Source organism: Ovis canadensis, chromosome 25 (assembly GCF_042477335.2).
Source record: "Ovis canadensis isolate MfBH-ARS-UI-01 breed Bighorn chromosome 25, ARS-UI_OviCan_v2, whole genome shotgun sequence".
NCBI lineage: Eukaryota > Metazoa > Chordata > Mammalia > Artiodactyla > Bovidae > Ovis > Ovis canadensis.
Genome location: NC_091269.1, coordinates 21,439,508 through 21,564,106, shown reverse-complemented (window position 1 = coordinate 21,564,106; position 124,599 = coordinate 21,439,508). Strand labels below are relative to the sequence as shown.

Sequence of the window (124,599 nt, the reverse complement as noted above, 5' to 3'; positions counted from 1 at the left end):
GGAAAATTGAAAGCGGTAAAACCCGGTGAAGGACAAGGGGGCAATGGAGGATGAGATGGTTGGATGGCATCACTGATTCAATGGTCACAGTTGGAACAAACCCTGGGAGATGATGAAGAACAGGGAAGCCTGGTTTGCTGCAGTCCATGGGGTTGCAAAGAGTCGGACACAACTTAGTGACTGAACAACAGCAACAAAACCTGGTGACAACTGGTTGTCTGCTGGGACCTCTTTCTTTGAGGCTGGCCCCTGCGTCACATGAGCTGAACCCAAGACCAGCAGACCTCAACCTTGACTTTGACCACACTGAAATGCTTGGGGGAACTTTTAGAACAATATTGTTTGTTGTCGTTTAGTTGCTGAATTGTGTCCGACTCTTTTGTGACCCCATGGACTGTAGCCCACCAGGTTCCTCTGTCCATAGGATTTCCCAGGCAAGAATACTGGAGAGGGTTGCCATTTCCTTCTCCAGGGGATCTTCGCAACCCAGAGACAGAACCCGTGTCTCTTGCAATGTTAGGCAGATTCTTTACCACTGAGCCACCAGGGAAGCCCAGAACAGTATTGAGCCTGGATTCAGACTCCCCCTTGCCCTCGTCCCCTCTCCAGCATCATTTTGATTTAATTAGTAAGGAGTGAGGCCTGGGCATCCCTATGGTTATAAAAGTCACCCAGGTGGTTCTCATGTAGATCTAGTTACCATCTAGAGTTCAAAGTGTAGTCCAGGGAGCAGGCATCACCAGCACTGTGGTACAGAATCTCACCCCACCCGGCCTTCTGCCCCAGGTCCTGCAAGCACCTTGACAAGATTCCTCCTGTGTAGATGATTCTTCTGCACAGAGTTCCAGAAGAATGCTGCTTTAAGTCAGCCCAGCACCAACACAGCTGCTCCAAGAGGGCTGTGGGGGCCCCCTGCAGCACGAAAGAATTGCCTGGCCTGCCCCAAACCCCAGCCTCTGTCCTCTCAAGAGAGCCGGGCTTGCAGGGCTGGGAGCCCTCTGATTCAGAGTGCAGGTGTTCCCTTGTCTGCTGCCTCTGGCTCCTTCTAGACCTGCAGTGACTCATGGCGCCTGTGAGTCTCTGAAGGCAGGAAGTGTGTCAGAGTGCAACGTGGGGTGAATCAAGGTGAGCAAGGGAGGCTTTCCTTCCTGTTGGGCTGACATGTTCCTTGCTCCTGTAGTGAAGTGGTGTATACACGTAAACCACTGTGGTGGCTAATGCTCCGCTTGAAATATATTAATGTGTCAGTTCAGTTGCTCAGTCGTGTCCAGCTCTTTGCAACCCCATGAATCGCAGCACGCCAGGCTTCCCTGTCCATCACCACCTTCCAGAGTTCACTCAAACTCATGTCCATTGAGGTGGTGATGCCATCCAGCCATCTCATCCTCTGTCGCCCACTTTTCCTCCTGCCCCCAATCCCTCCCAACATCAGTCTTTTCCAATGAGTCAGCTCTTTGCATGAGGTGGCCAGAGTACTGGAGTTTCAGCTTTCGCATCAGTCCTTCCAGTGAATACTGAGGACAGATCTCCTTTAGAATGGACTGGCAGTCCAAGGGACTCTCCAGAGTCTTCTCCAACACCACAGTTCAAAAGCATCAATTCTTCGGCACTCAGCTCTCTTCACAGTCCAACTCTTCACATCCATACATGACCACTTGGAAAACCATAGCCTTGACTAGACGGACCTTTGTTGGCAAAGTAATATCTCTGCTTTTGAATGTGCTATGTAGGTTGGTCATAACTTTCCTTCCAAGGAGTAAGCATCTTTTAATTTCATGGCTGCAATCACCATCTGCAGTGATTTTGGAGCCCCCAAAAATAAAGTCTGACACTGTTTCCACTGATTCCCATCTATTTCCCGTGAAGTGATGGGACCAGATACCATGATCTTCGTTTTCTGAATGTTGAGCTTTAAGCCAACTTTTTCACTCTCCTCTTTCACTTTCATCAAGAGGCTTTTTAGCTCCTCTTCACTTTCTGCCATAAGGGTGGTGTCATCTGCATATCTGAGGTTATTGATATTTCTCCCAGCAATCTTGATTCCAGCTTGTGTTTCTTCCAGCCCAGCGTTTCTCATGATGTACTCTGCATATAAGTTAAATAAGCAGGGTGACAATATACAGCCTTGACGTACTCCTTTTCCTATTTGGAACCAGTCTGCTGTTCCATGTCCAGTTCTAACTTGCTTCCTGACCTGCATACAGGTTTCTCAAGAGGCAGGTCAGGTGGTCTGGTATTCCCATCTCTTTCAGAATTTTCCACAGTTTATTGTGATCCACATAGTCAAAGGCTTTGGCATAGTCAGTAAAGCAGAAATAGATGTTTTTTGGAACTCTTACGTTTTCCATGATCCATATGAACCACCCCAAACTTTCTCTTGCTCCACAGGTAGTGTGCTGCTCTGAGTATTGCTCAGCAAGGAGTATTAAAATTCCCCAGATCATAAAATGTTCTCTAATAGACCCTTCTACAAAGGTGCCTTAGGTGATTAGAAAATAAATTCCATCGGTGTCCTTTTTTGCTACCTGGCATAAATCATTACCTGTAAGTTCAGACTGAGTCTGTCTTGATACTCAGTGACCAGCAGAGAAATGTAGGTGATAAGGCCATCCAATGTTCCTGATGAAAGCTGAAGAAATTGTGAATTACTTTGAAGGCAACATCCATAGTAGTTAAACACCTTCAGCTTTCTAGACATAAGTGCAATGAACTCAGAATTGTTGTTAGTTTAAGTCTTGGAATTCACAGATGATACAGTTCTTGTGTGCCCAGCGGAATTCAGTTAACCAACCTGGCTCCTTGCTTTCATTTCTCTGTAACCTAGGGTGATGTCATTCATTCACCGAACATTTGTCTAGCGTTTTTCTGGATCACATTGATCCAGGCGCCAAGAACAGGTGAATAACGAAGAGCGTCTGGCAGATGTTGCACTTCCACAAATAGCCTAGTACGTGATGGTAAGTATTGTGACGGGGCAAGTACCATGGACCACTGAGTCTAGAAGACTCAGCCACTACTTGAGGATGTTGGTGAAGATAACATCTAAGCTGGCTTTGGAGAGTGAGTGAGTTCTTCAAGAGGCAAAGAGTAAGAAGCAATGGTGTAAACAAATTCTCCAAAAACATTTATGTGCAGTACTGTATGTGTTCATAAAACATTTTCATTTCTGTAATTTAAATGGATTAAGCCACTTACTCAAGACCATGGCTAAATAATAGCAGAGCTGGAGTTCTCAGATGCAGTTTGTGCTTTATGTTTAAGGCACAAGCAGGTGCAGGTATAACGTGAAACCTAAGGAGATTGTCTGGTATAGCCCTTTCACCTTCATCACAGAGCTTTATTATTTAATGATTTGTTGTGTAGTGCATTCTGCAGGATCTTGTTGTAACTTCTACATGCACAGGCCGTATTTCTTTCAGAGTCTGTGGTAATACGTATATGCCAAGTGTATGTGGGACTGAAAGACTCTATAGGAACCAGCATCACTTCACCGTAGGCAAGTTGGCAATTGAGTCCCATCTTTTTTTTTGCAAATTAGAATTCTTTATATATGTTGTGTGTGTTATAAAATATGGACAAATGCTACTTCAATGTTTGTAACCTTGTGTGTGTGTCTCTGTGTGTGCTCAGTCATATCTGACTCTTTGTGGCCCCACGGACTGTAGCCTGTCAGGCTCTTCTGTCTGGAATTTTTCAGGCAAGAATACTGGAGTGGGGTGCTGTTTCTTCCTCCAGGGGATCTTCCCGACTCAGGGAATCTGCGTCTCTCAAGTCTCCTGCATTGGCAGGCAGATTCTTTACCACTGAGCCACCTGGGAAGCCCATATGTATATAAAATATACTAAAATATATTTTATTTATAGCATTTTACTAAGATACTATATACTAAAACACCACGTGGTTCTGCCGTGTTATTTGCTCTCAAGAAAGGGGCAAAGTGAAGAATCCCAGCGCAACTCAGTGGGCCCAAATGTGGGCCTTCCCACAGTCTCTGGCGCGCTTGCCCACACCCCCAGACCACTATCCCTTTTGCTGTTCCCAATTCCCAGTTCCTGCAGCAGGAAACCCCAGTGTCTGGCCTGGGCACTGGGGGAGTCGAAGGCACCTGAAGGGCTGACTGGGTGAAGGAGGACACGTGACCTTTAAAACAACGCTACAGTGTGGGCAGTGGGCTGTGTGGCTTGGGCAGCTGCCAGGGGCCTGTCCTCTTCGGTGCAGATGGATGTTGGAGGCCCACTCCTCCAGCAGAGAGTGTTCCAACAGAGAACTTCTCAACGTTGTTTTTGGTACAAAATAAATGCAAAGGAGATGGCGGGGTAGGGAGGGGCGCAGGCTGGGCCAGCACCCTCTGCAGACCTCAGATCATGGCAGTGCTCTCGGGGGCTCAGTTGAGGTGGGTGGAGGTGCTGCTGCTCTGGACGATTTGCAGGCCCAGCAGTAAAAGCCCAAGCCTGTCCCATCTTGCCATCATGAACTGTACTTTCAGTTCACAGACATGTATCTGAGCCCATTATATGTGGAGTAGTAGAACTCGTGTTGGAAGATAGCATCTGGAGGTTACTCCTGAAGAACAGCTGACACCTGCTGCGTCGGTGTCACGGGTGAAAATGCTTTGGGGCCGTGTGGGCCTGCCGAGCACCTAGTGGGGGCTTTGGAGAGGGTGTCAACAGCCTGCCCAATGCCTTTGTTCTAATCAGCTGTGATGAGGATGCCTGATTTTCCACCCCACTTCTCTGGCTACCAGCTAACTGAAAGACAGGTCCCTGGATACCCAGCTTCCAGCCTGATTCTCTTGACTCCTTGAAGAACTTGCGCAAGCCAGTTGAGTATCTATGGAATGCTGAGCAAAAACCCTTATTAAATACATGAGCAAAGCAAAATTAGCAAAATGAAGCAGAAAGCAGTCACAGGTCAGGAAGAATTATGGCCCTGGAGAGGCAGGTGCCTGTACGAGGAGAGGGCAAGGGGACGAGAGAATTAACACACTGCCAACCTCAGGCAAAGCTCAGAGACCCCTCTCCCTGCTCTCCATTCCATCTCCAAGAAGGAAGCACTAATGAAAGTCAGTGACCATTGAGGTCCCAGGAACACAGAAACCACTGATAATGGGAAGGCCGATTTTGGTGGGAGGAGTACTTGTGTGAGACACAACCGTGGTGCTGATGAACCCATTTGCACGGCAGAAATAGAGACGCAGACATAGAGGACAGACTTGTGGATGCAGAGAGGAAAGGAGAGAGTGGGACAAATGGGAAGAGTAGTATTGAAACATATCTATTACCATATGGAAACCAGATAGCTAGTGGGAAGCTGCTGGATAACAGGAGATCATACTCTGACAATGTAGAGGGGTGGGAGAGTGTTGGGGGGAGGAAGGGAGGTTCAGGATGGAGGGGATGTATGTATGCTTATGGCTGATTTACAGTGTTGTATGGCAGAAAGCAACACAACATTGTAAAGCAATTATGCTCCAATCAAAAATAGAGAAAGATGCAGACACGGTTAAAGCACAGTCACCATATGACCTGAGAGCACTTGCCTGTCTTACAAGGGCACAGAATCAGAGGAGAAGAGTTAGGACTTAGCTCTGCTCTGTTTTGGGATTTAGGGGAGAGAGCAGCTTACCTTTCATTCTGTCTGTCCTGTCCTCAGGGTGATAAGATGCCAGGGTGGGCTCAGGGAGAAAGGGCAAAAGAGGAGACCGCTTAAGATGGCCTCTAGAACATCATCTGTGTTAGAGACAAGAGCGCTCTGAAATTCCCAAGTCCAGCACAATGGTGGGAAAACCGTGGGGATCTGAGGCTGAAGGGCAGGCTGGGAAGCGCGTTCATTCATCTGATGCGTCACGTGCAGGGATGCCCCAGGAATCTAGATGGAGGTGAGTAAGAATAGGAGGGTGCTTGCTCACCAGCCTCCACCTGCAGCTACTGTGTGTCCCTAGCGTGCCCACTGAGCACTGGTACTCTGGGCTGATCCCTCTGCCTTCCTGGCAGAAATACTGAGTTGGCCAAAAGGTTCGTTATTGGTTCCCCCCATAGGCTGTTGTGGGGAAAACTAAAGGAACTTTCTGGCCAACCCAGTACTAGAGAAGATGTATTCAACTCATTTCCCCTGGGGTCGTACACCATGTGACTTTTCTCAACAAGCTAGTATCAAGACACATCCTGAATGACCATGTCATTGAGCAGTAATTTACACCAGCTCAAGCACCCGGGCCGAAGCACTTCCAGTATGCTGGGACCTTGAGTTGGAAGGAGCCCAGTAGAAGACGTGCAAGTTGAACTCCTCTCCCCCAACTGTGGAAGGAGGAGAGGGAACCTGCCCCCAGGGCAGAAGGCACACTCTAGTGCAGACACGTGCCTGGTCACACACATTGATCATTTTCAATGGATTGATATGATTTATATGTCACCTTCATTTAGAGAACTCCTCTTAAGGTCTTCCCTGGTGGCTCAGTGGTACAGAGTCTGCCTTTGGATGCAGGAGACACTGGTTCGATCCCTGATCTGGGAAGATCCCACATGCCACGGGGCAACTAAGCCCGTGCACCACAACTACTGAGCCTATGCTCTAGAACCTGGGAGCCCAAGTTCTGAAGCCCAGCACGAAGCCCATGCTGAGCCAGCGCTCAGCAACAAGAGAAGCCCATGCACCCACCACAACAAAGAGCAGCCCCTGCCTGCTGCGACTAGATGAAAGCCCTCGTGCAATGAAGGCCCAGTGTAACCAAAAATGTGTGCACGCTAAGTCGCTTCAGTCGTGTCCAACTCTTTGTGACCCTGTGGATTGTAGCCCACCAGGCTCCTCTGTCCATGGGATTCTCCAGACAAGAATACTGGAGTGGGTTGCCATTTCCTACTCAAGGGGATCTTCTTGACCCAGGGATCAAACCCATGTCTCTTGTGTCTTCTGCTGGGCAGGTGGATTCTTTACCACTAGCACCATCTGGGAAGCCCAACTAAAAATAAAATAAGTAAAATTATATAAAAAAAAAACTCTTTAAGACTGCTTTATAAAAATCCACACAACACAATACAGGCAATTTTTGTTTTTGTTTTTGAAAAGTGGGTTTAGAAATCAGCACAAGGGCAGGGAAGAGAAGATGAAGCCGGGGGTAGAATCAGCACAATAGGCACCCACTGTGAGACAGACACACCGTTCTATTCGCCTGCAGCACGTAAATGCAGGATTTTCTGACCTTGAATTCAAATTGAGGCCATGGATTGATGGTGAATGGCAACTCCAGAGCAGGTGTTTGCCTGGGTATTTCCCTGCCAAATGTGTTCGAGCAAGGTGACTTCTGGAAAATACGGGGAGGAGTTAGAAGACATTCTCTATATGTCATGAGAGAACTTCAGAGCTGCATGGAATCCACTCCCAGCCAATGCAGAAAGTCCCTTGTAATTCCCCGAAGACATGGGTTTGATCCCTGCGTCAGGAAGATCCTCTGGAGGAGGGCATGGCAACCCACTCTTTTTTTTAATTTATTATTTTTAATTGAAGGATAATTGCTTTACAGAATTTTATTATTTTGGACAGAGGAGCCTGGCAGTCCATAGCGTAGTAAAGAGTTGGACATGACTGAAGTGACTTAGCATGTACATGTGTGAGTGTGTGTGTTGGGTGCGGGGCTGTTATTAGCCAGATAATTTTGTGGTAGGCTAAAAAATGGTCGGGAAGGTTCCACATCCTGCCGGGCAACTAAGCCCGTGTGCCACAACTACTGAGCCCGCGCTCTAGAGTCCAAGAGCCTCAACTACTGCACCCCTGTGCCTAGAGCCTGTGCTCTACAGCCAGAGTAGCCTCTGCGATGAGAAGCCCGCACACGGCAACTAAGACTAGCCCTGCACCACAGTGAAGACCCAACACAACCAAAAGCAAATAAATGAAATCAAAAAACGATCTTATTTAAAAAGAGAGGGAGAGGGGAATTTGACTCATGGAGGAGGAGGTGATGTGAAGATGGAGGATGGACTGTAGTGACATGCCCACAGGCCAAGAACTGGCAGAGCCAGCAACAGCTGGAAGTGGGGGTGTGTGTGTATTCTCCCTTAGAGCCTCTGGGGGAAGGCGGGTGGCTATCCACCCTGGATTTGGCCCAGTGAGACTGACTCTGACTGAGCGTGGCCTCAGTAGTTGCGGTGCACAGGCTTAGTTGCCGGGCAGGATGCAGAATCTTCCCGGACCAGGGATAAACCCGTGTCCCCTGCATTGGCAGGCAGACTCCCATCCACTGCACCACCAGGGAAGTCGTCCCTCTGCCTCTGTCTTCTGAGGACATTTGTGATAGCATTTAGGATTCACTCGGGTAATGCAAAATGATCTGGTCACCTCAAGACCCTTAATCACATCTGCAAAGAATTTTTTATCCAAATAAGGTAACATTGACAAGTTCCGGGCTTCCCAGGTGGCGCTAGTGGTAAAGAACCTGCTTGCCAGTGCAGGAGACATAGGACACTCATGTTCAGTCCCTGGGTCAGGAAGGTACCATGGAGGATGGCATGGCAGCCCACTCCAGTATTCTTGCCTGGAGAATCCCATGGACAGAGGAGCCTGGTGGTCCATAAGGTCGCAAAGACACGACTGAAGCAGCTTAACATACCTATAAGTTCCACAGACTGTCTTCGGCCTTGCTGCCTCCAGAATTGTGAGAGAGTAAATTGAAGCCACAAGCTTGCTGCAATTGTTACAGCAGCCACAGGAAACTGACACAGGTTTTCTGGGCACTCCTGTGTCCTTCCCATTTAGGTATTTATCTGTGTTGCAACAGGACAGCAGCATTTGATCTGCCAGCCAATACACTGTGCCCTCTTCCCTTTCAAAATACCCAGAAGACATTTCCTGGTGGGCTCCTAGAGGCAGCTCCTAGGGTTACCATGAGGATTAAGTGACTTAATGATTATAGAACCCCTGAAATAGTGCCTGGCACAAGAGAAATAATAGGTATATATAATAGTTCTTAAATAGGAATGAATGAATGAATATAATCCTCTTTTGGGTACCGACGTTCCCGCTTTTGCAGTGTGTTTCCTCTTTTGGCTTGTCAGCCAGAGAACATTTTAATTTCATCTTGGGTTACTAACTTTCCCTTCAGAATGAGTCACCAACTTTGTATTGTAAATAAGGTTATGATTCAGGTCAGTTCAGTCGCTTAGTTGTGTCCAACTCTTTGCGACCCCGTGAACCACAGCATGCCAGGCCTCCCTGTCCATCACCAACTCCCAGAGTCCACCCAAACTCATGTCCATTGAGTTGGTGATGCCATCCAACCATCTCATCCTCTGTCATCCCTTCTCTTCCTGCCCTCAGCCTTTCCCAGCATCAGGGTCTTTTCCAATCAGTCAGCTCTTCGCATTAGGTGGCCAAAGTATTAGAGTTTCAGCTTCAGCATCAGTCCCTCCAATGAACACCCAGGACTGATCTCCTTTAGGAAGGACTGGTTGGATCACCTTGCAGTCCAAGGGACTCTCAAGAGTCTTCTCCAACACCACAGTTCAAACGCATCAATTCTTCAGCTCTCAGCTTTCTTTATAGTCCAACTCTCACATCCACACAGGACTACTGAAAAAACCATAGCCTTGACTAGACGGACCTTTGTTGACAAAGCAATGTCTCTGCTTTTGAATATGCTGTCTAGGTTGGTCACAACTTTCCTTCCAAGGAGTAAGCTTCTTTTAATTTCACAGCTGAAATAACCATCTGCAGTGATTTTGGAGCCCCCTAAAATTAAAGCCTGCCACGGTTTCCCCATCTATTTGCCATGAAGTGATGGGACTGGATGCCATGATCTTTGTTTTCTGAATGTTGAGCTTTAAGCAAACTTTTTCACTCTCCTCTTTCACTTTCATCAAGAGGCTCTTTAGTTCTTCTTCCCTTTCTGCCATAAGGGTGGTGTCATCTGCATATCTGAAGTTACTGGTATTTCTCCCGGCAATCTTGATTCCAGCTTGTGCTTCATCCAGCCCAGTGTTTCTCATGATGTACTCTGCATATAAGTTAAATAAGCAGGGGGACAATATACAGCCTATATGTACTCCTTTTCCTATTTGGAACCAGTCTGTTGTTCCATGTCCAGTTCTAACTGTTGCTTTCTGACCTGCATACAGGTTTCCAAAGAGGCAGGTCAGGTGATCTGCTATTCCCATCTCTTTCAGAATTTTCCAGTTTGCCGTGATCCACATAGTCAAAGGCTTTGGCATAGTCAATAAACCAGAAATAGATGTTTTTCTGGAGCTCTCTTGCTTTTTCGATGATCCAGTGGATATTGACAATTTGATCCCTGGTTCCTCTGCCTTTTCTAAAATGAGCTTGAGCATCTGGAAGTTCACGGTTCACGTATTGCTGAAGACCTGGCTTGGAGAATTTTGTGCATTACTTTACTAGCATGTGAGATGAGTGCAATTGTGCAATAGTTTGAGCATACTTTGGCATTGGCTTTCTTTGGGATTGGAATGAAAACGGACCTTTTCCAGTCCTGTGGCCACTGCTGAGTTTTCCAAATTTGCTGACATATTGAGTACAGCAGTTTCACAGCATCTTCTTTAAGGTTAGGGTTAGATGTGTTCGATACCAGAAAGTAATGACACAACTCTTAAGGATCACAGCAATTCTGAGGAAAAAATACAATAAAATGCTCATCTTCTTCTACAGCTTCTTTCTTGTAGCCAGAGGACTAATATTTAATCTGGCCCTAGGCATTTGAGTTCCCTATTTAAAACTCTTCTTTTCTCTGTCCCTAACTGTATTTGAAGTACATTTCCTTTTTTCTTAGTGAAGAAAGAATGACTTGGTTACCCACCCTAGTCCCCATTAGATGAGGGGTGGAGACTAACATAGATGCAGGGACCCACCATTAAACTAAAAGTGGAAACTAATATATATACCCAGGAATCCATGATTAGACTATGTAGCAGAGACCCAGACTGACCCAAGGATCCCCCAGGGGTCCTCCACTAGACTACAAGTGGAGGCCAAGAGAGATCCATGGATCCTCTCTTAAACTAGAAGTAGAGACCTAGGTTTTCGTTCCAATCCTACCAATGTATGCTTGTGTGACCATGAGCATATCCCTGAGCCATTCTAAGCTTCAATTTCTTCATGTAAGACTGCCTTCTAAAGTATCTTCCACTTTTCGATTGATGTTTGCCTTGTCTTATTGCAAATAGCTAAAAACATGCTTTCTTTGGCTCTCATGGACACTATGATGTTTTCTTCCTAATTTAGTTTGAAGGGCTTCAAACACTTTGACTGAAAATATTTAACAGAAGTTCAGTTCAGTTCAGTCGCTCAGTCGTGTCCGACTCTTTGCGACACCATGAATCACAGCACACCAGGCCTCCCTGTTCATCACCATCTCCATCCAGCCATCTCATCCTCGGTCGTCCCCTTCTCCTCCTGCCCCCAATCCCTGCCAGCATCAGAGTCTTTTCCAATGAGTCAACTCTTCACATGAGGTGGCCAAAGTACTGGACTTTCAGCTTTAGCATCATTCCTTCCAAAGAAATCCCAGGGTTGATCTTCAGAATGGACTGGTTGGATCTCCTTGCAGTCCAAGGGACTCTCAAGAGTCTTCTCCAACACCACAGTTCAAAAGCATCAATTCTTCGGCGCTCAGCCTTCCTCACAGTCCAACTCTCACATCCATACATGACCACAGGAAAAACCATAGCCTTGACTAGATGGACCTTAGTCAGCAAAGTAATGTCTCTGCTTTTGAATATACTATCTAGGTTGCTCATAATTTTTCTTCCAAGGAGTAAGCGTCTTTTAATTTCATGGCTGCAATCACCATCTGCAGTGATTTTGGAGCCCCCAAAAATAAAGTCTGACACTGTTTCCACTGTTTCCCCATCTATTTCCCATGAAGTGATTGGACCAGATGTCATGATCTTCATTTTCTGAATGTTGAGCTTTAAGCCAACTTTTTCACTCTCCTCTTTCACTTTCATCAAGAGGCTTTTTAGCTCCTCTTCACTTTCTGCTATAAGGGTGGTGTCATCTGCATATCTGAGGTTATTGATATTTCTCCCGGCAATCTTGATTCCAGCTTGTGTTTCTTCCAGTCCAGCGTTTCTCATGATGTACTCTGCATATAAGTTAAATAAGCAGGGTGACAATATACAGCCTTGACGTACACCTTTTCCTATTTGGAACCAGTCTGCTGTTCCATGTCCAGTTCTAACTGTTGCTTCCTGACCTGCGTACAGATTTCTCAAGAGGCAGGTCAGGTGGTCTGGTATTCCCATCTCTTTCAGAATTTTCCACAGTTTCTTGTGATCCACACAGTCAAAAGCTTTGCCATAGTCAATAAAGCAGCAATAGATGTTTTTCTGGAACTCTCTTGCTTTTTCCATGATCCAGCGGATGTTGGCAATTTGATCTCTGGTTCCTCTGCCTTTTCTAAAACCAGCTTGAACATCAGGAAGTTCACGGTTCACGTATTGCTGAAGCCTGGCTTGGAGAATTTTGAGCATTACTTTACTAGCATGTGAGATGAGTGCAATTGTGCGGTAGTTTGAGCCTTCTTTGGCATTTCCTTTCTTTGGGATTGGAATGAAAACTGACCTTTTCCAGTCCTGTGGCCACTGCTGAGTTTTCCAAATTTGCTGGCATATTGAGTGCAGCACTTTCACAGCATCATCTTTCAGGATTTGAAACAGCTCAACTGGAATTCCATCACCTCCACTAGCTTTGTTCGTAGTGATGCTTTCTAAGGCCCACTTGACTTCACATTCCAGGATGTCTGGCTCTAGATTAGTGATCACATCATCATGATTATCTGGGTGGTGAAGATCTTTTTTGTACAGTTCTTCTGTGTATTCTTGCCACCTCTTCTTAATATCTTCTGCTTCTGTTAGGTCCATACCATTTCTGTCCTTTATTGAGCCCATCTTTGTATGAAATGTTCCTTTGGTATCTCTAATTTTGTTGAAGAGATCTCTAGTCTTTCCCATTCTGTTGTTTGCCTCTATTGCTTTGCATTGATCCCTGAGGAAGGCTTTATCTCTTCTTGCTATTCTTTGGAACTCTGCATTCAGATGCTTGATGCTTATATCTTTCCTCTTCTCCTTTGCTTTTCACCTCTCTTCTTTTCACAGCTATTTGTAAGGCCTCCCCAGACAGCCATTTTGCTTTTTTGCATTTCTTTTCTATGGGGATGGTCTTGATCCCTGTCTCATGTACAATGTCACGAACCTCATTCCATAGTTCATCAGGCACTCTATCTATCAGATCTAGGCCCTTAAATCTTTTTCTCACTTCCACTGTATAATCATAAGGGATTTGATTTAGGTCATACCTGAATGGTCTAGTGGTTTTCCCTACTTTCTTCAATTTAAGTCTGAATTTGGTAATAAGGAACTCATGATCTGAGCCACAGTCAGCTCCTGGTCTTGTTTTTGTTGACTGTATAAAGCTTCTCCATCTTTGGCTGCAAAGAATATAATCAATCTGATATCGGTGTTGACCATCTGGTGATGTCCATGTGTAGAGTCTTCTCTTGTGTTGTTGGAAGAGGGTGTTTGCTATGACCAGTGCATTTTCTTGGCAAAACTCTATTAGTCTTTGCCCTGCTTCATTCTGGATTCCAAGGCCAAATTTGCCTGTTACTCCAGGTGTTTCTTGACTTCCTACTTTTGCATTCCAGTCCCCTATAATGAAAAGGACATCTTTTTTGGGTGTTAGTTCTAAAAGTTCTTGTAGGTCTTCATAAAACCGTTCAACTTCAGCTTCTTCACCATTACTGGTTGGGGCATAGACTTGGATAACTGTGATATTGAATGGTTTGCCTTGGAGACAGAGATGATTCTGTCATTTTTGAGACTGCATCCAAGTACTGCATTTCGGACTCTTCTGTTGACCATGATGGCTACTCCATTTCTTCTGAGGGATTCCTGCCTGCAGTAGTAGATATAATGGTCATCTGAGTTAAATTCACAGATTCCAGTCCATTTTAGTTCGCTGATTCCTAGAATGTCGTCGTTCACCCTTGCCATCTCGTTTGACCACTTCCAATTTGCCTTGATTCATGGACCTGACATTCCAGGTTCCTATGCAATATTGCTCTTTACAGCGTCGGATCTTGCTTCTATCACCAGTCACATCCACAACTGGGTATAGTTTTTGCTTTGGCTGCATCCCTTCATTCTTTCTGGAGTTATTTCTCCACTGATCTCCAGTAGCATATTGGGCACCTAATGACCTGGTGAGTTCCTCTTTTGGTATCGTATTATTTTGCCTTTTCATACTGTTCATGGGGTTCTCAAGGCAAGAATACTGAAGCAGTGTGACATTCCCTTCTCCAGTGGAGCACGACCACTTGACTGTTTTCTTTGTGCCTTATTCATCTATATTGTGCTCTCATAAACTGAGTATTTTTTTCTTCTCTGGTACTTGATGTGTTGAAAACTCGTCATCAATGGGTTGGTTAGCCACTGTGACCATAACTGGTCCACGATTGTGATTATAAGGTAATTTTCTAGAATGGCTTGGGTGCATATGCCTTTTCAATAAAACTATGGATATCTAAAAGTAATTTAAGTTTTATACCTTCAAGAGAATTTTCACATAAATACCGTTTTTGTTGTTGTCTGACCATGTTTCAGTGACTGGGAGAGAGGAATGGCTTGGAGAACAGACATCATTCTAAAGCACCAAGCACCACCCGTACCTCATCTTCCCAGTATAATTCTAAGTTCTGCCATCTCAGAAATCATAGGGCAGAATTTAACAACTGTACAATCTAGGTGGTGAACAGATGTGCTCACTGTACAATTCTGTCAACGTTTTTGTATCTTTGAAATTTTTCACAAAACATGCTGAAAAAGCATAAAGAGAAGATGAATTCCTGGGCTGGGCAGTGGGGCCTGGCCTGGGGACGGGAGAACAGATTACTCCCCACATGACCTGGAAGGCAGCCTCTCTGCCTTCTTTCTGGAGACTTGCCCTTTCTTTTCTCACTCCAACAAGTGATGTGATGAATACACTGAGCAGAGTCTAAGGTCACACATAGCTGAGGAGACGGGTCTCCCTGGCAGTCCCTCCCACCCACCCATTCTGCAGCACTTAGCTACCCACTGCTCGTGGACACCTCACTGGCACCCAGGAAAGGGGTTCTGAACACTCGCTTTGTCTTTAAAAGTTAGCAAATACCTTTATGGTGATCAAGACAGACTGGGATGTAGACAATATAAATTTATAAATAGATGATGTAGTTTCTTTTTTTATCTTAGCCAAAGATTTGAAAAGCTATGATCAGTGTATTTTTAAGGTCACTTCCCCCTCATGCATGTTTTTTAAATGATTTTTTTCCCTTTCGTTGTGTTTTTGAACCATGTTTTCTCCTTCTCTCCTTAAACTGACAGGCTCCATCTGGTGGTCAACAGTTCTCTCCATTCTCTGACTACTCTGTGATGTTATTCCGATGGGTTTTGTCCTGTTTTTTTACTGTGTGCTAAGTCGCTTTAGTCGTGTCTGACTCTTTGTGACCCTATGGACTGCAGCCTGCTGCCAGGCTCCTCTGTCCATGGAATTCTCCAGGCACGAATACTGGAGTGAGCTGCCATACCCTTCTTTAGATTTTCCCAACCCAGTGATCAAACGTGTCTCCTGCATTGGCAGGCAAGTTCTTCACCACTAGCACCTCTTGGGAAGCCCGTTGTTTTACTTTGGATTCTTCAGCTTTCTGTATTGGTTTCAGCATCCTTGGGATAAATTACAACTCACGAGGCCCTTCATAATCCGAACTGTACACGTCTTCCATGTATCATTTGTGGAACTCCCACTTGCCCACACTCTACCCAGTTGGACCATTTGCTTTCAGCCCCAGCCCATGCCCACTGGCACTCTGCCCTCCACAAGTTTGTGTGCACTGTCCTCTCTTCCAGGCTACTGGAAAGCTCTGTCCCTTCCCCTTCCTTTGGAAGACCTTCTTGACTTCTGACTGGAACAGGTGCTCCCACCCTGCCCTTCCCGAATAGCCTATACTCATCGCTTGATAGGACACTGTGCTGCAGCTACCTACTCCTGTTTCTAAATCCATCGCTTCTCAGGAAACGTCAAGAGGGCCAGGCACCATGCCTCTGTTGCTACCGTATCCATACTGTCTGACCCTAACAGACTAGGTGCTCAGTATCTGTGGAATGAACAAGTGAAAGAACAAATGAGTGAAGCAGGCAGAGAGAAAGGGAGAGAGGCGATGTTTGTTTATTTAGGAACAGCTCTACTGAGATATAATTCACTCTTGTCAGATGTACAATTCAGTTGTTTTTAGTTATTTATTTTTGAATCAGCTGATTTTAAGAGTAACAGTTACAGGGGAAGATTCTGAATTAAAAATTCACAAAAGCTCAGTTTATTGTTACTTTATTGAGAGAAAAGTATTTCTCTTGTAAGAATACAAAGTATTATTTTAACCATTAACATTTAAATTAAAAAGATATAAATATGTCAAAGCCATGAACAAAGATCTCTTCTTACGTGTGACTCATGAATTCACGTCCCTTCGATTCCAGGGCTTACCAGAACCGTCTATAATGTACAAATCTTCACTTGCTGCATACATTAGTCCCTGCTGCAACATTCCTTGTGTTTGTCTGAGTGTTTCTGTATGTGGTTTAGTTGTTTCCTACATGGGTTAGCAGTTCCCAACGCCATAACTGTCGCTTTCTTTTTCAGGAAGTATATCCAAAGCTTTGCTTCATTTTACACAACAATAATGAGAAGATTGGTTTGTATTTTTATGTCTTCTATTTTACAGATGCAACCAGTCATGCCACAGACAGTAAAAAATGAAACTGTGGATAATAAAAACAGTATTTAGAGTGGCACATTCCACAAAAAATCAAATCAACAAATACTTATTAGGGCAGGCTCTGTACTACAGGAGACACCGTTACCTCAGGGCTGGTCTGTCCTGGCACCAAACCAGGTTGAGGGAGTCAGACATAAATACATGGCATTTTAATGTAAAGTGTAAACAAGTATAAAACATGAGATAAGCTAAAAAGGATAATGGCTTTCAAATGGCTGTTAAAGACAGGGGACCTTCTCCTCACAGAAATTATACTGGATAGCTCAAAAGGCAGAAGCACTAAAAAAAGTGGGGGCAAGGCCTTCAGCACTGGGACAGTCTCAGGAGCTCTGGGAACGTGACTGAGCTGGGCCCTGGGAGCTCAATGGAAGGAGTGAGCGTGACAGACTCAAATTTTTGGAAAGTCTTCATTCCACAGAGAAGCAGAGATGACTGACTCTGGTTAGTGGAGAAGAGTGTGATCTGTCTGGCAACGAGGAAAGGGTAGTGGAGATCGTGGGTAGAAACCTGCCCACAGAGGAGAAATGAGCACTAACGCTCAGAGAAAACTGAGAGGGGTTGCTCACGAAGGGACCGAAACTCTGGCCAACAGTAAGAAGGGGTGGAGGATCCAGGGAGGATCCAGAAGTGGTGCTCTGTGAAGATGGACTGAAGGTTGGTGAGGAGGTTGTTACAAACTTTGAAACAGGAGATGATGAGGGTTGAGCTGGGGGCTGAGTGACAAGATGAAAAGCTTGCAGGGGACTTCCCTGGTGGCGCAGTGGGTAAGAATCTGTCTACCAAGGCAGAGGACACAGGTGCGACCCCTGGTCCGGGAAGATTCCACACGCTACGGGGCAACTAAGCCCGTGTGCCACTACTGATCCCGAGTGCTACAGTTACTGAAGCCCATGCACCTAGATAGAGCCTGTGCTCTCAACAAGAGAAGCCGCCGCAGTGAGCAGCTCAAGTGCTGCAACCATGAGTAGGTCCTCCTCGTTGCAATTAGAGAAAGCTGTATGCACCACAGAAGACCCAGTGCAACCAAAAAATAATAGATATTAAAAAAACAAAACAAAACTAAGAACAACAAAAAAAGCTATCGGGAAGATCCTGTTTTGGTGAGGGCTGGGGATACTGAGTTCAATTTTAGAGGTAACAGCCAGGCCATCTTGGAATTATCTTGAAGGCAGTGGAAGGGCATGAGTGACCTGGCAGAGGGGGGTACTGGAGGTATTGGGTCTGGAAAGATCTGGAAGCAACCTGCCCTAGATGGGTCAAGCCATGCTGCTGCCAAAGCCAAGTGTCTGCACAGCAGGAGAGACAAGCGGAAGGGCTGAGGCAAGCCATGGGAGACAGACAGGGGTAGGGAAAAGGAAGGTCTGATGGCAGGAGAGGCGCAGGCGGCCTGTCTGGGAAGGCAGCAGCTTCCAGAGCAGAGCAGTGAGCAGGGCCCCGGCAGAGCTGGGGGCTGGCTGCCTTCTGTTATCAGCACCGACTCGGGAAACTGGGGAGAAAGTGTGTTTTACAAAGAGGAAAGGCAGTGGAGAAATGGGCTCAGAGCAGCCTGTCTAAAGTAAAGAGCTGCACACGTCTGCTGGCAGAGGGGAAGGAGTCGCTGCGGAGGAGAGAGGGTGAGGAAGGGGCAGTGTCTCTGAGGACCCGGAGAGGAAGAGGGTGAGCTGAGCGTGGAGGGCAGGAGGGCTGCTGAGGCACCACTGGGAGAGGCAGAGAAGGCTCAGAGCTGCGCCTGTGGGATGAGGGGGTGCCCGAGAGCTGCTTCAGCTTCCCCTGCCTGCTCCCTCCCTTCCTCACCACCTGCCACTCCTTTATGTCTACCCGATCAGCCATCCCAATACAGACTGTGGGTGGCTGGCGGTGGTCCAGAGGCTGACAGTGACCAGAGGCAGGAGGGTACCTTCAGGCTGTACTCAGCTCTGGAGAGGAAGACAAGCTGAGCACAGTGCCGGAACAGGAGGGACGGAAGGAAGAAAGAGGGCAGGTGACCAAGCAAGAGCTGAAAGGAGAAGGAAACTCGGGGAGTCTCTGGTGAGTCTCCATTCTCAGCAAAGTGAGAGCAGACACGGGGGTAAGTAAGGCAGGGAAGACTTCAGAACAACTGCTCCAAGGCCACTGTGTGTGTGGCGGGGGCAGGGGGAGGGAAAGGGGTCCGCAGAGGTGACCTCAAGACAGAGGAGCACACACAGCCGCGCTCTGTGCAGACACAGGGGCGACCTGCCAAGCTCAGCAGAGAAAAGAGCTCATGGACTCACCCCAAGAGCTCTAACGGGGACGCTGATAGAAGGGCAGGGAACCGGCTGTTTCAAGGGACTAGCGGAGGACGATGCAAGCTGCCTATAGGTGCCAGGCACAGTTAAGAGAGAGGAAAATGGGACAAAGGTAAAGGAAAGTAAGAGGTTTGGGGGAGAGAGGTAAAAAAGGCAGCAGAAGGCAGGGGTGGTGGGAGGGAGGGAGCAGAATGGTTGGAAAGGGTGGGAGACAGCTGTCAGCGGGACAGACTTCAGCGTCTGAGGTTTTGGTGGGAGTGACCTGGAAGGGAGGTGTTAGAGAGCTGTGAGAACAGGGACCCGGAAACAAAAACATAGCTGCTGAGGTCACTGAGGGTGACAACAGAACTAGAGTGCAGAACCCTAGCGTCCCCCAGGGAGACAGAGGTGACCTCAAGGTACCCAGGTGCTGGGGTGGGGTTGGGAGGGGTGCTATGCGTTCTGCAATGGTATCTGTCTAGTTTGGGAAGGACACCTGTCTGGCTGCAAGAACACTGAGAGATGCTCTGTACCTCTTCAGAAGTCTTGAGATTTATAGATGGCACAGTCACTTCCGACAGCCCATTCCATCCTCTGGAAGAAATAGACCATGGTGCTCTCCACCAGTAAGCCACTCAAGATGGCCAAGAAGGTGAGCTTGCGGTTAATGTTTAGGGTCACTAAAAAAGAAAAGGCAACTAATAAGTTCTGAAGAGTCTAAATGAAATTGGCATGTAAATTGTGTGGCAGTGTGAATGGAATGGTTTTGTAAAACTGTTTCTTAGAAAATCTCTATTTGTTCTTATTAATCTATATCGTTACTTTTCCATCTGCCAAGCTTTTGGGAGAACCAAAGCATCTGCTGATAACAAAAACACCAAGCTTCTCCTGGTCTCATCAAGACAGAGTTGCATGAATATTAAACAGGAAAATAAAAGCTAGATCTTAAAGTTATCAAGAGAATAGCAGAAAAAAAATGGATACTCTTGGTTTTATAGTTTATAAGATGCTAAGCATTATAAGAAATATCAGATTAATACACTCATTTAGAACAGCACTTCTCACAATGTATGGGATGAATGATGACACGCAGGGCTGCTTTACCTTTCCTCAATGTAGTAAGAATTCTCCTGAGTTGTGAGGCAGATACCTGGCATTCTAGCCTGGCTTGACAACTGCCTGGCTATGTAACTTTGGACAAGTCAGCAAGAGCTCATATATAATGTGGAGGTAATAATAGTTGCCCTATTGACTCCACAGGGCTTGCCTGGTGGCTCAGTGGTAAAGAACCCACCTGCCAATGCACGAGACATAGGTTTGATCCCTGGATCAGGCAGATCCCTGGAGAAGGAAATGGCAACCCACTCCAGTGTTCTTGCCTGGGAAATCCCAAGGACAGAGGAGCCTGGTGGGCTACAGGCCATGGGGTTGCAATAGCTGGATATGACTGAGCGACTAAACAACAGTAACCGACCCCACAGGATGGACGCGATGCATAAGGGAGCATTCTGCAAACTAAAAAGTGCCATGTGATTAAACTGAACTAATACGAATATGTGCCATGGACGAGGCACTATGAAAATGTTAGGCATTGCTATTATTCTACAAAGAGTTCCGGTGTTTAATAGGTTATATAAAAACTGTACTCTAGAAACAAGGCTTTAGAGATTGTATCTGGGTTGAAAGCTAAGAAAACAGAGTAAGATGTAAACATACCTCTGATTGCCTGAAAGTTTGATGTAAGGACAAACACTTTAATGAGTCTGAGGCACAGGGGTGTGTAATCATGTTCCCAAATCACAGCTGGGATCAGCAAGAGTTTTCCGTAGCTAGATAACAATAATGCCTTCAGCAGCAAAGTGAAGTTGAGTTTTTCTTTCGCTCTTATGGGTCGTTCTACCCACAGGAAAGCGAAAATGCCAGTAAAATAGGCAGTCTGTTCTAAGGAAGAAATGGAAAATAAAGATACAAATGTCTCAATCCAAACCAGAGCCCCCTAAAACCAAATAAACCACAGTTCCAAAATACAGCCTATCAGCTGATGACAAAAGAAATGCTTTATCAAGATCAAATCTTCTGGACTTCCCTGGTGGTACGGTGGATAAAAATCCACCTGCCAAGGCAGGGGACATGGCTTTGATCCCTTGTCTGGGAAGATCTCAGCCATGGATCAACTAAGCCTGTGTGCGATGACTACTGAGGCTAGGCACCTAGAGCGTGTGCCCCACAGGAAGACAAGCCACAGCAATGAGAAGCCCACCTACAGCAACGAAGAGCGGCCTGCGCTTGCCAAAGCGAGAGAAAGCCCGGCAAGTACAGCAACGAAGACCCAGTGCAACCAAATAATAAACACCACTATTAATAACAGGGGCTTCCCTGGCGGCTTACTGGTAAAGACTCTGCCTGCCAATGCAGGAGACGTGGGTCTGACCCCTGGTCCAGGAAGATCCCACACGCCGTGGAGCAACGGAGGCAGGTGCCACAGCTACTGAGCCCACGTGCGGCCACTACTGAAGCCCCTGTGCCCTAAAGCCCGTGCCCAGGAGAAAGAGGAGCACTGCAACGAGGAGGCCACACCGCGACCGAGAGCAGGCCCCGGTCACTGCAGCTGGAGAAGCGCCTGCACAGCAGTGAAGCCCCAGCACAGCCGAAAGTCAATTAATCAAATTGAAAAAATAGTCATTAAAACATTAATAATAAAAAAGAAAATTTTCTTTATTATTTCTTAAATAACCCCTGTCTTTTGTGTCAAATCCTGCTGATATCATTTCTGAACCATATTTTGATAATTCTTTCATGAAGTACTTCACTCTCTGGAGAAAAAGTAATTCTGGGAGAACTGTAATCATCAACTTTCCAAAGTTCCCTTTAGGAAATCAGGTTGTTTAAGCGTTTTTACTCCTAGAGATCTCCACAGAGAAAACAGACAGGGGAGTGGGAGCTTTTAAATCCGGAAGATGGGACACAGCCTGGGAATTACACATGAAGATGTTCTTCGTTGCTGATTCACCTACTCTTTATGGAGTGCCTCTTCGCCATAAGACCTTGAATAGTCTCTCACCTAAATTAAAAACACCTCATATTCATCTTAACAAACTTTATGAGTGTAATTCCATATCCTTCCAGAAAGTATGCAGAGACAGAGTCCAGACTAGAAGAAGCAATAGTTCCCCTGGTGTCCCAGTCAGAACAGGGTGCAATCTGTTCTGTTCCCGATCAGGAATTTAACAATATCTTTTACCTGCAGTATTTTATTAAGATTGTTATTAGTAAGACTGTTAGTGCTCTGACTACCCAGCTGCATACATTTTGATTGGTCTGTCCCTAATTTTATTTTCTCCTATGCTATTGTTCAGTCGCTCAGTCATGTCTGACTCTTTGCAACCCCATGGACTGTAGCACGCCAGGCTTCCCTGTCCTTCACCATCTCCCAGAACTTGCTCAAACTCATGTCCATTGAGTTGGTGATACCATCTAATCATCTCATCCTCTGTTGTCCCCTTCTCCTCCTGCCTTCAGTCTCTCCCAGCATCAGGGTCTTTTCCAATGAAGCAACTCTTCGTACCAGGTGTCCAAAGCTTCAGCTTCATCATCAGTCCCTCCAATGAATATTCAGGATTGATTTCCTTTAGAAATGACTGGTTTGATCTCTTTGCAGTCCAAGAGACTCGCAAAAGTCTTCTCCAATACTACAGTTCAAAAGTATCAAAGTGGACAAAACATGGTCCACTGGAAAAGGAAGTGGAAAACCACTTCAGCATTCTTGTCTTGAGAACCCCATGAACATATTATAAAAAGGCAAAAAGATTTTCTCCTATAAGCTGTGTTATTTAGGTTTCTACAGGATCACATTTTTTTTCTGGAACACATGTATTATATCATAGAAGAAATAACTGTATTCCTTCTAAAATGTTCTATAACTGAATCTAGCCAAAATGAAGAGGTTGCAAATATAGGTGATTAGGATCCATAGTCCATAATTAGGATTCATATGAGTCAATTAGGATCCTTCTCAGTGGGACCTTCCTGATTGTTTGCTTCCCCAACAGCTCAGTTGGTAAAGAATCCGCCTGCAATGCGGGAGACCTGGATTCGATCCCTGGGTTGGGAGATCCTCTGAAGATGGGAAAGGCTACTCACTCCAGTATTCCGGCCTGGAGAATTTCAAGGACTGTATCATCCATGGGATCATAAAGAGCTGGACACAACTGAGTGACTTTCACTTTTAGGATCCAAAAATGTAATTTAGGATGGTTAGCCCCCATGGAATTTGACAGTCTTCAGGGGAGACACACCATCTCCCTTCAAAATGACTGAAGGGCTCGTCCACTGCAAGGATCTGTTCAAACAGGCAGATTATATATCTTGGGTTTTTAACTGAAAATAATGAAAATAAAGAACTTCCTCAGAAGAACCATCTAACAGTGATGGGTGGCCTTTGTCACTGGAGACAGTCTTGCACAAATCAAGAGAGAAGGGCTTCCTGCGCTGGAGTGAAGAGCAGACGACATCGTGCCTTTCTAGCTTAGAGCCTGGGGGACTGAGGAAGCTGTGCCTGCCCTTGCGCTCCACAATCTTTCACAGGCAGGTATTAGAGGGCCCCTAGCCCTTAGAGCTTTCCCACATTAGATGGGCTCAGGAGGAGCAGCAGTGGAGAACTGCAGCGGGGAAGCCAAGAGACGGGGCACCGGGAGGCCTCCCCCGGCTCTGCACTGACGCTCACCTGCTGGGGGAACTTCAGGGAGACCACTGGCCCTCCCTGTTTTTGTGCTTTGACAACTGATAGGGAAGGCAACCCAACCCACCTACCAAAGAGGATGGTTATAAAAACTGAGTTGATGATACTGTAAAAACAGTTTTTAAGTTATAAAGTGCTAGATTTGTGTAAGACATTCTTTATAAGCTGTGTTAGGGATCTGCAACCTAACTAGGGATTAGATTAAGACACATAAATGTAATAGGAGAAAAAATTTCTGTTCAAGTGTCAAAACAGCCACTATTAGAGTAAGTGCTACAGAAATTCCAAACTATTTGAAAACAAGCTTGGTTGGTTTGTTGTTTTGTTTTTTAATTATAGACATAAAGCAGTTCATCTATAGCAATTTTAAGAGGATCTGCTTTAAAGCTTAAAATTATATTAGGTTATAGCTCTTGGTTTAGGTGATTTGTTCAAGGAAGTTTTTAACATTATTATGTACATTTGGGAATTCTCAGCAGACAGACGAATTTTAAAACCACTGGGACTGGATGAGAGGGCCAAGGGAGTGAGGGCAGCCCAAGAACAAGGGACGCAAGAGGACACACAGTCCAGAAATACGACACTGCGGTGGTGTGCAGGTGGCACTAGTGGTAAAGAATCTGCCTGCTAGTGCAAGAGATGCCCTGGGGGAGGGCACGGAACCCACTCCAGTGTTCTTGCCTGGAGAATCCCATGGGCAGAGGAGCCTGGCGGGCTACAGTCCATGGGGTTGCAAAGAGTCAGACATGATTGAAGTGACTTAGCACGCAGGCATGGAGACTTAATAGTACTAAAATAATATTTCAGTATCAGGAAGAAGATTTTAGAAGTAGAAAAGCATGGAAACCAGTAAGTAATAACATAGTCACAGAAATTAATTCAACCCAATTCTGACCTAAGTCACAAATTTCAAATTCTGTAGAAAAGCAATTTTAGAACTCAAAGAATTCTGGGGAGTTGCTCTTTCCCTGCACATAGTATATGAGTAGGTAATTTGTATAATAATTAGTAATTATTATAATTAGTAAGAATAGTAATTAGTACAATACACTGAATAATGTTTGGCTGTTATTAATCTGTTTTAATAAAGACGAGATCCAAGCAATCTTCAGATTGGATAATCATAACAAACTGAAGAATTTTACCCAAGACACTGTGTTTCAAAATACTTTATGAAAGACCTGTATCTGATAAGCATAATCATTTCCATGCCCTACGTGTGGTAACAAAAGTAAGAAAGCAGGTAATTTAGGCAAACTCACCTAGCAGATTAGTAGCAGAGCTGAAATTTAGTTTCAAGTCCTCTAGCTAGCTCCTCTTACCAATGATTAAAACCATGCACCTTAATTTTACAATCAAGATGGTTGGTCAAATAATAGTAGAAAGTATGGCTTCTTCCTACCTAGAGAAGCAATTGCAAACATTCTATAGAAGTCCCACTCCTTAGCGTATCGGATAAAGTCGTCAGGATCAACGCTTCGGCTGGAATCTTGAAGCTGCCACCATCTCAGGTATGCTTCACAAAGCAGACAAAATACACAGAGTTTTCCGTGCATCTGTCAAAAAGACATTGCCATTCAGTCAGGTAAAGAAACAACTAGTTAGTATCGACCAGCACAGACACAGCTAACTTTTGTGGGTTCTGAAGAATGTCCGATCTAGTAGCTTTTCGAATTCAGAAACTGCCCAGTTAAACGCAAATTGTATTCAGTCTGTAACCACTAGGACTTAATCAGCAATGTTCAGCAGAAGTATCACATGGGGAGATTTTTCAAAATACAAATGTCTAGACCCCAGTCCTGATTCAAAATCTGCAGAAGGATATCCCAGGCAGCATACTGTGTGTGAAACACTCAGGCAGAGGGTGAGCGCTAATGTGCACCCCTCGTTAAGAATCACTGCTTTAAATAGCAGTTCACTTCATCCTTTGTTATATTCTCAACATTTGTCTGATACACAGAATCAAGCAAGAATTTATGTGACTCAGGATGGGTGGAAGCAGCAATAAACACATTTAATCTTAAGATTTCATGACACCTCATGAGAAACTTAGTCTGAACATGAATTTTTTAAAAAATGCCTCTAGGTTGGATGAGTATATAAACTAAACTAGTGAAAGACAGCAATTAAAGGTGGCAAATCAGCTGGAGGTTTTAAAGAGTCTGAAATTTTGGCAAAAACAAAAAATGCTAGGCAAGAAAAACTGGCTCTTTTCTCTATATTTCTCCTACTCGTTGACATTTATCTGTGTAAAGCAGGGAAAAGAAAGTGTGTGTGCAGAGTCGACGTGGTCCAGGGATAAGCATGGGTGTGAGCTTCTAGGGCTGGCCATGGAGCACACTGCTTCTCCTGGCTGCACTTTGGCATCCACTAGGGAGATTCAATGGAGAAGGCAATGGCATCCCACTCCAGCACTCTTGCCTGGAAAATCCCATGGGCGGAGGAGCCTGGTAGGCTGAAGTCCGTGGGGTCGCTAAGAGTCAGATATGACTGACTGACTTCACTTTCACTTTTCACTTCCATGCATTGGAGAAGGAAATGGCAACCCACTCCAGTGTTCTTGCCTGGAGAACCCCAGGGACAGGGGAGCCAGGTGGGCTGCTGTCTATGGGGTCGCACAGAGTCGGACACAACTGAAGCGACTTAGCAGCAGCAGCAGCAGCAGGGAGATTCAAGGAATACTCATACCTGGATCCCACTGCCAAAGATTCTGATTTAACTGGTTCTGGGTGAGGCCTCCGCCTGGAATAATTAACTGCTACCCCCACCCACTCCCCCAGGTGTTTCTAATGTGTAGTCAAGTCTCAGACTTCAATTATATTACAAAACAGCCCAGGTTATTTAACTTGCGGGAAGGAGGACAGGGATAATCCATTGCACTGTTACTGTCTCTGTTAGCCCAAAATTAGGGTTGCCAGATTTGGCAAATAAAAATGCAGGACATCCAGTTAAATATGCACTTCAGGTAAGCAACAGATACTTTTCTGTGTATGCACGTTCCATGCAATATTTAGAGCATATGCTAAAAAATTAGTTTATCTGACTTCCAAGTTTAATTAAATGTCCTGTATTTTATCTGTCAGTCCTAGCGAAACTATTAAGAGTATACAAGTCAATTCATTAAATTGTACATTAAAAAGAAATTCAACTGCATCTATTAGCACTTTCCTGACTTTTCATCTCATATATTCCCTCAACAGGCTTCTCTGGTGGCTCAGTGGTAAAGAGCCCATCCGCAATGCAGGAGATGTGGCTTGGATCCCTGGGTCGAGAAGATGCCCTGGAAAATGAAATGGCAACCCACTCCAGTATTCTTGCCTGGGAAATGCCATGGGCAGAGGAGCCTGGCGGGCTACAGTCCATGGGGTCACAAAGAGTCAGACACAACTTAACAATGAAACCAATCAGCCATTCCCTTAATAGCAGAGTATACCATGCAATACGTTACATTTAAAAAATATTTTTCTTTTAATGTTTGCTTACTTTTAGGGATAATTCTCTCCCTACCAGGTTATATTTAATTTTATTCTGTTCAAAATTATTGATATGTTTCAAAAGGTAACCTACTAAAAAGGCAACCCAGATGATGGTTTGTCAACTTCCTGCCACTGACCATATTCTTAAATACACACTAGACATTGCACACCTTTCAAAAAAGCAATGCCTGCTATTTCCGGAAATTTCCAGACATTGTTGATAAAAGACTCCCTCTTGTTAGAATTTCTTTCTTTAAATAATGTTCTTTAATTCTGTTCAAAAGTATTATTATTTCAAAATGCAAAATCATCAAGCAAAATTAGAAAAAAAAAATTATCACAACTTACGTTTATTTTCGTATTGAAAAGAATATGCCTGTAGGCCTGGGCTTTGCATAAAATAGCATTAATCAAGATGATTACAGGATCATACTCGATGTATTTGTCTACAGGTTTCTGGCAGGATTTCTGAAATAATGCAAGACAATATTAGAAAAAATATATTCACACATTCTGAAATCTTAGAGGATTTCAAAGCAGCAGATTCTGTTTTGGATTTGTACAGCAATAAGGTTGTATCAGCATTTATTTAAAGATGGCTTCCCAGGTGGCGCTAGTGGTAACAGAATCTGCCTACCAATTCAGGAGACATAAGAGACGCAGGTTCGATCCCTGGTTGGGGAAGACTCCCGGGAGAAGGAAATGGCACCCCACTCCAGTATTCTTGCCTGGTAAATTACGTGGGTAGAGGAGCCTGGCAGGCTCCAGTCCATGGGGTCACAAGCAGTCAGACACTATTGAGCAACCAAGTGTGAGCATTTATTGAAACTTCCATTCAGATGTAAAATGTTCACCTGTACAAGCCTTGGTTTCAGATGAGTAAATATAATCTTCTAGGGTAAAAATATTAATCTTTTAGCCTCATATTAAAAAGCTAAAAAGATATTTGATTTAAAGACATTTCAGGCAGGAAAATATCTCAGAAAATGCTACTTTCAGTCTGTAGGAACTGTTATAAAATAAATAAGTTCAGAATGTACTTTCATTGCCTGTTGACTAGATGGCTCCAACTTTGTGGCTCTTGAAATATGATTTTGAGAACGGGGTTCAGAAAAGTAACCCTACACCTAGAACTTCTGAGAGCTACAGGTAGGCAGGAATCCTGGGGTGGCACCTACCAAAAAGAGCCTGTCTTTTTCTTTTTCTTCATTGAGAACATGGCAAGAAAATGGTCTTTCTCTGCTACAGTAGACCCTGGAGACTGCTGGCTGTATGTAAGGAATGGGTTGTGCTTCCTGATTCTGAGTTGCCCAAATCAAGGTCCTTGGGCCCTCAGCAATTCCTATTAAATGGCTTTTTTTTTTTTTTTTCCTTTTGGACACGTGATTACAATGTTATGAAACCCCAATGCCATTCAGTTCAGTTCACTCAGTTGTGTCCAGCTCTTTGCAACCCCATGAATCGCAGCATGCCAGGCCTCTCTGTCGATCACCAACTCCCGTAGTTCACTCAAACTTACGTCCATCAAGTCGGTGATGCCATCCAGCCATCTCATCCTCTGTCATCCCCTTCTCCTCCTGCCCCCAATCCCTCCCAGCATCAGAGTCTTTTCCAATGAGTCAACTCTTTGCATGAGGTGGCCAAAGTACTGGAGTATCAGCTATTGCATCATTCCTTCCAAGGAACACCCAGGACTGATCTTTAGAATGGACTGGTTGGATCTCCTTGCAGTCCAAGGGACTCTCAAGAGTCTTCTCCAACACCACACTTCAAAAGCATAAATTCTTCAGTGCTCAGCTTTCTTCACAGTCCAACTCTCACATGCATACAGGACCACTGGAAAAACCATAGCCTTGACTAGATGGACCTTTGTTGGCAAAGTAATGTCTCTGCTTTTGAATATGCTATCTAGGTTGGTCATAACTTTCCTTCCAAGGAGCAAGCGTCTTTTAATCTCATGGCTGCAGTCACCATTTGCAGTGGTGCCCCCCCTCCAAAAAAAGTCTGACACTGTTTCCACTCTTTCCCCATCTATTTGCCATGAAGTGATGGGACCAGATGCCATCATCTTAGTTTTCTGAATGTTGAGCTTTAAGCCAACTTTTTCACTCTCCTCTTTCACTTTCATCAAGAGGCCTTTTAGTTCCTCTTCACTTTCTGCCGTAAGGGTGGTGTCATCTGCACATGTGAAGTTACTGGTATTTCTCCCGGCAATCTTGATTCCATCTTGTTCTTCGTCCAGCCCAGCATTTCTCATGAAGTACTCTGCACATAAGTTAAATAAGCAGGGTGACAATAGACAGGCTTGACGTACTCCTTTTCCTATTTGGAACCAGTCTGTGGTTCCATGTCCAGTTCTAATGTTGCTTCCTGATCTGCATATAGGTTTCTCAAGAGGCAGGTCAGGGGGTCTGGTATTCCCATTAGAATATACAAAATGCAGGTATAGGAACAAGCTCATTAGAACTGTAACATCTGAATCAGTATTAGCTACAAAGTTGCAGGGCTACTGCTGCTGCTGCTGCTGCTAAGTTGCTTCAGTCGTGTCCGACTCTGTGTGACCCCATAGATGGCAGCCCACCAGGCTCCCCTGTCCCTGGGATTCTCCCTGGCAAGAACACTGGAGTGGGTTGCCATTTCCTTCTCTAACGCATGAAAGTGAAGAGTGAACGTGAAGTTGCTCAGTCGTGTCCAACTCTTAGCGACCCCATGGACTGCAGCCTACCAGGCTCCTCTGTCCATGGGATTTTCCAGGCAAAAGTGCTGGAGTGGGTTGCCATTGCCTTCTCCTAGTCCCTGCATAAACTAATGGCTACAATTAAAAAAAAAAACAATTTTGAAACTCTGAGAGGATAAAATAGAAATACAAGAAATGATGGATATGCAAACATACTAGGATGACCCTTTGACTGCATCAGAGTGCTAGGAGAAAGATGGAGTGCGTTGAAGAATAGCAACCCTGCACTCCCAATGCCATAAAGAGTTAGATTCAACTCCAATTCCAAGTTTCTCCGTTTCACTCATGTCATTACAAGAAGTGTATATGCTTGTCTAGTCATCAGGTAAACCAATGAAGGGAGATGTGCTATTACCCCAAATTTAAATCCACCTAATAGATCTGAGGTGTAACAGGTTAGGTTTTTTAGCTGAGCAAAGAGAAGGCCACAGAAGCCACAGAATCAGAAGTCATATAGAAACAACACAGCAGGTTTCTAGATCTTTCCCTGTGCTCCTTACGTGGAGAACACTTCTTGTCTAGATACAAGTAAGAATGGAAGGCCAGAGACGCTGCTTCATTTTAAGATGAAGAAACCAGAGACTGGTCGGGGGTCTTCTCTCTGTCCTTTAAAAATTCTTTGAAACCCACCTCCTGACAGCATGAAAAGCCTACGATGGGATTTGGACATATTTCAGGAGGGAGGCAGGAGCCAGCAGCCGGAGACAGGGCAGCGTAGCTATTCCTTTTGCAATCACTTACCTGACCAATGTGTCTGGAATGACTACTACACTCAGAGCAACATCTCTCTTTACTCGGCCATTTCTATGGATCAGGCATACCCACAGTGCTGGATACACACAAGCTCTAATCTCAAGGACCTTACAGTTTAGAAAGTGAAAGCCACCCAGTTGACCAACTCTATGAGACTCCATGGACTACAGCGCTCCAGGCTCCTCTGTCCATGGAATTCTCCAGGCAAGAACACTGAAGTGGGTCTCCATCTCCTTCTCCAGGGGATCTTCCTAACCCAGGGACTGAACCCAGGTCTCCCACACTGCAGGCAGATTCTTTACCCTTTGAGCAACCCTGGAAGCACTGCCCTGGTGGCTCACACAGTTCAGAAGGGGAAGGCAAATGAACATGCTACTGAGAGTGCTACAGCGGGCCAAGCACAGGGTGACATACACCGAGCAGAAGAGGCGGCTGCTGGCACCACGTGATGTGCCATGTGCTACGCTCAGCTTCCCTTCCTAGTGTGCTGCGGAGTTTAGAAACACTGAGAGTTCATTAAAGTCTGCTGGTTCCCTCCATACCAGTTTAGGCTGAATTTTTCCCTTGTTCTGCCTCTATTATTTGGTTTTCACTAGAGTCCTTCCTTCACCTTGAATGTAATGAGTAAACGCTACCCCGCCCCGCCCCCGCCACACACACACACAACAAATATAGTAAAGCATCCTGTGGCGAGAGAGCTAAATTGAGTAAATAAGGTTTCTTATTTCTGGAAGAAAAGCTATGACCAACCTAGACAGCATATTAAAAAGTAGACATTACTTTGCCGACAATTGTCCATCTAGTCAAAGGTATGGTTCTTCCAGTAGTCATGTATGGATGTAAGAGTTGGACTATAAAGAAAGCTGAGTGCCAAAGAATTGATGCTTTTGAACTGTGGTGTTGGAGAAGACTCCAAGGAGATCCAACCAGTCCATCCTAAAGGAAATCAGTCCTGAATATTCATTGGAAGGACTAATGATGAAACTGAAACTCTGGTGCTTTGGCCATCTGATGTGAAGAACTGACTCACTGGAAAAGACCCTGATGCTGGGAAAGACTGAAGGCAGGAGGAGAAGGGGGCGACACAGGATGAGATGGTTAGATGGCATCACCAACTCAATGGACATAAGTTTGGGTAAACTCTGGGAGTTGGTGAAGGACAGGGAAGCCTGGCGTGCTGCAGTCCATGGGGAAGCAAAGAGTTGGACATGACTGAGTGACGTGAACTGAATGATTCTGGCAAAACTGCACCATTCTGTATCATTTATTATTAATAGTCAAGTATCCTCAAAGAGAAGTTTGTCCTCTAAGAAATCCCTACAGCACAGGGACCATGAACACCCAGGAAACTCAAATGCTGCTTCCGTCAGCTCAGTCTTAACATGGATATGACTTAGTTTCTGCTGCTATGTTCTCTAATTCTACAATGAATCACATCTCTTTCAGAACATGAATTGGTCACTTTTATTTTTTCATGACTATTCTTACTGCTTCTTCCTTCCCATCATCTCCAGGACAATTCCCTTCCCCCCTCATTCTCAAATCTCTTTGACTTTAGCTCCACAATAAGCAAGCACACATCTGAAAAGTGAAACCCATGAAACTTTCCATTCCTGCGAAGGTACTGCTGTCTTATTCATCTTTGCACCCAGCAACCAGGGGTGAAAGCTGTCTCCTGTTGTCCTGAACAGAACTAAAACTTGGGACAATCTCAAAGGAGTCTTGTTTTTTTACCATAAAGGATTTAACAAATATCTGAGCAGTTAAAATAGGTCAGGCTCTACAGGATATTAAAAGTACAATATCTTTAACATAACTATAATAAATTGTGAAATGCTGAAGCAGAGAGAGTGACTAAAAGCAAGGGAAATGCTTCCACTAGAAAAAAATGAGAGAAACAGAGATAGGCAAGCTGGAAGGAATGGCAAGGGAAAGCAAGAAGAGCAAAGGGAAGGGAGATTAGAATAAAAAATACCAGGAGGAGATCAGGTTGAGTATACCGCTGACTCCAAATACAGCAGAGAAGAGACCAAAGTACGTATAAGTTACTGCCTGTAACCACCTAGAAAGTGGGTATTTTTTCCACAACAAATAGCATGATGTCAGACTTCTCTAGCGGCAGAGTGGATGAGAATCTGTCTGTCAATGTAGCGGACACAGGTTCAATCCCTGTGTCTGGGAAGACTCTACAAGCTGCAGGGCAACTAAGCCTGCACACCCCAACTACTGAAGCTCAATCGCCCAAGAGCCTGTGCTCCACAAGAAGAGAAGCCGCTGCTATGAGAAGTACGCTCACTGTAATGAATAGCCCCCATTCACTGCAAATAAGCCCTCATGCAGCAATGAAGATCAAGCGCAGCCACAAATAAGAATAATAATTTTTTAAAAAATCTGTAGCTTCATCATATATAAAAAACAACATGATATCTAAAACCCTTTTAATCTCAGGACTTTCGGACAGCCTTTAAAAAATTAATTATTTTATGGTTTAATTTTCAGAGTCTGGCACCAAATGAATGATTTGTCTGAGTAATGCAATTTTGCATATTACTAAGCATTAGTATAGGAGAAGGCAGTGGCACCCCACTCCAGCACTTTTGCCTGGAAAATCCCATGGATGGAGGAGCCTGGTAGGCTGCAGTCCATGGGGTCGCTAGAGTTGGACACAACTGAGCGACTTCCCTTTCACTTTTCACTTTCCTGCATTGGAGAAGGAAATGGCAACCCACTCCAGTGTTCTTGTCTGGAGAATCCCAGGGATGGGGGAGCCTGGTGGGCTGCCGTCTACGGGGTCGCACAGACTCGGACACGACTGAAGCGACTTAACAGCAGCAGCAGCAGCAGCAGCAGCAGCAGCAGCAGCAGCAAGCATTAGTATAATATAAACAAGGTTAGTACAAACTCCACCTCATTATGGAATGATTGTGTACAATAATTCAAAATGTATAGCACCACCATTCAATATCCCAAATATTACTCTAAAATCTGTCTCCTGGGTGAGAAAGTGTAATGCTGGGGGTCCGGGGGTGGAAGGAAGTGGGCCATAGTATAGCTGTTGACCTAAATAGCCATCCAGTAATTATTTTTACATAAATAAAGGTATAGAGAAGCCAGCATCTGATGGTTTGAAAGGGATTTTGTTGTTGTTAGCCTCATGTCAGTAATTTTTAAAAATATAAATTATTTTATACTAATAATGATTGCTAGCTAAAATGCATAGACATTTACTAGCTTTTCTTTGGACAAACAATATTCATAGTTATGTGACTGTTATCTTGTCATCTTTCAGATGGGCTATTTAATTGGACTAGCCCAAAGTCATTAAGTTCAGACCACATATAACTTACTGTTCTCTCCCTCAGACCAGGATGGCTAAGGATATGATCATCTAAAAAGCTAGAAATGGTTCATTCATCCAACAAATACTTAATAACCATGTATCAGACACTGTCCTGAATGATCCAACCACATTAATGAATAAAATATACACAATCTCTGTCCTTGTGTAGCTTACATTCCAGTGGAAGGAGACAGACAATAAATAATAAGGTCAATTACATACAATATTAGAAGATGATAGGTACTATGGAGAAAGATAAAGCAGAGAAAGGTGATAAAGCTTACCAGACTTGAAAGGGAGATCATCATTTTTAATAGGGTGGTAGAGTAAGCCTCTGTGATAAGATATTTGAGAAAAGTCCTTGAGGAGGTAAGGGAATTAGCCACACAGCACCTGAGAGAAGAGTGTTCCAGGCAGACTGCAAAGTCTCCGGGCAAGGAACTCTCCTGGTTTATGAAATACGAGGCAGCCAATGGGACTGCAGGAGAAAAGTTAAAGTTAAGTCGCTCAGTCGTGTCCGACTCTTTGCAACCCCGTGGACGGTAGCCCAACAGGCTCCTCTGCCCATGGGATTCTCCAGGCAAGAATACTGGAGTGGGTTGCCACTTCCTTCTCCAGGGGATCTTCCCAACCCAGGGATCGAACCCAGGTCTCCCACATTGCAGGCAGAAGCTTTAACCTCTGAGCCACTAGGAAGCAGGAGAAAAAGGGGGCCTTAAAACCAGTGCAAGGATTTTGGCCTTAACTCTGAGTGAGATGAAAGTCACTGGATGGTTTGATCAAAGGAATAACAGAATCTAACTTAATTTTAAAAGGATCAGTCTGGCTGCTGTGTTATGAGGTGCAAAGAGACACAGGGAGGCCACCTGGGCATTGTGGCGATAACCCAGATGAGACACAATGGCACGTGGATCACATTTGTAGCTGTAAAGGTGACGAGAAGCAGATGATTCCGAATGTAATTTGAAGAGTTAACAGGACTTGCTGAGCAACTGAATAAGGAACATGAAAGAGAAGAATCTTGAGTGACTATAAGACCTTTTGGCTCTAGGAATGAAAATGATAGAACTGCCATTAACTGTTTGAAAGTTTGAGATGATTAGTTATGTCCAAATGGAGAAGTCAAGTAAGTAGCTGGATATTTGAGTCTGGAGTTCAAGGGAGTTCAGGCAGAAGGTATAAATTTGGTAATTTTCTACATTTAGATGGTATCTAAAGCCATGAGCAAGAATGAGTTCTTCAAAGGAGAGTATATAGACAGAAATGGGCCCAAGAACCAAGCATCAGGGTACTCCACGGTTAAGAGATAGGACGGGAGGCGAGGCAGAATCAGAAGGGAGACTGAGAGAAAAAAGCCAGCAAGATTAAGAAGAAATCTAGAGAGTATGGTGTCCTGGCAAGTGAACATAGCATTTATACGAGGAGGAACCAAGGGGGGCACGTGCTGCTGACAGTTAACTGGGAATGGCTAGCAAAGTGGAAGTCAATGATGATCTTCACAAGGTCAGTTTCTAGTGGAGGGCAGGGGTTAGCGTGGAGTGGAGAAGAAAGCCTGTCTTAAGCAGATTCAAGAGAAAGTAGGAGAGGAAATGGAGAAGGCAATGGCACCCCACTCCAGTACTCTTGCCTAGAAAATCCCACAGGTGGAGGAGCCTGGTAGGCTGCAGTCCACAGGTCGCTAAGAGTTGGACATGGCTGAGCGACTTCACTTTCACTTTCATGCATTGGAGAGGGAAATGGCAACCCACTCCAGTGTTCTTGCCTGGAGAATCCCAGGGATGGGGGAGCCTGGTGGGTTGCTGTCTATGGGGTTGCACAGAGTCGGACACGACTGAAGCGACTTAGCAGCAGCAGCAGCAGCAGCAGGAGAGGAAATAAAGAGGACAAGTGAAAACACCTTTTAAAGAATTTTTGCTGTCAAAGGGAGGAGAAAGAACAGGAGCTAAAGAAGGAAGTGGGGTCAAGATTTTTTTCTTTTTTTCTTTTTTAATGGAAGAAATGATAGTACTTGTGTAAATGAAGTGATCCAGCAGAGAGCAGAAGAGTACTGCTATAGGGGTGTCCTGAAGTAAACGGAAGAGGGTGGTGCATGAGTGGAGGCATTGGCCTTGGACATGTTTATGAATAGTTCATTCTTAGTAACAAAAGGGAAGATTGAGCAGATGCATTTCGAACACTAGTACTGGGTTTATGTGGTTGCATAGTTTGTGGAAGTTCTCTTAGCCAAGCAGGAGAGGATACACGTGAAACTTGAGGAAAGACAGGGTATTGTTCAAAGGAGTGGGAACAATGAATGGACTGGTGAAGTGTACCATGATGGACAGATGGTATCAAGGCATACCTGAGGTTAGCGGTTATGAATTTAAGGTGTTTTCTCCCCAGCAAAGCTCAGCAGCAAGGGTGTAGGGTCAGATCAGGCAATATGTTTCAATTTTGCCAAATGAGAGAAACAATTTCAAAGAATAGGAAATTGAGAGTGCAGGCACAAGAATGATTATTAATATAATGGTTGACAAGAAACAGGTACACATTCACACTGTAGACTCCCTTGCAAATTACTCTTGCCATGTTTTTGAAATGAGAATTATTAAAAAGTCATCAGGAGATCAGAAAGGGGACAAAAATGTATTCACTGCCTATATTGTGACAGATTCTTCGCCAATGTCCCCCAAAGAACCTCCAATTTTGTGGTTTTTTAAAACATAGTTATTCTCTGTAAATAGACTATGGAACACCTTGAAAACAGAATTTTTACTTCCTCGTTTTTGGTTTTTATATCATCAACGTTCAGCATAGTGCTTCGTACATAATAGCGTACATTCCTGAAACCTGAAAAAATACTTTAGAATTTACTGTAGGTTATGAAGTGTTAAGACGGTAACATCTGTCTAATCAAAGGGAGAATAAGAATGAAATAGTTTTGACGCGAGCGCAAATGTCAGCCTAATCAGATCTTTAAATATCTCTGCACAACGCACGCATCCACCTCCTTCCGAGGATTTGTTCGCCCGGATCAGCAAACACAAGCCGAATGAGGAAAGCGCTGTAGGCAGCACTTGTCTACCGCTACAGGTACTCATGCAAAGGTTCCACGGAGCCGGAACGGAAATGTCAAGCATCGAACTGAAGTCTGTATCAGAGCACTCTGAAACGCGTTGATTTTTGATCACCCTAAAACGCTGGCAAGATTCCACGGTCTCTCACGGTCCCCAAATCTCGCTGCGCCATTTTTCCCCCAAGGACACCCACACCTGGCAACTCACACAGATGGTTATCTTCAACACGCCGTGGTTATAGTCTCGGTACAACTCCTTGGCCTCTTGGTTGCATTCGATGCACCTGTACTGGCAGGAGGCCGAGGCATCAGTAGCCGAAGTCACTGTCACCTCATCCGTCTTCCCCTTTCCCGCTGTCTCCCCTTCGGTGTTCCCTTTGCCAGGCCGAAGCCCATTCCGCCCACCAATGCCCATTTCCACGCAACTGCCAGCCAGAACTTCCGATTCAGTGGCGGGGGAAGACATCAGAGGGCAGACCGGAAGTCTTGCGCCGGGCGGTGCTTGCTGGGACTCGCAGTCCCAGCACCGAAAACGGGCTCTCAGGCCAGGCTGCGCTGGGACTACAACTCCCAGCAGGCAGTGCTATGACCACCTCTTCTCCCGCCCCGTTGCCACAGCCCACCTGCCCACCGCGGGTTAAGGCTGGGAGGGCGCAGCGCCCCGCAGGGCCGCCGCACATGCGCCTTGAGGGAAGATGGCACCTGCCGGCTGCTGCTGCGGCGGCTGCTGGGGCGGCGCTGTGGCCGCCGCGGACGCCGCCCGGCGCGTCTTGGTGCTGCTGCTGCTGCTGGGGGTTCTGTCCGCCGGGCCGGGACCCGGCGCCTTAGCCACCGAGCACTACTCGCCGCTGTCCCTGCTCAAGCAGGAGCTGCAGCACCGGCAGCAGCAGGAGGCCCCGGCGGGCGGCGGTTGCAGCCCGCAGTCCGGGGACTGGGGGGACCAGTACTCTGCCGAGTGCGGCGGTGAGTGGGGGGCGGCGGGCGGGCGTCAGGGTTGCGGCGGAGTGCCGGCGCGGCGGGGCCGTAGGGGCTGCGGGCCTCGGCGCCGGAGCTGGACGCCCTGGCCTCGCGGCAGCCGGCCGTGGCGTGTATCCCTGCGGGAGCCGGCTTCTCGAAATGTTGCGCCAGGGCCCCTTCCCGGCGCTCGCACCCACGCAGCTGTGCGCCCTCCTCCTGAGGCCGCCTTGGGGAGGGCGGTGAATAGTGAAAAAAGCTGGCAGCATTCTCCCGAGGCCAGGGCGGGCTCTCTGCAGCCCTAGCAACTTTCCAAAGGGTGGAGGAGGAGATGGCAGGTGGCCCGGGGCAGCCTCAGTCTCTGCTCTGGCCCCCCTGCGGGTGCTGTGTGAGCAAGGGAAGGAGCAAAAAGGACCAGACTCGCGTCCGGAGCGGGGATGTCTGGCTCATCTTAGGTCTGGAAATCAGATTTTCTGACCTCCCTATTGAGGTTTTGTATTATACATAGCCTCCAAGAATTTGATCCCTGCAAAAAAGGAGGGAACAGAAGCGTAACCTCATTTTATCTGTTCATTGACATCTTGCTTCCAGTTGTTTAAGACTGACCTGTGATCTGTCAGGTGTCTCCCAGAGAGTAAAAATAGTCCTGTGGGTTCCCAAGTATGTCAGAGCCGTCTTGGCACTGGGCCAGCTCATTCATTTAGATTGGGCACTGTTGGCCTCAGTTTATTCCTCAGAGGCAGGGTACATATGTCCATTTTTTGAAGTTCTGTAGTGGGTCCTTTTGGGCTTCCCTGGTGCCTGTAATGCAGGAGACCTGGGTTCAATCCCTGGGTTGGGAAGATACCCTGGAGAAGGGAATGGCTACCCACTGCAGTATTCTTGCCTGGAGAATCCCATGAACAGATGAGCCTGGTGGACAACAGTTGTCCATAGGGTCGCGAAGAGTCAGACACGACTGAAGCAACTAACACTTTCACTAAGTGGGCATTTTTACCTTTCAGTCCCCTCCCTTCTCCTTCCTCTTTCCTCTTGGCCTGTGTGAGTTCCCTTGAGGTTTGCTTTTGAAATGTGGGGTCTGCTTGACTCATAGGAACTGGCTGGTTGGTTTTATGGCCTGACAGCAGTCTAGCATTGTTTACCTAGGAAGACCATAAGTATTTTTGGTTGAGATGAAATGTCAAGATTAGCACAGTGTGATTTCCTTTCACCACAATCTGACTTCCTTGAGGGAGTCTCACTCGCTGAGGGCTATGTGACTTCTGTATTTTGTAGTAGGCCGTGGCCAGTAACAGCATAAATGCACAGTGGAAAGAGAATAGCTTTTACCTCTGTCACTTTCTGTGACTCTGATCAGGTTAATTACCTGTCTTTGCATAATTGCCGCCTCTGTAAATTGAAGACTGTTCCCCTGAAGACTGTTCCCTAATGACAGGGTTTCATTTTCTTCACAAGGATGTTGTGAGGAAAATGAGAAATAGCTGTCATTTACATTTGCAGTGCTTGCTGTGTGCCAGGTGCTGTTTTAAGAACTTTTAAGTTGGTGAGGCTATTCTCTTAGCCTGTTCAGTTCAGTTCAGTCGCTCAGTCGTGTCTGACGCTTTGCGACCCCATGAATTGCAGCCCGCCAGGCCTCCCTGTTAGAGCCTTGGTTACTGTGTCATTGGATGTTAGCTCCTTTTCTAGGCGAAAACGGAGGCACAGTGAAATCATCACTTTACTGAGGGCCCACAGTTGGACAGGGAGGAGCCCAGGTAGTCAGACTCCTGACAAAATTTGTATGAAGCACTCAGTGGTTATAATTAGGAAAACACATTTGTAATATTTACAGGCATATAGAAAGTAGTGCATAAACGTTCTCTTCCTTTCCCTCCTGTGTTCATGATGCTCGCTGGCTAAAGGAGACCCTGATTCTAGGCAATGAAGATACAAATCAGTTTAATTATGAAATCAGTTGATTTTGTTGATCTAGGTAACACATTTCATTTTGTAGCATCAGGCTTATGCCAATGGCTAAGAGTCCTCGTTGGAGCCAACTCTGACTTGTATTATGCTTTTCCCTCAAATAATGATAAATGTCGGTTTTCAGAACCAGGGCATTTGGAAGAATCTTGTTCATCCTCCATGCCTTCGCGTATAGAGCCTAATGTTCTCTGCTTCAGGGGATGAACAGAGGCTTTAAGCATTATTTAAATGTTTCAGTTTTCTCTTTGCCTCCTCCATATAGTACTTACTCTCTCAGTCTTCCAGATAGCCTCCCCTGGGCTGACAGGAATGTTCCAGTAGCAGCCGAAGTGGCTTGGCTGCTGCTGTTGTCACCCGGGAAGTAATTGCCAGGGTCGACTCCTTATGCTCTATGGGTCCCCAGGTGTTCCCGTTAGTGTTACTGGCTGCAGTGTGTGTGACAGAAGCTCTCTCTTTTGTGATAGAAACTCACCCAAATGTTTCTCTTATTTCTCCATCCTTGTCCTAGACAACCAGATAGAAGCAAGTGAAACCTACCTTGATCCCTCTCTGTTCCAAGAAGAGCAGATGTAGCAACAAATTTAGGATTTAGAGCGAGCCAGATCATAGCCTCATGCTCTGCATCTGAAGCTCCTAGATGATTAGTATCAGGTCTAAGCAAGTGCCAGGATCCAGAACTAATCAGTTATTCAAAATCAAGACATGATCTCACCAACTATTAATCATGTCACTGGACTGTCCAGCCCCAAATCAAGCCAGCCCCTTTTCAGAGGGTGGACACAGCCACACAGTGGCTTTTCAGAAGCCTTCCCACTACTGCTAGATATAAATAACTGAGTTGATGCCTGCGCAAGCCTGAATCTGCACACCTTTGGATGAGCTGTGTATGTATTCTCTTAAGATAGAAACTTCAGTGACTATAGGGCTGAGGAGAATGGCTGGTGGGAGCTGTCGGTCTGCAGAGGACAGTGGCCAGAATCCAGGCCCCAGGGAGCAGCCTTGGGGAGCCCAGTTGCCCAGATGACAAGCTTGGATGGTCTCAGTGCCATGGGGCTCAGCCTGCTTTTCCTGTTCCCTAGGTCCCCTTCAACTTTTTCTCCATTTTTACATTTTGCATTTTGTTTGAATAGCATGTGTAACCTCAAAATTCTGATACCCTGTTTTCCTGTGGTGAAAATCATCCTACTCTTTTAAATAATGAATACAGTAATGTACATATTTTTTAAAATAAAAGTAGATGCTCCTCCCCTTCCTTGTTATCTTTGCCCTGTTTGTAGTGTGGAATTGTGGGAAGGAACAGAAGTTTACCCCTAATTCTTTCCTCTGGTTTTATACTTGTCTACACTGCATCCTTATTTAATGCAGTGCTTGACACTGAAGTAGGTACTGTTTTGTCTCCATTTTACATAAGGGGAAACGGAGGCAAAGAGAATGGTTACTCAGTAGAGAGTCAAGCCGGGGTTTGAACCTGGCCTTTCTGTGAACTGCTTGTCAGTAATATTTGCATATTAGTATAATTTGTGTGGGTTTCTTCAGTCGTGTCCGACTCTTTGCAACCCCGTGAGCTATAGCCTGCCAGTCTCCTCTCTCCATGGGATTCTCCAGGCAAGAATACTGGAATGCGTTGCCATTTCCTTCTGCAGGGGATCTTCCCAACCCAGGGATTGAACCTGAGTCTCCTGTGTCTCCTGCATGGGCAGAAGTTTTCTTTACCAGTAGTGCCACCTTCTTACTCATACTATTGATAAAGTCCTGTGCCCTTTGGATTTGTTTGTCGAGAGTTACATTCTTAGATGGCTTGTCCTAGAATTTTATATCTACATATGTGCAGGGTTGTTCCATTGAATCTGATGTTTTGGACTGTAGAGGGGACTGATCTGCTACTTAACTGAACACCTGTGTGTATGCCTCCTGGATGCTCCTCAGTGTTGCAGGCGCTGGGGTTACAGCGCAGTTGGCTGAGCTCCTCCCTGGAGCCTGTGTGCAGGAATCAGCACGCACTAGGCCTGGGGAGAAGTGCCTCCAGAAACAGAGTGGTGTGGGGATGCTTCTTTGAGAATCCCTGGGAAGGCCTCTGCTCAGATGACATGAGCAGAGACTCAGATGGAGTGAGACTTGGAGAAATCTTAAGTGTGTTAGTTGCTCAGTCCTGTCTGACTCTTTGTGACCCCATGAACTGTAGCCTTGCCAGGCTTCTTTTGCCTGGCATGGATTCTCCAGGCAAGAATTCTAGAGTGGGTAGCCATTCCCTTCTCCAGGGGATCTTCCAGGGATCAAATCCGAATCTCCTGCATCACAGGCGGATTCTTTTCCGTCTGAGTCATCAGAGAACCGCGGTATCCTTAACCTGACACCCTGAAGTCACAGATCTGGTAAAGTAAGGTTTAGTTAAGTTGTCACTTGTCCACTGATTCAAGAAATCAGGTTTTCATTTCTGCTCTTCCAGCCAAAGTTAAGCTGCGTCTCATTCCAGTGTGGCATTCATCTGTATTAAATATGTCTTTGCATGTTCTTTATAGAAGGTCCAGCTGTATTTTAGTTAAAATGTATGCATTTCAAGTACTTGTTTCAAAAATACTTTTTTTTCTTTATTTGAAAATGTATCAATAGAACAGTACATTTATGTGAGTTTTTTTCTTGCTACTATCTTCTTGAGAGTATTTTGTCTCCTTCTAGGTGGGGTGTTTTAGTACTTGATGTCTTTATGGTCATTTTCAGAAAGCCACCTTCATCCAACTGGTGGTGTTAGCAACTGTCCGTGCTTAATGCCTCAATCAAGTCCAATAATTACAACCTGAAGTAATTTTCTTCAGTTTGTTGAAATTAATAATCCCAGATTTGAGTTCCATTTTCTCACCATTCTTTATGGAGAACTGAATATTAGTGTCTGTCTGATTTGGGAGTTTTAACTGCCAGATAAACAAGGAAGTAGTTGTGAATGTCGCTCTGTGTTTTTGACAATCAGACGGCCTTAAAGATTGTCGGTATTTATGATCTCTCTCTTAATTGAGGAATTGGTTTCTTAAATACATGAAATTGATCTTATTGCTCACAACCTTAAATTATGGCTGTGTCTTCAAGGTGGTAAGGAATCAATAGAGGGAAGCTTCTGTGATGAGAGCCATTTCCTCTTTTGTTCTGGCTGCGGGGAAGTTGAGAGCCAAGTTTTATGCCCAGTCATGGCAGCTGTAAGTAACCCTTTCAGTTGCAGTGTTTCCTTGACCCCTTCTTCCCTTGGCCCTGATTTTCGGTGTTATTTATCATACACAGTTTCGTGGCTGATCTCTTCTGATCTTTTTAAAGCACACAAACAAATTTGCCAGTGTAAAGGAGTTAGCTTATTTCAAGCACAGAGGTTGAGGCTTGTAATGATGAAGAGATCCGTGTATTGTTAGCTCAGCCAGCCCAGGCCACTCACCACCAGGAGGGCGAGCAGCATTTTTCAGAAAATCATCTGATTTAGGGGTGGTTCTTTGTAGTGAGCACCCAGTGAAGCTGATGTCCTATGGTATCTGCATTTGTTGTTAAGTTGCTCAGTTGTGTCCAGCTCTTTGTGATCCCATGAACTGCAGCTCTCCAGGCTTTCCTGTGCTTCACAATCTCCTAGAGTTTGCTCAGACTCATGTCTACTGAGTTGGTGATGACATCCAACCATCTCATCCTCTGTTGTCCCCTTCTGCTGCCTTCAGCCTTTCCCAGCATCAGGGTCTTTTCATTGTGTGGCCAAATTATTGGAGCTTCAGCATCAGTCCTTCCAATGAATATTCAGAATTGATTTCCTTTAGGATTGACTGGTTTAATCTCCTTGCTATCCAAGAGCCTCTCAAGAGTGTTCTCCAGCACCATAGTTCAAAAGCATCAATTCTTCAAAGCTCAGCCTTCTTTATGGTCCAACTCACATCCATACATGACTACTGGAAAAACCATAGCTTTGACTATATGGACCTTTGTCCTCAAAGTACTGTTGACAAAGTAATGTCTCTGCTTTTTAATATGCTGTTTAGGTTGGCATTGCTTTTCTTCCAAGGAGCAAGCGTCTTTTAATTTCATGGCTACAGTCACCATACAATGGTATTTCCATACTCACTAGCTTTTTCCTGTAGAGCTGTTGTCATTAGGAATTACTTTTATTTTGCAAGTTCCTGTGTGCTGGTAGATGTGTTCTGCTTTGGGTGACCTGGTGGCTCAAACAGTAAACAATATGCCTTCATTGCCGGAGACCTGGATTCAAGCCACGGGTTGGGAAGATCCCCTGGAGGAGGGCATGGCAGCCCACTCCAGTATTCTTACCTGGAAAATCCCGTGGACAGAGGAGCCTGGTGGGCTACAGTCCATGGGGTCGCAGAGTCAGACACAACTGAGTGGCTTAACACTTTCACACTTTCACTTTTGGATGACAAAGGTTATTTTTTTCCCCTCTGGATGCTGGCATAAAATACACGGCCTGGGTTTTAAAATCTAACCGCATGGAGCATGACTACGGGAAATGGCAGAGCACTTTCTCTATACAAACTTTTCAAGAAGTGTCTTTTACAGTGTGTAGATACAGCTTGGCTTCTTTATACTTGGTAAATACTTGGCTGACTGACCAACTTATTCAGCATCTCCTTTTCATAATGTAGTGTTTCAAAGAGGTCATCTTTTTGTTTAAGCTTGTTTTCTTGCAGACAGAATAAGTACAAAATTTATCAAAGCAGAATTTTAATACTTTTCACTTTGGGTTAATGCTTCCCAACATTTTCCATCTGTTGTTCTTTTTATTGTCACTCTTTATTGAAATATGACATATGCGGAAAAATGCTCGTATCACGAGTGTAAAGCTCCCTACGTTTTCACAAACTGAGTAATGGATGTAACCAGATAGAACCGCAAACCAATAACTGCTGTCTGTCCTTAAGCGTGTCGATAGTCTTACTCTGTGTCACCCTTGTTTCATTGGGAAATCCTTGCTGTGGCTTCATCTCTGATTCAGAAACTGGCACAGCGTGTGCACTCTGCTCGGATGCCGGTGTTCTTCACACGGACACCCGGGGTCCTGTGTCAGGAGGTCTGTCCTCTACTTGGCTCCACTTCTGCACAGGAGACCAGTTGACTTCTCCTGCGACTTTTTTCTGCCTGTGTTTGGGATGTTCTAAGTGATACCACGTTTCCTTGTCAGTAATGGTTTCACATTACTAGATCTGCTTCGGCTTTCCCAGTAGAGATGATGACGTTTGACAGAAGGTGTGAGCTTATGAATGAGTCTTCAGCTTGTAAAAGTACACTTTGAGCATCGGATGCGTTTTCAGTCCAGCTTAAACTCCAGGCTAGATGATCAGCCTTTGTGGATAAGGCCCGCTGCCCTGTTGGTTGCCTGCAGCACCTGCCACCCTATTCTGTTTTTGAATTGGTGCCGTGTAATTTGCTTCCATGCTTCTTTTTCCAGTCTGTGCAGCTGACCGGCTCCTTTTCTTTTGGGTTTATACATTCTTTACATGTGTTAATACTTTCATGTGAGTTAATATAGCTTCAATCAGATTATATTCATGTTTTGCTAAAAAGCCTTTCTCTCTTTAAGATGGCTTTTGCAGATCCTTGTTCTAGAGGATTAATTATATATGTTGACTATATAATCTTAATTCTCAGTGGGCAGCCTCTATTTTCAATTTGTTTTATGATAACTTACACATCTCAGGTAAGTAATCTCAGTAATTACACATTACTGATGAATAATATTAGAATAAAAGAAACATATAAATTCTTGAGGAGGAAAATTTTCCCAGTTATTTCTTTTCCTGTTATTACAGTTTGAAAGAAATACCTCTTGAGACCGTCCAGGAAGTTAATATACAGCATCTTTATTACCGAACCGAACTTGAGTCTACTTGCCCACAGCACAGCAAAGCTGATCTGCTGATACTGGGTTGTCATGAAGGAAAGTTTAGTGTTTATTTGCAGGGCACCAAGCCAGGAAGACGGAGAAGGCGATGGCACTCCACTCCAGGACTCTCGCCTGGAAAATCCCATGGATGGAGGAGCCTGGTGGGCTGCAGTCCATGGGGTCACGAAGAGTCGGACACGACTGAGCGACTTCACTTTTACTTTTCACTTTCATGCATTGGAGAAGGAAATGGCAACCCACTCCAGTGTTCTTGCCTGGAGAATCCCAGGGATGGCAGAGCCTGATGGGCTGCCGTCTGTGGGGTCGCACAGAGTCGGACACGATTGAAGCAACTTAGAAGCAGCAGCAGCAGCAAGCCAGGAAGAATGGCAGCTTATGCTCAAAAAACCCAAACTTTCCATAAGCTTTCAAGGAAGGGTCTTAAAGGCAACCTTTGGGATGAGAGTTATAGGCTGTGGATTTTCTTCTGATTGGTTGATGGTGAGGTGATTCGGTGATGTTTTGAAAATCTTAATCATCAACCTTCTGGTTCCAGCCAGCCTGGGGCTACAGGCTTGTGGTCAGCAGGCAGTCACCATCCTCCACCTGGGTAGGCTCTCCGCTTCTGCAGAACATCTCCAAGATATGCATCAGATTGTTATGTATATCCCTTCAGGAGGAACTGGGACTTTTATTGCTGAACTATTATTTAAGCTACCATTACTTTTCTTGCTTTGAATTGATGCTTTTGAATTGTGGTGCTGGAGAAGACTCTTGAGGATCCCTTGGACAGCAAGGAGATAAACCAGTCAATCCTAAAGGAAATCAGTCCTGAATATTCATTGGAAGGACTGATGCTGAGGGTCCAGTACTTTGGCCATCTGATGTGAAAAGCCAACTCATTGGAAAAGACCCTGATGCTGGGAAAGATTGAGGGCAAGATGAGAAGGGGGCCTCAGAAGATGAGCTTGTTGGATGGCATCACCGACTCAGTGGACATAAGTTTGAGCAAACTTAGGGAGATAGTGGAGAACAGAGAAACCAGTTGCTATAGTCCATGGGGTTGCAGAAAGTTGGACACAACTTAGCAACTGAACAACAACAACTTTCCTTGCTTGACTGCTTTTCCTTAGTTTGTGTATTCCCTCACTTCCCTAAATGGTTACTGCTTGAATCTGCTCTTTAGCCTTTTTTCTACAAACAAGAAAAAGGGTATATGGAGGGGCTTTTGTACCTGGTTTTATACTTGGTTTCCAAAACTCCCGCTTTTCTTTGATGCTCCCCAGTCTTGAGGGGAACAGGGGCAGAATGAGAAAGAGAATAAAGTTTTGAATAGAAAGGTTAATCATAAACTTGACAGGACAGTTTTGTGTTAGGGGGATCCAATTTCATCCTCAACAGTGGTTGTCTTACAAATGTGGAAATGGATAAAAGCAAAGGTACTATAAGTTAATGCCATGTAGCACCTGCTTGGCCTTCAGGTAGCTGCTCCAACCACAGGTTATCCTACAGTCAGGACTACAACTGTCAATAAATGTCTGGCACTTGACTTCCAAGTTCTAGCTCCTCCGTGGGAAAAGCCCAGTCATCCTTGTGTTCAGGTGAACCAGGCCCACCATCTTTTATACCTAGAGTGAAGTGGTCGAGTGATGAGCACAGCAGCAGCTCTGGAATTCCTTATAAAACATTTTCCTTCAGGGATTGGCCATGGGGTTTGCTGTTGGCAAGCTTCTCAGTCAGTTTTTTACTTGCAGGACGGGAATGGGTGTCATATGCACTCTCCTTCCAGTGACACGTCTCTCCTCAGCAGGAGGTAACGCTCTCCTCTTACTTGATCAAGAAGGAAGCAATGAGGAGAGAACTTCCACACTTTCCCACCGTCCTAGGTGTGGTCTGGTTGCCTTGGAGGGTGCTTCTGCCTACTGCAGCATTCTCCTTGTGCCCAGAGTCATCCCTTCATCTTCCATCAGCATACAAATGGTTATAATAGCTCCCATCTTGCAACAAAGACAGGACCACCGAGTCCTTCCAGCCACCACCTCATCTCTCTGTTTACTTTTACCGCAGAATTCCTCAAAGAAGATGTTTGTATATACCGTCTCCATGTCCTACAGTCAGGTCCCATATCTTCACCCGAGACACTCTTCTTAAAGTCGGCTGTGTATACAGCTTAGAAGAAAAAAGAAAGAAGTTGGATGGCGTTGCTGCAGTAAATTATCACTAGGCCCCTGCATTGGTATGATGAGTGATGACAGATGTGCTGTGTACCTCTGTCCGTGGAGTATCCTGGAGCATAGCTGTGGCAAATCGTCATCTCAGTTTCTCTGTTTTGTGACCTTGAACATGTCCATTAACATTGATCGTCATTCCCCTTGGGTACAATGAGCCCAAAATATGTTCTACCAGTTTCAGAGAGTGGAGCATCAAAAAAAAAAAATGTTTGTGAAATTATTTTGAAAGCTGTAAGGTACTGTGGAGACCAAAATAAACTTCAAGAAAGCAGGAGGAAGAAAAGAACCAGGAATTTTCAGGAAAGAAGCAGCAATTTCAGCCTAGATGTATATATTAACATTTCACAGTCATTCTGTGAACTGTATACATTACGTCCATTCCTCACAGTTGCCCTGTGAGGGGATGTGGTGGTACTTCAAATGAGGAAACTGAGGCTAAGAGAAATTCAAGAGAAATCCTGTGCAAAGTCAGCCAGCCAGTTAGGCATCTAATCTGAGTCATCCTGTGCTCTGAACCACTGCTGCCAAACTAATTACATTTGAAGCCAGGGAAAGGGTAGATTTAAATATTAAAAGAAGAGCTGGCTCTTTGAAAATACAGACATTAATTAGACACTAATTTAGCAAGGCTAATCAAGAAAAATGAGAAGAAACCAGTATAGCTGGCCCTTGAACAACATGGGTTTGAACTGTGCAGGTTCACTTACACGTGGATTTTTTTTCAGTAGGAGATGCTACGGTGCTACATGATCTGTGGGGTAAAGGCGATTGTGAAACTGCGGGTTCGGAGGGCTAACTATAAGTTATACACAAATTTTTAATTGCATGGAGAATCAGCACCCCTAACCCTTGTGTTGTTCAAGGATGAACTGTATTTCCCTTTAGGAATCATTGTAACTCCATATACCTTTATGACAAAGATGCAGAACAGTTCTAAGAAACAATTATAAAATCCCTCCTCAGAAAAAGGTAAATTACCAAGTTTATTTTCCCTCTGCCTCTTAAATATCTTGTTTCCATCAGGGTCAGCTCTTCTTATTGAACTTAAGCTTCCTAAGATTTCTTAGAGATCCTACCTGCTTAATCATCCACCATTTATGATTATCAAATTTATATCTGTAGCTCTCTCTTTCTCTGAAATCTCCTACTATACACAAGACAACTCCTGGTTTAGCATCTCACGAACACTTGCTTAAACTGAAAGCGCTTTCAGTTCAGTTTAGTCGCTCAGTTGTGTCCGACTCTTTGTGACCCCATGAATCGCAGCACGCCAGGCCTCCCTGTCCGTCACCAACTCCCCGAGTTCACTGAGACTCACGTCCATCGAGTCCGTGATGCCATCCAGCCATCTCTTCCTCTGTCGTCCCCTTCTCCTCCTGCCCCCAATCCCTCCCAGCATCAGTCTTTACCAGTGAGTCAACTCTTCACATGAGGTGGCCAAAGTACTGGAGTTTCAGCTTTAGCATCATTCCTTCCAAAGAAATCCCAGGGCTGATCTCCTTCAGAATGGACTGGTTGGATCTCCTTGTAGTCCAAGGGACTCTCAAGAGTCTTCTCTAGCACCACAGTTCAAAAGCATCAGTTCTTTGGCTCTCAGCTTTCTTCACAGTCCAACTCTCACATCCATACATGACCACAGGAAAAACCATAGCCTTGACTAGACGAACCTTAGTCAGCGAAGTAATGTCTCTGCTTTTGAATATGCTGTCTAGGTTGGTCATAACTTTTCTTCCAAGGAGTAAGCGTCTTTTAATTTCATGGCTGCAGTCACCATCTGCAGTGATTTTGGAGCCCCCAAAAATAAAGTCAGCAACTGTTTCCACTGTTTCCCCGTCTATTTCCCGTGAAGTGATGGGACCACATGCCATGATCTTTGTTTTCTGAATGTTGAGCTTTAAGCCAACTTTTTCACTCTCCACTTTCACTTTCATCAAGAAAAGCACTTTTCCTCTTAAACTCCCAACTTCAGTTACTGGCATAGCTCCGAATCTCTAGCGGCACATTCTGGGGATAGTGCCTCTTTCCTCCTCCCATGCCCAGTTTTACTCAAGCTTTGTCTTTTTTACTTCATATCTCTTTAGACTATGACCCTGTGTTAACTCAGTGGCCTCTACGTATGTTGGGACTTTGCTGCTTTTTAACTAGTCCCAGCCTGCACCTGGCCTTCCTGCTCCAGTCTCCAGTCCTCCTGTCACTACCATCAGTGATCTTCCTGCTGAAGCTTTCTGTGGCATCTCAGTATTAAAGAGGAAAGGAAATAAATGAACTGGATACTAGAGAAACTAGGAGAGGAAATAAGGGAAATTGCAGGACTAAAAAAAAACAGAGCCAGAATAAATGAATTAGAGCAACAGTGAAATTGATCAATAGAGCCAAGAGCTGCATCTTCAAAGAATAAAATAGATCAGTCTGAGAAGGCTAACATGTAAATAGGGAGCAGATGCAGCTGTATGTAATGAATGAGGGATACGTGCACCACTGGAGAAGCCATTAGAATTAAGAGAGAACTGCATAGACATCTCTGCTAATAGGTTAAAAATATGAAGCAATAGAGAAATATCCAGGAAAAAGATGTAGAAGAAGATGAGATTCTGTAATGTGTTTTGAGAATATTTCTGCGGTAATCACAATCCAGTTACTTGTATGACCTAAACAATGAGGAAAACAGACATTTCCTAATTTCATGGAAATCGATATCATTTAAATACAACTAGGTTATTACTCCACTCCAGTACTCTTGCTTGGAAAATCCCATGGACGGAGGAGCCTGGTAGGCTGCAGTCCATGGGGTCGCTGAGGGTTGGACATGACTGAGCGACTTCTTTCACTTTTCGCTTTCATGCGTGGGAGGGGGAAATGGCAACCCACTCCAGTGTTCTTGCCTGGAGAATCCCAGGGACAGGGATTCTAGTGGGCTGCCATCTATGGGGTCGCACAGAGTTGGACACGACTGAAGTGACTTAGCAGCAGCAGGTTATTATCAGAAGATAGCTGACTCCATAGTGAATTAAATATTTTTAGATTAAAGAGCAAATGTAACCTCCTAGGCCAGGCAACTCTAGTTATAACTAGAGCAAACTATTTTCCTATCACAGATCTTACCAAGCCACCAAAAACAGTGATGCCAGAATCTGATAAAGTTGGGGAGTGCGGGAAGGAAAGAAAGCTGTTAACAGTTATAAAAATCCTAAGTAAAATATTAGTAAACTAAAGCCAGCAAATAAAAGAATAATCTGCCTTGATCAATTAGTTTATTCTAGAAGTACAAAAGAGTGTTCAACTTTGATCACTTGATAGACCAAAGGAGAAAAATCATACGATTAACATAGAGAAATATCCAAAAATCACCTGATAAATTTCAGTCAGCTTTCCAGATTTAAAATTTTTGGTGAAGCGGAGAATTCTTCCTTTATATGGTAAAATATATCAATCTCAAAATAGCTACATAGAGCAGCTTCCCCCTGGATGTTTAAAAATGTTAAATGAAAAAGTATTATTGTCAGAAGTTGAGGACATTCTGGGTCATCGAATGACATGGTAACTTCAAGAATAATCTGGCATGCCTTTTATCACTAGTGCTGTTGAGCACTTTGGGAAGGTTTTATCCAGTGCAATAAGATGCTAAGTGAGTATGAATATTAAAAAGACTTTGATACAATTATGTGTAGTTGATAAAGTGATCCACTGTAAGGCATTAATAGAGCAGTTAAAAGTTCAGTAATATGGAGGTGAATATTCACCCCTAGTCAGTTAAGAAGACAGAAGACTGACAGCTTGCTGCATCTGTGCCTGGACTGCTCTCCCAGTCCTGCCAGCCTCCCACAGACCTTCACCTGTTAGATCCTTAACTTTGCTCTGATCTGCCTTCACTGTCAGGCTCCAGGAGTTGGTGATGGACAGGGAAGTCTGGCATGCTGCAGCCCATGGGGTCGCAAAGAGTCAGACACAACTGAGTGACTTTCACATAAATCATCTCAAAGATGTTTTAAAAAAAGAAGTCTAGAAATAGATCCCTGGAGAAGGAAATGGCAACCAACTCCAATATTCTTGCCTAGAGAATCCTGTGGACAGAGGAGCCTGGTGGGCTGCTGTCTGTGGGGTTGCATAGAGTCAGACACGATTGAAGTGACTTAGCATGCATGATGCATTGGAGAAGGAAATGGCAACCCACTCCAGTATCTTGCCTGGAGAATCCCAGGCACAGAGGAACCTGGTGGGCCACCGTCTGTGGGGTCACTCAGAGTTGGACATGACTGAAGTGACTTAGCAGCAGCAGCAGCAGCAGAAATAAGTTCCAGTGTCTAAATGTCTTATAAAGGTGGCATTCAATTGATAGTTTCATAAGTGGCCTTGAAGCAACTGGCTAACCATTTGGAAAATAGATAATTAGAAATTATTCCCTATGTCTTAGACCAGAATAGATCACATGACTTACGAATAGTGAAGGACATATGCAATTTGGACTTCCCTGGTGGCTCAGTGGCACAGAACCCACCTACGAATGTAGGAGGTGTGGGTTCAATTCCTGGGCAAGGAAGATCCCCTGGAGAAGGAAATGGCAACCCACTCCAGTATTCTTGCCTGGGAAATCCCATGGACTTTGTGCCTGGCAGGCTACAATCCATGGGATTGCAGAGTCAGACATAGCCACTAAACAACAACAGAAGCAATTTACAAAGAGATACAAATGGCCAATAAATCAAAAGGTTAGTTTTACTAGTGCTGTATTCAGATTGGGAAAGATAAAAAGAATGGCAATACTAAGTAGAGAGAGAGAGTGTTGCTATACACTGCAAACAGGAATGAAATTACTTTTAAGTATTGGGATGGAAATGGAGCAATATAATGGAAAGTGTTAAAATTTTTACCTCAGCAATTACATGTGTTATACTTTAATTGCCCAGTTGAGTGAATTTGCAAAAAATATAGCCCAAGGATACTCACTGAAACAGTAGCTATATCAAGGAAATAAGAAAGGACATCTTAAATATTCAGTGTGAGGAATGTGGTTAAATTCTATACAATGGAATGCTGTATAGCTGTTTTAAATTATATAGATGTTTATTTGTTGAAACTGAAAAGAATCCCACAAAGTGGAGGGATTGTTAGAATACAGCCAATGTCTGTGCAGCGCTTTAGCACAGTGCTCAGTGGGTGGTAAGTTCGCAAATTGTACCTTTTTTAAAAGGTAGGAGAGAGAGGTTATAAATTATTGCATACTCAACTACTGATCAACAAGCATTACTGCTTCTTCATTCTTGTCAGACTAACGTCTTTCTCTGGGTCCATTACTTACCCTACTCTGACCACTTAGCTTTTTTTTTTTTCTCTTTATTTTAGTTTATTTTTTACTTTACAATACTGTATTGGTTTTGCCATACATTGTCATGAAGCCGCCACGGGTGTACATGACCACTTACCTTTTAAACTCATATTTTTTTATTTTCCAGCACCAGCTCCCTCCTAGCCAGGGTTGTCAGCCCACTGCCCCTTTGCGTTTGCTTGCCATTGTGTTTTTGTATACCAGTCCTCCTGCCTGGAATACTCCTCCCCTTTCCGCACCCGAGTCTGAACCCATGCATCCTTGAAACCCCTCTGTGCTTTGTGAGACTTAACGTTCCGGCTTCAGTCTCTGCTCTCCACCAGGGCTCATGTGAGAATTCAGCTAAATTGGTTCATGTGGTTCCTTGAACGTGACTGCTGAATTAGAGCACGTGAAAAAAAAATAATTTATTGAAGCAAAATTCACATAACAAAAAATTAACCATTCTTTAGTGAACAAGTTTAGTGGTGTTCAGCACATTCCCTAGTTACTGCAGTTACCCTGAGACATGCCCATGATTCCAAGGTAAACTCCTATGTCATTCCCCTCCAAGGTGCAGTCTGTGTCTGTGGATTTTCCTATTCTGGGTATTTCTTAGAAATGGAATCATACTCTACGTGACCTTTTGTGTCTAGTTCCTTTCACTTCGTTTTTGCTTTGGAGGTTCTTACATGTTGTAATATGTCTCAGGACTTCATTCATTTTTAAGGCTGAATAATATTCCGTCACATATCTGTATCATAGTTTGTTTATCCATTCTCTGTTGATGGTCATTTAGGCTGTTTCCACCTTTTGGTGATTGTAAGTAGTGCTGCTGTGAATATGTGCGTGTGTACTTGTTTGAGTCCCGGTAGTCAGTTCTTTGGGGTGTGCACCTAGGAGTGCAGTAGTGGGACCCGTTGGTAATTCTGTGTTTAACTTTCTGAGGAACCACCCAGCTCTACAGTGATCACACCGTTTTACATCCCCACCAACACTGCACAAGGGTTCAGTTTCTCTATCTTTTTCAACACCTGTGATTTCCCATAAAAAAAATTACGCCTGTCGTAGTGGGTGTGCAGTGGCACCTCATTGGTTTGTATTCACTAATTAATAATGATGTAGAGCATCTTTTCATGTCCTCACTGGTTGCATATCTTTGGGAGAGTTGCCAGTTCAAGTCCTTTGCTCATTTTTAAATAGGATTGTCCTTTTTTTGTTGAATTTTACAATTTTTTTTATCTTCCAGATACTAGACCCTTAGTACATATCTTTTAAAAATTAAAACCGTATGTGTTTAGTTTTTCTGTTGTGCTGAGTCTTCACTGTTACGCGTGGGCTTTCTCCAGTTGTGATGAGTAGGGGCTCCTTTCTGGCTGTGACGTGTGGGCTCTAGGGCACAGGCTTCAGTACTTGCAGTACATAGGCTCAGTGGTGGTGGCTCCCAGGCTCAAGAGTGTGGGCTCAGTTGTGGCAAATGGGCTTAGTTGCCCTGTGGCATGTGGAATCCTTCTGGACCAGGGGTAGAACCTCTGTCCCCTGCACTGGCAGGCAGATTCTTAACCACTGGACTACCGTGAAATTTCCTTAGCACATATCTATCAACGTTAGGTCTTCCTGGCTTAACTTTGCTCTTCTCTTGGTGATTTTTTTTTTAACCTCTGGTTTAGTTCAGTTTAGTCCAGTAGCTCAGTCGTGTCCGACTATTTGTGAACCCATGATCAACAGGACACCAGGACTCACTGTCCATCACCAACTCCCGGAGTCCACCCAAACCCATGTGCATTGAATCGGTGATGCCATCTAACCATCTCATTCTCTGTCGTCCCCTTCTCCTCCTGCCATCAGTCTTTCCCAGCATCAGGGTCTTTTCCAATGAGTCAGCTCTTCACATCAGGTGGCCAAAGTACTGGAGTTTCAGCTTTAGCATCAGTCCTTCCAATGAACACCTAGGACTGATCTCCTTTAGGATGGACTGGTTGGATCTCCTTGCAGTCCAAGGGACTCTCAAGAGTCTTCTCCAACACCACAGTTCAAAAGCATCAATTCTTCAGTGCTCAGCTTTCTTCACAGTCCAACTCTCACATCTATATATGACCACAGGAAAAACCATAGCCTTGACTAGCCAGACCTTTGTTGGCAAAGTAATGTCTCTGCTTTTGAATATGCTATCTAGGTTGGTCATAACTTTCCTTCCAAGGAGTAAGCGTCTTTTAATTTCATGGCTGCAATCACCATCTGCAGTGGTTTCGGAGCCCAAAAAATAAAGTCAGCAACTGTTTCCACTGTTTCCCCATCTATTTCCCATGAAGTGATGGGACCGGATGCCATGATCTTAGTTTTCTGAATGTTGAGTTTTAAGCCAACTTTTTTGCTCTCCACTTTCACTTTCATCAAGACGCTCTTTAGTTCTTCTTCACTTTCTGCCATAAGGGTGGTGTCATCTGCATATCTGAGGTTATTGATATTTCTCCCGGCAATCTCGGTTCCAGCTTGTGCCTCTTCCAGCCCAGCATTTCTCATGATGTACTCTGCATATAAGTTAAATAAGCAGGGTGACAGTATACAGCCTTGATGTACTCCTTTTCCTATTTGGAACCAGTCTGTTGTTCCGTGTCCAGTTCTAACTGATGCTTCCTGACCTGCATACGGGTTTCTCAAGAGGCAGGTCAGGTGATATTCCCATCTCTTTCAGAATTTTCCACAGATTATTGTGATCCACACAGTCAAGGGCTTTGGCATAGTCAATAAAGCAGCAATAGATGTTTTTCTGGAACTCTCTTGCTTTTTCCATGATCCAGCGGATGTTGGCAATTTGATCTCTGGATCCTCTGCCTTTTCTAAAACCAGCTTGAACATCTGAAAGTTCACATATTGCTGAAGCCTGGCCTGGAGAATTTTGAGCATTACTTTACTAGCATGTGAGATGAGTGCAATTGTGTGGTAGTTTGAGCATTCTTTGGCATTGCCTTTCTTTGAGATTGGAATGAAAACGGACCTTTTCCAGTCCTGTGGCCATTGCTGAGTTTTCCAAATTTTCTGGCATATTGAGTGCAGCACTTTCACAGCGTCATCTTTCAGGTTTTGAAATAGTTCCACTGGAATTCCATCACCTCCACTAGCTTTGTTCGTAGTGATGCTTTTTAAGGCCCACTTGACTTCACATTCCAGGATGTCTGGCTCTAGGTGAGTGATCACACCATCGTGATTATCTTGGTTGTGAAGATCTTTTTTGTATAGTTCTTCTGTGTATTCTTGCCACTTCTTCTTAATATCTTCTGCTTCTGTTAGGTCCATACCATATCAAGCCCATCTTTGCATGTTCCCTTGGTATCTCTAATTTTCTTGAAGAGATCTGTAGTCTTTCCCATTCTGTTGTTTGCCTCTATTGCTTTGCATTGATTGCTGAGGAAGGCTTTCTTATCTCTTCTTCCTATTCTTTGGAACTCTGCATTCAGATGCTTATATCTTTCCTTTTCTCCTTTGCTTTTCCCTTCTCTTCTTTTCACAGCTATTTGTAAGGCCTCCCCAGACAGCCATTTTGCGTTTTTGCATTTCTTTTCCATGGGGATGGTCTTGATCCCTGTCTCCTGTACAATGTCACGAACCTCCGTCCATAGTTCATCAGGCACTCTTATCGGATCTGGTCCCTTAAATCTGTTTCTCACTTCCACTGTATAATCATAAGGGATTTGATTTAGGTCATACCTGAGTGGTCTAGTGGTTTTCCCCACTTTCTTCAATATAAGTCTGAATTTGGCAATAAGGAGCTCATGATCTGAGCCACAGTCAACTCCCGGTCTTGTTTTTGTTGACTGTATAGAGCTTCTCCATCTTTGGCTGCAAAGAAAATAATCAGTCTGATTTCAGTGTTGACCATCTGGTGATGTCCAAGTGTAGAGTCTTCTCTTGTGTTGTTGGAAGAGGGTGTTTGTTTGCTATGACCAGTGTGTTCTCTTGGCAAAGCTCTATTAGCCTTTGCCCTGCTTCATTCTGGATTCCAAGGCCAAATTTGCCTGTTACTCCAGGTGTTTCTTGACTTCCTACTTTTGCATTCCAGTCCCCTGTAATGAAAAGGACATCTTGTTTGGGTGTTAGCTCTAAAAGGTCTTGTTGGTCTTCATAGAACTGTTCAGCTTCAGCTTCTTCAGCATTACTGGTTGGGGCATAGACTTGGATTACTGTGATGTTGAATGGTTTGCCTTGGAAACGAACAGAGATCATTCTTTCATTTTTGAGATTGCATCCAAGTACTGAATTTCGGACTCTTTTGTTGACCATGATGGCTACTCCATTTCTTCTAAGGGATTCCTGCCCACAGTAGTAGATATAATGGTCATCTGAATTAAATTCACTCATTCCAGTCCATTTTAGTTTGCTGATTCCTAGAATGTTGACGTTCACTCTTGCCGTCTCCTGTTTGACCACTTCCAATTTGCCTTGATATATGGACCCAATATTCCAGGTTCCTATGCAATATTACTCTTTACAGCATTGGATCTTGCTTCTATCATCAGTCACATCCACAGCTGGGTATTGTTTTTGCTTTGGCTCCATCCCTTCATTCTTTCTGGAGTTATTTCTCCACTGATCTCCAGTAGCATATTGGGCACCTACTGACCTGGGGAGTTCCTCTTTCAGTGTCCTATCATTTTGCCTTTTCATACTGTTCATGGGGTTCTCAAGGCAAGAATACTGAAGCAGTGTGACATTCCCTTCTTCAGTGGACCACATATTGTCAGACCTCTCCACTATGACCCACCCATCTTGGGTGGCCCCACAGGGCATGGCTTAGTTTCATTGAGTTAGACACGGCTGTGGTCCTATTGTGATTAGACTGACTAGTTTTCTGTGAGTATGGTTTCAGTGTGTCTGCCCTCTGATGCCCTCTTGCAACACCTACCGTCTTACTTGGGTTTCTCTTACCTTGGACATGGGGTATCTCTTCACAGCTGCTCCAGCACAGTGCAGCCGCTGCCCCTTACCTTGGACGAGGGGTATCTCCTCACCGCTGCCCCTCCTGACCTTGAACGTGGAGTAGCTCCTCTCAGCCCTTTTGTGCCCACGCAGCCACTGCTCCTGGGACGTGGGGTAGCTTGTAAAATGTTACCCAGTTGTAAAGATTTTGAAAGATGGGATGCTCCTTGTAATGTTTTTTGTTTGTCTTTTTTTTTTGTTTTGTGGATTCTGCACATTGCAGTGCATAGTTAAGTGCTTAAGAGCTGTAAATCTAAAGCAAGGAGAATAACAAGGACTGTTTCCTTTTCAGAGTCATCCTTTTTGAATTTCCATGACTCCGACTGTGAACCCAAAGGATCACCACCCTGTGACTCTCTGCTTTCCCTTAACACTGAAAAGATTCTGGTATGTATCTTTTGTGCCTCCTGTTTTGGAAACACAGTGATACTAGTTCCATAAGGCAGAGATGGCCTCTGTTTATCAACCAGGAGTTGAATCCAGTTGCATAAAATAACGATAGGTCATCTGTTGTTTATTCACACTGAACCATTATGTCTTATGACTTGGGTGGTTGGTCATTCTGGACCTAGGACTTTTTACTTTTAAGTTCCAAGGAATAAAAAATAAATAACTTTATTTCTAGGAGCCTTATGATTTCCAGGTGTAGTATAATCTTACTTTTCTAGCCTTGCTTGGGTATCTTTTATGTCTGTTTTTTTATCAGTACCAACTAAACTGTACAACTAAACTGTACAAGAGACCTCTCCATTCCGGAGCTGAGTACCTGGCACTGCATACCTGTCTGTGCTAGCATGTGTCCCCCACCAGCCAGCTGCCTCAAGGTGCAAGGGTTGTGTGTTCCCACTTCATTCTGTGAGGCTGTTCTTTCAGTGCCCAACATTAACATTTTTCCTCCAGACCTTTTCCTTCAACATCCACATAGATTGTTTGCTTCTTTTGCTTCAGAATTTCCTTTTAGTATACTCTTTATTTTCCAGATAAAGCTCTGTCTTTTTATGGAAGAACTGCAGAATATGGGTAGAAATTGCAAACTAGTGAATGGTCAACTGATTATACCTAACTCGTTGCATAGCCGTCAACTTGATATAGAAAAAAACATGTCCAAAACTAGAGTGGGCTAACTTGTGAAGTAGTGAGTTAACCATCACTGAAGACATTTGAGTAGAAACTGGTTAATCCCCATCTTGGAGAAGCAAGTAGATTATGAATTATTAGGGACCTTCTCTCTGATTCAAATATTAGCTACTAGTTGCATTTCAGTTTAAGATGGCACTAGCTAGAAACCTATGGGAGAAAGCTTATTAATCTAGGCCTTTTGTGTTCCTGAGGTTGAAAACATGAGAGTTAAACTATTCATTTATTCATTAATTTTTCAGGTATTTATTTTGTATCTGTTTGTGCCAAGCGTTGTGCTAAGTAAGTACTTAGCCAGAGAATGGTAAGCCCAATAACCTTGGCCCCAGGACTTAGGGCTCCTGTAGCTCCTAATCAAATAATTATACGAATAAACATAGAAGTACAGTTGTGCAAATATATGAAGAAAAAACAAAGGGTCAGTATTCCTGAAGATATCAGGGAAATCAGGCAAGACAGGTTTTAGGATTTGAAAGATAAGCAGGGACCTGAAAGGTGCTGAAAATTAACCTGCTAGTAGTATGGGGCTGTGTGTTTAAACTACTTTGATAATAGCTGCCTGCTTTGTCCACAGAGGATATCTATAGGTATGATATTAGAAGTGGGAGAGATTCTTTTTTGATCAGGAAAATAATTTGTCCATATTACACTTTTCCTGCCCACTTCTGTTATAGAATAAAATAAAAACACTTTAAACTCAGATCTGCTCTTCAGTATAAATATATATATATTTTAAATTTCCGTCCGCGCAGCGCGTGCCACTGTCCGGCTGTGCACGCCCGCATCGCCGCTCCGCTGTGCGCACTTCAGTATATTCAAGAGGTTGCTTGGTAAATGATTTATTTTCATGAGATTTTGTTTCTGTTCTCATCCCATCTTTTTCATGAAGACTTGGCAAATGGTAGACTCTCATTGAATACTGGATGAAATAATAAGGTTTTTAAAGTATTAAAAAGCCTTATCGACTGCTTTCCTTGGCCCTACACAGTTTATTTATTAGAGAAGTGTTTCACACCTGTGTGTCTGTGTGTAAGCAGCTGGTGAGGAGGAAGGACTTGTGTCTGGTCACAGCTGACACAGGTGCCGGGCCGCCTTCACGTGTTGTCGAATCTGTCGCTTTAAAAGAAACGGAACCTGGCTCCCATGTATGGAAGCTCCCAGCTGTAGAGCAAAGCGAGAAAGAGCTGGCAGAGTTCCTCTCTAGCCATTAAGGTTTTACTGGAAGAAATAAAGTGTAAATGTTCCCAAAGGAGTAGAGTTCTTTTTCATTTTGTTTGGGGTGAATGAAGTCCCAAGTTCTCTGAGGTGGGATGCTTTTCTGAGCTGTATCTTCTAACTTATGTTCTAAGCAGAGGCAGCTTATTCTTGGCCTGTTTTGTAGGCAAACCAAAAACCACTCTGTATCTGAACATCAGTCTGGACTTCAAGAGTATAGGGAAAGTAGGTGGAAATGCCTGTTATTCTGTAGAGTCAGTGAAGCCCAAGAGACTACGGCTAATGAGAAGCAATCATTAGCTAAAGAGCATACCCATCAGTCAGAAGAGTCACCCATGGGGAAATATTTGACTGTCATACCTGCCTGTAGGCATCGATATGGTAGATTTAAAAAAAAAAAAAAAGGAATTCAAATAATTGAGATGTCACTGAGTTCTGATCCTGAAGTTTTGCCAAAAGCAACATTTTTAGTTTTATCCTAGCTTTTCCTATCTATATGTGTGTTCAAGTTTTAATTACATCTTAGATGACTCTGGTATGAAGTTATCATTTTAATCTGTATCCTGTAGGCTAAGCATATCATACCATAGCATCGACAGTTAAACCTTCTGACAAAGTGACGGCTGTTTGCATCTTCAGATATGATTTGTCTCCAGAGCACAACAGAGCCATCATTTTGTATGTTGGACCACTGCTGCCTGTAAAATCACTCCACTTACTAAATTAACTCTACTTTGTTTTCCCCTAGTTTCCACTCTTACTTTAGCTGTTGTACCAAGTGTGCATATGTGTGTCTGTGTGACTTCTTGTACTGTGTCAGGCCAGATGGTTCTGTTCAATGCCTGCTATGCGTTGTTTAAGCGCATCTTGCTTCTTGGTCAGATTTTACTGGCCCTGTGACGGCATCATCCCTGTACAACCTGTGTCTCTTACTTGTAAAGAGTTCTTTACAGTTTACAAAGTAATGTTCTCTTATCAAGCCACTTTGGAGACCAGTCACTAGAATGTGATCTTTGTAATGTGATTGACGTCATTGAATAGTCTGTGGAGGGAGCTTTGAAACAGCCAAGAAGATGAATCCTCATGAAATTAAAAAGATAGGTGTTCCTGGAAATCGAAAACCACAAGATGTGTCTTAAAGTACATCATTGATATGACTGAATGTCAATTTTCTTGCTTCCATATAAATTAAATGTAAGTTTAATTGTTTTAAATACAGGTTTCACTGTAAGTTTCTCTTCATTTGAGATAAACTAAAATGTATGTTTGTCTTTATTTCAGAGCCAGGCCAAGTCTATTGCTGAACAAAAGAGATTCCCATTTGCTACTGATAATGACAGCACAAATGAAGAATTAGGTGAGGCTTGACTTGGGGGCTTTTCTTGGGACATTTGCCTGGAGTTTATGATTAGGTGTAGAGTGGGTAGGCAGGATGGTGTGGCAGAAAGGACACAGAGCCTGGCTCTGCCAGCGTGAGCGGTTTGATCTTGGGTAGGGCATTCAGCCCTTGTCAGGGTTTGATATTCATTATGTCATAAAATAAAAGGTCTGGATGGAATCAGTGTTTCTTTGGAAATTAATAATTATGGTATGAGTTCTAACGAGCTATTTAGTTCAGTTCAGTCACTCAGTCATGTCCAACTCTTTGTGACCCCGTGAATCGCAGCACGCCAGGCCTCCCTGTCCATCACCATCTCCCGGAGTTCACTCAGACTCACGTCCATCAAGTCAGTGATGCCATCCAGCCATCTCATCCTCTGTCGTCCCCTTCTCCTCCTGCCCCCAATCCCTCCCAGCATCAGAGTCTTTTCCAATGAGTCAACTCTTCGCATGAGGTGGCCAAAGTACTGGAGTTTCAGCTTTAGCATCATTCCTTCCAAAGAAATCCCAGGGCTGATCTCCTTCAGAATGGACTGGGTGGATCTCCTTGCAGTCCAAGGGACTCTCAAGAGTCTTCTCCAACACCACAGTTCAAACGCATCAATTCTTTGGCTCTCAGCCTTCTTCACAGTCCAACGAGCTATTAGCACCCATTAAAAGATGATTTGTGTGCTGCCATCAATATGAGCAATACAGAAGTGAAAGCAGAAGAGAACCACACCTCCTTTAGCCTCTGTGTCATGACGAGGCTGCGTTGGATTAGTGTTACTCATGGTTCCAGTCAGTTATTGTTGGTCCAAACTCGTGGGTGTAGAAGATTGAGCTCATTCTGATCTGCAGATGGGTCATGCTGTTTGGCTTGTTCAAGGCGTGTCTTGAAACAGCCCGGTTTCGCCAGTGCCTGATACGCTTTGGGTGTGTCTCCATCATTGCCTAATCAGCTCACACTTGAAGGAGTGGAAGCAAATTGAATACAGGACTGAAGAGTGCAGCTGGACAGATTCCACAGAAGGGTGTGCTCCTGGTAGCCCAAAGCACCTGAAGAACTTTCTGTCTGATTTACACATAATTATTTTTATCCTTTCTGCTGCCATATCCATTTTATGTTAAGGCTGAGCACTATTTTGAAAATATTAATCACCTTTTATTTGTATTCTTTGAGTAAGCTTTGAGAATTATCGTTTAAGGCATCAGATTTGGTCTCCTTTGTAATCCTTGAATTCTATTCAATCTTATATTCATTTATTAAATAATGAATTAAGAGTGTACTATGTGCCAGGCCTGTCTTATGCTCTAAGAGTAATCCTAGTACATCCTGGGATAGTATAGGCTCCAAGCTGGTTTAGGATCTTCTGAATGTCAGTATTTATTATTTTTTTTCTTGGAAAAATGACCTCTGTAAGCATACATGTTGCAAGGAGATGTGAAATTGCTGGTTAATAACGATTTCTGGGAGATTCCATTTATCCTAGTTTTCTCTTTATGTCTTTGAACTCTCACAACTAAATTTAGATCCTGCTGCTGCTGCTGCTAAGTCGCTTTAGTCATGTCCGACCCTGTGTGACCCCATAGACGGCAGCCCACCAGGCTCCCCCGTCCCTGGGATTTTCCAAGCAAGAACACTAGTAGTAATTTTTTTGTACAAGATTTAGATTACTTTTCAATACATATATATGTGCTAGTCATGTCCAACTCTTGTGACCCCATGAGCTGTAGCCCGCTGGGGTTCTCTGTCCACGGAATTTTACAGACAAGAATACTGGAGTGGCTTGCCATTTCCTCCTCCAGGGGATCTTTCCAGCCCTGGGATCGAACCTGTGTCTCTTTACGTCTCCTGCACTGGCAGGTGATTCTTTATCACTGTGGTACCCAGGGGTTTTCTAAAAAAAACAAAAAAATCTACTTTTAGATGGAAAGATTTGAGAGCTGCATTTGATTTTATTTGAAAGGAGTTCAACACCTTGGCCATGAACAACAAATTAAGCATGTTGCTAAATGTAATATTTATCCCCTAAAGCTGGATTTGTTTTTATGGGTCACATTCATTTGTTCATTCAATAGATACTTACTGATTTGAGAAGGTAGAGAGGAAGTTCTGAAATTTTTAGATCTGAAAGAATCTCATGCAATTAAGGAGTAATTGAGTTACAATACATGTAAATGGTTAGGATTGTGCCCGGTACCTATTAAGAATATAGTGCATGTTACTATTATTGTTATTGTTATTTTTACTACTAATGCTCCTGATTCCCACCAAAGAGGTCTCTGGCTACATTATCTGCTACAACTATCTGAATAGTATCCATTCCTGTTATTCTGAATATGAGTTTGACTTTAATTATCTTTTCAAAGAAATTAGGATGAAAACAGACCTCTTTTCATGTTGAAGAGTGCATCCCAGAGCTCTTGTATTATTATGATGCTCAGTGTTTTGAACTTTACTTTTCTGAGGTTAGTTATAAAATCTCTTTCTGCATTTAATGTATTTACTACTTTTTACTGTCAGGGAATTTAAACTGAATGACATTAAAAGTTTCAGTTGCCCATCTTCTTGGACACTTATGTCCTTAAACTAGAGGGTCACAATAAAGCTTTTTTTTTTTTTTTTTGCAAAGAAGTAGATCAAATAAGATCAAATATTGAATTAAGAATATAAGTTTTCAGAAATATTGGGGGCTTTAGGGAATTAGGGCAAATATTGCAGGTGGAAATATATTCTAGATTAAAATTAAAATTTATTGGTTTTTTTTTTTTTTGGACAGGTGACGTTTAGTCAAAATACTGCCATGTTTGAACAGGTTGTCCTGACTGTAACTTCAAAATACCATGGACATAAGCAGTTTGATTAAAAACTGTTATGATCTTTAGAGTATATTTTGAGTAATGTTTGGCTGTATTTTAAATAGAAGAGCTAGGGATAAGACTGCAACTGCATATTGCCGTGGGGTGAATTAGACCTACAGTTAAGCATTATGTTAATACTTATATAATACTATGGTAATTGGAACCTCTCTTTTTGCTCTTAGTAGGTAATTGGCAGAAAATTGGGCACCTGCAGATATTGAGATATGTAATGCTCTTTGTTTATTTCTTCTAATGTTCATAGTAAAGTTACATTGCTGTGTTATATGGATATTATACAGGCTTATTACTAGCTCCTTTGAAATACAGATAGGAAATACCATAAAGATTACTTGATATTTGAAAGTGAGTGATGGGCTTAGACAAAGATAATTGCTTTTTGCAGGCAGATGTTTTATAGATATCTTTAATAATTTAAACCTAGATAGAATTAGACTGACTAGCAAATACCAAATGGTAGGAGAATTCAATTACACCTTATTAACTCTAAGTTTCCTTTAACTGCTTCTCGTCCTTGGAGCTGCCTTTTAAGATTTGGTGAAGAATTTAGTTGCCTGTTTCAGTCCGAATCCTTTATTCATTCCTTTAATGTTTCTGTGTTCTTTATCCTAGCTATTGCGTATGTGTTGATTGGCAGTGGTCTCTATGATGAAGCAATAAGACATTTTTCAACAATGCTTCAGGTAATTTTTCTTCTTAATCATATAATTGCAAGTTTATAGTAATGACAAAAATATGGACTTATGTGTAACTAAAGTGCTGCAATAAAACATAGATTTTAAGATTTTACAAGAAAGTAAAGGAAATCAGCCCTGACTGAGCCCTTTCTTGGTGGTGCAGGCCTCATATCATGCTCTCACTGAATCTTTGCAGTGTCACTTTATTTTAAAGGAGATCAGGCAATTTGCTTGTAGTCTCCCCACCATCAACAGGCAGAGATGAGATTCAAATGCAAGTTTCAGAAAGATAAACATCAGCTTCAATTCATTTTACTGTCTCCCTTGATATCTCTCATGAGATGCAGACACTGGAAATTCTTGGAATTGCGGATGTTTACTCTCTGTGCAGGTGCTGATCTGCATGGTTAAGTCCACTCATGGATTTGTTTCTCACCGTAAAGTATAAGACCCTTCAGTCGGAGCATTTGACCTCTGCTTATTGATGGCTGTGTTAAAGTCTGGTTCAGACCAAGTGCTTAAATGCCTCAGTGTAAGAGCTGCATAGGAGACCTGCAAAATGCAGCCTGACATTATGGTCCATATGTCTTGGGTCATTATTTAACTGTATTCTGGTAGATGCTTGGCCGTTATCCATTATCTGTTCAGGACGGTCAAGTAGGGTTAGAAATACCTGAGTTCTAATCTGTCTCTGCTGCTCACTAGAAAGTTATTTAACCTCCTGGATTACGGGCATATTAATAACTGCCTCCAAAAATACTCTAGTTCAGTTTAAATGAAATATCTTAAAAAAGCACTTTACTGGATGCCTGGCACGTACAGTGAGCGCTCAGTTAATTTCAGCCACTCAGAGTACCGTCCTGGCATATTCGTCTGTGCTCATACAATAAGAGCCAGTAGACAGTTTACAATTCAGCAGGCTGATTAAATTTTAAAATACCAGTTTTGAAAATTTTGCTCTTCTTTTCTCTTTTTAAACGTAGAATTAATTATGTTGATAACTTAGTCTTCACTCTCAAATAATCAATAAGATGTTTTTATAGTTATTACTTTAAACTCCTTGCATCTAAACGGCTGTGTGTTTGAGTGGTCATATGGGATAATATTCTTCAGTGGAGTCTAAAGTACAATGGGTAGATTATAAAGTTTTAAAAATCATCCTTTTGTTTAACGTTGCAGTATTTAAAAAAGTAAGAAAGCACTGGTTTGAAAAGGGGGCTTTGATACGTTTATAAGAGCACATATCAGTTAATTTATGATAGCAATCAGAAGACAACAGTTTGAGCTTGCAGATGTGTTATCAGTTCATTCAGCTTTTTGAAAAATATTATCTGTCTAGTTAAAGGTAATCTAACAATGTTAAAATAAGTAATAAAAAATTTCTCAATTCTCCCACTCTAACATTATATAAGTTTTTTGTTTATGACCTTTTCAAAGTATGTGTTTGTTTTTTTATAATCTGAATATATATACTATTTTGTATTACTTTTTCACTTAATTTTATAAAGTTTTTCCATGTTTCTCTACAGTTATTATTTTAATGACTCTATAGTATCTCTGGTGTCCATTTATTATTGTAACACTTCTCTTGCAGTTGTGTTCAGAAAGTAGATCAGAATTTTTCTCTTTGTGCTAAGAAAAGATATTAATATACTGACGTTTGATGTAGTATTTTCATCAATCTACATTGGGTTGCTTTCAGCTGATAGATTTTTCTTTGAGAATGCATGCAGTATAAATTGGACTGCTGATTCTGGTGATCCAAGCTACTGCTGGGGCGGGAATGGAAGTCAGGGGCGCAGCAGAAAGTTCAGGTGCTCCAGGCCCACGGGAGACAGGCCCGTGCCATCCTTCAGAGCACTTCTTACCCGGAACTCAATGCCTTGGCTTTCGTGCTGGTGCTCTTCTCGGTGACGTCTCTCTTCCCTTTCGTTTCGGTTCTTCCCAGCCTTTTCTGCATCATAAGACATGTGGAAAATCGTTTTTTCGTGACACACTGGAATAATAAGCAGGAGCAAGTTTAGAGGCATCCATACAGAGCTTGGTGAATATCTGTCACACTTTATATGACTGCGGTAAATATATAATACAAAGATTTGATGTTGAATGATAAAATTCTTTTTTAAATTTTAATAAGACTTGATCCTGCTTTTCTGGATGTAGTTTTTCTATATTAGGCGTTATGAAATTGATGCGCATAATTCCTACGAAAGAGTTTTTCATTGATTTCTTCAAGTTCTTGATAGCCAATCTCATCAAGGAACTCTACAACCAGGCGGGAGTGAATGTCCAAAGAATAGTTATTGCTGCTTCTTTAACTGACCAAAACTCTTTTTCTTATCGTGAATCAGAATTTACATGTTAGTCTCTTTCATTTTATTTTTACAGTATGACCATTCTTTAAATCTAAGTGCTCTTCCTTTTCTCTTTTTGGCAAATGTAGCAATACTTTATCTTGCAGTAAAGAAATTGGTTTTCAGCCCAGCAATACTTTTTATTTTTATTGTCCAGTATTCAGAAGAGTGGTAAAGTATTTCTTCAAGCTTGGAGAGTTGTTGCCTAATTAGGACTCAACCCAGTATCACTGGAGGATCATTTCTGTCAATACATTGTGTCAGCTATTAGATGTCCATCTGTTCCTTGCAGGACCTTCTACATGTGCAAAAACCCCGTATTTTTCTTGGCTGCGCCACGTTTTAGTTGCAGCATGTGGGATCTAGTTCCCTGACCAGGGATTGAACCCAGGTCCCCAATGTTGGGAGCATGGAGTCTTGGCCACTGGACCACCAGGGAAGTCCCCAAAATTCTATATTTTTAACCTGGTAAACACACCTTAGCAAATCTTCAGTGATAACTGTTCACAGACAAACTTTTCCAGTTTTTTTAGTTTGTCGTTGTTGTTGTTTAGTAGTGAAGTCTTGTCTGACTCTTTGCAAAACCATGGACTGTAGCCTCTCCAGCTCCTCTGTCCATGCGATTTCCCAGGCAAGAATACTGGAGTAGATTGCTGTTTCCTTTTTAGCTCGTTAACTCTTGACAAAATGTTTCTTTCAGACATACTGCAAGCTCCAGCTTGAAGCAACAACGCATGGAATCAGATTCCATTCATAGAAAGCTGAAGACAAATGGGGCCATGGGTGCTGGGATTTTATTATATTTACTGTATATATAAGATCATTTAATGTGAAATTTGGATCTGTGCTCAAGGACACATATTCCAGAATGACCTTTTGATGTAAAGCTTTTATACCTTCTCATTGGCTTAGTTACAGGATCAGAGAACAAACTTATGGGATATTTCCATAATCTTTGTTGTTTTAATGTGTTCATTTTAGTATTTATCCAAATGTGGATTGTTTAGAACATCTTTAAAGGAAGACAGTATTCCCTGAGCATCAGTTTCCAACTAAACACGATTTTAAGATTTATTAGATCTGTCCATCTTCGTTGGAAACTCTTGATTTTAAAAGCTTATCAGTCGGTACTGTCTCCATGTCCGTGTCTTTGTGTCCTTTCCACACGTGTTGGTGCCTCCATCATAGTGTTCTTGAAAGCGGGAAACTCTCCTGATTTCTGTGCTGCTTCGATGCTCATGCAGGGCTGGGTGACCTAAGTACTGTGATGATGTTCAATGAGGCAGTTGACCTTTGCTATTAGTTGTGTGACTTTGAACTCATCTGACTCTGATCTGATTGTAATGGAACTGAATTCATGAAAGAACTTTGTTTTTTTTAACATTAGCAGAGAAAATGTAAAGCATTCCTCTGCTCATGATCTTGTAGTCTTACTTTATGCACATACGTACGTGCACCTGCCGCTCACACAGAACTCCGTCCTCCTTACATTGCTGGGCACTGTCGCTTTTTACTTCTTTGTCTCTGATCCAGTGACTTGCAGGTTTTAACAAAAAGCCAACCTTGTGGTGGAAAAATGAATATTTGTAAATTTTAAAATCACTATGTAAATAATATAATGAATATGGTAAATTAGACGTTTATGGATTTTAAAAAAAATATTATTTTTAATTTGAGACATCTAAGTGGGCCTGACTCCAGTAAGCTATCTTATTATACTATGATTTTGTATTTGCATAAAGTGAATAATATTGGACAATTGAAACATTAGTTTAATTCATTTAAAATTCTGAAAGGTTTATAAAGTGTAAGTATTATTAAACTCGTGTATTCAAAAATACTTCAAAATGATATGCTGAGCTCAATTTGTTTTTAGAAATAAACATTTTTTTATTTGAAAAAATAGTTCATTGTAACATTTCATAAAGAAAGAATTGTGTCTTGTTGTTAACATCCAAAGCCTGTGATAAAATAATAAAGACTATATAAAATTATATAAAATAATAATAGACTATATTGTGGTATGATAGCAACCACAATAATTATATGGGGCTTCCCAGGTGGCGCTAGTGGTAAAAAACCCACCTGCCAATGCAGGAGACATAAGAGATGTGGGTTGGATCCTTGGGTTGGGAAGATCCCCTGCAGGAGGGCATGGCAACCCACTCCAGTATTCTTGCCTAGAGAATCCCCATGGACAGAGGAGCCTGGAGGGCTACAGTCCATCGGGTTGCAAAGAGTCAGACACGACTAAAGCAACTTAGCACACGTACACAGTAATTATATATTCTTCTATGTTGTTGGAAAGGAATTCTAAATATATATATCTATATGTTGAACAATAGAGGAAACTTAGAGTAACATGCCTCTGTTAAGTATTTAGGTTTTCTCCATTCAATTTACAATAACAAAATGGATGTTTAGTTATTGTGATTGTTATCATGGTTATAGTCTAGTATTACGGGTTCCAAATCAACGGCATACTCTCCCCTGAGCCTGCCACATCCCCCCACCCACAACTGGAAAAGAGTCTCTAGTCATACCCTCGTGTTGCCAAGCTCAATGAATGGCACCCCTCCGTAGGGTTACAGCATGCTTCACACATGTGTGTGTCGCTGACTTCATCACCAGCTCCGTCTGTGTATCTCCTAAGTATCTCCTTCATCCATCTGCTTCTCCCAGCTCTATTCAAACCATGGCCAGCCGCTTTGATCTGCCAGATGACAGATGGGGCCAGCGTTTCCTGGCTTCTCTGCTCACACCCTTCACACACATGCACATGTGCACGCTGTACAGACATGTACTTTAAACACTCATATACTTTGCTGTTGGTTTTAGGTTAAAGATAAAAACCTTTAATATGGTTCCTACCTGCTTCTCCAACCTCAGCTTGGAGATGCAGTATTCCTTGCTTCTCTCAGAGTCTTTGCACCATCTGGACCAGTCATTCTGGGATTTCCCCCACCCCCTAAGATCTCAGTCTAGGTATTTAAGTCTTTATACATTTTATAAAGCACCATTTATCTCTCTCACACTTACTGAGGGTGTAACATTTATATTTTTGGTTCTTTGGCTGTGCTCCAAGAAAACAAGAATCTTTTGCCGTGTGTGTTGGTTTTTTTTACTGTGGTATTTGTAGCACATGGGATGGGGCATGCTTATAGCTGGCCCTAGTAAATATTTGTTGAAAGAATGACTAACCTCCATATGACATATAGAAACAGAGGAGGGGAGCATACCTATTTTCCAGGGGCATCTGTAAGGAGTTAGAGAAGAGGGAGTGTTGAGCTGAGACTTGGAGGATGGAAAGATTTTCCTGGGCATGGAGACAACGGGTGAGTGTTTCAGGCAGATGAGAGCATTTGCAAATGCACCCAGCTTGGAAGCCCGTGTTGCATCTAGGGAACTACTAAGTAATGCCAATTTTTAGAGTATGAACTGGGAGTGGGGGAGTGAAAGGAGGTGAATGGTGATGCAGAAAAGTGATCAGTGATTTTTGCAAAGGCATTTAGATGTCACCTCACTGTTTTTTCAAATCCTGAGGCGCTACCCTTTAGTGGGTGCTAAAATTAATTGGTGACAAGACTAACATTTTTTATTTTTATTTTTTTAATTTTAATTTTTTTTATTAGTTTTTTTATTTTTTAAATTTTAAAATCTTTAATTCTTACATGCGTTCCCAAACATGAACCCCCCTCCCACCTCCCTCCCCACAACATCTCTCTGGGTCATCCCCATGCACCAGCCCCAAGCATGCTGCACCCTGCATCAGACATAGACTGGCGATTCAATTCTTACGTGATAGTATACATGAGACTAACATTTTTTAAATGAAATATACCTGATAAGGAAATATCAGATAACATTGTGTATAGCAAGGCTTGATGAGACTTAGTGACACTTTTGTTTCTGATGTGTTTGTGTGTATATTTATGTATATATGTATGAGTATACTGTGTTACAGTGTAAAATGTATTTCTTAAAGTGAAAAATGTTTGAATTTTGCTGTTGTAGGTGTTGGGAAGCCAGTGAATAGTTTCAGCCAGGGAAGTGTCATGATCAGACTTAATTCACTCTTAATATGGGCCTGGAGACTGGATGGGAAGAAACAGGAAGTGGTTGAGGCCATTGCAGTTGCCACATGAGAGGAAGTGTCTGCTGGATCAGGAGATGAAACTACCAGGATTTCTTGAATAGGTGTGTTGGCTGGGGAGATGAGGATGACTCCCAGAGTGGCTGGTGTGGCCACAGGGTATATGGAGATGTCAGTCAAACAAGAATAACTCTATTTATTTTCAGTTTTTTTCTCTTGAATGGTAATTGCTTCACAATGTTGTGTTAGTTTCTGTACAATATGAATCAGCCATGTGTGCTGTGCTGTGCTTAGTCACTCAGTCGTGTCCGACTCTTTGTGACCCCATGGACCGTAGCACACCAGGCTCCTCTGTCCATGGGGATTCTCCAGGCAGGAATACTGGAGTGGGTTGCCGTGCCCTCCTCCAGGGGATCTTCCCAACCCAGGGATCGAACCCATGGTTCCCGCATTGCAGGCAGATTCTTTACCATCTGAGCTACCGGGGAAGTCCAAGAATACTGGAGTGGGTAGCCTATCCCTTCTCTAGCGGATATTCCTGACCCAGGAGTCAAACTGGGGCCTCCTGCATTGCAGGCGGATTCTTCACCGGCTGAGCTACCAGGGAAGCCCAAATCAGTCATAAATACACATATATCCCCTCCTTCCTGAGCCTCCCTCCCACTCCCCATCCCACCCCTGCAGGTCGTCACAGAGCACCAAGCTGAGCTCCCTGTGCTAAGCAGCAGCTTCCTGCTAGCTACCTGTTTTACACATGGTAGTACAGATATGTCCGGAGAAGGCAGTGGCACCCCACTCCAGTACTCTTGCCTGGAGAATCCCATGGGCAGGGGAGCCTGGTGGCTGCCGTCTGTGGGGTCGCACAGTGTCTATGGCTGAAGCGACTTAGCAGCAGCAGCAGCAGAGATACATCAGTGCTGCTCTCTTGATTCATCCCACCCTCTCCTTCCCCTACTGTGTCCACAAGTACATCCTCTGTGTTTGTGTCTCTGTTCCTGCCCCACAGAAAAGTTCATCAGTACCATAACTCTTTATTTAAATGTACTTTTTCCTAATTTACCTCTTGTCATGTTATAAACATTTTCTCAGCTGAGGAGAAAAGCTTCTTGGATAGAGTATCTTGAGACAAATCTGAAAGTGGGGTTTGCTTTCACCGGCGCCTGTCCTCGGCAGGCGTGAGCTGCGTGGGGTCACCAGCCGCCCCCACTGCCCGATCTGGAGGAGGTGCTGCTCTGTCGCTGTACTGTCTCCTGGCGGGCGCCGGTCCTGGGGAAACACGTGAAGACTGTCTTAGTTTGATTCCTCCGTGGGGAACTCTCTTTCCTGCTTTTCCTTACTCTCTGGCCCTGGATCCCACTCCCAAGCTACTTGCTCTGCCTTTCAGCCAGGAAGAATATTTAAATGTTGAAGTTTTATCTCCAGGTGATAGAATTATAGGGTGCCCTTTACCTTCTTTTTTGTGCTTTGCTTCATTTTCTAAATTTTCTATAATTTGTAATAAGTTTTCTATTTAATTTATTTAAATACAATATTTCCAATTGATAGTAAAGTTTTCTATTACTTTCTGTAGTATGTTTTACTTGCTGCTGCTAAGTCGCTTCAGTCGTGTCCGACTCTGTGCGACCCCATAGATGGCAGGCCATCAGGCTCCACCATTCCTGGGATTCTCGAGGCAAGAACACTGGAGTGGGTTGCCATTTCCTTCTCCAATGCATGAAAGTGAAAAGTGAAAGTGAAGTCGCTCAGTTGTGTCCGACTCTTAGCGACCCCATGGACTGCAGCCCACCAGGCTCCTCCACCCATGGGATTTTCCAGGCAAGAGTACTGGAGTGGGGTGCCATTGCCGTCTCCGATGTTTTACTTAACATATGTTTTTTTTCTGATTATAAACGTATGTGTGTGTTAAACAATTAAAAGGAATGCATCAGTGTATTAAGCAGAAGAGGAAGATATCTAGTAATCCCACTTCCCAGAGGAAATTACTGTTAGTATTTTGGAGAGCATTTTTCTATGCACATATTGACCCCCATAATCGTATACAAGCCTTGTTTATAGGAGGTGACTGCCATTCTTCTGCCATTCTGTAACTCATACTTTTTTCCAATTAGTGAATAGCATGGGCGGGCTATTACACACATGTTAGAAATCAAAGATCCAAGACTGTATGGGAGCCAGAGCAGCAAGTTACATGAGCAGAGTGAACTGACGTAGTGCAGAGGCTCATGGGGAGCTGGTGGATGTTGCACGTCCTTCTGAACAGGCGCCCAGGGCTTCGCTCTGGTTGGGTTTTGTTCTTGTTGCTGTCATGTTCTCACATCCTCATGCCCAAATGTGAGTCTGTCATTGTTGGATTCTTAGTTTTCCAAGAGAAGCTAGAAATCTGTGATTGTTTACTTGACTTTTTCACCTTTCCATATACGGTGAGGCCCATCTGCTGGCTGGGTTGTAACCAGTGATGCCTTGTGTGTGTTAGTCACTCAGTGGTGTCTGACTCTTTGCGACCCCATGGGGTGTAGCCCACCAGGCTCTTCCATCCATGGGATCTTCCAGGCAAGAATACTGGAGTGGGGTGCCATTTCCTCCTCCAGGGGATCTTCCTGACCCAGGGATTGAACCTGAGTCTCGTGCATTGCAGGCAAACTCTTTACTGTCTGATCTACCAGGGAAGCCCCAGCCAGTGACACACCAACTTACTACCTGATGTGGTGTACCTGATTCTGTTTATGGAAGCCTCTTTTGGGGGGGGTGTTGTTTTTCAGTGAATAGCATCTTATCCTTTGTTTTTTCCCATTTACTCATCATTTAAGTTGACATGCCTTTTTCTGCAATACTGGCAGACACTCAGTTGCAGATTTGAAACTGATTATAGATTGGTCTGCAAGAGACATCATCTGATGTAGTCCTGTTAAATTCTTCACTCAGGACCTGATAGCTAGAGGCTATGTGCTCTTCTTTCTCCAATGTATAGGAAAGGGTTCAAAGAAGAGGGTAAGATTTGCACAGGTTACATGCTGACAAGTGGTGTTTCACTCTGCAAGTGAGGCAGTTCATACTGCTGGCCGGCGTATGGGACTTGATGGAGGGGCAGCAGACGCTCTGTCCTTGGGCTTGAGAGGCGTTTTATCCAGCGCACATGGGAGCAGTCTGCAAGAAAGGTTTGGTTCTTATTCTGACCCATTAGAATAAAGGATTGTATTATATTAATACCTAATAGATTGTGGAGCCAACTCATCTCTTGTTCCTCATTGAGCTGGCTGTGATGGGTTCTTTCCTTCTCAGATTATTTCATGACTATTTGAAAACAGATGAACCAGGAAGAGGCATCACCCAGTCCATTACTCCTGTCTCTGCTTCTCTGAGCATCCGTTTTCTCTCTGGGCTGTGACTGCTGGTGCTGCCAATAGAGAGTTGTTGAGAGGATTACAATTTAAGTAAGATGACTGTGTGAAAGAAGCTAGCACCAAGCTCAGTAACATTGGTTTTATTTTTCTAGTGTTTTAAAATGTAAATCTCTTATTCGTGTCTCCTTCAAATGCGTTTTTAAAATGTAGACTCTTTTGGTCGGGGACTGCGTATTGATTGACACGAGTGATGGTAGCATAACATAGCTGTCATTTGCAGCATTAACGTGCTTTAAGCAGAAACTGACTTGTTTTGTTTTGTCTATAGTGTTTGACGTGTTTCTGTTTTGGTCTGACTAGGAGGAGCCTGATCTGGTTAGTGCAATTTATGGCCGAGGGATAGCCTATGGAAAGAAGGGACTACATGTGAGTATGGAATAGTCACGCTTACCATAGTGTCTACATGACTGGACGCAGGCCAGGGTGTCCGTGGAGCCCCTCCCTGCCCTCTGGGCTCTGATGGGACAGCGGGGGTAGTGCCCCAGTTCACAGATGAGACAGCGGCCGTAGGGGACTTCCGCAAGGCCAAGTGGCCGGAAAGGAGAGGGCTGGGAATTTCTGCCCAGGTCTTCTGAGGTCAGTTTCACCTAACTTTCTATTCTAAAAGGACAGCCTTTGCCAGCCTAAACTTTAGTTCATGACGAGCTGAACATAAGCCAAGAAAAGCAGGAGACCTTGACAGAATCCCTGAGAAATGCTCATCGGTGTGAGAGAGAGACTGGGTATCAACAGTTTACAGTACTTAGAATCTTTCAATTTTTAAAGGTCAAATAGAAGAACAGAAGTTTTTTTGTAAAATATTATAAAAAATAAATTATTTTAAATTTGTTATATGTTATTCCTTCTTAGATAGATATATCTTTGGAGCCTTATTTCACTTACTTCTCTGAGGAGTCCGGGAAGAAGGTTATAATAAGTATATTTTTTGGTCAAACAAAGGCACTTTGGTGTAAAAATGAAGACCTTCCTGAGATTATATAGTGAATAATGCAGTGGTCTAGGTCAGATGTCCAAATTTTCAGTCTTGAACATTATACATAAACTTTTTTCTTTTATATTAAAAATATTCAAATGAAATTATGCTTTGAGGGAGAAATGTCACTTTGTATTTTTGTGAGTTAAAAAGCAGTTGTCCTAATTGCCTGCTGGCCTAATGGAGAAATCTTGTATAATATTGTATACTTCTGAGACATGAGAAAGCAGACTGCACAGGAACACAGGTTAGGAAATGACGAAGATGTTTAGGAAGGGAGCATCAGTAAGTAGCCCTACTTAGGTTCAGGGCATCAGTAAATGATCAGAGTTGCCCTAGTAAAGGTCAGAGATAAGCTGCTTCTTCCTTATTCTTATCTCTTTTCATTTTATATCTTGATGTGAAATTTGCTTATATCTTTAATGTGCTTTTAATGTAAAAGTAACATCCTCATGTATTTTTGATATGAAAGTAATGTGTAAATTTTAAAGAGAACAGGCTTACCTAGGCTGCTCTAGGAGTAGGTGTATAGGCCTAGAAGGGTTCTGAGTGACACTAACTTGGCTCCTCCGTTCCCACATTGCCACTAGTCAGCATCATTTTACACAATAGTGTCCACATGCTCATCCCTTGAGACTGGCTGATGTACTGTTTAAATAGGTTAAATTGAGAAAACATCTTGCCACCTGTGGAATCTGCTAGGTAGCCAAGTCCAACGTGGGTAGGTAGACTTGAGCAAGTTAAATAATTACAGCTTATTTAACTTGGCAGATCTCTTACATAGAAGCTAAGTTCCTGTTTATTTCTAAATAAATAGTTATGTCATTACTAAATTATTAGTGTTTTCAGAAAGTCTGTTCAAGCTGGTTTTGAGTAACAGTGTATCTCATACTGAGCTAATGCCTTTTCAAGGACATTAAGAATGCTGAGCTTGCTCTGTTCGAACTGAGCCGAGTAATTACCTTGGAACCAGATCGTCCAGAGGTATTTGAGCAGCGAGCAGAAGTGAGTGTGGTTTTCTTTTTCCTTCTGTTGTTATCGGATTTTTAAAAAATTCAGATTTTTTTTTCCTTTTATTTTTATTGCTGATAAATTTTAAGCCTCCTGTATACCTATTGTGTTCTCCTCCATAGGTACATAATGCATTTAAACAGTTGAAATTACTAGAAAACTATGGGCTGAGTGATACTCTTTCCTGATTTACCATGTTAAATCTTTGCTGATTTAACATGTAATAGTAATATTTAGTATTAAAAATAGAGTCATGAAGTGTACCACCACTGTCCATGTTCATTGAAAAATATGACATGTGTTTACTCTGTATGTGACATACTTTATTTGGCAAAACAGTATGACAGTATGGTCCAATGAGGCCTATTGCCTTTTGAAGCATGTTTGTGTGTGTGTGTGTATGTGTGTGTGTGTGTGTGTGTGTGCGCGTGCGTGCGCGCGCACGTGTTCACTTGTATCTAATCCTTAGGAGATACACCTATCTACATGGAGATGTAGACTAGGTAAGGGTGACCATAACTGGAACTTAGGACTCAAGGTGGAGACAATTCCAGGTAATATGTCTGACAGTGGACACCACGGAGGGGGTGCTTGTTCAGGAGCAGAAAAACATGGTCTGCTGGATCCCTGGGACAGATTGGCATGGGGACAGGCATTGGCGGTGTCTGCAGAGGTCTCGCTGAGGAGGTGATGCTGGAGCTGGGTAGGAACCATGTCCTGGGGAACAAGGTGGAGAAGGGTGTTCAGGCCAGAGAAAGGACTGTGTGCCAAGGCACCCCTTTTAATGTTTTTAAATGAAACATGTCCATTTTACCATTTTCATTAAACAATAGTAAACTATCCAAGTTTCATACTGTATTTATTTTATTGCACATTTAACCATATTAAGAGCTTTAGAATTTATGTTAATATTTTCAATCTGACTAGAACTTAACTTTTAATTATCTGTTCTGGTGGGATTTCGTAGTTGGACTAAAGGGACAAATGACTTTTCCTCCCTCTTTTGAGGGAGAAAGCTTAATAAGCAAAGGGAAGGCTAAATGTTTTAGTATTTTTAAAACTGCATTTATGATGTTTTTGTTCTCAAAATTATAGTGTGTTAAATTACAGTTCAGTTTCTTAAAATGAGTTTTTTTGTTTTATTGGGGATTTGGCTTTCTGAAAGAAATTCTTTCTCAAATAATGAAAGAATTCATTATCTCTTGTCTGTTTTGGATTGCTACCCTAAGGGTTGAATGACTGTAATCTGTTCGCTGCTGCATGAGAGGCCTGTTGGTTTTTAGGATGAGCATTGGGCAGCTCACTTGGTGACACTCTGCTCCAGGGAGTGGGTGCTGAGTTTTTCCCTGCCATCACAGTGATGCTTTGCTAAAATGTTATGGTAAAGCATGAATTTAATTAAGTGCACTTAGACTGATTTGGCAGCTTTGAAAAACTTGTCTATCTAATAAAAAGCTAATTGTATACCCAGAATGATATTGGTAATCAGAAAAGTGATTTCCAATGATCTTAAAAATGTGCAGTAATATCCCCCTTTTCTCGCATTTTCAGGCAATAACATCATGATATAGTGAACTTTCCAGCTGGATTACAATATACTATTTGTTTATGTCAGAAATTGTTTTATGAGAAACTTTTTACTTTTATACTTTCTGAAATTGTCTATATTTAGTGAATGTAATTTAACCTTTTTTAGTTACTCTGGTCATTATGCATATTGATTTTTGTGCTAGGGTGCAATCATTCAGTTATGTTAATACTAATATACTAGGTTGGGATATTTTTCCTTCCAAAATATAACCCTAGACCACTATGTTTCTTGAATTCTAAGGGCACATATTTCCATTTCTTTCCTCTGAGCTGTCTCTCTTGCTACTGGTGGTATGCCTGCCTCAATCTTCTCTCTTGCTGGTTTTTAAGTTCCTGCAGAGGAGGAAACCAGTTAGTAAAACTTGATGGAAATGACCTGTTATAAGAACAAATTTAACCCTAATTTAAGAACATTTGTTCCAGATGAATTGCTTGAGCTTGATTGCATGAATACTGATGCCCATTTTGGATTATCTTACGTCTTTTGGGTGAACTTTTGCATTCTGAGCTGTCTTCTGTGTTGTCATTGTTGCCTGAACACAGCTGATTGCTGGATCAGAAAGCGTTCAGAACAGGCCTGCAGATGTTTTGTCACTACCTTGCAGATCATAACTGATGAGCGTTGTTCATATCAGAGGGCTTACCCAACACCTGGAATCCCAGAAAATGCCACTCAGCACTTGACACCACAGATGGCGTAGCTAGATACCATGGGGGACTCCAATCTGTGTTTATCAGTTTCTCTGCTTTAATGGTTTAGAGTTAACTTTCAGATTAATTTGACATGCCAAATTTTGTTCCGAAAGGTAAATGATAGGTTGGGGGAAAATGGTCGCACTTCAAGAAAAGCAACATCTGTTATGACACAGAACATGAAATGGTGACAGGCAGTTGCCACAGTCATAGGTCTTCAGCATCCCCTTGACTGGACAAGGTCAGCAGCCCCTCGGCTGCTGCCTTTGAATCTCACTGCACAGTACGTGGGGTCAAGGGCGCTAGGCTGCTGAGAGAGTCACATTGTAAGTGTGGGGTGGTGAAACAGACTTGAAAAGTCAAAAGCATTGGCAGTTGTAGGGGCGATCACTGGGACTTTTCTCCCCTAATTACATTTTTGGGTTTATAGATTCTGTCCCCTCTGGGACGAATTAATGAAGCAGTGAATGATCTCACTAAAGCTATTCAACTTCAGCCCTCAGCACGGCTGTACAGACATCGCGGGACCCTGTACTTCATATCAGAGGTGAATTATTTTTTGCCTTGAAATGTGTCCTTTCATGGTGGTAAAAATTTCAGCTTTCCTTCTACTTCAGAAAGCTACTATTTGGTAGATTTGGGTTTGGGGCTGTAGATTAATAGTTTGTGATATAAGACAATTCTGAAAGCATCTTCTGTAGCTGAAATTGAACTCAGTGGAGAAATATTAAATACCAGAAACACATTTTCTTGCTTGAACTGTCAGCGGTAACTAATTCTGGGCTAGGGGAAAAAAGAAAGAGTGGGAAACAGAAGAGTGATTTGGTTTATAGATGGTACCTTAACTTTCTTGGAAATGTCAGCGTAGAGAAGCAGATGTACCTGTTACCAATGTGATCATTAAACTTAAGGGTACAATTTGAGTTTCTTTGGGGATCACAGCCCGAGAATCATTACCTGAACTAATGTGGCTTCCTAGACTGTAGCTTCTCAACCTAGCGAGATTACCTTTTGTCATGAGTGGTATTTATAATTGCCATAGCTATTTTTGTTGGTTTACAGTCATTTCAATAACAATTTTTCTATTGCAAAAGAAAATAGATTTTTAAAAACCTCAGTATAATACATGTTAAGGTTGATCTATATCATAATTATTTTAGACTTCAAAATAATGGAATGTTAGTACTAAAATAATTTGTAAAGTATCCATAGCAGATTATGACTTAGTATTTAAAATAATACTCTTTTGTGGTTGAGACAGTATGCTTAAATTAAACCTTTGTGAGTTTCTCTCATCAATTAAAATCACCTCTTCAACAGAGAAAGCATGCTTCTAATATTTGTAGTCATGAAATGTTTCCTTTAAAGCCAGAAAGGGTGCAGAATAAATTGGGATTTTTTTTTCCTCCATCAGTCAAAAGTAGGACATGTCCAATATCTAACAAACACTACTATATTTTTTCTCATTCTCCTTTTTGTAGGACTATGCAACAGCCCATGAAGACTTTCAGCAGTCCTTAGAGCTGAACAAAAACCAGCCCATAGCTATGCTATACAAAGGCTTAACTTTCTTTCACAGAGGACTTCTGAAGGTGAAAGTGCTGCGCAATATGTGTACCTGCAGTGATGCTCAGTCTCCCTCGTGGTGGGGGGAATTGAGCCGGGGTTTAGTTTGGCAGGTTTTGAAATGACATCTCACATGTCCAGTTGGTTTATTTTAGAAAGTAGTTTGAATCAACAAATTGATTGAGCTCCTACTGTCTGATACGTACTTGGAGGAGGGTACGAAAGGGGAGAGGATGAAAGGTTATAAGGGAGGAATAATGCTTTACACTTAGGACAGACACAGTTTACAAAGCCTTTCTCCACATATGATTCATCACTGGTGAATAAACCAAAGAAAGTAATATCAGCAGTGTGCTTTCTTTGGAAGCCAAGGTGAGAAGCTCTCATTTGAACTCAGGAAGGTCCAGAGAATAAGTGGACATCATCTTGACTTGGAAAGCAGAGCATGGTTGGGAAGAAGGACTCTGAGGCTGAGAGGAAGGTGTGAGTAATGACCTGGGAGACACACCCATGCATGTGAGGAGGTGGGGCTGGGCCCCCGGGAAGGGAGTCCTGGAAGGTCAAGAGCACTCTGCTGAGTATTTGACTTCAGCTGGTAGGCCCGGAGGAGCTCTGAAGTCTAGATTTGGGGGAAATAGAGAGTTGAGATTCAATCTGTACTAAGGAAATGGTTGCTGATGTGGCGGTGGCTGAAGAGGCGGCTGACCAGGAGATGCTGCAGCCTTCAGGTCGGGAGTGGCCAGATGGCCGGGGTGGGGGGAGTCTGGGGGCTGCAGGAGGGGTCCCAGCACTGTTGCTTGAAGACTGCTGTCAGGAGGAGGGGTCGAGGGACAAAGGAGATGCTCTGTCTCAGCTGAGTGGGGCTGAAAGTCACCACCAGCTGCCCGCCCCTCCTCTGGCTGGGACTCTGCCTTCTCCAAGCCTGTTCCAGGAGCCTGTCCTGCAGTAGCTTCACTCTTGCCAGGGCGAGGGGAAGAAACACAGCTGAGGGTGGAGCTCTGGCTCTCACCCCAGGCCTGGCATGTCCAAACTGCCTGATTGAAGACAGGCTGGCCTGAGAGCCACAGACAGTCCACCCAGCTAGGTGAAGACACTCATTCTGACCAGGAGGTGGAGAATTCAGAGTAGGTTGCACTTAACCTGAACTTTGGAAGGTGGGAAGAGCTTCAGTAGCACGTAGCAGAGAAGAATACATGGATGTTATCATTGAAAATAACTCTGAGGATCTGATACACACATAAACACACTTAGAGGGTGGGAAGAAGGTTTACCTTTTAAAAGGCCACGAGTTGTAAATCCTCCATGTTACAGACGGTGCCTGTCACATAGTAGGTGCTCAATAAGTGTCAGTGGGGTAAATTTCAAGGGCAGAGTGTGTTGAATTAGAAGGTCGTGCTCTGAGCTCTTGCTCTGAATCTTATCATCTGCACTGCTGGGCGTGCTGCTTCAGTTCTTTCAGCCTTGCCTTCCACATTTATCAGGTAGAGATGATGCTACTCTGTGTCTCTTGAAGTGGGAGTGAGAATTACATAAAATAAAATGTGTGAAAGTCCTTTATAAACTGTAAACATAAGTCTGGTATTATAGATTATTTTCCGTGTGAGAATTTAATCTAAGTCTTACAGACTCTAAAAAAAAAATAACTTCCATCCATTAAAAACCAAACTAGAAGGAATTCATTTCGCAAATCTTATTTCATATACTTCATCTCCATTTTTGCAAGTGTGCAGAGGTGGCCCTACTAAGGACCCTTTCTGTCCCCCTCAGGATTCAGACAGGCAGGGCAGGCTTTGAGATATTTAAAATGTGCTTTGAGCAGCTTCCAGATGGTTTCTGCCAGTTTATTTTGTCTCTGCCCTCTATTCCTCTCATATTCTCTTCACCTTCGAGTCACCTTCAATTGAAAAATTCAGAATTACAATACTGTGTTCAGAATCTATCCCTTGAGTATCACATGAAGGAGAAAAAAATTTGAAATAGAAAAAAATGCCAATTATTAGTACTGAGAGGGTAAAAATATTTTTTTAAAGTAAACAAATGTAAACAAATGTTGATTTCACTTTTAAGCCACATTTAGGAATGTAGGCAGGAAGGGCCCTTTGTGTTATTTCAAAAAGAATTTTTTCAGAAAAGAGTGGTAATAGAGACACTGAATAGAAACCGAACATGGGCTAAAATTCAGTTTGGTTTATTTCACATCTACCTGGTGAAAACCTAGAAACCGTGCTTTCACCCTCTGAGTGTTAGAAGCCCCTCAGTGAACCAGTCTCACCAAGCGATTTGGGCTTTCCTCCTTTTCACCACGCTCACCCGCACAGCAGTGATGTGTGTAATAGACGGGAACTTTCTTTTTGCATTTTGTAGATCTGCTGTCCGAGGAAGTCAGAGTGTTTACGTATTGTCTCATTCATCCCAGCGGCATCCCCATGATGTATAGAAGGAGCAGAGGGTGTCCCCGTTACAGAGATTGGAAAACTGAGTGGTGAAATGCCTTAATTAAATTTATGAACCTAGTTTAGATATCTGTCTTTTTCTTGTTAAATGTAGAGACAAAGTATTAAAGGGACCAATGAGTCTGAGCTATCTTTGTTTCCTAAGGGTGGTCTCTCCAGGTCAGTAGTCCTGAAATTAAGTGGACGGTTGCCTATTTAATTTATGATGTAATACATTAGAAATATATTAGGTATATTACATGACAGATTTCACGGTTGTCCAATGCAGTAGATAGATATCAGACATTTTGGATATTCCTAGGTAATAAAAACAGCAGAAACTTTTATGTTGAATTCTACTCAGTTTGTAAGGATGTTTCAAAAATGGTCTATTCTGAACACACATTTTTATAAGCCTTTACTTTGAGGGTTACCTGTTATGGTTCTGTTCACTTAACGCTGAACAGTCCCAGAGTGGTGGCCGCCTCCCAGCTAGTAAGGATGATGGCGACTTAAATGGTAATGATTGCATTTGCTATGCAGACGACTTCAGAGCCAGTTCATGTGCTTAGAGATAGGTTCAACAAACGTAGTTTCTTTGTTCCCAATGGCTTAAAATCTTGATTCTGCTATGTCCCCTCTTTGGCAGAATGAGGTAGAGAGCTGTGCAGTGATTAGACAGGAACCCCGAAACCAAAGACTCTTAAAAGCTGAAGAGAAATCAGACTTTGAAGAACTGTGGCGTCCAAGCATGCTGTAAGTGCAGTGGGCAGCAGATGTCCCCTGGGCATCTCCAGTAGACGTCCACAAATGCTCCAGACTTCACACAGCCCGGTGGACTCACACCCTCCCCCGCCCACGGCTGTCCGTCCTCCTATCCTTCTTCACGATTGTTAAGCCCTGCCTTCCACCCAGGCTCCCAGCCTAAGCTCTTCCTGCCCACTCCTCCCCCTCATCCCCAGATAGCCACCACATTCTGTCTTAGTGTGCCTTTTAAAAACCTCTCCTGAATTCGACCCTTCTTTTCTCTCCTCAGAGACACTGTCTCAGTCTGAGCTTTGGTTATCTCTTGCGTGGACCACTACAGCCGCCTCTTACCTGGGTTCCATCCTTCCCCCTCTCCAGTGTGTCTTTTCTGTTTTTGCCAGCAGTCATCATCTCTCTGAAGAGTGGACTTTGTGAGGTGCCCCGTCCTCACAGCCCTCAGTCGTTGCTTCCGGGCAGCGCCCAGACTGTGGAGCACGGCAGAGGCCCTCCCTCTGGCCTCCGCTCTCCCTTTCCCGGGCTCCTGCCCGTGCACCTGCGCCCCTGCCCCTCTGACTTTCCCCGCGTCAGCGAGCGCTCTGTGCCCTGTGTGGCACCACTCCCCTGTGCAAGATGCCGTCTTTCTTTACCAAACTCCTCGCGCTCTAAGACCCAGCTCAGTGGTCACCTCCCCCCGTAGCCTCTTCTGCTCTCCCGGGCTCAGTCGGGTGTTCCTTTCCCTTTTTTCCCCAGAGACTTTTACTCATATCTCTGTTGTAGCTCTTAGTTTGTATTCTAGTAACCTTGTTACATAACAGGCTTTCTAATGATACTGCGAGTTCTTAGAGGACAGAGATGATGACCTGCCCATCTTCATGTCTCCTTACCTCCTGCTGTCCCTGGCACATAGTAGGCGCTCAATATATGTTTGTTGAATTAAAAATGCAGTTGTAAAAATCCTGAAAGATCAAGACTGTGTCACAGCAGGTAGCCTAATTAAGAGTGGTCTTTAACATTTCTTCAGTGTTAAAAAATTATCCATTTTCATCTGTCTCCCAAACAGTAGCTATTCAGTGAGATTCCTTAATGAGGAGGTTTTGTCCCCAGTATTGCTTTTGAAGAGTTTCAAAGCCAGCCTCTCTTGGCTGCTGACCTCCCCTGAGAAAATCAAGAAGCAGGGGATGAATGACTTTCTGGAAAGACTCAATATTGTGTAGCTTTTGCAAAACTATTTTGTGTGTCTACCAGGGCATTAAATATTTATTGAGTGCCTACCATGTGCAAGGCATTTGATATCTCTAATGATTTTCTGCTATGAACTATCTAATCGAGTTGAAATGATCTATGCCAGAGTTTTTTAAGCTTTTTCTCAATTAAAGTTCTTAGAAGTTGTGATATTTTATAGCCTTTAAGTAAGATATGTCTTTTCCTTGAGAAATGTGTGAAATATCTGTGTAAAATAACATCATAATGAAAAGAGCATTGAATACCTGGTGTAAGCCTGGGATGTTTCCTCTGAAACAGTGGCTTGTTTTATCACCGGTTTCCACAGAGAGTCCTTTTGCAGCCAGGGCTCTCCCAAGAGCATAGTATGTTCAGTTCTGGAACCTTAGTGCCTCCTGGAGCTGTGCTGGCAGGAGCCAGGCACCACCACCCCCAACTTGAAGGTTTCTCTTTTATTTTTATGCTTTCTTTTCCCTTGTAGATCATGAGGATCCTTTAGTACCTATCCTAGGAGCCTTTTTTCTTGTTTTATCAGTAATTTCATGTTGGGCTTGCTTTTTTGTCTCTCTCGTTGGTTTAATTTCAAATGCTGCCAGTTGTGATCATTTTAGATTATTTCATGCTTAGGCTTACTTTTGTTCCGTAGAGTTTTTATTAAGTAGATGATACTAAAATGAAGGTGTTATTGGTAGTCAAAGTCCTAATGAAAAACAGAAGCTGTTTTCCCATTTTGAAAGGAGAAGCTTAAGGCTCTGTTGTTGTTCATAGTAATGTATTTGTTTACTATTGAAATTAAATCCCCGTAGTTTATTGTAGTTTCTGCCTCCCTTTAAGTCCTCCTATTTTGAAAAAATCACTCAGGGACCATGTATGTTATATATAGTGCATTAGTCCTTTAGTAATTTGAGAGAAACTCAATTTTAACAGTTAAGCAAGTGAAATAATTTTCTGTGTTCTTTTTATAGGAAGCTATTGAATCCTTCAAAGAAGCTCTGAAGCAGAAAGTTGATTTTATTGATGCGTATAAAAGCCTGGGACAGGCTTACAGGTGAGTAAAGCGCCAATACTCGGGGTAGGAGGGAGGGTGTATAGTGGGACAGCCTCTCGTAATAGGGATCTGGTTTTTAAAAATGCACTTCTTAGCCGAAAGACATGGTCATTTTAAATCACATAGGTGTTCACATACTTGTTGAGATCTTCTCTGGGCATAGAAAAAAACCGTGGGTAAGAGGATACCATAATGCATGTTGCTGTACCCTAAAATAACCTTGGTCTGTATATATTGGCTGAGAAAACATTAGTCCTTCAAACGTAGGTGCTTTGAATAGTGGCGTTCTAAGGTGTTTGAGTTATGGATGATACTGCCCTTTTTAGGCAGTAACTAAGGTTAATACCCACATCACGAGGATCTGTTTAAAGATCCTAGAATTGCGAGATGGAAGTGTTACAAGTATGTTGCATCTCTGTCAGGAACAAGCAGCAATGCTTGGCTTCCTTACTACATGCATTACTCTGACCATCAAAGCTATTCTGACTTTTGGTTTAAAAATTTTTTTTAGCATTCATTCTGACCTGTATAAAGGTACTATAAATGTTAGGAAAGAGAAAGATAGTGACAGAAATCTCCTGTGAAACTGTTAGGTGCCTTACTCAAAAAGGATTTAATTCAAGAGCTTATTTGACTCCATAGTTAGAAAAAGTCTTTTATACTGACTTGGAGAAAGTGTGTTTGGATTCATTATAGGTTTAAGGGATGGTATTTATCTGTCCTGTCCCATGGAATTGTTGGGAATATAAATTGAAAACAGATCTGGAAACACCTAGCAAATAGTAAAGTGCTATATAAATGTAAGTGGGCGTTGTATATATATTTTATGTATTTATTATTTATATAAAATTGATCTGGGATATTTTAAAGCTTCTATTATTTGCAAAATTTTTAAGATACAAAATAAGGCAAGGCTGGTCAGTAATAACCATTTTTACTCTGAAATGACCACAATTCTAAAATATACTTCTTATTTCAAGATTTAAATTAGATAATGATTTATTAGATTTTAACTGAAGTAACTTAAACAGCAGAAAAAATAAATTTTAAACCTATGAATTTGGTAAAATAAAAAAGCAAACACATTAAAGTATCTTATTTAGAGATTGGATCATAATTCTGAGGGTAACTTAATTCTGTATGTTGACTAAAACACCTGCGTTATGTTCATCACTGTTGTTAAATACCTAGGGAACTGGGCAATTTTGAAGCAGCCACCGAGAGCTTTCAGAAGGCTCTGTTGCTCAACCAAAATCACGTGCAGACCCTCCAGCTCCGCGGAATGATGCTTTATCACCATGGCAGCTTACATGAAGCCCTTAAGAACTTCAAGGTGAGCATCCGTAAGAGGGAAGCACTGAAACTGCAATTTTGTATTATTCTACAAAGTTTCATGAAATGAATGGAGTTGCTGGGGGCAGGCAAGAATAGTGCTTAGACTTCAACAAAAACAAAGAGGAAAGAACCATTGCCTTGACCAACAGACTGATTTATAGAGTATGTATTTGGTCTGATTTAACCTGGAGGGAAAACTTTCCTAATTCCAGTTCATAATTCCGGATTAAAGAGTAAAGCACTTTAAAGGTTCCTAAACTGTATGGATTCTAATTCAGCCTTTTTTCCTTCAATGCCTCAGCGATGTCTGCAGCTGGAGCCGTATAACGAGGTGTGCCAGTACATGAAAGGGCTCAGCCACGTGGCAATGGGACAGTTTTATGAAGGGATAAAAGCGCAAACTAAAGTTATGCTAAATGACCCTCTCCCGGGCCAAAAGGCCAGCCCAGAGTACCTTAAAGTGAAGTATCTCCGAGGTAAGTCCAACAGCTGCAGGATCATTGACTCTGAGTGCTTAGAGCTGCAGGAATCATGCTGCTTGTCTCTGATGTTACCTGTTAGGCAGTTGAGTCTCAGGGAAGCTGGGTGACTTGCCCCCAGCCCCCCTCTGGTTAGTGGTGGTATCTGGACTAGAGAGAGCCCATATCTCCTAAAGGCCAGTCTTGGTTTGTTTTGGGGTTTTTTTTTTGCCTCTTCCTCACATTTTCTCTTTCTAAAATTAAAAAATTTTACTTATGCAGAAACAATGTATTTTGAACTAAATACGACAGTCATCTGGGTATCCTTGTCTTGTCACATCTCATCCAAAAATACAAGAATGACAAGAAAGTAGTCCTATGTTTTCACTGTTAAATAAGAACTTAGTATCTTTGATCTGTCAACTCCTTCATATCAGAATTCTCACGTATTTTGGAGAATTTAAATTGAGATGAAAAAGAAAGCAAATCTTTGAGTTTTCCTTTTGTTAGTCAGTCTTACCCTTTTTCTGCTATAAATAGACATTTTTATTTTTCATATAAAGCCCAGATATTTACTTTTATTTTTTCTCTTTCCTTTTTAATTAACCCTCTATTATAGTACTGTCCAAGTGAAAAAATTATAAACTATGTATGTAATTTTAAATTTCTAGTAGCCATGTTAAAAAAGTAAAAACAAACAAGTGGAATTCATTTTAATAATATATTGTCTTATTTAACTACCTCTACAATATCAGTTCAGCATATTATTATGAAAACACTATTTATTGGCTGTTTTACATTTCTTTGTACTAGTCTTTGAATATGGTATATATTATAGTTCATCTTAATTTGGATGCTAAATTTTCATTGGAAATACTTGGTCTGAATTTATATTTAATAAAATTTAAAATTAGAAAAATAGACATATATGCAAGTTATTCCAAACATACTACAGTTTTCTAATAATTGAATAAAACATCAGTTTTAAGTTTAAATTTCTAATTAAGTAAAATGTAATCTTCAGTTTCTCAGCCACATCTCAAGTTCTCAATAGCCAGCTACTAGGGACTACCTTTTGGACAGCACAGCTCCTTACTCTAAGTTGTAATTCCTCTTTTTTCCTGGTTTAGGAGAACTTGGACTTGTGAGCTGTAGACAGAAGATGGGGGCGCTCCATGTCCTGTTTCTTTCTATACTGCTTCCCTAGAGATAAGCAGCAGTTGGTCAGTCAGTTGATGAAACTGCATACATAGTCAGTACATCTATCAGTTGACAAGGAACCAGGCTCTGTCTAACACTGAACTTGCATTCCCAGACTCTGGAATTGAATAGTGAGATCTTTCATATTGCTTATGGAAAGGTGGTTAAAATTTAGGCAAGGTGGACCTAGATGGACTGGTTTGTATTTGCCCCTGGTAATAAGTCAGCGGCAGGCTACCTCCATTATCATATAATAGTGACTTGCGAAAATTTGGAGTTTCCACTTAGAATTCTTGTAATTAAATAACAGTTTGTTATGAAGTATTTGCACTTTGTATGCTGCTGCTAAGTCGCTTCAGTCGTGTCCGACTCTGTGCGACCCCATAGATGGCAGCCCACCAGGCTCCGCCGTCCCTGGGATCCTCCAGGCAGGAACACTAGAGTGGGTTGCCATTTCCTTCTCCAATGCATGAAAGTGAAAAGTGAAAGTGAAGTCGCTCAGTCATGTCCGATGCTAGCGACCCCACGGACTGCAGCCTACCAGGCCCTTTCGTCCATGGGATTTTCCAGGCAAGAGTACTGGAGTGGGGTGCCATTGCCTTCTCTGTACTTTGTATAGATTGGCTATAAAAAAGTATAATTAGCTGTAAAAACTGTTTCAGCATATTTGGGTGTGTCAGATCTTGTTTCCTATCTGCAGAGTATTCTCGATATCTTCATGCACACCTTGATACTCCCCTAACGGAATATAACATTGACGTGGATCTGCCTGGAAGCTTTAAAGACCACTGGGCTAAGAATCTGCCTTTCCTTATAGAAGACTATGAAGAGCAGCCAGGGCTGCAACCCCACATAAAGTGAGTTATTTAAATGAAGACTTTTTTTTCTTTTTTAACACCAAGCTGTTAAGTTCATCATATCTCTTGCCTGATAATAGCTTTCTATCCATGTTTCTGATGAATTTATTTTTGAATTTGATATGTCTGGAAATACTTTTTCAGTTTACCTTTGGATATATGATTTCCTTTTTAAAAAATGTTTAACTGGAAGATAATTGCTTTATAATGTTGTATTGATTTCTGCTATACAACAGTGTGAATCAGCAGATATATACATATATCCCTTCCCTTTAGAGCCTCCCTTCCACCCCCTATCCCACCCTCTAGGTCATCACATAGCACCAAGGTGAGCTCCCTATGCTATGACAGCAACTTCCCACTAGCTGTCTGTTTTACACATTATAATGTATATATGTCAGTACTACTCTCAATTCACCCCACCCTCTTCTCCCCACCCACTGTGTCCATAAGCCCTTTCTCTATGTCTGTGTCTCTGTTCCTGCCCTATAGATGTGATTTCTTTTAGCCCAGCATTCCATGGTAATTTAGGGTACTTTCAGACTTCAAATGTACTTATGATTCTTGGTAGCCTTTGATATGCGTTTTACTGTATCACTTTAAAGCAAATTTCTTAACATATTAAAAGTTTGAAATTAGAGTGCTGGCCAATACTGCTGCAGTATGGCAGAATAGATCTGCTAAAAGGCTACCTCATTATAGAACAATTAGATTTAGAATAGAAATTAATTCCTGGGAGTCTAGCTGCCTTAAAAATTAGGAAAAATCTGTAAAGATCAGCCCCCTAATGCTTAAAAAAAAAGAAAGAGAAGATATTCGGCCAGAATGATGGGTGATAAACACATATTAAAGGAAAAAGATATGCTACCCAGTGGAGTGCCTTGAAGCATGAGCAGGATGGGTTTACTGACCTTCCAGGGGCTAAAGTGATCCAGTATTGGAGGCATTCCCAGGATCTCAATGGAAGCAGATACAAATCCTTCCTGGGAAGAAATTGGTGCCAATTTGTGCCCTCAAGTATTCCCACAGCTTAAGATCATTAGCATGAGAATCAAAACCAAGACGACCAAAACCATTTGTGAGAATCAGCAGAAACAGCAAACAATAGACTTCAACCCTTATGGACTTTCACATATTGAAATTGTTGAATAGAGACTCTGCAGTAACTCCAGATGAAGTGCTTAAAGAAGTAATGAAGAGATCATAAACAGGAGCAGGAAACATGAGAATATGAAAGGCCAGATTAAAAAAATAATTAGATGCTCTAGGAATAGAAAATACCGTCATTGAAATGTAGAATTCAGTATACAGACTAAAAAGCAGATTAGCTATAGCTGAGAAGAAATTGCAGGATTGGAAGATAGAGTGTTAGGAAGTATCCAGAATGGGGCACAGAGTCGAGTTGGAAAACTCGAAAGAGAGAAGATGTGTAAAATGTAAGAAGGGCTAACATGTAGTAATTGAAACTTCAGAAGGAGAAAATAGAGGAGAGGCAATGTTTGAAGAAATAATAGCCAAGAATTTTTAAGGACAAAGGAAACTCATTAGTAAATCTATAGTTTTTTTTAAAGTGTGGGGTGAATACAAAGAAATCCATTCAGATACACCATAAGTAACTGGAGAACACCTAGGGTAAAGAGAAAAGTCTTAAAAATAGGGAAGTCATATCACCTAGGGTCAGTTATTAGATTGTAAACCTTTCAACGTCAACAGTTTATACAAGTTAAAAAGTAAAAGTCAAACAACCCATTCCAACTTTAAAAAGTGCAAAAGACATGAACAGGTAGGAGGGGGTCAAGATGGTGGAATAGAAGGGCACAAAATTTGTTGCTCCTGACAAGTGCGTCAAGAATACACCTACAAATGGAACAGTTCTCACAAAGCAACTGCTGAATGTTAGTGGAAGACTTTGGACACCTAAAAGAACAGGAAAAATGCCCGTACAACCAAGTAGGATGAAAGAACAAAGGAAAAAAAAGAGGAATCAAAAAAAGGACTGGCAACCCTGGTGGGAAGCTGAAGGTGAGCAGAAGTCCCCACACTCGAACAGATTCCCTCATGGTGGGGAAATCAGCTGGGAATAGAAGGAGACCTTTAGGGGATCAAAAGAGAACACAACGGATAGTCTGTTGAAGGTAGGACAAAGTAAACTGCGTGCATGGTCTGTGCTACAGCTCTGCACATCCCACCCTGAGTTGTGAGTCATGGGTGCTGGAAAGTGGGGTTTGGAATGCAGACCCAGGGAGGGGACACCTGTTGTCTTTGAAAAGACAGCCTGTAGGGAAAGGATTAATGGGCTCCAAAACTGGGAAAGTTTGTGGAAAATGTCCAAGACACCATAGAAGTAAGGCTTCATTGTTGAGTGGCATGCAAGGGGCAAGGCTGCCATTATAACCCCCTCCCATACCTGCTGGCTTATGCCTCCACGGGCACTGGAAGGGGCAGCCATCTGAGCAGGCTTGCCCACCCCTTAAGCCAAGGCCTCCTCTGCCCAGGTAGGCTCTGGGGTCTGAAGCAGGGCCCTTGTCAAAGCCTCCTTGGGTGCTCCTACCTGAGACAAAAATCCACCAATGCTGGCAGAGGCTGAGTGCTAAAGCATGGAATTAGAGCAGATCTGGGGAAAGGAATACTATTGCTTGAGCAGATACAACAGAGGACAGAAGTGACAGAAGTGAGAGGCTCCATTGCTGGGAATGGCCCTAGTGGAAGCATGGTCTGCCTAGGAAACGAGGCATCATTGTTGAGAGGCATGGAAGAAGTGGGCCTGCTACATCCCCCCACATGCCAGCCCCTGCTTCCACCAGCACTGGGAGAGACTCCCACCAGAGTGACTGCACCCTAGTCTGTTGCAACTGCCTTCTGGTCCCTCCCACTGCAGGCAACTCATGCAAACCCTAGTTGTGGATGCTATACCCCTTACCAGCCTGAGGGAGTGTGTCCCAATCAGCCACTGTTTTCATTCCTTCTCACCTAGGCGGGAAACAGATGCGAGCGGGTGGTGCAGGTTCAGAGTTGGGGCCAAAACCAAAACTGAGCCCCAGGGGCGGGGCAACTAAGGAAAAGGAACAGAAATCTCTCTCTGCAGATGCCCAAGTCACAAATTAAATTCCTGAGACCAGCTTGGTAGATCCTGTGTCTGGGGAGCACCTAAGTAGACAACAACTATTCCCACAGATGAGGTCAGTCAGGAGTGGACTTTGAGGGTAAGTACATGTGGGAGTCAGGCCAGGTCAGAGTCTGAGCTAGACCCACAGTACCCGCAGCAGGTCCAGAGACCTACCTAGAGGTATTGGAGGCCTCCTGGGGAGACGGGGACTGGGTCTGGCCCACTGTGAGAGTAAGGATACTGACAGAGGAGGCCCCAGGAAAATATTCTTATTACTATTATTCTTTGTTTGTTTGTTTCATTTTGTTCAGTTGGTGGTGGTAGTGTTTTATTTTTATTTACCATTTTTTCTAATATATACTTTTATTTTCCATTTTTACTTTTTTGATATTTTGTGTTTTTTTTTTTCTTTTTGTTCTTTGGTTCTTTGTTAATTCCTTTATTTTTTTCCTCTTTCTTTTTGATTGTTCTTATGGGTTTCTTTTATGTTATCTTCACTTTTTTGTTTATTTCCTTTCTATATTTGTTTTCTTTTTCTGTTTTTATTAGTTTAGTCCTTATTGATTGTTCTCATTTTGTAATTCTTTGTTCTGTTTTTTTTTCCTTTTATTATTTTCTACCTGCTTCTTTGTTTCTGTTTGGTTTTGTTGTTATCATTTGTCTTGGATTTGTTGTATCTGTCTAATTGTTTTCTTCTGTTTTTCTCTTCTGTATTTGTGTTGCTGGTACTGTGTGTTGGGTTTGGTTTTTTGCTATTTGTCTTGGGTTTTATTTGTTTTCTTCTTTTTTCTTTCTATTTTCTCTGGCTGCAGTGCATGGCTTGCAGCCTCTTGGTCCACTGGTTGGGGTTCAAGCTTAGGCCTCCGGAGTGAGAGTGCTGAGTCCTGGATGCTGGCCCACCAGAGAAGTCCTGACCCGAAGGAATAGTAATTGGCATGTGCTTTCTAGGAGGTGTCCATCTCAATGCCTAGACTTGTCTTCACCCAGCTGCCTTCAGGCTCCAATGCTGGACATGCCAAACAACTGGCAAGAAAGGCACATAGCCCCACCTATCAGCAGACAGGCTGCCTAAGCTGTACTAAGTTCACAGACACTCCAAAACACACCGTCTGACATGGCCCTGCCCATCAGGGGGAAAAAACTCAATTCTGCTCACCAGAGCACAGGCTTCAGTCCCTCCCACCAGGAGGCCTGCGCAGGCCCCTGGAGCAGCCTCACTCATCAGGGGGCAGACAGCAGAAGCAGAAGGAACAACCGCCCTGCACAGCAGGGTAGACATAAAACGGCAGAGGAATATGTTGCAGACAGAGGAGCAGGGTAGAATCCCAGCAGACCAAGTAAATAGGGAGAGGAAATAGACAGCTTACCTGGGAAAGAGTTCAGCGTAATGATAGTACAGATGACTCAAGAGCTTGGAAGTAGAGTGGAAGCACTGATCGATAAGATACCAGAAATGTCTAACGACGATCTGTGAGAAATAAAGAGTAGTCAGTGATGAGCAACACAGTAACTAACATGAGGAACACAGTAGAGGGGAACAGCAGCAGACTACCTGAGGCAGAAGAATGGGTAAGCAAGTCGGAAGACAGAGAGGCAGAAATAACTGCCAGGGAGCAGAATAAAGAGAAAAGAACGAAAAGAAATAGAAACAGTCTCAGAGACCTCTGGGACAACTTAAACACACTAACATTTGAGTTATAAGGGTCCCAGAAGAAGAGAAAGGGAAAGGGCCTGAGAAAATATTTGAAGAGACTATGGACAAAAGCTTCCCTAACATGGGAAAGGAAATAGTCACTCAAATCCAGGAAGTACAGAGAGTGCCATATAGCATAAACCCTAGGAGAAGCACACTAAGATACATGTTGATAAAACTAACAAAAATTAAATACAAAGAAAAAATATTAAAAACAGGAAGAGAAAAGCAAAAAATAACATACAAGGCAATCCCCATAAGGTTATCAGCTGATTTTTCAGCAGAAACTCTGCAGGCCAGACAGGAGTGGCAGAATATATTTAAAGTAATGAAAAAATAAAATATGCAATCAAGATTACTGTACCTAGTAAGGATCTCATTCAGATTTGACAGAGAAGTCAAATCTTTACAGATTAGCCAAAGCTAAGAGAATTCAGCTCCACCAGGCCAACTTGACAACAAATGCTAAAGGAGCTTTTCTAGGTAGGAAACACAAGAATAGAAACCTACAAAAACAAACCCAAAACATGAAGAAAATGTTAAAAGAAATATATATGTCAATGAATACCTTAAATGAGAATGGATTAAATGCTCAAACCAAAAGACACAGACTGACTGAAGGGATACAAAAACAAGACTTGCATGTATGCACTCTACAAGAGACTCACTTCAGACCTAGGGCACATACAGACTGAAAGTGAGGGGATGGAAAAAGATATTCCATGAAAATAGAAATCAAAAGAAAACTAGAGTAGCAATACTCATATCAGACAAAATAGTCTTTAAATAAAGCCTACTGCAAGAGACAAAGGACACTGCATGATGATCAAGGGATCAATCTAAGAAGAAGATGTAACAACTGGAAATATTTTTGCACCCAACATAGGAGCACCTCAATATATAAGGCAAATACTAACAGCCATAAAAGGGGAAATCTACACGATAATAGTGGGGCACTTTAATACTGCACTTACACCAATGGAAAGATCATCCAGATAGAAAATGAATAAGGAAACGCAAGCATTAAATGACACATTAGACCAGATAGACTTGATATTTATAGGATATTCCCTCTGAAAGCAGCATACGCTGTCTTCTCAAGTGCACATGAAACATTCTACAGGATAGATCACATCTGGAGTGACACACCAAGCCTCAGTAAATTTAAGAAAATTGACATCATATCAAGCATCTTTTCCAACCATGACGCTATGAGATTAGAAGTTAATTACAGGAAAAAAACTGTAAAAAACACAAACACATGGAAGCTAAACAGTAGCTTCCTACTAAATAACCAAGAGATCACTGAGACATCAAAGAGGAAATTAAAAAAATACCTGGAAGCAAATGACAATGGAAACACAACTGCCCAAAATATATGGGATGTGGCAAAAGCAGTTCTAAGCAGGAAGTTTATAGCAATACTGTTCTACCTCATGAAAGAAAAATCTCAAATAAACTACCTGACCTTACATCTAAAACAACTAGAGAAAGAAGAAGAAATAAAGCCCAAGGATAGTAGAAGTAAAGAAATCATAAAAATCAGAGCAGAAATAAATAGAAATGAAAAAAATAGCAAAGATCAATAAAACTAAGAGCTGGTTCTTTGAGAAGAAAAACAAAATTGTTAAACCTTTAGCCAGACTCATCAAGAAAAGGAGAGGACTCACATCAATAAAATTAGAAATGAAAGAGGAGAACTTAAAACTGACATCACAGATATACAAAGGATTAAAGGGACTACTATAGGCAACTGTATGCCAATAAAATGGACAGCCTGAGAGAAATGGACAAATTCTTAGAAACATACAACCTTCTAAGACTGAGCCAGGAAGAAATCAGAAAATTATAAACAGGCCAGTCACAAGTAATGAAATTAAAACTGTGATTAAAAGCCTTTCAACAAACAAAATCCAGGACCACATGGCTTTACTGGCAAATTGTATCAAACATTAAGAGAAGAGCTAACACTTATCCTTACTCTGCAAAAGAATTGCAGAGAGAGGAACATTCCCATACTCATTCTACAAAGCCACTATCACCCTGATACGAAAACCAGACAAAGATGTCACACCCAAAAAGAATGTTACATGTCAGTATCACTGATGAACATAGATGCAAAAATCCTCAACAAAATACCAGCAGGCCAAATCCAGCAACACATTAAAATGATCATACACCATGATCAAGTGGAATTTATCCTAGGGATGTAAATCAATGTGAGACACCAAATTGAAGAATAAAACCCATATGATTATCTCAATAGATACAGAAAAAGCTTTCGACAAAATTCAGTAGTCATTTATGATTTAAAAAAAAAAAACCTGTCTAGAAAGTGGGCATAGAGGGCACCTACCTTAACATAATAAAGGCCATATATGACAAACCCAGAGCAAGCATTATTCTCCATGGTGAAAAGCTGAAAGCATTTCCTCTAAGATCAGGAACAAGACAAGGTGTCCACTCTTGCCTCTGTTTTTCAACATAGTTTTGAAAGTCCTAGCCATGACAGTGAGAGAAGAAAAATTAAAGAAGTCCAAACTGAAAAAGAAGTAAAGCTGCCACTGTTTGAGATGACATGATAGTATGCATAGAAAAGCCTAAAGAAGCCACCAGAAGACTACCAGAGCTCATCAGTGAATCTAGAAAAGTGACAGGGTACAAAATTAATACACAGAAATCTCTTGAATTTCCTGTACACTAGCAATGAGAGATCAGAAATTATGGAAACAGTCCCATTGACCATTACAACGAAAAGAATAAAATACCCAGGAATAAATCTACCTAAGGAGGCAAAAGATCTAGATGTAGAAAATTATAAGATATTGATGGAAGTAATCAAAGATGATACGGAGAGATATACTGTGTTCTTGGATTGGGAGAATCAGTATTGTGAAAATGACTGTACTGCTCAAAGCAATCTCTACCACATTACCAATGCCATCTTTCACAGAACTAGGAAAAAATTTGCAGTTTGTATGGAAATACAAAAGATCCCAAATAGCCAAAGCAGTCTTGAGAAAGAAGAATGGAGCTGGAGGAATCAACCTTCCTGACTTCAGACTATACCATAGTAATCAAGACAGTATGTTACTGGCCCAAGAGCAGAAATATAAATTCAGTGGAACAGAACTGAAGGCCCAGAGATAAACCCATGCACTATGGGCAACTTATCTTTGACAAAGGAGGCAAGGATATACAATGGAGAAAAGACAGCCTCTTCGATAAGTCGTACTGGGAAAACGGGACAGCTACATGTAAAAGAATGGAGTTAGAACACTCACTAACGTCATATACAAAAATAAACTCAAGATGGATTGAAGACCTAAGTGGAAGGCCAGACAACTATAAAACTTTTAGAGGAAAGCATAAGCAGAAAAAACTCCTTGACATAAGTTGCAGCAAGATCTTTTTTGATCCACCTCCTATAGTAATAAGAATAAAAACAAAAATAAGCAAGTGGGACCTAGTTAAACTTAAAAACTTTTGCACAGCAAAGAAAACCATAAACGAGATGAAAAGACAGCCCTCAGAATGGGAGAAAATATTTGTAAGTGAAACAGCTGACAAGGGATTAATCTCTAAAAAGATACAGACAGCTCATGCAGCTAAATATCAAAACAACAAACACCCCAATAAAAAAAAATGGGTGGAAGACCTAAATAGACATTTCCCCAAAGAAGACATACAGATGGCCAACAAATACATGTAAGGATGTTCAACATCACTTGTTATTCAGTTCAGTTCAGTCGCTCAGTCGTGTCCAACTCTTTGCGACCCCATGAACCGCAGCACGCCAGGCCATCACCAACTCCCGGAGTTCACTCAGACTCATGTCCATTGAGTCCGTGATGCCATCCAGCCATCTCATCCTCGGTCATCCCCTTCTCCTCCTGCCCCCAACCCCTCCCAGCATCTTTTCCAATGAGTCAACTCTTTGCATGAGGTGGCCAAATTCCCAGGGCTGATCTCCTTCAGAATGGACTGGTTGGATCTCCTTGCAGTCCAAGGGACTCTGAAGAGTCTTCTCCAACACCACAGTTCAAAAGCATCAATTCTTCGGCGCTTAGCTTTCTTCACAGTCCAATCATGACCATCCATACATGACCATTGGTTAAACCATAGCCTTAACTAGATGGACCTTTGTTGGCAAAATAATGTCTCTGCTTTTGAATATGCTATCTAGGTTGGTCATAACTTTCCTTCCAAGGAGTAAGTGTCTTTTAATTTCATGGCTGCAGTCACCATCTGCAGTGATTTTGGAGCCCCCCAAAATAAAGTCTGACACTGTTTCCACTGTTTCCCCATCTATTTCCCATGAAGTGATGGGACCGGGTGCCATGATCTTCGTTTTCTGAATGTTGAGCTTTAAGCCAACTTTTTCACACTCCTCTTTCACTTTCATCAAGAGCCTTTTAAGTTCCTCTTCACTTTCTGCCATAAGGGTGGTGTCATCTGCATATCTGAGGTTATTGATACTTAGAGAAATGCAAATCAAAATTATGAGATACCACCTCACACTGATCAGAATGGCCATCATCAAAAAATCTACAGACAACAAATGCTAGAGAGGGCATGCACTGTTGGTGGGAATGTAAATTAATACAGCCACTACAGAAAACAGTATGGAGGTTCCTTGCTGCTGCTAAGTCGCTTCAGTCGTGTCTGACTCTGTGCGACCCCATAGACGGTAGCCCACGAGCAATCGCATTATTGTTTATATACCCAGAGAAAACCATAATTTAAAAAGACACATGTGCTCTGATGTTCACTATAGCACTAAATGTTCATCAAGAGAGGAATGGACGAAGATGTACATGTATACAATGGAATGTTACTCAGCCATAAAAGGAATGAAATTGATTCATTTGTAGAGACTCATACAGGGTGAAGTCAGAAAGAGAAAAACAAATATATATTAACACATATATGTGGAATCTAGAAAAATGTATAGATGGTCTTATTTGCAAAGCAGAAGTAGAGACACAGACGTCAAGTATGGATACCGAGGGGAAAGGAGGATGGGATGAACTGGGAAATTGGGATTGACACACATATGCTATTGATACCATGTATAAAACAGATGACTAATGAGAACCTACTGTATACCACAGGGAACTCTACTTACTTAATGCTCTGTGGTGACCTGATGGGAAGGAAATCCAAAAAAGAGGGGATATATGTGTACCTATAGCTGATTCACTTTGCTGTACAGTAGAAACTAACCATTGTAAAACAACTAATAAGTCCAATAAAATTAAAAATTAAAAAAAAAGACATGAATAGGTATGATCTTACCAAGGGGAAAGCATGAATGGCAAGCGTAAGGCCACATGAGATGTTTCACCCACTTAGGTAAACAAATGTTGCCAAGTTGGATAATAGTAACATTGGCCAGAAGCAGGATCAAGGGGAAATTTCACATATTTGGCTGTCGATTCCTCCTTTCACTTTGGCCAGCAGCACTTTTCATTGCCATGCAAAATGGAACGTTTGCGTGTCCTGCAGTCTCTCGCTGGGGCTCCTGTGCATATTCAGGAGAGAAGGATATGCTTGCGCGCACAACTGCCTGGAGACCTGTTGAGAGCAGTATTTGTTCACAGTTGGAAACAAAATCATCCCAAACGTTTATGAGCAGCAAAATGGGCACATGTGGCACTGCCACACACTGTGGCATTCTACAGCAGCGTAAACAAATGACCCAAGTCAGAGGTGGACTAATTTTGCAATATAATGTTGAGTGAGAACAGCAAGTTGGTACGTTGCAATGTCACATTTTTTCCATAAGGCTCATAAGCAAAACTATAGGATAAAGATATACATATGTAATCTATTTTTTTTAAGATAAAGGTAAGGAAATTGTGAACAGAAGATTCCAGGTAAGTAACTTCTTGCTAAAGGGTAGGAGAATAGGATAGTGAAGTGACATACACATATAGGTGGAGCTGCATAATTATTTTGGTTTCAGTTGAGTAATAAGGTTGTATGCTTTTGTAAGTTTCAATAATCAAGATAATAAAAACAAAATAGATTGCTCAAAGGGCTATATATGTTCTCCAGCACCTGCTTTTAGAGAAATACATGGTGCTGGAAAACAGGGGGTATGAAAGCCAGTCACCAGGCTGGCCCCAGGCTGGTGTCGGGAAACAGGGATTTCAGAATCTCCTCCCACCTGATGTGCCCAGAGCTAAGAGTGGCTCCCCAGTGCCTGCGCCCTGTGTGTGAACAGTGTGGTTCACACTGAACATCTGCTCTCCTCTGGGGACTTGGGGTACCTGCCGGGCAGGTGTGTTCACATGATCAGTGCTCGGTACAAAGTATCTCATGAGCATTTCACTCAGGGAATTAGTGCCACCTGTCTCCCCAGGGTCTTGAACGTGTGCCTGGTTTCCTCTAGGCTTCATTCCCCGTGCTCCCTCTCCATGCCTTTTCCCTCTGACAGCTGTATGTCTTCTCACAGCACCCAGGAGTCCTAGTGAATTACTGAACCCGGGGGGGTCTTGGAGACCCCAACACGGCCTGTAACTTAGAATTGCAGGCTTTGTTAGAAAAGTTTTAGCAGGTTGACAGTTAAACAATAGCAGTCATATACACACTCAAGTACACTTGGCATAATATAACCTGGAGCCCAAGTAGGGGATGGACTTAGTGTTGGGGTTGATTGGTTGCTTGTCACAAGAGGCGGTCCATGCAGGTTATGTGTTCTGGAGCAGTTCACAAAGTAATTGATTGCAAACTAGTTACCAGCATTACTAACAAGCATGTGACGGTCATTGTACACACACTGGCGTAAAGAGTCCTTTTAACTTGTGTCTGGTTGGGTACTGAGCACTGAAATAAAGATGATGTGGTCAGAATTTTCTCAATTATGGTTCCACTGGAGGAAATGACTGCTTTTCAAATGAAATTGGATAACCGCTATCTGTTGTAAAACTCTTTATCGTGTACATAATGTTTCTTCCAGAGATGTGTTACATCAGAATTTTGAGAGTTACAAGCCGGAGGTCCAGGAGTTGATTTGTGTGGCTGATCGTTTGGGATCCCTGATGCAATACGAAACACCTGGTTTCCTGCCAAACAAGAGAATACACAGAGGTATTTTAAAATGATCTGAAAACGGAGCAAGGATTGTTCAACTGTGTTGTACTTTTGAAATGAATCATTTGTTGTGCTTACTCAAAATCTCTGTGGGATATAAACAGAAATGAGTAGATTCATTCATACTGAATTCTGAGAGAAGAATGCTTCTGGCTTTGGCTCCCGTTCTGTTGCTTTGGTGTAGGTGTAGAATGTAGGCCATCAGTTATTGCTTTGAGTCAGACAGCTCATCCACCAGAGCCATCTCCCGCCTACAGGGTGAGGAGGGATTTGAACCTCAGTTCCTTCAGGATTGAGAGGGGACAAGTCTGCAGTCTCCAGTTTCCTCTAATAGAGCTGAGTTTTCATCAGGCCGTCCTGATGGCAATGCATCTCTGGTCTTGTTGGATGACCAATACTTGTGATTCTCTTAATGACTCCTGAATTGTTCATTGAGTTGTTGGTGAAGATCATTTCCTCTAAAGGGTACGCACAAACTCTGTTTTCCCCATGTTTCCTTCTTTTAGCCATGGGCTTGGCCGCATTAGAGGTCATGCAAGCTGTACAGCGCACCTGGACGAATTCCAAGGTCCGAATGAATGGGAAAACGCGGCTGATGCAGTGGAGAGACATGTTTGACATCGCGGTAAAATGGAGACGGTAACTGGCATTTAAATGAAAATAAACCAGAAGTCTAATCGATGTAATATAATGTTAAGTCTCCTCTAGTTAGCAGATTCTGAATCCCGTCTTATTAACTAATGAGTGTGCAGTCATGTCTGACTCTTTGTGACCCCCCACAGACTGTAGCCTGCTAGATTCCTTTGTCCATTTTCCGGGCAAGAATACTAGAGTGGGTTGCCATTTCCTCCTCCTTTATTAACTAATAATAGATCTTATAAGTTATGTTTCCTGCTGTTATTCCTTTTCATGAGAAAAACACTGCTCTCCTGGTAAACCTGCACTGACTTCTTACTTGGTCCAGTTGGAATATCTTTGGAATTTGCAGGTTTGTGTTTCATATTTTTAGATGTAATGGACTGAGAAGTTTTCTCCCCACTTTCACAAAGACTTGTACATGTTTTATTTTAATGCTTTTGAACATTTCTAGGTTTTGTAAGGTCTTCATTTTTAATAAGCTCTCTTTTATAGGATTGCTGACCCAGACCAACCAGTGCTGTGGTTGGATCAAATGCCAGCAAGAAGTCTCAGCAGAGGTTTTAACAACCACATCAATTTAATCAGGTATGAACATTCTGTTTTTCTTTCCTGTTTTCGTAGCAGTTTTTTTAAATTAATTAAGTTAGTTTTGGCTGTGCTGGCTCTTTGTTGCTACGTGCAGACTTTCTCTAGCTGTGGTGCCCAGGCTTCTCATTGTAGTGAGAAGTGGCTTCTCTTGTTGCAAAGCACAGGCTCTAGGTGTGTGGACTTCAGTCGTTGCAGCATGGGGGCTCAGTGGTTGTGGCTCTTGGACTTAGTTGCCCTGAGGCGTGTGGGATCTTCCCAGACCAGAGATCAAACCCTGTCCCTGCACTGGCAGGCTGATTCTTAACAACTGGACCACTAGGGAAGTCCAAGGAGATTATCTTAAATATTCAATTTACAGGGACTGCAAGCAACCTGTTTCTCCTTTCTTGGTGACTTTCAGACACAAATTAGCCCTGTATCTGCAGGGTCTTGCCTGCGTTACTTTGAGCTGGCCTGGTTGCAAAAAGAAGTGTTATACCTCTTTTCCAATCTCTTTGGTGCAGAGCTCAGTTGAAGGGTAGAATGCCAGATTTTTGCCTAGATGTCCATCTTTGAATGGTCCTAAATTATCATAGAAAGTGCATAGATGGATGACATGACGTTACCATTATATTATATACTTATAGTATTGTGGCTCAAAGAATTCTTGTAGTGAGGGAAAGGTTCCCCCTTGAGCCACCGTGAGACACACAAAGGGTTTGGTTTAAAGACACTGGGCGCTAAGCTGCCTTCCTGGGAGGTTGAACCAGGTTAATTGGAGAGCTTTGGTTTTGTCCAGAGGCTTCTGATAAGTCAGGGGTATGGGTAAAGTGCTCACCTTATTATCCCACCCTCTCAATAAATGATGAGCAAATATTAAAAGCAGCAGCTCCAAGGGGACCCACTGAATTTAATTATAGCTAAATTTTACAAATATGGTAGTTTTGTCACATTTAAAATGCTTCTAATTCCAGAAGCGTGAATCAAGAAAATATTGTACTATACAACTTCAACATTTGAGTTTAATGGAAATATTATTAGGATATTTGGGGGATTTATTTATTTATTTTGGGGGCTGCACTGGGTCTTCATTGCTACAGGCTGGCTTTCTCTAGTTGCAGCGAGTGAGAGCTACTCTAGTTGCAATGCACGGAATTTTCATTGCAGTGACTTCTCTCGTTGTGGAACACAGGCTCAGTAGTTGTGGCACACGGGCTCAGTTGGTCCGCAGCACGTGGAATCTTCCCAGACCAGGACTCAAACTTGTGTCCCCTTTACTGGCAGGCGGATTCTTATCCACTGTACCACCAGGGAAGTCTTGGGATAGTTTTGAAAATGGAGGTTGGGGTAGGAATGGGAGGAAAATACTGTTTATTTACAGTGGTGGAGGGGATGAAGACAGCGAGTCAATTACACACTCAGTAGGAGTATTAGCAGCTATGGCCGTCAGGAACGCTGGGAACGGGAGGGGATATATTGCCGGGAAAAGGAAGGGATTCTTAACGGGAAAGTGGCAAATAAGTCTGGGCCTCATTTCAGCACTTGGGAACTTTTCTCCCTGCGTTGGCATCTGTGGACTGAGTTTGGTGCCTTTCTTCCAGAGTGCTCTCTGTTGTTGACCATCAGTTTTGCTAAGACAGGCGTTTGTTTCTCCCGTTCTTTGACTGCAAACAAACCAATGCCCCAAACCTCTTGGCTACATTATTCTCACCGCTCTCTTACTGTCCTTTTGAATTAATGTTGAAATTAGATACTATGGAACATATCTCACTGTAAAAACATTCTCAACATATATATTTTTTTTCTTAACAGGGGTCAGGTGATCAACATGAGATACCTGGAATATTTTGAGAAAATTCTTCATTTTATTAAAGATAGAATTCTAGTTTATCATGGGTAATCTTTCAATTTTCTTTTTCATGGTAATGGATAGATTTTATATATTTTTCATTAGTTATATTTATGAAACTTGGAAACCACACCTATTGACAGACTGAACAAAGTATATCACATTTTTACATAGTGTTTGGAATCATAAAGCCTTTCGTAATCATTTATCAACCTTTTTTTTAACAGCTTTACAAAATCCATGGACCTCAACTGAGTGTTTTTAATCTTACAGTCTTGTGGCTTTTCTAGCCTCTCTCCTGTCTTTGAATTCAGTAAAAGCAGGATGTTTCTTTAAATTTCTTAATTAGGGATTAAATGGTAGATTTTAGCCTTAATACTCATTCTCCCTCAACTGAGAGGCTGTGCAGTGTAGATAGGACAGTGGACAAAAGGCCAGGGAAAAAGAATTCTGAAGGTTAGTTGTCACCAAGTAAATATAAAATTGGTATAAAAGCCTAGTAATATACTTCCATTTGAGCAACTTTAGGAATAAAAAACGTATACTTCTAATTTTATAGTTGGAATAGGAGGATCAAAAGTTTTCTAACCAAGCCCTGACCCATGCATGTCCACATAGACACTGGCTGTCCATCCGTTCTGATCTTCCCTATTTCACATCTGGACAGACTGCTGTTTCCCTAATTCTCATCTGTAGCGCAATACTTATTAGATTAAACTATTCCCTTATTTCGATACTTTGGTTGTGGTCCACCATTTTGAATATTGAGCCACTTGTAATTAAGGATTTATCTAAATTAAAGGTAATAGCATAACTAATTACTGACTTCTGTGTTAATCTTAGTTGCTGTCTCTCTCTCTTTCCTCTTTAAAGCGCTAATAATCCTAAAGGATTGTTGGAAGTTAGAGAAGCTCTGGAAAAGGTCCACAAAGTGGAAGACCTCCTTCCAATTATGAAGGTAAATTTATCATCAAAATCACAGTAGTTGTTTTTAGGGGAAAAAATTAGTACTCTTTGAAAGAAGAACTTATTATCATTAGATGCATAATTGTTAATGTTATTAGTATTTTAAGGTTTATAAAGTGTGCCACTTAAAAACACTGATAAAAACACATTCTGAATAATAACCAAAATTAAAGCAGACCCTAGAAGGTAGGAAAATGCAATAAGGAAAGCAAAGTCAATTCAACTAAAGGTTGACAAAGAGAGAAGGGGGAGCATTAAGATAAGGGGGGAGTGTGTAGAATGGGTGATGTGTCGTGAGTGACTGACTCCCTCCCCGAAAGAACAGGCATCTCAGATCGGTGTTTTAAAGCCCAGCTGCGTTCTGTTCACTGGAAACATCTGCAAGAAAATGATATTCAAAAAGTTCAAGGCTGAAAGGTAGGCCAGGCAAATGCTCCTGGAGAAAAGCAGGTGTGGCAGTGTCAGTATCAGAAGTATTTGAATTCAAGATAAAGGGCCCATCAGGGGGAAATAATTATGTTGTTTTAAAAGCATAAGCCATTAAGAAATTAGAACTTTATGAACCTTTTCTCCAAAGTACCCAAAATGTGCCCACAGCAGGAACATTTGATTTTTTTCAATTAATAGTTTGACCTATAACATAAAACTTGAATAAATATTCTCCTTGTAGCTATAGTAGATAAGACTGATGTACATCAAGTAAATGATAAGACATTTCTGTGTCTGACAAAGCTCACACATTTCTAAAGCATAACCAGGAGGCATTTTGTCATGGGCAAAGCCACGAGCTGGCCCTGCGCCCCAGGCCTGTCTGCTCGCTGGGCTGGGCCATCGCTCCTGGCTCTCCTCCAGGCTCTTTGTGCTGATGAGCCTTGTTTCTGGCCAACCTGGTTATTCTGAGGGTCTTGTGAACTGAGGTGTGGTTCTCAGTATTCTCAAACCTGTCTTAGCAAACCTGACTTCAGCAAACCTGTTCAGATGGCCCCTTTACTACACTAAAATCAAATCCATAAGAATGTACATACTCAAAAAAAAATCCCTTAGAAAGTCACCATAGTGCTGTTAAGGAGCTCTAAAAGCTAAGTTGTCTATAGGCAAGAAACAGTAGGTCAGCATTCAGGCATATCTTCATGAGAAGCCACAAAGAAGTAGCCGGTTGCTTGCACATGTGTGTGAAGTCTTGGTGAATGTGACGGCTCCAGAGGCAGCCCTGCAGCCATCTGTCATTTGGTGACTCAAGTATCATGAGCTATGACTTTGGTGATACGGTTTTCCATAATGGATGGTAAACCACACTTAATAAGTTCTGTACAATGTACAGATATCCTCTTTCCTCAGTTTATGTGCTGTTTGCATTTCTAGAAAAGTCAGTGGGTGTTTCAGCTGTAGCAGATACTTAGCGTGAGAGTGTAAACTGGAGTCTGAGTCCAGGCCTAGGTGATTATTACATTGTAAACAGCTTCTTCATCCATATGCAGATCCAGTGGGAGTCATGCCCGTGTGACTGTCCCTTGCACCTCATCCTCGTAGCCACACTCTCCCCTGAATTCCCCAAATGTCCCCCAGGGGGCAGAATGGCCCCACCAAGGACTGCTGGATGCACCAGACAGAAAGAAACTGGAGCCTGACTCAGATTTCAGTCTTTAGCTTTCCAATGGGTATTTTCGGCATTTAAATTTACTATATTAGGCAGAATACGGAAGCAGCTGAGGGATATTTTAACATATATATGGAAGTGAAAAGTGAGAGTGTTAGTTGCTCAGTCATGTCCCACTCTTTGTGACCCCATGAACTGTAGCCTACCAGGCTCCTCTGTCCATGGAATTCTCCAGGCAAGAATACTGCCATGGGTTGCCATTCTCTTCACCAGGGGATCTTCCCAACCCAGGGATTGAACCCGGGTCTGCTGCATTGCAGGCAAATTCCTTACTGCCTAAGCCACCAGGGAAGCCCGTAGAGTGTGTGTGTGTGTGTGTGTGTGTGTGTGTGTGTGTGTGTGTATTAAGAAAAGCATAATGCACAAAAGGCTGCAGTTGCTGGAGAGCTGCTAAGGGGCCCAGCATCACCCCCCCCCACCCCCCCACCCCCAGTGTCTGGCTCCCAATGCAAAGTCATTGCCTGTTTGGCTATATCTGGGAATGGCCATCTCACTGTGGCCTTGCACACCATGCCTCCACCCAGGCTGTGTGTGTACTGGTGTTTCTAAAGGCACACATAGAAGTAAATGAAACTATGCCTTTGTGTTTAAAGTGCTTGTTGAATGTGATGCCCTGACAGGTTCTTCTACACGACATACCTCAGCCAAACAGCCAGGTTCAGAGTTACCTCAGTTCCCCTTGGGCAGCTGGTTAGTGAATTAGGGGACTGGATGTCATGAGGGCCTGGGTCCCCGTTTCCATGTGCAGCTCAGGCAGGACGTCACCTTGCCTCATCTCACCAACTGGGTTTCCTCACCTGTGAGATTGAGGTCGTGGCCTATCTTATAGGCATGCAGGGAGCATTAAAGAGAATTGACGCATACCCTTAAGTGTTAGCACATTCTGCCCCTAAAAGTCCTTGTCCTCATACAAAGACATCTCTTGTCTCAGCCCCTGCTGCCAGCCTTCCTGCCCACATCCACACATCTTCACCCTTCCCTGGACCTTAGTGAATGTCCACTGGTCACTGTTTTTAGACAGCTTTTTCCTCCAGTGTGTTTTGTGAAGCACCACCTCTTTTTATTTTACCGTCGGTTCTCTCATTCAAGTCTGTCAATCCTAAAAAATGCTGGCTACAACCGAATTTGGGGAGGATGCTTCTGGAGCAATGACAACACCTATTTATTGGCTTTTCAGTTTGTCAGAAGTGTTTTAAACAGAAAGCTGTGTTCATACTCATCACCCTTAAAAGCCATTCTTACCTCCAGTTCCTTTAGAATACTCTGCTTTGTTACTCTGGTCTGCACAGTTGGGGTTTATGCATGTGTGTGTATGAAATTCTTGGTTGACAAAATTCTGAGTGCTTTTCAGACAGATAAGAGTCTACTTTGAAGAAGCACTAGCAAAAATGCATGGTGCTATTTTGAGTTGTAGTATGTTGAATACAGCTATTCTGCTTAGTGTCAAAGTTTCTGCCAATTAAGATGAACAAGAGAAAAGACCCAAATGGAGTTCTTAGGAGTGAGAGTTGCCATCGAAGAAAGCTGTGTGCCTTTTGCTCTGAGGTTCTCTTCTGGCCTCTGGGGCCATGGGGAGTGTGACTTGGGCTGAGAGGGTGAATGGGGGCGTAGGCGTCCTGGACACCAGCTGCCAGGATGAGGAGAGTGACTTGGGCTGAGAGAGTGGATGGGGGCGTAGGCGTCCTGGACACTAGCTGCCAGGATGGGGAGAGTGACTTGGGCTGAGAGAGTGGATGGGGCGTAGGCGTCCTGGACACCAGCTGCCAGGACAGAGGACACAATGTCTTGCATTCTCTGAGCCTTCTTAGAAACATCAAAGTCAGAGTTGGCGCTGCAGATTGGGAATTTACCATGAATCTCACTAGTAATGTGAATTTTCTTTTTCCTTGAAAGCAGTTTAATACTAAAACAAAGGATGGGTTCACTGTGAACACCAAAGTTCCCAGCCTCAAAGACCAAGGGAAGGAATATGATGGCTTCACGATTACGATTACGGGAGACAAGTACGTGCGCTTCCTAAGTGTGGGTGTACAGGGATGGGCAGGTGTCAGAAAGTGTGCAGACGCTTGCTATTGCCAGAGGAGGTTTGACATTCTGGGCTTTTGCTGTCTCCTGAAATGGAGATTATCAAGGTCCAGTGTATCACTAGAACCAGCTTTTTTGAAGCTTGTTGTGAGGAAGACTTTTACCAATTAAGTGAAAAAAAGATGAGAGATTGGCAGATTGAAGGCTGTTATTCGAATTTTAAATATAGTTTTAATTCATTGTGGGAGTACAAGTACGTCTTACTTAAAATTTAGAATATAGATAAGCAAAGATAAAAAATTTTAAATCATTGTTTCCTTTAAAAACTGAGATTATACTATACATATTGTTTTATAACCTGTTTCTTTTCTACCCTTGCTATGAATGTTTTCCCATACCTTATTCTTAAAAGCATCTCTAAAAATTGCATAGTATTCTATTTTTGGACTATTGTAGAGTTACTCCTACCTGTTTTTACTTGTCATTGATCATTTAGGATGTTTTCCACTTTTTCAGCTTATATAATAGCACCAAATGAAAATTTGTGTTAATAATCATTCTATGTCCATCTGAAACCCAAACTTCACCTCAGAGCCTCCACATGGTTGAGCTTTGGTGGCATGGTCTTGACCCTCCGCAGTCACTGCCCTCCCCACAACACGCGTTCCTCAGCTGCTGCCCTGAGCTCCACCACATCTGCGTCAGGGGTGTCTGGCAGCTCAGGGTTGGGCCCCATGTCCTCTCAGCCTCTCTGCCTCCTGGTCTCTTGCTTCCTTGTCAGGACTCACACCAGCCTTCAGGAAGAAACACCATTTAGCAAAGATTCTGTGGCTCTTCCTTTGAGGTCTCCATCTCTACCCCAAGCCACTTATCAAAGTACCTTCCCAATAAAGATGGTTCTCCGCTCATAAAAGGAATTCCAGGGTTTTCTATTGATGTAAAATTATTTTCTCCTCCCTCTTCACCCACCCATGATTAAGTTCCCAGCAGAAATGAAACTGCTAAGTAAGAGTACATAAATCCTTCCCCCAAGCGGAGCATCTTCCTCAGCTATATGTTTTCATCCCATTTGTTATTAGTCTTGCTTGGGGCCTCTGACCCTCACAAGGACTCATGACTTGTATCTCCATCTCTGGTCTCCTGGTGCCTGACCAGTGCTTCAGTGGGCTCCACCCCACTGGGTGTTCCCCTGGATCCAAAAATCCCTCCCTAGTCCGTACCCTGCCATTGCCTGTTGACTCCGCAATCATTTCCCCTGCCAGACAGGCAAGGCCTTTTGTAATAATGGCCTCAAACAGTACTTCCTGCTTTACCTGAAGTACTTTCCTGCCAGAATCAGGCCGGCCACTTCAGCTGGATGACTTGTTCCCTGAGGTCACCTCCTACCTCTTGGGTCTGTTTCACTCACATCCTCATCTTGAAGACCCAAGTTCTGGCCCCTTCTTCCACAAAGCATTTTCTGTTTGCTTCCAGATCTTCCGAATTAGATCAACTTTCTCCTTTGAACCTCTGATCAACTGTTGTGGCCCTATGCATGGACTCATAATCATCTGTGACCTTGTTTCCCCCTCCTTTCCTTGATAAAGACAGCTGCTTTGCCTTGTTGTTCTTCACAGGATCTAAGGACTATTTTCAGCATTTTGGTACTGGTGTTGCACAGTAAATACCTGTTGTACGGGACTTTTATCCCCCACCGGGCCTCACGTGGAGCTGCACATGCAGCAGAGATTTAAAAAATGAAACGGTGGAGGCCCCGGCTCCTGCTCTTCTGATGTAAAAGAGTGATTGTCTGATAAAATTGAAACACATTGAAATATGTTGTACTCTGTGTAGTTATTTCCTCCTCTGTTGGCTTAAGCTCATAAAAGACGTACATATGAACCTAGAGCCTATTATACAGACTAAAGTTAAGTCAGAAAGAGAAAAAGAGCTATGGTGTTTTAACACACATATATATGGAATCTAAAAAGATGGCACTGATGAACCTATTCTCAGGGCAGGAGTAGAGACACAGACATAGAGAAAGGACTTGTAGACACAGCGGGGGAGGGAAGGTTGGGACGCACTGAGACAGTAGCACTGGGATAGGCACATCACCGTGTGTAGAACAGCTAGTGAGAAGCTGCCGCACGGCACAGGGGGCTCAGCTCCGTGCTCTCCGGTGAGCTGGGGGGGCAGGCGGGAGAGGATGTATGTGTACTTACGGCTGACTCATGTTGTATGGCAGCAACCAGCACAGCGCTGTAAAGCTGTTATCCTCCAATTAAAAATTAAAATTAAAAATCAGTTTTTTTTAAAAAGCACATACGGTTAAACTGAGCAAAATCTATTTGTGACAAAACCGCCTGCTGCGAGACACGCCTCGGCAGTCTGCTCAGGAAGGCGCGGACACTCCTCGCGTGTCCTGCCACATCGCCGAGCGCCACCCTGCTGCTGCCCCACAGCCCTGCCCCTGTGTTTAGCTTTGTGGATTGTATAATACATGCCTCTGACATACATTCTTGTATTTCTAGGGTTGGCAATATACTATTTTCTGTGGAAACTCAAACCACAGAAGAGAGAACCCAATTATATCACGCCGAAATAGATGCACTTTATAAAGATCTAACAGCAAAAGGAAAAGTACTGATTCTCTCATCAGAATTTGGGGTAGGTTTCTGTTTGTCTTCATTTTATCCATGCTGCTAGGATTCTTTCATCCTCTTTCATTGGGATCGTACATTTATGCTTGAAATCAGCTTTGAATAACCAGGAAATATTTCTTTCAATATTCTTACAGAGACAGTTCCCATATTTAATAATGACAGAAACTGAGAAAGGGGAATGTATGTAGGTACTCTGTTATATTATCATAAATTGGAGCTTTGTCAGTATTTAAGTGTATAGGTTGTCCATGATGGACATGACTGTTTCCTGGACTTGCGACCTCCTCCACCATTGCTTTCTGATTCAACGGGGAGCTACATCCTGCTCCCAAGGAGCTACAAGGTCACCTGCATGATTGTAGCTGTTGCTGTGTGGAGAGTATAGGGGGTGCTCCCTCTACATTGTGGAATGGATGCCCATGGCTTTTGGAAAGTTCCTTTATTTCTCTGGATTTTATTCAGTTTATACGTGTAATTGGAGGAGGGCATGGCAACCCACTCCAGTTTTCTTGCCTGGAGAATCCCATGGACAGAGGAGCCTGGCAGGCTACAGTTCATGGGAGTCACAAAGAGTCAGACACAACTGAAGAGATTTAGCACGCACACATATATATAATTAAGTATACTGATCACCTAAATCTCAGTGGCGGGGTGCTGTGGTGGGGGGTGGGGGTGGGGAGGGTAATGCTAATCAGAATCTTGGAGTAGAGAGGCCTGTAGTTTGAGAAAATTTATTCAATATTAATAAGCACTTTGTTTTATTTTAATCCTAATGTATATTTTGACTTTGCAAATAATGTTATAGACCAAAACAGATATCTACGTTTATCAGAAAAAGTTTGCCATTTTGAAGGCAGCTGAGAGCATACTGCTCAAAATTAAACTGCATATACCCTTTCATTAGAAAGAAATGATGTGGAAGAGCATAAAATATTCAGGGATATGAAAAGTGGGTCCTTGTAGGAGAAGAATGAAATAGCCCTCTTCCTAGTAAATGATTCTGCTGTGCCTTATCACCTCATAAAAATGAGTTTATAATCTGTTATTTAAGTTCACGAGCACATATCTTTTTTTCCTAGGAGGCTGATGCTGTTTGCAACTTAATCTTATCCTTAGTTTATTATTTTTATAATTTAATGCCGCTCTCTCGTGGATCCAGGTGGGTGATATCCTATAATCTGACAGTTTTGTAGTGAAAAACACACGCCTTTTGCTTACGTGTGCTGTGTGGGTATGAGTACAGGTATCCTAGCAATGGCGAGAAGCCCTCTTTGTTTTTCCAAAGTCCACCCGAAAGTGATGTCCTTGATTTACTGTATCATCAAGGATTCTGGAAGGTAGTTCTAGTAGAAGGTTCTTGGTGTTTACAGGCTGGAGCTCATTCATTCACAAAAATGTATCCAAGTCTCACTCTGTGCAGTCATACGCTCACTGTGCTTTAATTCCTGGTGTTTGCCCAGACTGTGAACCTACCGGCCCCAGATTCTGGCCATTAATTGACCCTTAGCCCTAATGTTTAATTCTTTTGCATCACCAACCTCCCAAAGTATTATTACCGTTATAAATGAATGCTATTCAGCAAATTCATCAGGAGTCTTTCACGTGTCATTCAAACAAGGGTGTGTCTGTAGAGCTTTCTTCTTATTCCCTTTTATTTGGTACCATGTACAGCGAATCAGGTGAATGGCGTATGCTGTTGTTAGCACATGTTTGAATTTAAGATGTTTTGGTTAAAATCATATACTTAAGTGCCTTGATCTCTGATTAATACTTTAGAAAGTAAAACTCTCCTAAATGTGGTAGTAAGTTTTCTTGTACTATTAATGCTATTAAAAAAGCACTGGGAGTTGGGCATAATGGGTGCAGGGGGTCCACTGTGTGGTGACGGATGGGAGCTGGGCTGATGGTGATCACCCTGTGGCGTAGACATGTGTGCACCTGGAACTTACGAAATAAAAACAGCCTTGAAGTAGAATAGGAACAGGAACATTGTCCCTTCAGCACAGCTGTTACGGGAATGCTGCCTAGGTCTGTAGCAGGCGGGAGGCCTCCGTGCGCCCTGTCCAGCCACCACTTGCAGGCACTGCGCACGCGTGTGCTCACACAGCAGCTCTGTGGGCTTCTGTGTCACTTGAGAAGGAGGTCCAGCTCCAGTCACCCTGTCTCCCCCTCAGCCCCTGCACCTGTCCGGTCCCTACGTCTCGTTGACTTTGTCTCCTAAACCTCTCCTATCCGCTCATGCTCTCCGCGCGTGCCGTAGCTCAGATCTGCTCGTCTCTTGCACTGACCTTCCTTTTTTTAAAAAGCATTCACTCAGTTCTCTGTTTTTGGCTGCACTGGGTCTTCATTGCTCTGTGGGGGCTTTCTCTAGTTGCAATGAGCTGGAGCGACTCCTTGTTGAGAGGGCACGGGCTTCTCCCGTTACGGAGCACTGGCATTCAGGCTTCAGTAGCTGCAGCTCTCAGCTTCGTTGCCTTGAGGCATGTGGGATCCTCTTAGACCAGGCATCGGACCTGTGTCCCTTGTAATTCACAGGCGGATTCTTAACCACTGGACCACCAGGGAAGTCCCCTGCTTATCTCTTGCTCTGACCTTTCTAACTGGTCTCTCCATTTCCAGGCTTTTCTTTTTCCCTCTCTGTGTCCCAGTTCTTTATATCTGTTGGCTCAGGTGCCAACTCAGTGGCGTGATGCACAGTGCCAGCTCCTCCCTGCCCTGCTTTACCATGGCCTCATCACCTTTCCTGTCATCTACCCTCTCTCCATCCTCACTCTGGCCCCTCCACCACACCCCCTGCTTGTCCAAACACCTTCCTGTCCCGCCCAGCCGGCCCACTTCCCTGCCTTCTCCTCTATCTCCATTGCCCTGCCCATGGCCTTCAAAGATAGAGCACATGTGTCCATGGCCTCTGTGAGGGCTTCCCTATTAGGTGACTGCAGGGCTGATGCCATTTCTCTGGTGTCCACTTGCAGAGGCGAGAGCTCTGTCTTGGCTGTCTTTGTCCTGGGGTGCCTCTCACAAAGCACACAGCTGACATCATAATAAAAATGTCAGAGCCCAGAGTGAGTCTGGACATGCCAGGAAGGAAGTGCACATAACCCAGCCTTCAGACCAGTCTGTTAGTACTTTCTGAGATGCGTTCCTTTTCTTCTTTGGGGCCAAAGTTTTTATTTTTAAATGCTAGTAATATGTTTGCATTTACAAAGTATATTATATATATGTGCATTTTAAAGCCAAGCCTCATGCAGTTAAAAATATAAGCAAGCAAGGACTTCCCTGGCAGTCCAGCTGTTAAGACCCATGCTTCCAATGCAGGGGGCTTCGATTCAGTCCCTGGTTGAGAAACTAAGATCCCACATGCCATGTGATGTGGCTGATAAAGAATTTTTTTAAATAATAGAAAGCAGGCACATTTTCTAATTTAGTGTTTTCCTATAAGAATAAGAAAACCAATTGAAAAGAAAGCTAATTAAAATTAACTTTTTGTCTCAGAAAAATATTATTGTTACACATTTACCCTTAAATTAGTAAACCAGTAAGTATTTTTCTTAGTAAATCAGCAAACATTTTTAGAACAAATGAAAATATTCTTTTGTTTAATGTCCAAAGAATTGTTAGAAGAAATACAACGCCATCTTCTAGGATGGGAAGTCCATGGTGAGCGCTAGCGTGGTAACCGTCTGCGGGCTGGACTGACTGGTAACTGTTCTCTATCTGAATAGTGTGATCGCTTACTCAGTGATTGTGGGAGCGCTGATGGCAAGTGGAAGAGAAGTAGCAGGAAAAATTCCCAAAGGGAAGGTATGTTGGAGCTGGAGCCAGAAGGGAAAGGTTTCAGTTCCAGTCTGTGGAGTTGTATGTTAAGACACACAAATGAACCGAATCCCAAAGGGAGCCTCCCCTCCATCTTTAACCACATTCTTAAATCTCTTTCTCTTTCAGTTGGTTGACTTTGAAGCTATGACTGCCCCGGGTTCAGAGGCCTTTAGCAAAATAGCTAAAAGCTGGATGAACTTGAAAAGGTAACTGCTTGATAGGGGTCAACAAAAGGATGTGAAACTGGAATCGTACTAATTTTTTATGGGTTGTGATTATGTAATGAATTTAATTTGCTTTTTCAAAGTTACTATGTTTTTGTTGTCATTTACGACCCCTTAACAGGTGAGTGTATGGATAAAAGTGAATAATGAATAACATAAGGAAGCCAGTTTGTGAAGGAAGGGTTACAGATGTCTTGTTTATATAGTCAGATATTCCTGTCTCTTGGCTCATTGATCCTTTGTCCCAGACTTGCAGGGGCAGTATTCAGGAGTGGTTTTGAAAACTGAGCTGGACCTGACTCAGACTTCTCTGGGTGGTGGCACCTGCCTTTCAGCTGCATTTTTCCTTTACTCTTTGTTTCGGGAAGGTTGCTTTACTGTAATTTAGGTACAAAATACATAGGAGTCAGGGAAGGCTGCGAGAAATTACCCCTGACGGTTACCGTGGGAGGGCCCAGTACTATGGTCTTCCCTGGCTCTTGTTTTCAGAAGCACCACAGGAGCACATTTACATTTGGGCTGAAATTAAACTCACCGGTGCTGTCATAGTTAATTTTGTGGTTGTTGTTCAACCCTAAGTCATGTCCAGCTCTTTGCAACTTTGTGGGCTACAGCACGCTAAGTTCCTCTGTCCTCCACTGTCTCCCAGAGTTTGCTCAAATTCACATCCATCGAGTCTATGATGCCATCCAACCATCTCATCCTCTGCCTCTGCCTTCTCCTTTTGCTCTTAATCTTTAAGCACATCTCACTATTTAACCTTATTGATTCTTGCTCCTTCTCCACGTTTTTTTTTTTTAATATCATAGAAACTTCCAGTTTTGCCTTTCCATATCTGTTCAATATAGCAACCACTCTAAAAATCGCTGGATAATCTGTGCTCTGTTTAAAACAGAAGTTTGTCTCTGTAAGATCCTTTGGTCCCATTTGTAAGTATTCCATTAGCTTTGTAGTGAAAACTAACAGTTACACTTCCTTCTAGTATATTTTTGTCTCAGTTTACTAGTTTACATATGTTTTAGTAACATGATCATAAGGTCAAAGGCCTTGCCTCTGTTTCCTGCATAATTTTACAGTGTTGATCTTTCAACAACTCTTTGAGGAAAAAATAGCAACGCCACCTTATGTTGTGCAGCTAACAGGTTCACAATGTAATTGAGACCCATTCCACACTCCTTACCAGGAGTAAGTAACTCTGGGAGTTAGGAATACCGTCCTTCTTCCTGCAGATACAGGGAAGTGGGTCTGAGAGGAACCACTTAAGCTGATAAGGATCAAGGCTGGAGCCAAATCATGTGTCTTCAGGTTCCATGTCTAGCGTGTGCCTCAGAAGGATGTGTTTGTGTAACAGTCACTGAGTAAGTCGGTTCTTTCCGGGGGCTGGGTGAGTCTACCTGCATCTCATGACGGGAGCCTGCTGATACCCCATTCATTGCTACAGCGGGATCAGCTCTGCTCACAGGTGCCCCTGCTATATGCTGATGTCTGATGTCACACATGTGGAGTACTGTAAAGTGAATATTGTAATAGGAATCGATATAATATAAGCTTTGCCTTTTTTGGTAAAATTGTGTTGATTTTCACACCTTTTCTTTGCATTTTTCTCTTTTCAGTATTTCACCTTCTTATAAGACTCTTCCGTCTGTGTCAGAAACGTTCCCAACGTTAAGATCAATGATCGAGGTGCTAAACACAGACTCCTCTCCACGCTGTCTTAAGAAACTCTAGTTACGCTGTGATATTTATACAAGTAAAGGGCCGGACCTCTTGCTTCTTAAGTTATTTTTTAAAACATGGAATTATAAAGAAATTAGGTCCTTTATTACTTTTGATACCAATTTTTGATAGGAATTGAATACTTGAAATCATTTTATTTACCTTTCTGAACCATAACAGAAATCATGAAAGAGGGTTTTGAGGGGACAGAAGAGCTCTGTTGTCGGGGAGGGGAGGCATTTGCGTTAGCCAGTGGCCACTTGGTTTCCACTTACGACTCCTTCCTCATGGCGAAAAAAGTTTACTCCAAAACCAAAAATTAACAATTAAAGGGAACAAAAGCTACAACAAAACAGGAGTATTTTCATTCCTTTAAAATCTGGATATTTTTCAAAGACCTTCTTTTTATGCACACTGTGATAACGCAACTTGTTTTCAACTGATATTGTCCTCACGTGTGGGTTCTCCGTTTTGTTTGAACCGTGGAAGATTTGTGGCCATCAGCATGCCTGGAGCTCATGACCTGGGACACTTACATTGAATGATACAGACAGTATTTGCCAGTGACTCAAACACTGAATTATTGAAACAAGTTTTATTTGTTTTTTTCCTCTTTATTGGAAAAAATAAATGGGGTGATTTCTATAAATCACCAGTTTTTGACACTGGATTATGTATGTTTTTATTTTGTGAGCCAGTTTCACTTTCAGGTATAAGAACAGTCAGAAAATTGCTAACTTTCTTTTGCAGACAGGATAAATGACAGTGCGTTGCCGGGGTCCAGCCCCAGTGGATCCAGGGTGATTCGAAGCGTGGATGGCATAGGCGAGAAGAAACTTATTTATTTATTAATATAAGAATATAAGATTAGATTAGGGAGAAATAGTGTAGTAGGAAAATTAAGTGGAGAAAGAAGGCTGAATAACTTGGTTTACGTGGGAAGCCAATAAAGTTCTAGACAAGGAGCTTGCACCATCTACGTTAGGCCACTGGCGTCCTCTTGAATATCGGGGGGTGCCCCGCCTTGGGCTCCCCCTCACATGGATCTTGAAAGCCGGGACAAGTAAGTAGACATGGTGAGCCTCCACACCCCAGATAAGAATTCAGCCAGAAATTAGGAGACACGGGGGAAACCAGTCCAGTGACTGGCCCATCCTCTATTGTTCAGAAGGCCTTTTATACTTTTTGATTATACATAGAGATCAATGGGTAACACAAAGTTATGCAGCGTTAGCAGCCCAGACTCTTATCAAAACCAGGCTTTTCTCTCTGCATACAAGTCTTAGGTGATTTACATCATCTTCCTGCCAAAGGGGCCAATTAACATTTTACAGCCTTTTTTCTGATAAGGGTTTGTCAACCAGAAGACTTATCTGTGTTGATCTTCCCAAAGTCTGGTGCCGCTCTCAGAAAGCACTAAATAAAGTTCCATTCTTGCATAGCAAAGATACAGCAATTTATAACAAATAAAAGGAGTACAGTGATGTACAACAAAAGAAAAGTAATTAACTCAAAAGTCTAGTGTTGCTAACATCAAAACTATTTTATATCTTTTTCTATATCCTGTTTACATTGATTAACATCCTCCCAGGTGCCTAAAAGATAAAGAATATGGAGGCCTGGCAGTAATCATTGAGTCAGCAGTGAAATCCTGTCACCAATATGATTTTTAGCTCTTTAGAAAAGGCTCTGTATCTTTAAGATGCTTTTAAGCTTTGTGCCTCTTGCGGTTGGGTTTGGGAGCTGTAAGCAATTCACAAGCTATAAGAGGTCTGGGGAACCTGTTAGGCAAGCTAGAGAGCTATCAGAGGGGTTTAACTGAAACATCCCTTTCAAATGCAGAAGACTAAAGCCCTGATTTGACTTTTTCCAGAGAATATCAGAAGAGTGGAAAAGCAGGCAGATTCTTATTTTTTTTGGGGGGGGGTGGATGCTCAGGAAATTCCCAGGGGAACCCCTGAAGTCTGATCACGTCCTTGCATTTTGTCAGGCTTCCTTCCGCATGACCTTGTCACAGGTGGGATTCCTCACGCTGGCCCCCGGCAGTGCATAAATGAGTTCAGTTAAACACCATTTCCAGTCGTTTTCGTTTTTCTTTGTTCTCTGTTAAAGAGTGAAGCTAGTCACTGCTTTCTGTTACTCAGTTTCCGTCTTGCAGACTCTTGTGAGGAGGACACAGCAGTGTCTGCATGTCTGCAGGTGTCCGTGCTTGGTAGAGACGCCACCCTGGCACTGGCCGTGTGGCCTGGCACTTGCAGCGTGATCAGCAGAAGGCCGCTGTTTGGACAGATAGGACCTGCCCTTTGGACAGGTGCTGTTCTGGGCACTGACGTGTGTTTCAAAACACCGAGATGTGGCTCATAGTCTCATCTCATCTGGATGGTGATACAAATCGTCAGGCACACCTCATTTCATAAAGAGAGCTGACAGCCACAGTCAGCTTTCCCCGGAGTCTTTGTTTTCATTTTACAGATAAGAGGGTTGAGGCTTTGGGAGCTTGACGACTCTCCCAGGTGCCCCCAAAGCCAAGGTGCTAGGATCCAGCCAGGCCTTTCTGGCCCCAGGGCCTGTCCTGCCCCACCGCGGTCTCAGTGCACCAAGGATTCATTTCCAGCCTCTTCTCAAGATTCAGCATATTTAACTCTGTTCCATGCAAAATCTCCCATCGATCCGTTAGGTTGCTCTGCACTCTCAACTTCCTGCTGTTTGATCTGCATCCAGATATAGCCTACAGGATTGCAGAGTGAGAGGGGGACTGTAGAGATTAAGCAAAGGAGAAATGAGTAAGTTTCTAAACTTTTCCCTCTTTTTGCCTATCATCCCAAAGTCAAAATCTTTCCATTTCTTCAAGGATTTTTCTTCACGTTATCACCAGCTCTTCAAAATTTTTAATTGTGAGACATACATTTTTCAGTTAGGGAAATGGGCCAAATAAATTAACTGACTTTTCTAAAATATGACAATATGTCCACACCCCAAAGTTAGAATGTAATTTTCCCTTAAAACTTAGTTTCCCAACTCCAAATTGCTACATTTCAGTTTTTATTTAAATATTTAATTTTCTCCTCATGCAAGTATTATAACTCTCATATAGGGCTTCTCAGGCGGCTCAGTGGTAAAGAATCCACCTACCAGTGCAGGAGACGCAAGAGATGCAGGTTCAATTCCTGGGTTGAGAAGATCCCTTGGAGTAGGAATGGCAACCCACTGCAGTATTCTTGCCTGGAAAATTCCATGGACAGAGGAGTCCGGTGGGCTGCAATTTATGGGGTCGCAAAGAGTCAAACATGACTGAGCATGCACACATCATTAGACATACTGAAATGCTAAATTCTGTGATTGCAGGATGATCTGGGAAAACCTTCCATCTTCTGCCTGAGTCCCAGAATACTTGAGCTCACTTGACTATGGTCTGAACAGAACATTATGAGCAGGTTTGTTTGGTGGCTGAGAAGATACTGTCTATTGGGCTCCTCTTCCATCGTTGAGGGTTTTTGTCTCAGGAAAGCCATGAAATTTTGGCATGCATTTTTATATCATAATATTTAAAATTCTCTTTTACATCTTCTATTAAATTGCACCTAGAAATCTGAGTTCCATCATGCAAGTTGTCCTCTGTTTATTTTATTTTACTTTATTATTTTGGCTGTGCAGGCCCTTCGCTGCCTCTCAGGCTTTCTCTAGTTGTGGCATACAGGCTTCTCTTATTGTGGAGCATGGGATCTAGAACACGCAAGCTCTGGTAGCTGCAGTGCATGGGCTCAGTAGTTGTGTGAGAGCTCAATTGCCGACTGGCATGTGGGATTCTAGTTCCCGAAACAGAGAATGAACCCATGTCTTCTGCATTGGAAGGCAGATTCTTAACCACTGGACCACCAGGGAAGTCCCTGTCCTCTGTTTAAAAAAATGTTTTTAAAATTAGAATCAGGTTTGCCTTTATCCTTTAAACTTAATATTGAAAACTTTTGATCACACTGAAGAAACAAAACTGTTCTTTGTCTTTTTGTCTGTGTTTGGTTTTTATCTCATCAGATACCCTGATCCTTTTGATCTCATGATGCGAAAAATCAGGCGCTCTGCTGCTAGACTTGTGGTACCTGAGCCTACTTCCCCCAGCCCTTAGCTTGGATGGCACCTGGGAACACCAGTGTTGAGGGGCTTCCCTGCCCCAGGTCACATTTGAGTGTGAGAGGCTGGGTTCCCAGTGTTTTGTGGGTTGATCTAATTGTGTCCCTGAATTTTAGTTCTCTTATATTACAACTGTTACCATTAGAAATTCTTCACATATTAATTCATTTGCCTACTAGTTGTCCATCTTAGTATCCCTTTACGCCCTGATGACTTGAGTGTGTGTTAGAGGGAACTGTGGATTGGTCCAGAAATGTCATCCAGGATACCGTCCATTAGCAAGCCAGCTCTTCTCTCCCTCTTACAAAATACCCTCCCCTCATCGCTCCACTTCCCCCTCAGCTCCACTGCTACCTCCCCCGTGCACTGTGATCTCTCTTGACCACTTTTGTGGTTTCTGACTTTTCTTCCTGCTGCTGGTCTGATTAAACCCCTCACAGCATCTCACTGCCCTGAAATAAAACCCAGTCTCCTATAGTAATTCCACCCCTCACCCCCGCCCCCAGTGGCCTCTGTTTCTCCAGCCTCACCTCTCTCTGCTCTTCCCCTCATCTGCATACTTCACTCAGCTCCCCTTGTGTACCTCAGCTCTCTGAGGCATTTCCTTCTGTGGGGACCTCACAGTTAACTCAGCACTGTCCAGTGGGTCTATCTGCAGTGATGAGGATGTTCTGTATTTGCCCAGTCCAGGATGGCAGCCACCAACCACATGTGACTGCTGAACACTTGATTGGGGCTAGTATGACTGCTGCTGCTGCTAAGTCGCTTCAGTCGTGTCAGACTCTATGTGGCCCCATAGATGGCAGCCCACCAGGCTCCCCCGTCCCTGGGATTCTCCAGGCAAGAACACTGGAGTGGGCTGCCATTTCCTTCTCCAATGCATGAAAGTGAAAAGCGAAAGTGAAGTCACTGACTCGTGTCCAACTCTCAGTGACCCAATGGACTGCAGCCTACCAGGCTCCTCCGTCCATGGGATTTTCCAGGCAAGAGTACTGGAGTGGGGTGCCCTTGCCTTCTCCTGAGCAACTGTTTAATTTAGTTTTAATGAATTTAAATTTATGTAGCCATACATCGTTAAGGACTACTACATGGGATAGTATAGCTAAAGAGTTCTTAATTCGATTTTAGAATAAGCTTTTTCACAGGAATAATCCCAAATGATTTTCTCTGGTGAGAATTAGCTGTATCATGAACTGAACATGGAACAACAGACTGGTTCCAAATAGTAAAAGAAGTACGTCAAGGCTGTATATTGTAACCCTGCTTATTTAACTTATATGCAGAGCACATCATGAGAAACGCTGGGCTGGATGAAGCACAAGCTGGAATCAAGATTGCCCTGAGAAATAGCAGTAACCTCATATATACAGATGACCCATCACCCTTATGGCAGAAAGTGAAGAACTAAAGAGCCTCTTGATGAAAGTGAAAGAGGAGAGTGAAAAAGTTGGCTTAAAGCTCAACATTCAGAAAACTAAGATCATGGCATCTGGTCCCATTACTTCATGGCAAATAGATGGGGAAACAGTGTCAGACTTTATTTTTCTGGGCTCCAAAATCACTGCAGATGGTGACTACAGCCATGAAATTAAAAGTCGCTTACTCCTTGAAAGTTATGACCAACCCAGATAGCATATTAAAAAGCAGAGACATTACTTTGCCAACAAAGGTCCGTCTAGTCAAGGCTATGGTTTTTCCAGTGGTCAAGTATGGATGTGAGAGTTGGACTGGGAAGAAAGCTGAGTGCCGAGGAATTGATGCTTTTGAGCTGTGGTG

General features: G+C 42.9%; 2 protein-coding genes across 9 annotated transcripts; one reads left to right on the top strand and one right to left on the bottom strand.

Moving 5' to 3' along the window:
- Positions 1-16,187: 16,187 nt before the first annotated feature.
- ARV1 (ARV1 homolog, fatty acid homeostasis modulator) lies at positions 16,188-37,707 on the bottom strand. 2 transcript variants are annotated; one of them, XM_069572513.1, is made up of 6 exons: positions 37,364-37,707; positions 27,619-27,738; positions 25,197-25,350; positions 20,773-20,997; positions 19,590-19,736; positions 16,188-16,793 (listed from the first exon to the last, which is right to left on the bottom strand). In XM_069572513.1, the coding sequence occupies exons 1-5, from the start codon at positions 37,619-37,621 to the stop codon at positions 19,594-19,596; spliced, it is 900 nt and encodes a 299-aa protein (XP_069428614.1). In that variant the 5' UTR covers positions 37,622-37,707; the 3' UTR covers positions 16,188-16,793; positions 19,590-19,593. The 2 variants fall into 2 exon arrangements, with proteins under 2 accessions (XP_069428614.1, XP_069428615.1); XM_069572514.1 differs by lacking the exon at positions 27,619-27,738 and having other exon boundaries at positions 37,364-37,639.
- Positions 37,685-119,363, top strand: TTC13 (tetratricopeptide repeat domain 13). 7 transcript variants are annotated; one of them, XR_011253104.1, is made up of 24 exons: positions 37,767-38,118; positions 58,737-58,831; positions 62,078-62,153; positions 65,651-65,721; positions 75,864-75,929; positions 77,449-77,541; positions 80,261-80,377; positions 81,312-81,422; positions 86,762-86,844; positions 88,036-88,177; positions 88,481-88,655; positions 90,538-90,694; positions 102,458-102,588; positions 103,098-103,230; positions 103,723-103,815; positions 105,610-105,693; positions 106,520-106,604; positions 110,166-110,272; positions 112,808-112,943; positions 114,019-114,098; positions 116,662-116,740; positions 116,882-116,961; positions 118,209-118,337; positions 118,593-119,363. XR_011253104.1 is itself a non-coding variant. In XM_069572510.1 (23 exons), exons 1-23 carry the CDS (start codon positions 37,851-37,853, stop codon positions 118,705-118,707), a joined length of 2,577 nt encoding a protein of 858 aa, XP_069428611.1. In that variant the 5' UTR covers positions 37,767-37,850; the 3' UTR covers positions 118,708-119,363. The 7 variants fall into 7 exon arrangements, 4 of the variants coding, with proteins under 4 accessions (XP_069428613.1, XP_069428612.1, XP_069428611.1 ...); XR_011253103.1 differs by having other exon boundaries at positions 110,163-110,272; XM_069572510.1 differs by lacking the exon at positions 118,209-118,337.
- Positions 119,364-124,599: the final 5,236 nt, after the last annotated feature.

What these genes read in the sequence shown, in the direction of transcription:
- ARV1 (XM_069572513.1), bottom strand. Translation starts at nt 37,621, where the DNA reads ATGTCTTCCCCCGCCACTGAATCGGAAGTTCTGGCTGGCAGTTGCGTG. An exon ending in TTTTCAATACGAAAATAAAC is followed by an intron (nt 25,351 to 27,618) that starts GTAAGTTGTGAT and finishes TCTTTTTGACAG; the next exon opens with ATGCACGGAAAACTCTGTGT. An exon ending in AAACTTTCAGGCAATCAGAG is followed by an intron (nt 19,737 to 20,772) that starts GTATGTTTACAT and finishes TTTCTTTTTTAG; the next exon opens with TGACCCTAAACATTAACCGC.
- TTC13 (XM_069572509.1), top strand. Translation starts at nt 37,851, where the DNA reads ATGGCACCTGCCGGCTGCTGCTGCGGCGGCTGCTGGGGCGGCGCTGTG. An exon ending in ATTTTTCAACAATGCTTCAG is followed by an intron (nt 65,722 to 75,863) that starts GTAATTTTTCTT and finishes TGGTCTGACTAG; the next exon opens with GAGGAGCCTGATCTGGTTAG. An exon ending in AGCCTGGGACAGGCTTACAG is followed by an intron (nt 86,845 to 88,035) that starts GTGAGTAAAGCG and finishes TTAAATACCTAG; the next exon opens with GGAACTGGGCAATTTTGAAG.